The 144179-nt window shown below is 40.0% G+C and overlaps 1 protein-coding gene across 1 annotated transcript; it reads left to right on the top strand.

Moving 5' to 3' along the window:
* Window positions 1-40553: 40553 nt before the first annotated feature.
* ENPEP (glutamyl aminopeptidase) lies at window positions 40554-126684 on the top strand. Its single transcript, XM_079774382.1, has 20 exons — window positions 40554-41324; window positions 56954-57095; window positions 58598-58729; window positions 71866-71986; window positions 75310-75464; window positions 75906-76019; window positions 78809-78943; window positions 81022-81087; window positions 85323-85388; window positions 86123-86274; window positions 92334-92413; window positions 103441-103577; window positions 103686-103741; window positions 112386-112536; window positions 113555-113628; window positions 113738-113842; window positions 113931-114101; window positions 116645-116785; window positions 124605-124683; window positions 125977-126684. The coding sequence occupies exons 1-20, from the start codon at window positions 40714-40716 to the stop codon at window positions 126127-126129; spliced, it is 2841 nt and encodes a 946-aa protein (XP_079630508.1). The 5' UTR covers window positions 40554-40713; the 3' UTR covers window positions 126130-126684.
* Window positions 126685-144179: the final 17495 nt, after the last annotated feature.

Here is a 144179-nt window from a genome sequence, read left to right as displayed (position 1 = left end):
TTTGTCTGTGGCTTCATTCTTTGAATCCACCTGGACAAGAACTCTGGAAATCACCTTTGCATCCTGCCCAGAGGAAAAGCCACGTGTTCCAGTTTCATTTTCGCATTTCACTATCTAGGTGGGACAAGCAAAGCAAGGTTTCCTAGGGATGTGGCCTTAAACTTCCAAATGAAATGTGTGGAGCCCTAGCTGGTTTGACTCAGTGGATAGAGCATCAGCCTGTGGACTGAAGGGTCCCAGGATCAATTCCAGTCGAGGACACGTGTCTGGGTTTCGGGCTCACTCCCCAGTAGGGGGCGTACAGGAGGCAGTTGACCAATAATTCTTTCTCGTCATTGATGTTTCTGTCTCCCTCTCCCTTCCTCTCTGAAATAAAAAAAAAAAAAAAGAAGAAAGAAAGAATTGGGTGGAGAGCATTGTGACGCAAAATCTAAGAATAGGAGATACCTTCATTTCTAGGCCAATTGAGAGTCAATATCAGAAAAGTTTATCAAAGGTAATAAGGTTAAAATTACTGAGCTGTGATTCCGGAGCAAATTCCAAGTCGCTCATTCATCCTCTAAATGCCTCTATAGAAGTTTATAGACAATCCTCCAGACCACCTCCTACTTTATTTTTGCTTTCCTACTTCACTGATTTCCTGCATTTGGACTTTGTGCCTTGTTCTCCTTCACTTGGGCTGGTTTGCTCCTTAACAAGCTCCTGGCTTTGACTTTGATCTTAAGTCTGCTCTCCATTCTCTGTCTCCCAAGTCACTGTGGCCTGGACACTTCACTAAGCACATTCTGCCCTAGAGCCTGAATGGAGGAAAATCAGGTAAGGTGTTAAACCAGCTCTAGGGATGTGGGTTCCCACCTGCTGACCCTCAGGGCTCGTCCTAGACAGGAGCTGTGCAGAAAAACAGCAGAGGCTGGGAACTGGCACTCAAGAATGAATAGCTCCAAAGCTACCAGGCTATGCCCTAGGATGAGTCCTTCAACCTGATTTATTATTTTATTTGCCCTTCTCTGACTTGCCTGTTTCCATGATATCATTCCTGGAGTGTGGCAATCACAAGTTCACATAGTAAATGAGGTGCAAATTAGCCCTGTTTGTGAACAAACTGTGATAAAGTTTTGCTGGGAGTTTTCCCACATGCTGATAGGCTTATTTAGTCGCAATAAAAGAGTGGAATATCTGAGGAGAGAGAATAAATTAGAGTACTTCCTAATTTTTATTTTAAGAAGTCTTATTCTTAAGAGATTATCTTATTTAAAAAATAAGTTTATATTCCTCTAAGGTTTTCTTCAGGTTTAAAAAGTTTTAATTTGCATAATAACTTGCATTTCAATAAATAAAATAATTTGAACCCCCCTAAATGGCACTCTGATTAAATTGTATTTGACAACCTGCAGGACACCTTGAACCAGCTTGGTTTCCACTCTAGATTCCACTGTCATCCCACCCAGCTTCTTCCTTCACCAACAAGGAAGTTCTTTCCTTCCCTGCCAGCCAGACAGGCTGATGGGAGAGGCAGGGGTGGCCTTCATTGTCAGCAGGTCTCTGATGTGAAAAGGGGCAGCACAGGCATTTAAACAGATCCAAACTCTTTGCATCTTAAAAAAATTAAACCATTAAAAGAAGTAACATAAGAAGGCAATGCTTGTGGAATGTACAGTGCATATTGACTGTGCATGCCTCATTATGACTCGCCTGCTTGCTTCTCCTGTTCAATCATTTATTTTTTTAAAAAAATATCTTTTTATTGATTTCAGAGAAGAAGGAAGAGGGAGAGAGAGATAGAAACATCAATGAAGAGAGAGAATCATTGATCAGCTGCCTCCTGCCTGCCCCCTACTGGGGATTGAGCCTGCAACCCAGGCATGTGCCCTTGACCAGAATTGAACCTGGGGCCCTTCAATCCTCAGGCTGACGCTATTCACTGAGCCAAACCAGCTAGGTTGAGTTCTTTTTCCCCCCATTATTGGTTATTATGCCCATCCTAATTTCCCAGGTGAGGGACTGGGAAATCAAGTCTGACCAGTGCCTGGAAGGAACATAAACTGGAATAATTGTGAGTAGCCTCAATATCAATGGAAACCACTTACTAGTAAGTGCCATTAGTTAAGTTATTTAATTCTTCTAGGCCTCATTTTTTTTCTGAATGTAAAAGTACAATAATAATGAAAGGAGTTTTAGGGATAAAGTAGACAGGTTTAGGGAGTTTTAGGAATAAAGAGAGTCATTAGGGAGGAATGCATAGGTGAGGGTTTGGAGCCTCTAGAAGGCATGCATTCACAGATACTAGAAAGGTGCCACAGGATAAGGGGAGAGGAAGCCATACATTCACAGAAGATAGGGAAAAGCCACAGGGTTTGGGGAAAAAGGAAACAAACTTTCATGGAGGACAGAGAAATGCCGACAAATGGCAGAAAAAGGAAAACAGATTTTCACAGGAGATAGAGAAATGTTACAAGATAAGGGGGAGAGAAAAGGAGGGGCACCGTGTGGGGTTTGGGCTTTGAAGCTGATATTCTGCAGAAAGAGTGACCAATCAGAGGGGAGCATGAAGAAACAAAGAACTACAGCATTTATAAACCTTAGAAAAAGGGGCTTAGTGGGTACCCCCTGGGAACCCCTTCCCTACGTGGAGTCTGGATTTGCTTCCAATAAATTTCTACCCTTTTCATCTACCACCTTTTGTCCGTGGCTTCATTCTTCGAATCCATCTGGACACCTGGGAAAGAAATCACCCTTGCATCCTGCTCAGGAAAACAACCTGAATCAATAGCAATATTGAAACATGTCACATAAGGTTCTTGTGAAGATTAGATAATGAAAATAATGCACTTACATAGTACTTGGAAAAGGTTAAATGCTCAATATATGTTAGGTATTATTATTATTATTATTATTATTATTAATTATTACTGTGAATAGGATTAGAAATTTCCTCAGATGGGAGCAATGTAGAGATCTAGTCAACTTTTTTTATTTATTTAATAAATGTGGAAACAGAGACCCAGAGTGGATAAGTGACTTTCAGATGGAATAGATCCCATGTGTGAAAATTTGTAACTAGCCCATCATTCTCTGTACTGTGTTGACTTTCACGGTCTTTTCTAAGCATATAGATTATAGTGGTAATTTATAGTTTGCCTTGGAGGGGTCTGCTCTTTCCTGTATCTTGCAGAATGCCAAGGAGAGGTGCCAATTCTTCCCTGTTTCTTCCAATTTCTGGAGAACATTAGATTATCAATTAGGAATGCAGCCTATTGAAAGATGTTCTGGCTTTTAAAAAAAAATTAACAATGCTGCAAAACAGAATTTCTGGCCCTAGCTGGTTTAGCTCAGCAGATAGAGTGAAGGCCTGTGGACTGAAAGGTCCTCAGTTGGATTCCAGTTAGGGGCACATGCCCGGGTTGTGGGCTCGGTCCCCGGGGGGGTGGGGGTGTGTGTGCAGGAGGCAGCTGATCAATGATTCTCTCTCATCATTGATGTTTCTATCTCTCCCTCTCCCTTCCTCTCTGAAATAAATTAAATATACATATATATTAAACAAAACAGAATTTCTGAGAGAGCCAGAATTATGTGGAATCAATTTGTCCCAGGCATATATTTGAGAACACAGAATTTGGAATCTGGCCAAGTGACCTGGGTTATAACTCTAACTCCAGTCATTTTAATTATGTGACTTATACAGGTTAATGTCCATAAGCCTCCATTTCCCTGTCAATAAAACGGAGTTAATAATAGTATGTACATATCTCCTGGAGTTGTTGTGAAGATTAAATAACATCCATCATCAAGAAATGTTAGCTGCTGCCCAGTCAGGGTAGCTCAGTGGTTGAATGTCAACCTATGAACCAGGAGGTCACAATTCGATTCCCAGTCAGGGCACATGCCCAGGTTGTGAGCTCGATCCCCAGTGTAGGCTGTGTAGGAGGCAGGCAATTAATGATTCTCATCATTGTTGTCTCTCTCTCTCTCTCTCTCTCCCTCACTGAAATAAAAAAAAAAAACTATATTTAAAAAAAAGAAATGTTAGTTGCAATAATTATCCTCATCATCACACTAACAGAGTTTCTTCAGACACAAATCAGTTTCAGAATGAATTTTTAAAAATAAAATCTATCTTTCCTTTGTAAATCTGATAGTGAAGATAAAGCTTTTTAGCTTAATTCTCATTTATTTTTGTTAGTGGAATTAACTTTCAGCATCCTAAATTTATGTTTATATTCAGGAAAATATTGCTTACTAAATTTTCTTTGGTTAGAAATCTGTGCATAAATATAATAAATTTTCTCAATGTGAAGGGAGCCCAATTTGGTGAAAAGAATACTAAATTTGACAATCAAGAAACTTATATTTTTATGCAAGAACATGGTCAGTCACCAGCTATATGGCCTCAGACTATTACTTTAACCCTTTGCTTCCTTATTCATCAAATTTAGTATCTAATGAGGTCTGACCGGGTAAGCAAAGAGGATTCACAGGAAATCCAGAGTCTCAATTTGAACAATTGTAAGAATAATTATGCTTCTAACAAAAATATGAAAGTTAGAAAGAAAAAATAGTCTGTTGTACATGAACATAAACTCGCTTTTAAACATGTCGAGTTTGAGAACGATGGTGGAACGTCTGAATGGAAATGTCTAGACATCAGTTGGAAATCTACAATTGGATTTCAGCAGCAATGTTAAGGCAGAAAAATGTCAATGTTAGGACCATTACATAGAATACTTGATGTTATTAAAGTGAATGAAAAGAGCTAGATATGAAAAGAGCTAGATGGCTAACAAATTACATTTGGGAAAAGGAGTGGGAATTAGAGAAGAAGTCAGTGGGAAATTACAACAGTGTGGTGCCACAGGTATAAATGTGCACTTCTCTGTGGTCAGCAGTGATGCATGAAGGAGTAGGTAAGGACTGTGCGAATTGACTACCCGCCACCCTCACCACCCCCATGCTGGAAAACACACACACACACACACACACACACACACACACACACACAGTCTTTGGGCTTAATTAAGCACTGAATAGGCCACCAACTTCTAACTCCTGACATCAAGAGAAGAGAATGTCAAGAAAAATTCAGAAACAAAATGTCAGTTATAGTAGAAAATTCAAATCATGAAACTGGAGAGTAAAAGTCCATTGAGTTTAACTCAGAAATTGTCTATGGCTTTGAACAGTGCTTGTTCCTCAGTGGAGTGGACTGGTGAGAAGTCATATAGTTGCGAATTGACTGAAAAGTGACTGATGAAGATGTGGAGAGAAATCCCAGTTCAGGAGTGAAAAGGAGACTTGGTATGAGAGTTAAAAGGAAAAAGGGGTGAGGAAAGAGAAACATGGTCTGTATGGGGGCAGAGGGAAGAAAGGCCATTTTGAGGAAACAGTTGAGGTGAGATCCCAGAGCACCCATGTAATCAAGCAGAGGGAAGCTTTGAAACATTCATCTAACATACTGATAATTCTTTAAATATTTACTCATTGGGCTTAGATTAGTTGAGAACTCTGTTAAAAGCAACTTCTGTTTCTAGAACTCATCCTTATTATTTTAAGTAAAGGTATAGACTCTACATAGACGAATTTACAAGCATATTGATGTTTAAATATGATTATCTTAGCAATTTGAATGAGCGACACCCCCTTCCAATTTTTCTTTTTCTTTATCTGATTATAATAATCCCAAGGAGCCTTGTTTTGCTCAAATACTGCATCTAAAGTTGGCCCTTAGTGACTCCTTCCCAACCTTTTGCATCCAATGTTTATGAGAAGGGGGAGCTAACAAACTAATTAGACCGGTAGCCTAAGAAAATAGAAATTGTGGTACAGGCCCACAGCAAAAAGGCTTACATGCACAGAAATCAAGCCTTTGGGCTTGCCCAGCCATCCCAAACTGCTAACCTCAGACTTTATCTCACACTTGGAAAATTGGTATTGTTGTGCTTTGTTTTGTACTTTAGCACACTACATAGAAGTTTGACATACTCATGGAATAATAACTGCTTTTCAAACGAAGAGATCTACATTGGGAAAAGTATGTATGAGAAAATTTGGGACTATAACCTGACCATTAGTGAAAATATGTAAATTGAAAAAAATAACAAAATCTACTTTAGCTGTTAAAATTTTGAGGATGGCTATAAATTGGTTAAATTTTTTGTGTCAAATAAAAAAAACAACAAACATGTTGTCTCCTCCAAATACCTATCTCTGTTGACATTCTGCTGCCTCTGTATAATCGTTAAGTGAAAGGAAAATTTTTACAAAAAGTTATGTTGACATGCTCATATTCCTGTACAATGAATATTTATATCTGCATCTTGAAATTGAAAGACTTGGATGAAAAGGTAAAGAAAAGAATAGGCATTACAAGTGGGTGCACAAAATTGAAGATGTTGGGCTATAAGTGGGATCGTGAATGCTTTCTATTTCTCCTTTTGCTCATCTACAATTGCTTTCATTGCTGTTCTTGTAAAAACCAACCAACAAACAAACAAAAACAAAGATGAGCAAGATGTGACTATGCCTCACATTAAATATATGGTAAAGTATGTGCTTTTGTAAGAGTGGTCTTTTTTTTTAAATATATTTTTATTGACTTCAGAGAGAAAGGGAAAGGGATAGAGAGACAGAAACATCAATGATGAGAGAGAATCATTGATCGGCTGCCTCCTGCACGCCCCCTACTGGGTATCAAGCCCACAACCCAGGCATGTGCCCTTGGCCAGAATCGAACCTGGGACCCTTCAGTCTGCAATCTGACGACGCTCTATCCACTGTGCCAAATTGGCTAGGGCTGTAAGAGTGGTTTTTAGGTATACATAGACTAAGTTATAACCTTATAACCAGGAAAGAGGAAAAATCACATATTCCAGCATTCTCCTTCCTTCACAGTGGTCTATTATGTTTCTAGCTTGTTTTCTCAGGCTCCTTTTTCATGAGTATAAGTGACTTTTTTTTCTTTATTAGCAATTTTGTTTTCTATTCAATCTTTCTTTTTGTCTCCCACAAGTGATAAGATTCCCCTTTCTAAACAAATAATGCTCTTTGCCTCATCTATAAACCTAAATGTGATATCTTTATTTAGTAAGTTATCCTGGGTCTTTTAGGGAAGCCAGCTATATTCAGAACTATCTGAATTACATGCGTTGATAAACCAATCAATCAGTTGTGATTCAGTCCATGGTGACAAAATGTACAAGCACCTCAAGGTGGATGCCACACCAAACTCTTGGCCACATTAATGTTGAGTTAACTGAATATTATAATTAAAGCATTTCTTGAACTTATTTTACTTTAGTACAAGCAGGTATAACTGATGTTCTCTTTATTTTATAAATGCCATTATTCTTTAAGAAGAATCTTATAGTGAGGATGATCAGCTTGCTTTCTGATTTTAATTCTGAATTGTTATATGTTTTGCTGGTAATTTATTTTAATCAACATATTGTTTTTAAATGTGAAAATATGTTATGCACCTAAAATTTACTGTCAAGTTACATCATCTTGTAAAAAATTGGAGTAAATGGACACAAAAAATAGATTTGGAGCCATCATAGTAAAACAACATGTACTTGTGAATAACAATCTGTCATTTCTGAGGATGTTTAAATTGACATTTTTGTGTCTCAGCAAACATCCAATTTGAACAGAATTATGAGTTAAAAAAATAACATGTCCTACCTGAGCCATAATTTCTTATTTGCAAATATAAGAACTCTGCCATTTGAAATAAAACTAACTTCTTTTTATTATTTCAAGAAGTGCCCTTACTTATCCAAAAGTAGTACAGAGAATAAATAACCAAGGCCACAAAACAATCCCTGTGGGATTGCCAATTAAAATGTTAAATATTAACTTCTAAACATTAATTCTCTTTTTGAATGTTTCTCAAATTCATTGTGTTATTACATATTTTTCTACCACCATAATTTGTATAATTGTATCTTCATGTTTAAACCAAACACATAAGTTCATTTTGTTGTTGAACATAGAAATACATTTATGGTATGACTATAATGCTTATAAGCACACATAATTGCATTCACTAAAATATTCTGTATATTTTGCAATGAACAATAAATCTTTGAAAAACAATTCAAGTGGATGTACTTAAGATCAAAGTCTTCAGCATTTCCATAAGGTCATGAAATAGTTATTGGATAAGCTCCAAAAAGATCTCAACAAATATTGATGGGCAATTAAATCATAACTCATAAAGTATATTGCTTGGTCTTTTGTTGTACAAATTCCTTCTTTTTTTCTTTTTATATATATAAACCCACGTTTCCTCAAATTTCATATATTTTTTTTTAAATTCTTTATAACTTTTTCATTTCACACCATGAAAAATGCTCATTCTTAGCAGCCTGTAAGTATGTGTTATCTAAATAATTGAAGAAAAATTGATTCAGATATTTTAATCAAATACATTAGTTACAGGTAGCCCATTCAGTAGGGTAATTGAGAGAAAACTTAAGATTTGTTGCTCTGGAAAGGAAAAACTACCCTGCAAAACTTTGACTGATGTTGGTGTCCAAATGGTTCTTGAAATTGTTTGTGATTATTCAGAAAGACATTCACCAAGCTGACATAATCTAAAGCAACACTATAGAGTGAAAAAAGCACTGCTTGTGAATCAGAGTATCTGTTTGACTCTCTTATTGCCATGTCCTCATGGATAAAATGATGACGATAATAATGATCCCTCAGGATTATTGGAGGTGGTAAATAATGCACTGGAAACTGCCCGCCACATAATCAACTCATATTAGATGTTAGTTTCCTCCCCCTTGAACAATAAATATAAGTGGAATATCTACTGATTTTCAATGTAATAGTGTGCCATGCTCAGTATGGCCAGGGGTGTACCTGAGGGATGGTGGTGAAGGATTAAAGAAGACAGACAAGAGAATAAAGCTGGGGCTAGGTGGGACACTGCTCTCTGATGGAAAGACAGTGCCACAGCTTGCAAGCCAAGTCTTTATTTTATAGCCAGCTCCCACAAGGCCAAGTAAGGGCATGCTCAAGATGTTTACAATGTTCTCACGGGTTTTAAATTTACTCAATTACATGCACCTGAACTCTATCAAGCTTTGTTTTGGCAACCTATATCACTTAGCCACCTGGGACCACAGGTTCGGACTATAAGGTCAAGCTTACAACTATAGCCTTTGGCTATAATTGTGCTGGGAGGGCTTTGCCCTCCAACCTGGGACTTGCACGTGGCTTTGCCATGAGAGGACCATGTCCTCTCATTAGTCCAAGGCTTGAACCTGTTCAAAATGCTGTAGCCACTCTCCACATAATAGAACTGTTTTTCTTTCATTCAGCAAATATTTCTTGAACCCGTCAGTCAGGGTTTGGGCATGAAAACAGACACCACTTAATATATTTCCAGTATTAATGCCAGCAATTAGAGGCTTGCAAAATGGTGGGAAGTATAGGGAAAGCTGCCAGCTTCCCTATACAAGGCCAGGGAGGCTGCCAGCAACAATCAGGCTGTAGCACCAAAAGATTCTCAAGAGCTTGTGCAAGATACTCCTTAATATCAAGTACCTCTGCGAGGTTCCCTGTGACCCCCTCAGGCTGCAGAACTACTGCAGATGATTTTCAAGGAGGTTGCCTGGAAGCTGCTTGGAACCTCACAGCTGCTCCCTCACCTGCCTGCAACTGCCCCCAGAAAATAATGGCTCCCTTCTGTTCTAAAACTTGTGATGCCTCTAGTTGCAACAGGATTCTGGGAAATGTAGTTCTCAGCTTTTCCTGCAATGGAGACCGTGGGAGAGGCGGGGTGGAAGTGATTTCAAATTGACTTCAGATAATCTAGCACACCTTCTAAGTGCAAGGCTCAGTGCTCAATGTTGCGGGGAACACAATGATGATTTAACTGTGGATCTTGTTCTCATCTCGCTCCTAACCTGTCAAAGATGGTAAGCCATGTGAATAAAAACAGTAGTTCAAGTCAGAAGACTTGGGTAGAAGCAGAAGCAAGGCCAATGCTGGCAATTCAGAGAAAAAGATGGTTTCCAGCCGGGGGAGAGAGAACCAGAAAGGCCTCATGGAATAGGTGAACTTTGAATTGAGCTGTGAAGAACCAGTAAGTCAGAAGTATAAGTGAACATGGAAAAGCAGGGAATTCCAGGACCATGAAAATGGCATGAAGCGGGGCACAGAAATAGAAGAAAATGTGGTGAGTACTAGGAACGCTAAGTGATTTTATTAAACTGACGAAAAGTGTTCTTGAAAAGGAATAAAACAGAGGGGGAATCCCAGAAAGTAGTTTTTATTTAATCTTAGGACACTATTACCAAATGCAAGTTTGACACTTATTAGAAAATGGGAAGGAATGTAAGGTTTTGAGAGTATCATGATTGGACTGCCCTGGAGGGTGAACCCACACCACAACTCTGTTATGCAGTACTAGAGGCCCGATGCACAAAGATTCATGCAAGAATGGGCCTTCCTTCCCCTGGCTGCCGGCACCGCCTTCACTCCGGCTGGAGCCGCCTTTCCACCTTCCCACACTGCCCAGAGGCCCGGAGAGGCTGGGGTGGTGCAGAACGCCTGCATCCCACCCCCGACTGCTTGGTGCATGCATATGCAAATTAACCTGCCAGCTTTGTTGGGTTAATTTGCATACTCACTCCTGATTGACTTGTGGGCATCGTAAAGGTATGGTCAATTTGCATCTTACTCTTTTATTTGTGTAGATATCCCTATAGGACCTCTGCTAGCACAGGTGAGGTATGCAGGATTCAGTGTGCACAGGGAGACAGACAGAGATGTGGGCATGAATACAGATGTGTGTATAGTCAAAAGCATACATTTAGATAATTTTTTATCCTTACCAAAATAATTAATGAAAAGCAAATTGACTCCAGACATGTTAACAAAGAGACAGAGTAAAAGGAATCACTGGAAACAAAGCCTCTATTTTAGATCTAGGCTACAGTTAAAGTCTTTGCAATGCCCCAATTAAAGTAAATGTAAGTAAAATACCTTAAGAAAAAATAATGTGTGCTTATGAAGGGATATTGATGATGAAAATTTCATATTCTGAATCACTAGCACAGTTGGCAACGCAAGTACAGTCTTAATGAAGCAAAATTGTGAAACAGTTTCCTATGCAGAAAGAAAAGATTCTTTCATCCTCTTAATAAGAGCCAGATGAGGTAAATACGGCTAATGAGGAAACTGAGAAATTAAGTTGCCGGCACCGCTGACAAGCAGAGGAGGCAGGACTTAAAACCAGACAGTCTGTTTCCACAGTCTGTGCCGCATCTCCCAGTGTCCTCCACACCACTCACTGTTAGGGTTTTACGTAATGGCTGAAAAGATCCATCATGAGATATATATATATATATATAATTTTGCTCAAACCCTCCAGGCCCTTTCTAAGTCCTCTACTTAGCCCTAGCCAGTTTGGTTCAGTGGATAGAGCATCAGCCTACAGACTGAAGGGTCCTGGATTCAATTCCGGTCAAGGATTAAAAAAAAAAAAAAAAAAAAGTCCTCTAGTTATACCAAGGATTTTGCAGGACCAGTTATGTCCCATGCACATAACACGTTTAGAAGCTCTGTTATGTCCACCTTTGTCTGTAACATCCCTGTTCTGGTCTCGTTCCCCCTGACGTTATGACCCCTGAGTCAGCCAAGCCTTGTGAAGGCACTGGCCGTGGACAGTGCTGCTACTCCACAGCTGGCTTGGCCTGCCCAGGTTCCTCCTTGCTGTGCTGCGGCTGCCAGCCCAGATGTGTTCACTGGCACCCAGCAGGGCCAGTGCTGCCAGTGCTGGCAAACTCTGGTGTTGCCAGCGGATGTCACAGCTGCCAGCAGGAGCGCTGAGCTGAGCCAGGCCTCTCTGTCTCTCCCTCACCCCACAGCCTCCGGCAAAGGTCCAGGCAGGCCAGCTGAGCAGAGTGACAGACACTGCTGTCTTCAGAGGGCCTCCTCCGCCTCCTGATGCCGAGCACTGGTCCAGAACACACCCAAGCTTCCTACTGGCTTCCCTTAGGATGAATTTTTCTTCAAGAGGTAACCCAATCCAGATGTAAACAGACTCCTGGCAGGCCTGCCCTACTGGTGCTTCGTCTCCCGACTCCCTGAGATAAGTTCAAAAGCTTTAAGTTCCATTAAATTTAAGCTGAGATCCTCACAATAATCATTTCAGAACCCATCCGTGTTTGGCATACACATGTCTATGTAAACGGGGTCAATACATTTGTACCAAACTCCCAGGTAACTAACATTATTATTTGTATTATCCAAATATCAACAGTTTTTTTAAAGTATTTTTCTAGTGATTCTCATTCTGATAAATGATATTTTCATATACGGGGGAAAATTACTTTTATGAAAAACATTACTCTGACTTTTACCTTGGTATTCTAAAAAAAAGTCTTTTTATGTTGAAGCTTGGAATACTTCATTTTGGGGAACTGCCTTTTTAGTACAATTTTGCTACTTCAGTGTGATTTCCAACATGTTGTTTTTCCCTGGAGGTTAAAGCATAACCTCTTGGAGTAGTTTGTATTTATATTTTAAAAGTAAAGATGTTTGACAAGTATAATTATGATTTTTGTTTTCTTTTCTTGGTCATATTTTCATGAGTGAATAGGCTATTTCTCAGGACAAAGTTAGCTTTTTAATTTTTCCTAATGTTGCATACACTTTTCAGAATAGTTTCACTTATTACATTAGGGTTGAATCTTAGTAAGTGAACTAAAGGAGTGAATATACCTCAGATCATGATTTATCTTTTACCCATTAAGTAATCTTCATTTTTTATTTTTATTGAATTTATTGGGGTGACACTGGTTGACAAAATTATACAGGTTTCAGGTGCACAATTCCACAACACATCATCTGTACACTGTATGGTGTGTTCACCACCCCTAGTCAAGTTAAGTAGCTTTCTAACTGATGGGTTCTGGCTCTGATGAGGACTATAAGAAAAGCACGCAGAATTGAATACTTAAGTTTTCCCTTGAATATTTTATTATTATTATTATTGTGTGTTCACCACCCTAAGTCAAGTCTCCTTCCATCATCATTTATCTCCCTGTATCATCTTCTACCTTACCTCCCTCCCACCCCCACAACAGTCACCACACTGCTGTTCATGTCCATGAGTTGTTGCGCTTTTTTTTTCTTTCCTTTTTGCTCAAACCCTCCAACCAATTCAACCCAACCCCGCAACCACCCCCCTCAATAGCCTGCTCTCTGTGAGTCTGTCTCTATTTTGCTTATTGGTTCATTTTGTTCATTAGATTCCAATATGAATGAAATCATATGGTATTTGAATTACTATATTCCCTGATTTTTTAAACATGATCTATATCTGTAGAAAGAGTAGCTACAGATAGGTATAGTTACTTAAGAATTATTATATTCATTTCTTTCATTAAGAATAAAATTATTTTTAAAAGATACTTCCAATTTCAGTGTTTTATGAAAATAAAACATTTGATATTAAAAGTGTAATAATTTGAGACACCCACTGAAGAGGTATTTATTTTAAAAATGCAATTCACAAGGAACCCAAACTTGTTGATTCTCAAATATTAGTGTATTTGCTAAGTTATAGTGTTTTTAGTTCTCATGCTTTGGGAATTATTTATACAGAAAGCTATTCTTTGCATACAAAAGAACATTGAGAATGGTAGTTTTAAAAAGACAAATAGCCTGGCCGGAGTGGCTGCATTGGTTGAGCGTTGTTGAGTCCTGGTCAGGGCACATACTTGGGTTGCAGGTTTGACCTGATGTTTCTCTCTCCTTCTCTCTCTCAAATCAGTAAAAAACAAATAAAAGCAAGCATAGTTGACATTTTTGCTCTGTAGTACATATAAAGTTATATAAATCATAACTAGGGAGTTTGGAAATGATTTTTTAATTTACAAAATGGTTGGAAACAATTTTCATTATAAAGAAGCAGAAGAGACTGCATATCAGCAAAGTGATTTATTGGAGAATGACTTGTTAGAATCCTTGAGATTTGCGTGCATGAGCACTTCTGTTCAGATGGGTGCAATCCCTTCCCACCACTCCCTCTTAGTTTAATTTCTTTCATGTACACTTTAGGGAAAGAATTTTTTAAAATATATTTTATTGATTTTTTACAGAGAGGAAGGGAGAGGGATCGAGAGTTAGAAACATCAATGAGAGAGAAACATTGATCAGCTGCCTCCTGCACACTCCCTGCTCGGTATGTGCCCGCAACCAAAGTATATGCCCTTGACCAGAATTGAACCTGGGACCCTTCAGTCCTCAGGCCGACGCTCTATCCACTGAGCCAAACCGGTTAGGGCAGGGAAAGCATTTTTATAGACCTACTGGAGGCCTAGTGCACGAAATTCATGTACAGGTAGGGTCCCAGCGATCAGGGCCAATTGGGGCCTTCTGGCTGTTGGCCCGGGCCTTCCTTCCCGGGGCATTCCTTCCCTGGCTGCCAGCTGCTGGCCAGGGCCTTCCTTCATTCCATGCCGCCCCCTGGTGGTCAGCACACATCATAGCGAGCAATCAAACTCCTGGTCTCCTGGTAGAACTCCTGAGGGGACACTTTGCATATTGGCCTTTTATATATATAGATTGTGTTAATGGTCTTATATTTAGTTACAACTATCTTTGTGTAATAGGCCCTAAATCATTACATTTAAGGGTAAGCATGTCTGTGTGTCTGAATGATAAGGTTTTTGCAGATGGCAATCCAAATAAAGTTTTATCCCATGATATCTGCAGCTCAGTAATTTTAATTCCACAGCAAGTTAAGTCTTGTACAGGCAACACTTATTTTTACTATATCTCATATTTTTTCCATAGGAAATGTATTACATTCTAATGATTTTTATGCATAGAGAGGGCTAGATTTGAGACTTAAGTGAACTGTATGTAATGAGTTAAATTGATGGGAAGAACAGTACAAGGCACATAAAAAATCCATACATGTAATTGATATAACCATTCAGAATTGTGGTAGTAGAGAAAGAAGGGTTTTAGAATTACATATTCACTTTAATAACTTTCTCCTTTGTCACTCAAAACAAAGGATAATAATATGTGAAGTTTAGTAGAAGCTTAAGGTGTAGTTTAAACTGGGAAGAATTTCCAAAAATCTCTATTCTGGAACTACTCTTATTTTATGTTGGTGCTTATTTCTAGAAATGGTTAGCACATAAAGAGATAAGAAACACACCTTCACTTCTACATAATTGGAGTGTCCACATTTAATTTGCTACATAATAACTGTCTCTGAGGAGCAACCCAAAGTATAACACTCACGCCCACATTAACAGGAAGATCATATTCTCTTCTTTACTATGTTCTCCCTCCCTTTTATGTCCCAGAATTCCTCGGAATGCTTACTTGTGGTGACTGACCAGTCATGTTTCCCTTTGGCTTGCTGCTGAAACCAGAACTCAGATTGTTCCCTCTCTGAGAATGATGCGGTCCACAAATGCTGTGAGAACATGCTACATTGCTTCTGCCAATACAGCTGAAACCTGTGCAGCCCAAGGAAATTCTCCATTCATCACAGCCAGTACTGGGTCCTGTTACTGCTGCCTTCATGGCGATGGTTGCTCCCGTCACCACAGTGGTTCTTCAAGGTGCAAGAAAGGATAGTCATTACCACAGTCATGAATGTCAGCATCAAAATTGGTCTGAGTTCCAATGTGACAGTTATCAATGTCATTCAGATCACCACTCTCTAAGGGCAAAGGCCTCACCCCCAGCCCACCAAGCTGGATGACTAATTTTAAAGTAGTTCTAGTGTCTGCCATTCCATTGACCCAAGTCCACTGTTCCCTCTGACCAAACAGAGCAAGGATCACCTCACCAATCCTGTCTCTTTCTACCCTCATGGGAACTTTTTTCCTCAGGAACTTCCATGCTCTTCCTTGAACTAGTCAGAGTACCTGGAGCCATTAATTTTTGGATAGTTTCTATTTTTGTGCGCTCAAACTCACTAATCTTTTATTCTGCAATGTCTAAGCTACTGGTAATGCCATCCAGGGTGTTTTGTAGTTTTTATATCCACAAGTTCATTTGGCTCTTTTTATTCTTTTCATATCTATTTAACTTTTTGAACATAAATTATATAGTTATAATCATTGTTTTAGTGTTTTGCCTGCTAATTCCAACATTTGTGTCAATTCTGGTTTCAATTGATAGATCCCACCCCCTATTTTCCTGCTTCTTTGCATGCCTGGTAATCTTTGATTGGATGCCAGACACTGTAAATGTTATTATGTTAAGTGCTGGATATTTTTGTATTCCTGTCAATATTCTTGAGCTTTGTTCTGGGATACAAGTTAAGCTTGTAAAAAAAGAGTTTGATTCTTTTGAGTTTGCTTTTTAGGTTTATTAGGTGGGACCAGAGCCGTGTTTAGTCTTTGGTTAATTGTTCCCCACTGATGAGGCTAAAGCCTTCTGAACAATCAATTCAATGCCCTGTGAATACTGAGATTTTCCAATGTGGCTGGTGGGAGCAGGAACTAATATCCAGCGCTCTGTGAGTTCTCAGACTGTTTCCTGTAATCCTTCTGAGTGGTTTTATTCCTTTGTCTCTGATGTGTTTCCTCACATACAAGCACTGGTGAGTACTCCACTGCATAGTTAGGGGACACTATAGCTCTCTGGATTCCTCTCTCTCCTCTGTGGTGCTCTGTCCTGTGAACTCTAGCCAGATTGGTCTCCCTGGATTCTCAAGAACATCTACTCAACTCAGGGAGTTGCTGGCTCCTCCTGTGTTCCACTCTTTTTTTTTTTTTTAATATATTTTATTGACTTTTTACAGAGAGGAAGGGAGAGGGATAGAGAGCTAGAAACATTGATGAGAGAGAAACATCGACCAGCTGCCTCCTGCACCCCCCCCCCACACACACACTGGGGATGTGCCCGCAACCAAGGTACATGCCCTTGACTGGAATCGAACCTGGGACCCTTCAGTCCGCAGACCGACGCTCTATCCACTGAGCCAAACCGGTTTTGGCCTGTGTTCCACTCTTTGCACCACAGCCTAGAAAGCCTTTTGAAGCAGTATACTGTGGTAAACTCATCTAATTTGTTTTCTGTCTTTAAGGATGACTGTCCTAGATTGCCTGATGTCTGATGTCCTGAAACCACACATTTTATACATGTTTTCCCAATTTTTTGGTAGTTTGAGATGGAAGGATGAATCTGATCCCTGATACTCAACCTTGGCTGGAAGTGTAAATTCACCCAAATTATAAATATCAGACAAACTTCAATAATTTTCTATCTTGGGGGATGGGAGGTGGGGGCGGGGGGGGGGGGAGAAGTAGTGCTTTGAAAATCCTATATAATAAAAGCCTAATATGCTAAGTATCTGACAGTTCATTCAACCATTTGACCAGTCGCTATGATGTGCACTGACCACCAGGGAGCATACACTCTGACTGGTAGGTTAGCTTGCTGCTGGGGTCCAGCCAATCAGGACTGGGTGAGATAGGCCGGACACGTTCTGGACCCCTCCTGTGGTCCCTCCTCATCCCCAATTGTGCACCAGTGGTGTCCCTTGGCCTGGCCTGAGCCCTCTCACAATCCAGGACCCCTCAGGGGATGTCGGAGAGCCAGTTTCGGCCAGATCCCTGCAGTCCAGGCCGAGGGACCCCACCAGTGCATGAATCCATGCACCAGCCTCTAGTGTCTAAATAAGAGACATTTAGAGGTGGCCATCATATTGGAAGAAGGAACTTAAAGTTATGTTTGCATAACACTTTATATAATATTGAAAAAAATTTGTAGTATATGCAAGAATGTGGAAGATTATAGGGAAGGGGCTAAACCTACTCTTGGTGCTGCCACTGAATTGGGGGTCTCAATACTTTTCAACCAATAAGTCTTTTGGGATTTTTATACAAATCTGTCTTAAATCTTGACAGCAGGTTTAAACACCATATCTGAAAATTTTTTACCCACACAGGATTAAAAGTCTACTCACCTCCTCTCATCAATTTAATCCATGAGAAGGAGAATGCCTAGTAGAATATGAAAAACCCAGCAAGTCCTTCTGCTCTGGAACTCTGCATAGTCTGGCCATTTCCTTACTGACCTGGAATCTATGCTAATAATAGAGGAATATTCAAATTGTCCGTTACACCGTCACTTAACGCCTGGATCAGCAGCTGCATCCCCGCCCCCTGTGTGGCCTAGTAGGAGCCCAAATCCTAGCCTACCTAAAACGTGGCTGTGTGCCATCATATCAGTAAGAAAGGGACATTCCACACTTGCCTGGGCATCTAAGTCACTGGCCTAGAGAACCAGGGTTTCAGATAAGGAGACGCAGCATTCCACTGCTATGTTGAGTTTGTGGTTTCCAAGGAAACAGCCAGAAGGGATGATAAACCCTCTGCAAATGGCTCAGCCGGCACCTATCTAAGCAGGGGCTTCATTTAAATCGAGCCTTTCCCGCAGTGAATGACCCCAACTCTCCCTGGATCAGGCAGGTTTCTGTAGAGTGCAATCTCCATGCAATACAATGGGGGCCCAGTTTCATTCAGGCATGTTAGCTCGGGGCAGCGGGGAAGGAAGGGAAAAGGCATCACATGGGGCAGGTCGGGTGAGCAAGCAGAAGGAAACCATGTCTGGCAGACGACGCCCCTGCCACCTGCTTCAACCTTTAAGAAAAATCTAATAAACCAATACAAACACCCCTCCCCCACCCCGGAGAGATCCGGGACTAAGAGGCGTCTTGCCCAGGCATTGCGTACCTGCTTCCCACCCCCTTCATCCAAATGGACAGATTAGGGGGGTTAAGGGGAGGAGGAGGAGGAGCCTCGCAGAAAGGGGATCCCCGAGAACCGTACCTCTGCCCTCCCTCCATACCTGACCTCTTGGAGCGGAGGGCCTGACCCCGGCCCCAGCAAATATGCATATTCAAGACCCTCCTGTGCTTCCAGGCACTGGGCATTCCCGCATCTTCCCTACCTCCTAGCTGCTGACCCTCACTATCTCCTACCCCAGAAGCCCTCTGTCCTCCCCAACTTTTGGTCTTTATAGACTAAACACATGGTGGGCATAGTTGCTTCTCCACTGATTTTATTTGATAAGAACCCAGTGCAGTCGCTCAATAGTGTGAGAAACCGCCCATTATTCTGGTCACTAGAGGCCCGGTGCATGAAATTTGTGCACTCAGGGAGATCCTTCAGCCCGGCTTGCTCCCTCTTGCAGTCCGGGAGCCCTCGGAGGATGTCCCAACTGCCGGCAGTCGGACATCCTTAGCACTGCCGCAGAGATGGGAGAGGCTCCCGTCACTGCCGCTGCACGCGCCAGCTGTGAGCCCGGTTCTGGCTGAGCGGTACTCCCCCTGTGGGAGCGCACTGACCAGCAGGAGCAGCTCCTTCGTTGAGCGTCTGCCCCCTGGCAGTCAGTGCGTGTCATAGCGCCTGGTCATTCCGCCGTTCGGTTGATTTGCATATTAGCCTTTTATTATATAGGATTGCCTGATTCAGTGAACATGACTAATGGATAAGAGACAAAGCTGTTTCAATACTGGTGGGTATGTTCCTGGGAGATTGGTAGGATCACTTTTCTGCTGTCTGCACAATATTTTGTAGACTGGATGCTAACAAAACTGCTGAGAATGGACCTGCTTGCCAGGGCAGCAGAGAGAGCTTGCAGTGTCACCCCCTCCCCGCAGCATACGGAAGAGCAATAAGGTGTGCATAAATCAAGAGAAACATTAATTAGAGCCAGTGAAAGTGGGACTCATGGAATTGGACAAATGAAGACAAACCCATGAAGAAGAAAAATACAATGCTGTGGTCCTTCCTTCAGAGCAAAGGTAAGTCGGGGTAAGTTAAAGAAAGCTCCATGCAGCCAGTGAGGGGAGAGTGGTAAAGAGTGGCCATTGCGGTGAGAACACAGTAGATGAGTTCGCCATTGCATGGCTTGTAAGGGAAAGCAAAACAGTCCCTTGGGTTATGAAACTGTTTCCTGACTTGGCTGGATTGTGTCATTCAAATTCTGAATCATAATTTTAAAACATCTTAAATAAACTTGACATTTTCTTTTATAAAATTATATTCACCATTATAGTATTTACTTTTCAGAGTAAAATTTCAAAAAGTCTTCTTTATTTAATTTCCCACTTCCTGCAACATCTGACTTTTTTTTTTTTTATCCTTACCCGAGGATATTTTTCTATTGATTTTTAGAGAGAGTGGAAGAGAGAGGGAAAGACAGAGAGAAATGTGGGTGTGAGAGAAACACATCAATTGGTTGCCTCCTGCAGGAGCCCCAACCAGGGCCTGGGCCAGGGAGGAGCCTGCAACCGAGGTACATGCCCTTGACTGGAGTCAAACCCGGGAGCCTTCAATCCGCAGGCCGATGCTTTATCCACTGAGCCAAACCAGCTAGGGCAGTGATGGGCAACCTTTTGAGCTTGGTGTGTCAAACTTCGCCAAAAAGCTGAGCATAACTCGGGTAGTGTGTCACTTTGAGGAAAAAAACATTATTTCGCAAATGTTTCATCCTCAGGAGCAGCAAATGTTTCATCCTCGGCATGCGGCCACCTCAGCGGCCGCGTGTCATCAGAAATGGCTACGCATGTCAGTGCTGACACGCGTGTCATAGGTTCGCCATCACTGAGCTAGGGCTTGACCTGAATTCTAAACAGACTCATATCAAGTCCTTCTGACCAATGTTGCAGAAGAATGCTCTGATTCAAGGTCAGGGCACAGGTGTGATAGATAAGCAATAGTCAACTGAAAGCAAAAGCCCTACTGATGATGGCATCATAGTTTCACCTTTGTAGACCAAAAGACAACACCGAGATGATTGAGGCGACTTCCCATTACAGAATCTAATTGGAATCTTTCCAGGAACGTGGTGAAAGCCAGAAGATGGAAGTGGAGTCAGGACAATGGCCCTTTTTGTGGTGGCCTGAAAGGCACTGACTGGCAATGGTGACAAAGAGACGCCGAGGACCTGGGAGGAAGGACTTTCCCTGCTCAGAGACGGAAGGTGTGCTCCTCACATCCTGAGCAGCAGAGTCTGGGGCCGTTTTTAGGAGCAAACAAGGCACAGCTCCTGTGTATTACTCAAAGACAACTTTTATTTAAATCCCCAAACAAGAGACACTTATTTTGTGCCTACTCTGTACCTGGCATACTTCTAGGCCAGTGGTCGGCAAAGTCATTAGTCAACAGAGCCAAATATCAACAGTAAAACGACTGAAATTTCTTTTGAGAGCCAAATTTTTTAAACTTAAACTTCTTCTAACGCCACTTCTTCAAAATAGACTCGCCCAGGCCGTGGTATTTTGTGGAAGAGCCACACTCAAGGGGCCAAAGAGCCGCATGTGGCTTGCGAGCCGCAGTTTGCCGACCATGGTTTTAGGCAACAGGAACAAAAGAAAAAGTTCCTGTTTGGTGGAGCTTACATTCTAGCTGGGAGACAGATAGTATGCATTAATGGACAACTAAAGGAAATAACTTCAGATGGAGAGAAGGCTACAAAAACTGAAATGGTGTAATGGAATAGAAAATGCGAAGGAGGAGGAAGAAGGGCTGTAACGATGTACCTAGGTAGTTGTTGAGGTCCGCTCTGAGGTCAGGGTGGGTGTGAATGGTGAGAAGGAGGCAGCCTTGTGAAGGTGTTGGGAAAATGTGTTTTAATAGCCCAGAAATGGGACTCTAGAGTGTCCAAAGAACAGAAAGAAAGTGCATAAGGATGGAGCCTATGAGGTAAAAAGAAAAGACATTTTGCAGGTTCTGGCAGGTCATAGAAAAGAGTTTCAATATTGTTTTAATTGAGAATTTCAAGGAGGGAAGTAATACTATTTATGTGTTTAAAAAATTGCTATGAGCCCTAACCGGTTTGGCTCAGTGGATAGAGAGTTGGCCTGCGGACTAAAGGGTCCCAGGTTCCATTCCGGTCAAGGGCATGTACCTTGGTTGTGGGCACATCCCCAGTGGGGGGTGTGCAGGAGGCAGCTGATCGATGTTTCTCTCTTATTGATGTTTCTAACTCTCTATCCCTCTCCCTTCCTCTCTGTAAAAAATCAATAAAATATATTTAAAATAAATAAATAAAGTAAAAAATTGCTATGGCTGCTGTGTATATTGTATTGTTTGGGAATGAGAAAGGAAAAAGTAAACTTCATATTGAAAAATTTTGCCAAGTTTTCTTTAATAAAAAAAATAAAATCAGGTTTTAAAACATGAAACATTTGCTTTATCCTCCTCATGTGTATCTGAATGTCAGATGTCTTTAATAAAGACTTAACACAGTGTATCTGTTATTTGACTGTTCTTTAATTCATGTTGTGAAAATACCTCCGAGGGAAGGAGTAAGGTTTAATAAAGCCTGGCGAGGGCCTCAGCATGGGCAGGGTGGACGGGAAGACTGGAGGGGAGTGGCTAACACATGGAATGTAAATATCAGCACAAATCAGAGGTCAGCAATGAAAACATGATTTATGAAAAAGTGTTTAAAGGGGCACCCAGATAAATAATTAAACTTATCCTAATAAAACTACAATTATGAAATGATGACAGGAAATAGATTTGTATTTTTTAGAGATGGCATAAGCATCTTGTCTTGATTTATTTAACTTAATAGGTCAAGATTTGGAAAGGGATGGTCATTTAAATACAGGGAAGCAACAGATGCTAATAAGCATCTGGATTTTTTTAAAATGAAGATCTTGACCCAGTATGACATGTATGTGTGTGTTTATTTTTCATTAAATACTAAAGTAACATATCTTTCAGAAAATACTCTACACAGGCTTGACCAGTCGTGGCTCAGTGGTTGAGCATCGACCTATGAAGCAGGAGGTCATAGTCTGATTCCCAGTCAGGGCACATGCTCAGGTTGCAAGCTCCATCTCCAGTGGGGATGTGCAGGAGCAGCCGATCAATGATTCTCTCTCATTGTTGATATTTCTATCTTTCTCTCCTTCTCCTTTCCTCTCTGAAATCAATAACAATATATTAAAAAAAGAAAATACACAAAACAAAATAAGAACAATACAAAAGGGTAAAAATTTTTTTTCTATATATTACCAAAGAAACTGCTGTTTTTAACATTCTGATTTATATTTTTCAGTCTTTGGGGGAGTTTTATATTGTCCCTGTCATTTTGTTGACTGCTTTTATTGAATAATGTATATACACATATATTACTTTATGTGCATTTTCTTATTTTTCTACAATAAGCCTATATTAGTTAGTAATTAAAACAGTTAAATATAGTGGCAAAATAAAATTGATTACTATTCTACAATGAAAACCTGGTAAAATGCTGTTTTCTAAATTTAGTTAAACTTATAAATTTCTAAGTAAAAGAGTAAACGAGTTTTTCTTTCAGCTTAAGTGTTATCCGAGCACCATTTTATCCACTCATTCCATGTGTATATCTTCTATGAATTTGGCACCATGCAATGCAGTGTGAGGGACACAAAGGGAGTAGAACACGCTATGCCTTGAATCTCAGGAGAAAATTGGTTACTGATGAAATTTGAGAGTTCTCAGAAAAAAATGTGATGGTTGAGTTATCCAATGGAGGAAGAGAAAGTGTCTTGTGGAAGAATTACATTTAGAGGACAAGAGAAGACACGGGGAGAGGAGAACCAAAGCAATGTGGCATCACAGAAGCTAAGGGAAAGGACAGTCAGGGCAAGGAATGACTCTTTTCTTTCCTCTCTGCTTTTATTTACTTTCATTCCATCTTTGCTCATGAAACATTTATCAAACACCTACTCTCTGCCAGGTGTTGCTAGAGACATAGCAGTGAGAATTGTGTAAGGAGGACAGGGTGAGAGGGCTATGGAGATTACAGAGCTTTGCACAAATGACAATTAGTGATCAAATGCTATCAGTCGATCACAGCAGCAAAATAAGAATCTAAATTAATCAAGGACAGGATCAGGAGATTACTAAATTAGGCATTGTAAATATTTCTCTCTTCTCCCCGTCCAGGGCAGCTAGAGAGTGGTCCAGTTCCTGAGTAGGGGCTGCTGGGGATTGAGAAAATGAAAGAAAGAGACAGACAAGAGACAGACACAGAGATGGAAGAAAAAAGCTGGGGCCGGGTGGGACCACTGTCCTCTGATGGAGAGACAGGGACCCAGAGCCAATACAGTATGTTTATTTTATACAGCAAAACCCAGAAGTTTTACTAAATAAAGGTCAAGACAAAGGAGATTATGTGCATTCTTGGGTGGGCCCGAGTCGTATTCATTCCTGGTGCTTGGCTGGATTTAGATAACGAAACCCACCCCCTGGCACCTGGGCTGAAGGTCAAGTTGACAACACTCCTACCTCTGGCAAAGCGTGTTTCCAGGACGTGGCTTTGCCAACACCACTGGATTCAGCTGACAATAATTAAAGAAATGCCCATGTGCCTTTTTAGACGCTCTCTATAAGGCATTTGATAAAACTAACCAAATATTTAATGATACTTATATTTGCCATGTGAATATAGCCTAGAGCAGGGTTGGTCAACCTCAGTATGACTGGCATTTGGACTAGGTGACATACGGGGAGCTGTCCTGTGCACTGTAGGTGCTTAGCAGCATCTTAGATCTCTACCCACGAGAAGCCAATAGCAAGTGTAAGTATTGGCTTTTGTTCCCCAAGTCCTGACAATCAAAGATGTTGCCAAATACTGCCAGGTGTGCCTTGAGGAGAGTCAAAATTGTCCCTGATGGACAACTACCAGCTTGAAGTAAACATTCAGCAATTAAATAAAACTAATATGTATGGTAAATAATATTAGAGCCATGCTAGAGGAGAACTCTTCCATCTTTTGATAAATAAAATTTATCTCGTTCACATAAGAATCCGTTGGTGGTGTAGAGTTAGGGAGGGGATATAGTCATTGGCAGCCCAGACTCCTGCCACCTTTTCCCTCTTCAATGTGCGCCTTTCCAGATTTCCCTCGACGCCAACATCTAGCTGGCAGGTAAAGGAAGAGAGAGTATAGGATCACACAGGTGGTTTTTGTGGACAAGTTCCGAAGAGAATATAGCACTTCTTTTCTCATTCCATGAGCCAAAATGGACTCACATTTCCACTGCCAAGTAGGCTGAAAAACATTGGCCAGCTGTGAGTCCAGGAGGAAAAAGAAATATGCTTCCTGAGCAATTAGCCTGTCACTGCCAGTAAGCCAACAGTTACCTTGGACCTCAAATGTAACTTTGTCCTTAATTATCAGGTTTGCATGTCTACATGAGTCAAGTTGATAAAACTGTTATGTGAATCTCCACATATCTTATTGCCATGTAAACCGCTGCTTTAGAGACAGCAGGATTGAGTTTCAGTTGCTAAAGGAAAGCAACAAAATAAATAAGGGATTCTGTGCTGAGAGACACATACTTATTATGCAAATAAGTTTATAAGCAGTTGCTGGGAATGAACAATGCTGGCCTTCAGAGAGACGTGGAACAGAATGCTGAGTGTTAGGACTGAGGTCACAGATTGGTTCGGACTGTGCTGCCCGGGTTTCCTCAGACTGACGTGGGTGACTCTGAGTGTGGATATGGGTGCAGTTACTTCATATCTATGGTGTAGTTGAGACACACAAAACATCAGTCATCAAGAGTGATCCCACTTCTAGGAATATATCCCAAGAAATCAGAAACACCAATCAGAAAGGACATATGCACTCTTATGTTCATAGCAGCACAATTTACCATAGCTAAGATTTGGAAACAGCATGAGTGCCCATCAACAGATGAGTGGATTAAAAAACTGTGGTTCATCTACACAATGGAATACTATGCTGCTGTAAAAAGGAAGGATCTCCTACCATTTGCAACAGCATTGATGGACCTGGAGAGCATTATCTAAGCGAAATAAGTCAGTCAGAGAAAAATAAATATCCCATGATCTCACTCATTTGTGGAATATAATGAACAACATAGACTGATAACAAAAACAGATCTAGAGTCAGAGAAGCATCAATCAGATGCTCAAATCTCAGAGGGAAGGTAGGGGAGGGGAGGGAGAAGGGGGAGAGATCAACCAAAGGACTTGTGTGCATGCATATAAGCCTAATCAATGGACACAGACACCAGGGGGGTGAGGGCATGGGGGGATAAGGACATATATGAAATACCTTAATTAATAAAGAAAGAAAAAAAATATAAAAAATCCTATAAGCTAAAGGGAAAATACTCAAAAAAGAAAAAGAAAATGAAAGAGCCTTCATTAAAATCATCTGAAATGATAACTCAGTTTCTCAAATCTATGATTTACTTAAAAAATAGAATAACAATCAGTTTTTTAAACAGCATTAGTGCATCGCACTTCCTGTTCTTTTTTGTTGTTGTTCTTTTGTTATTTGCACTTTTATCATCATTTACCAAATAAACTAGGCGGTACTTACATTGCTTAGAGTACAGGACCAGTTTCTGCACACCGTAAGCAAACAGGAACACCCTCCAAAAAGTAATGCAATAGCCCCCCAGCTCGGAGCATGTCGGAAAGGGACCTCTCCCAGGGCACTGAGAGAACTGAAGGCCGGATAAATAATAAGTATTGTATTTGGATCTTCTAGCACATTCTTGCTTGGAAACAACATTATAAATGTGATTTGTTGCCTAGCCTAGATGCAAAGATCTATGTAGCTTGTAATGTAACTAAAATACAAAATCATTCATGGAGAAGTCTGGATTAGCCCATAAAATATTGCTAAATTCCTTCTATTAGATTTGGAGGCAGAAAGACATGATTAAGTAGCAACTGGGGTTCATAATAATGAACTCAGAGCATCGCTGGATGAATCAAAAGACAGCAGATGGAAGACATCTAGCACCAAGTATGACTAAGGAGGTTGGTTCTGTCACTCCGTTTCCTTCCCTTTCCTTCCAGCTCAATGCAATTACCTTTACTTACATGTGTTTCTATGCTGTGCTGAAGTGCAAATACAATGGCATTTTGCAAAATAAAATAGAGAGTTGCTGTATCTAGGCCATTCTAGAAGCAGTGTGGGACCTGGAAAAATTCCTTTGCGTGTATCCCCCTCTCAGTGACATGACTGTAAACAGAAAATCAAGTCAAAATAATTTTTTGGATCAAAACATTAGTGTATTGATCATGTAGCTGAATAGTTTTTATACATGTGTGAGAAGACCACTTTGCCTTGGGTATATAGCCTTAGACATCTATAAAAGTTTTAACAGCATTTCTCTCTTTCTTTTTTGAGCACTGACTTTTATTTATTTACTAGAGACCCAATGCACTTCGTGCAAGAGTAGGCCTTCTTTCCCCCGACTGCCAGCACTTGCAGCCCCAGCTTCATCCAGAAGGTGGTCCAGAAGGATGCCTGGTCTAATTAGCATATTGGGCTTTTATTATTATAGATTTTAAAAATATTTTTATTTTTATTGATTTCAGCGAGGAAGGGAGAGGGAGAGAGATAGAGATAGAAACATCAATAATGAGAATCATTGCTTGGCTGCCTCCAGCATGCCCCCTACTGGGGATCGAGCCAGCAACCCAGGCGTGTGCCCTTGACCCGAATCAAACCTGGGACCCTTCAATCCACAGGCTGAGGCTCTATCCACTGAGCCAAACCAGCTAGAGCTCTTTTTCTACTTATGACCTTCTTTTTCTGACTCACTGCCCTACACCAGCAAAATAAATCCTAAGATGAGGGAAGGCCAGCCTGGGCGGACATGGCTAACTGACCAGCAAAGACACGGCAGAGCTGTTGTGGCCTGCATGTTCCAACCCCTTTGCTTTTAAGAAGACTCTTGTGACTAGTTCTGGACAATGGTTGTGAGTGAAAGTAATGTGAGTGACTTCAGGCCAATGTGATTAGAAATTCAGTGTGAGTTCTTCATGCTACCTTCTCTTTCTGGAGCCACATATTGAAGAGGGCAGCACAAGCCAGACAATGGAAGCCTCAATCTGAGTCACTGCTTGGAGGAGAGCTATCTAGGAAAGTTCTTTAACACATTCACTTTAGATGCTGCCTGATTGAAAAATAAGTAATATAGTACAGAAATATTGGTACAGCTTGTTTGGGTTGTTAGTGATACACAGCATAATTGGCCAGATTGGGACTGGTCTGAAGATGACTGTCAAATAAATAATATCACCTATAAATGTTTACAGGAGTTTATAGGAGGATTAATCATGGTGGTATGTCTGGATCAGTGAAGGTTTACTTGAGAAGATAGGTTAGCTGGCTCCTGAGAATGAAAAAAAAGAGAAGAAGAGGGAGAGAGACCTGAGCAGGAGCATTAGCACAAGCATTGTGTTCGAACTGTGCAATGCATGTCTGTGATACAACCAGTGGATCCGTTTGGCTTGGGGGTAAATTTGAGAAATGATTTTGAGAGGTTAAGAACTTTCTGGAGAGAATGGAAGTGGGGCTTTGAATACTACGCCAAGAACCTGATTCAATTGGTGAATGAGACTCGCTGGAGACTTTTATATGGTGCTATGGCGACATGAACGATGACTTTAGGACGAAGTGAGGAGACAGGTAAGGTGCTGGGAGGATGGGCAGCAGGTAGAAAACAATAGGGAGCACAGACTCTCTGCCGCCCTCTGATCTGTTCTCCTCTCCACCGAAAGGATGTGCTCGGGCTGGCTTGTGCTCTTTGATATGTGCACCAGTCTTTCTTGTCTACCCAGTGGCCTTTGCCTCCTTCTTACTTGCTAATAAATATCTGAGTTTGTTAGTGGCAGGAATGTGTGTTGTTCTGGAGATGGGTTGGAGTTGTTTCAAGTCAGTCATTTCCATAACATTCCTCTGTAACTACAGAGGTGAAGTTACAGAGGGACTGTGAGTCAGGACTGCAATGCCAGGAAAGCCTGCTGAGGGTGTCTGGGAACTTCTTTCCTTCACTGATAGAAGGAAATAAATCTTAAAGAGAAAATCTTTACTCTTCCTCACTCCCTTCTCTTTTTTCTTTTTGAAAGACTTGCTTTATAGCCAGGTGCAAACATTTTACAGTTTAACCAAATGTTTGTGAAGCGTTTTCACATGTTTCATCTCATTTGATCCTCACAGAAGTCCTGGAGTAGGTGGATAGGAGACTCCGTAGAATCCTATTTTCTTTTCATTAGCTGGAAAACAGAGATTTATTGACTATATTCCATGTACTGAACTTTACTTGATGACATTATGGAGAGGCCAAACCATGGGGATACTCCCTACCTCCAGATTTGTTGTTATCAGAGGTAATTAGATGTCTTTATAGGTTAAGTCACAGTTAGCTAAATTTTCTTTACTTGGAACTAAAAGCATATCTGATTTATAAATTCCAAAATAAATTATTTCTCAAAAGGCATTGAAAATTTTCATATGCTCCAACCCACTGTAAGCTGCACCTGATGATTTCACACATGGACACATGTCTGAATCCTGAGAAAAGAGATTTTAAGCAATCAAGCTAAAACCCTGGCAAGACATGCATATAACTATTTAGGCCTAAATTAAAGAGATATCAGACAAATCAAGATTAAAAGAGTCACCTGAAAGCCCTTTAAAAGCTAATAGAAATCAAGTCATCAAAGAAACATTTCTAGCCCCAGTCAGTTTGGCTCAGTGGATAGAGCTTTGGCCTGCAGACTGAAGGGTCCTGGGTTTGATTCTGGTCAAGAGTATGTACCTTGGTTCCAGGCTCCTCCCTGGCCCGAGCCCTGGTCAGGGCATGTGCAGGAGACAACCAATCAATGTATTTCTCTCACATTGATATTTCTGTCTTTCCCTCTCTTTGACTCTCTCTAAAAAATCAATGGAAAAATATCCTTGGGTGAGAATATTTATCACCAATGACAAGAGAAGAAATAAATGAGGCAAAACATTCAGGGGATAGAAAGAAATCACTATATCCCTAAGAAATAGTATTATTTTGCCAAAGATTTGTAGCATCATTAACAACAACAACAACAACAACAACAACAAAACACCACACTTAGAATTAAAGCTTCCAAATAAGAAGTATGTAAATTTTTCTCCAGACATAAAGTTTATACATAATGTAAATAAATTCAGTGGGAGTAATAATGTTCATACAAAAATATAGTCTGTTCACTGAAGAAAAAATTTATCAACCTTGTTAACAAATAAATATCCTATGTTACATAAAGGCAATTGGAAAATGACTGCATAAAAATCCTTTAAAGCCTTGAGTAAAATATGTATATTTCCTGAACAACAATAACAGTTGTTCTGACGTTTATCTCTAGAAAATAAGAAGTGAATGCAAAAATGAGAGAGCACTATGGTGTAAAAAGCCAATATTCTGATTCTGACCCTCTTTCTAATTGAGAAAAACTTCTGTTCTGACTGTTTTCATTTGTATTTTTATTTAGTGCTTTCCCATCATTTGAAATACCTGGCAAGATGTGGTTCCCAATAAAGGTGTGTGGAATGAATACATAAACACTACTGTATTCATTTTCTGTGGCTACTGTAACAAATTTCTACAAGCTTCATGGCTTAAAATAACAAACTTATTCTATCACATTTCTTAAGTCCACAAGTCCAAAATCAATATCACTGTGCCACAATCAGGTGTCAGCGGGGCCACACTTTTTTTCAGAAACTGTAGGGGAGAATCTCCTCCTTGCTTCTTCCACCTTCTGGTGGCTGCCAGCATCCCTAGGTTTGTGGATGCATCACTCCAATCTTTAAGACGGTCATCTTCAAATCTCTCTCTGCCTTCCTTTTATAACAACTCAGGAGATTGTGTTTAGGACCCACTCTGATACCAGATAATTCCACTATAGCAGTGGTCGGTAAACTCATTAGTCAACAGAGCCAAATATCAATAGTACAACGATTGAAATTTCTTTTGAGAGCCGAAAACCGACTTCTACGCATGGGCCACTGCCCCGGCCAGCGGGGTCTTCTAACGGGGGTACCGAGGCGGCACACCTAAGAGAATGAGAGACAGACAAGGGACGCAAAGAATGGAGGCAAGACAAACGGGTTTCTGATCAAGCCTCGAAATTTTATTCTTTCAGTGTTCCTTATATGTGGTTTATAGAAGGGGAGATGCCTAGGAGGGGTGGGGGCTGAACGGGTCATGTGGGCTTAGATAATTTGGCTAAGGTCGTAAAGGGTGCTGACTACTGATAAAGGGTGTGGCGGTTGAAGGGCAGCTACAGAAGGAATGCTTTGTCCTTAGGCAAGAGGAAGTGGGCCTAGTTTCCGTGAGTTTCTGTTTCAGTAACTTACTGAAGTAAGGTCAGAGTTAATCCTTTGACCAACTCTTGGCTCCTGACAGGCCACGAAGTTTCAATCGCACTGTATGTGCGCGCCCACACGTGGTATTTTGTGGAAGAGCCACACTCAAAGGGCCAAAGAGCCGCATGTGGCTCGCGAGCCACAGTTTGCCGACCACTGCACTATAGTATCCCCATCTCAGGATTCTTACTTTTTTTTTTTTTAATGTTTACCCAAGGGCATGCTTCCCCTGATTTTTAGAGAAAGAGGGAAAAGAGAGAGAGAGAGGGAGAGAGAGAGAGAGGGAGAGAGAGAGAGAGATTCATGTGAGAGAGAAACATCGATTGATTGCCTCTTGCACACACCCCAACCTGGGATCAAACCAGTAACGCAGGCACGTGCCCCAACCAGGAACTGAGCCCTGTACCCTGTGGTGCATGGGACATCGCTCCAACCAATTGAGCTTCTCTGGCCAGGGCTCAAGATTCTTAATTTAATCTGCAAAGACCTTTTTAAAAAAACAAAACAAAACATGTAAAGTAACGTTTACAGATTCCAGACATTAGGATGTGAATGTCTTTGGCGAGGGGACAATTTTTCACCATAAGACAAAAGCATACTAAAAAGTGATAAATGAAAAATGGAAGAGATGCCAAGAAAAGAGTACACCAACAGAAGAAATGACATTCCTAATACTCCCATGGAAGACTTTTATCATCATATTACAGTTAACATCTTTATTACCAAAGAAAACAGAAATTAAAGACAACTTTATTTGTTAAGATTAATGTGGCAATAAAGACATTTTCAAATAAAACAGCCAGTGCTAATAAATGAAGATTGGAAAATTACAGGCCTTTCCGCTGAAAGAAATACTATCATTTAATGTGGAGAATGTAGCTATTAGAAATTTTGTGGGAAACATGATCCAAAATCATCATTGCTAGTATAATGCTCTTGGGCTCCCTATGGGATGAAAGAACACTGGGTGGGTTATTTCCCCCACACCAACATTACATTTGCAGACTGCTGCAGATAGGAGAAGAGAGAAAAGAAATATTGCCAAGAATTTTGATACTACAAAGGCTGAGAGAAAATGTTGAGTGAATTAAGCATTTTAGAAAATTTTATAGCTCAGAATATAGAGCACTGATGAAATTTCTAAATATAATTTTGAAAAGAAAAAAGATAAATTTGAAATTCTCTAGAACTATGGAAATCTAGACGACATTATCACTACTATTTTTCTCCTGCTGTTTCTCAATTCCTGCCACTCTCCCCACTGTATTATTGCACATTAGAGAACCCAATAGAGAAGCAATTTAAAATAATAGAAAAATAAATCCTTTCATTTTATTTTCCTTGCTTTTCTGAATATTTCAAAACCTCTACTTACGAGGAGCAAAGCAGAGATTTACATACATGCGTGTCAGAGCACTTACTAACATTTCCTTTAATGTCCACATTTTAGTTTATCTTATAATTTTTTGTCCAGTATATATATATTGAAAAGTAAATATTAGGCTTCTGCTTTCTTCTCCTCCCACAACTACACCAAAATTACAACTAAATTACAGAACAACCATCATTGAGAACCACTATAACTGAATTCCTATAACTAAGGATATAAAGAAGAAGCCACATGGAGACTAAAAAGATGTAAAGATAGGAGCAGACAGGTTTCCCATTCAGTGTGGTGGTTAAGAAACAGGAGGGGTGTCTCGGCTGAGGAGGTTTCCCCTAAGAAGTGAGGGACTCCATATTGGGGTCCCCTGCCTGAGGCATCAGTGCTGGGAAGAAAATTCCTGATGACATCTGGCTGTGAAAACCAGTGTGGATTGCATCTGAGTGAGATGGAGGCCTGCTGGATACCTGGGTGCTGCAGGTATTAAAGGGCCTAAGCACAGACTCACTCACTCTGAGCTCCGATGCTGGGGCCATAGTTTGAAAAGCCTCAGGAACATATGGGAAGGAATTGAATTGACTGTATTTAGAGCAAGAGCTGGAAGGGAAAGGTCAGGGCATCTCTTTCTGGGGACAGAAGAGCCAGCAGGTGCCATTGTTCTTTTGCTGAGCCTTCTCCCAACCCAGCCCAAATGGACACCAAATTTGAGCTCTCCATTAACTTGGCTGACACCATTTGCTACACCCTGGTGATTCCCTGAGACCCTGCTCCACTTAACTTGCATGCCCAAACTGAACTACTTCCAGCAGCTTTTCCACTCAAGTGACAGACTTTCCTAAAATCAGTTCAAGCTGCAAACTTTCCTAAAATCTCTCAAAGGTCCCAAAACACAAAACAAGCAAAGACTGCCCTAAGTGTGCCCCATACTACTTGCAAAGAGGCACCAAACCTTGACTCTAGCCCAACACAGGTGGAAACCAACCACAGGTCACTTTGTAGCTCCTACCAGGTGGCCCTGGGGGGCACGGACTGGCTGAACTGGGCCTGCACAAGTGACACTCCCAAGAGGCCCCAGAACCAACACACATAGTGGCCAGCTTCAGACCACACCAGAGCACAAGCCAACCAGCTCCTCAAATGAAGCACCCAAAGGGCAGACTCAGCAGGCACCAGAAGCCCTCTGAAGTGAATCCTACTTTGTCGGTCAGCTCCTGTAAAAAAGCTCGTCCACTGGAGTCAAGGCCATTCCGCCCTGCCACTCAACCTGAGGGTCAATCCCACCTGTTGACATGCCAACAGCAATCACAGCTCAACTACAACATGAGGGCACACAGAACCCCCACACAAGGGACATTCCTGGAACACCTGGCCCAGGTGACGAGAGAGACTGCACCAACTGACCCCACAGGACACCTACTACATAAGGCCACTCTGCCAAGATGAAGAGACGTGACAGATCTACCTAATACATAAAAACAATCAGAGGGAATCAGCCGAATTGAGGAGACAAAGAAACATGTCCCAAATTAAAAAAACAGGTCAAAACTCCAGGAAAAGAACTAAATGAAACGGAGCCAAGCAATATTCTACTAGAGGCAGAGTTTAAAACACTGTTATAAAGATACTCTGTGAACTTAGGAGAAGAAAAATGAACACATTGACAATTTTAACAAAAAAATAGAAAACATAAAAATGGAGATAGAAAAACAAAAAAGAATCAGTCAAAAATGAAGAATACAATAATGATGATGAATACATTGGAGGGAATCAACAACTGATTCGATGATCAGAACAAAGCAATCGTGGTTAACAGAACATGATTAATATTTCTTATAACTATAGTTGGTTCCCTATATTCTATTTCTGTCCCTAACATTTTCTCTTAGTCATTTTCCATCCACTGCCCCTACCCTGATCCTTGGCTTTCCATCTCCTCTTAACCTTATTGCATTTGGGGTTGAACCTGATCTATCTCCCCTCCTGCAAACCCGCACTGTTAGTCTCTCTTGAGTAAAGTCTTCTTTACCATCTTAAAAAAAGAAGTAGTAGTAGTAAAAAATAATGACAATAATATAAATGTGGATGGGATAAGAGTCTAGCTATTTTAGAATGTGTTCAAACTTAAGTGACCATTAACTTTATATATATAGACTGACATAAACATAGCTTGGTATATAGGAAGCACAAGACAATCACAAACCAAAATCTACAAAAGATATCAAAGAAATGAAGAAAAAGGATCCAGACACAATGCTATAGAAAGTCATCAATATGAGAGAAAGGAGCAAGAGAATAAGAAAGGAACTGAGAAAAACTACAAAAAAAAAATCATAAAATAATTAATAATAGGCAATAACTACATACCTATCAATAATAAATGGAGTAAATGCGTCAATAAAAAGACATAAGGTGGGCCCTAGCCAGTTTGGCTCAGTGGGTAGAGCGTCAGCCCACAGACTGAAGGGTCCCTGGTTTGATTCCAGTCGAGGGCATGTACTTCTGTTGTAAGCTCCATCTCTCACCCTGGGTGGGGCACATGGGGGAGGCAACTGAATGATGTGTCTCTCACACATCAATGTTTCTTGTCTCTCCCCCTCCTTTCCACTCTCTGGAAATCAGTGGAAAAATATCCTCAGGTGAGGATTAACAACAACAAAAAGACATAAGGTGGTTGAATGGGCAAAGAAAACAAGACGTGAACATCTGTTGCCTACAAGAGACCCACTTCAGATCAAAAGACACACAGACTGAAAGTAAAGGGTTTCAAAAAGAGATTTCATTCAAATTGAAAGGGGGAAAAAGCTGAGGTAGCAATATTTATATCAAACAAAATAGACTTTAAAACAAGGGCTCCAACAAGAGACAAAGAAAGGCAGTTCAAAATGATAAAGGAATAAATTAAACAAGAAGATGTAAATATCATAAACATTCATGCACCCAACCTGGGAGCACCTATATATAAAAAGCAAATTATGACGGCCATAAAGGGAAGGAAGGACAGTAATGGAATTACAGTTTAGGACTTTGATACCCTATTGATATCAATGGATAGATCATCCAGACAGAAAATCAGCAAGGCAACAAGGGCCTTAAATAACACATTTAGACCACAGGAACTTAATTGATATTTTAGGACCGTGGTCGGCAAACTGCAGCTCGTGAGCCATATGCGGCTCTTTGGCCCCTTGAGTGTGGCTCTTCCACAAAATACCATGGCCTGGGCAAGTCTATTTTGAAGAAGTGGCATTAGAAGAAGTTTAAGTTTAAAAAATTTGGCTCTCAAAAGAAATTTCAATCGTTGTACTGTTGATATTTGACTCTGTTGACGAATGAGTTTGCCGACCACTCTTTTAGGACATTTCACACCAAAGTAGCAGATATACATTATTTTCAACTGCACATAGAACATTTTCAAGGATAGACCTCATGTTAGGCCACAAAACAAGTCTCAATAAATTTAAGAAGACAAATCCTATAAAGCATCTTTTCTGATCACAATCATATGAAACTAGAAATCAATTATAAGAAAACTGAAAAATGCACAAACATGTGGAAGCTAAATAACATACTACTAAACAATGGGTTAGCAACAAGATCAAGAAAGAAATCAAAGGATACCTTGAGACAAATGAAAATAAAAACACAATGATCCAAACTCTATGGGATTCAGCCAGAGCAGTTCTAAGAGTGAAATTCACAACATTACCAGCCTACCTTAAGAATCTAGAAAAATCTCAAGGAAACAATCTAAACTTACACTTAAATAAATTAGAGTCTAAAAAAGAAAACAATAGAAACAATCAATGAGCCCTAGCCAGTTTGGCTCAGTGGGTAGAGCGTTGGTGTGTGGACTGAATGATCCCAGGTTTGATGCCAGTCAAGGGCACATGCCTGGGTTGCAGCCTCTATCCCCAGTAGGGGGCATGCAGGAGGCAGCTGATCAATGATTCTCTTTCATCATTGATGTTTCTATCTCTCTGTCCCTCTCCCTCCCTCTCTGAAATCAATAAAAATATATTTTTTTAAAAAGAAAGTAACAATCAATGAAACCAAGAGCTGGTTCTTTGAGTAAACACAATTGGTAAGCCTATACAGACGCAACAAGAAAAAAAGAGGGAGGGCCCAAATAAAATCAGAAATGAAAGAGGAAATGTAACAACTGACACCAAAGAAATGCAAAGGATTATAAGGAAACACTATAATCATACACCAACATATTAGACATCCTGGAAAAAAATGAATAAATACCTAGAAACATAGATTCTTCCAAGGCTGAGTTAGGAACAGAAATTCAGAACAGACTTATAACTGTTAATGTAAAAGATTCAAACCTGTAAAGAATTTTTGTGAGTTTATTTGAGTCAAACTGTTAATAATTGCTGGGAAGCAGAATCTCAACGGATTGGAATAATGCTTCAGAGAATGGAGGTTTTTCATCTATTTTTATACATTGCTATCAAAGGAGGAGATGTAAGTGGGTTACATGAAATCAATTGGTGATAGATTAGAGAGGCAGGAGAAAGCAAAGCGAGGAAACCTCTGGGATTGGAAAAAGAGTAAAATGATAAGATACATACTTCTTTTACTGAGGTGAGTACAGGATAGTTAACAGCCAACAATTAACATGATAACAATAACAATGAAGGAATTTGTGGTATCTGTCCTGGCACCCAGGGCATTTGGTTGTGCCCTGAGGAGTGCAGAAAAAAGGGAAGTTGTTACCCCGACATTTCAATGATATGTTATCATAGATGCAAAAAGACAGTAAGCTCAGTTAAGGTAAAGGTTGACCTTGTCAGGGAAGATACCAGCCTAGGAGGTGACTACCCACCATAACTGCTTTAGTTAAAGTTTAATTTCAGACCATCCTTTGTGGTTACTTTAGGTCTTTGAGTTTGCAAGAATGCCATAAAGGCCTTCCCTTGTTAGAGAGTGGGAATTTTTGAGAACTCCAGAGAGGCCGTGGACTATGCCCCAGATAGCGTTGTCAGTGCTGACACCAGGCCAGGCCTTGAGATATGGTCTCATGGCCCCTTCCCAGTTGCACCTCACAAAATAGCCTTGCAAGATACAACACTGTCAGCTTTCTAAAAAACAGGATAACCCTGTAAATAACATGGTCGTCAGTAGCATGGCCCTGACATTATTTGGGAAAAACTATTTTGTCTTGGGTTGCTTACTCTACAAAAACAGGATGTGGTTAATGTGCTTAAAAGTGGTCTTGCACAAAGGGTTGGGGCTGCTCTCTGACCTCCCTGCGTGGAGAGAGAACAGTCGCCGGCCGGCAATTAAAGGCTCCCTAAATTTTAATTTGGTCTGGACTCCAGTGGTCTTGACTCTGTTCCCTCCACAACACCCTGAGCTTGTCAGGTTAGCATGTGGCCCCTTTTGTCCACATAACTACTAATGAAATGGAACTGGTAACCAAAAAAACCTCCAAAAAACAAAAGTTATGGACCTGATGGCTTCATAGGTAAATTTTACCAAACATTCCAACAATTAATACCTATACTTCTCAAACTATTCCAAAAAATTGAAGAAGGGAGATGGCTACCAAACTCATTTTATGAGGCTAGCATTACTATATACCAAAACCAGAAAAAGACACTAAAAAAATATCACTGATGAACTTTGATGCAAAAATTCTCAACAAAATATTAGCCAAATTCAATAATACATTTAAAAAGACATATGCCACAATCAAGTGGGATTTATTCTTCAATATATGCAAATCAATTGTGATACACAACATTATCATAATAAAAAATATAAATCATATTATCATATCAATAGATATCGAAAAAACACTGACAAATGTTTCTACTAAGTGTAGACACTACTCAATAGTACATCCTGCCTGGGACATTCACAGTATGTGTAATACCATCTGGAGACTCTGAGAGAATGGAAGGTAGTGAAAGAACTGATTAACTTTTCTAACCCAGCATTGCTTGGTCTGTAAGTGAAACCGGACAACCAATGGGTCTGTGCTGCCTGTCACTACTTGAGCCAATTAAGCAGAGACAGGGTTGAATCATATATGAGCATTTATTCAAATACTGCCAGCAGTATGGGAGAGCAGCGGGTCAGCCACAAAAATCTGCTCTGCAGCCCCCCATAAGCCAGCTGCTTATATAGGATAGGACAAAGATTACTTGGGGAAGTAGGGAGTACAGGCATGGGGAAGTAGGAGGGTGGGGTGGGACTCCATCGTTTGGGCAACAAGGTTGTTAATCTTTCATGGTAATAGGCAGTTCTTGAATGAGAATGGTTTCAAGGTTGACTCCCAGGTCCAAGGTTGACTCCCAGGTCCAAGCTTGATTCCCAGGTCCTGGGGACATACAACTTCCAGCCAAGTTAGAATGTCCTTTCTTTAAAAAAAACAAAAAAACCCACATATTTTTATTGATTTCAGAGAGGAAGGGAGAGGGAGAGATAGAAACATCAATAATGAGAGAGAATCATTGATTGGCTGCCTCCTGCACATCCCCTAGTGGAGGTCAAGTTAGCAACCTGGGTATGAGCCCTTGACTGGAATCGAACCCAGGACCCTTCAGTCCGCAGGCTGATGCTCTATCCACTGAGCCAAACCAGCTAGGGCTAGAATGTCCTTTCTTTAATCAGAACAAGGCAATCATGGTTAATAGAGCATGATTAATATTTCCCATAAGCATAGCTAGTCCCCAATATTTTATTTTTGCCCCTAACATAAGTATATCTATTAATACCCACGGATTGCACTTTGGGAAATATTGATCAAGTTTTTCATAGTTACTTACCCTTTAAACATTTCTCCTCTTCAGAGAATGGAGGCAGTGAGTTAGATATATGGACTTTGGATTCAGACAACCTGGGTTCCAACCTTAATTCTGCTATTTATCAGTTGTGTGACCCTAAGCAAATAACGTAACCTTTTTAAATATCAGTCTTCCCATTTTTTAAAATGAGCATCATAATAGTACCACTCTTGTAGAGTTGTTGGAAAGATTTAAATAACTTCTATGAAGTTCTTAGTATAGTACCTGGCATATAGAAAGTTTTCAAAATTTTTATAATTATTGCTACTAATAGAGAAGGCTCAGGTGCCTACATTTTAACAAGGGGGTCATTCTTGTGATTTGACCTTATCATTCAGAAGCAATAATGTATCTCCCAACAGGCCTCCTTTCCCATCAGAATCTGTTCCAAATGTGATCTACCACATCAAAATCTAAAGGAAATCTCCCTTGCAGGCAAAGTGCAGAGATAAATTTATCTAATCCAGTTCAAGTATCTAACCTAACAAGATTATCTACCCAGTTTACCGTCCTTATAGTTCTGATTTCCCAATCCTTTCCCCTTCTGTCTCTTGGGCTTTTCAGGTCCAGTACTGCTTTGGCTAATTTCTTCATGTTTTCCCTTCTCTTTCACCCAGCATCCACTGTACTCCTTTAGGGTTACCTGGCTCTGCTTTACTAACTCCCCCGTCCAACAAATACTCACTGAATACCTAAGCGGTCCTTGAATTTACGCATCACTCTGAGCGTCCGATTCAAGGACGTGACTCTGGCAAAAAGGCAGGATCTGAATGTTTACATAACAGGAGGAGAAGAATGAAAAGAAAACACTTAGCTTCTTTGGCATGCTACCTGATAAAACAGCTGAAATTCAAGAAGCCCTTTGGTGAAGAGAGAGAGAGACTGTGAGCACAGCAGGAAGAAGGCAGAGACCCAGTGACAAAGGTTGAGTTTTTCTATGGCAAGCACACCCCTTTCCCAAATGTTCTCCAGAAAGCTGCTGACAGAGCTTTGGCAAAGCACCATCCTCCCGTTGGCTGATAAGCTCAGCCTGTTTTATATTTAACTCCCTCCAGCGCCCGAGGGGTGGGGTGGGGATGCACTGTTTATAAGGGAGCGGGGGACAATTTTCTCTCGACAGTCCTCTCCCTCCCGCTCAGCTCCTCTTCCACCCCACCCCCGCCTCGGCATTCACCCTTGAGTGGCTGGGGGAAACGTGCAGGGAGAGAAGAAGCCGGAGAGGAGAGAGAGAGGTGTGGGGGAAGCGAAAACAGGCTGCCCAAACCAGGGCATTCCTTCCCATTTAAAAAAGGAAGTCTGCGACGTCCGTCTGTCAGTTCACTGGAACATCCTCCCCAGAAGCAGCATTTGACTTTGGAAACAACAATGAACTTTGCGGAGGCGGACGACTCCAAGAGATACTGCATTCGAGGGAAACATGTGGCGGTGATCTGCGCGGTGGTGGTGGGTGTAGGGTTGATAGTAGGACTTGCTGTTGGCTTGACCAGATCGTGTGACCCCGCGGAAAACGCCTCCACCCCCACTCCTCCCACCGCGAGCCCCCCCGAGGACCAGGGGGCCTGCCCCGCCAGCGACGATGCCAGCGGGGGCTGGAGGAACTTCAGGCTGCCGGACTCGGTCAGCCCGGTGCACTACGACCTGGAGGTGAAGCCGCTGCTGGAGGAGGACACGTACACGGGCACCGTGAGCATCTCCATCAACGTGAGCGCGCCCACGCGGCACCTGTGGCTGCACCTCCGCGAGACCAAGGTCAGCCGGCTGCCCGTGCTGACGCGGCCGTCGGGGGCGCCGGTGCGAGTGCGGCGCTGCTTCGAGTACCGACCGCAGGAGTACGTGGTGGTGGAGGCCGAGGAGGAGCTCCCCGCCAACGGCGGCCAGGGCCCCTTCTACCGCCTGAGCCTGGCGTTCGCCGGCCAGCTGAACGGCTCGCTCGTGGGCTTTTATAGGACGACCTACGTGGAGAACGGACAGACCAAGTAAATACTGATTTTATTTTTAATTTTATGTTTTTGCTCTATTTCCCCTAAACGCACATGCTTGCTTTCCGTTTCTTTCTTTTTCGCTTTCCACCTTTTAACTAGTTGGTTGGTCTCTGATGTAATCCTTGACGTCAGGACTGCCTGTTTTTCGGGGAAGCACCAAGTCTTGCCCTGGTGTAGGTTCATAATCACCACATTTGAAAGTTTTGAGTGAGCTGCACAGAGTGTAAAAAAAGAAAAATCAGTGTAAGTCTTTTGTTCCTTTGGGAAAAAAAAATCATTCTATGCTAAACCGTATCCTTTTTATTTTTATTTACTTTTGTTAAACCTCACTGGAGGATTCCCCCCCCCCCCCCCCCCACTGATTTTAGAGAAAGTGGAAGGGAGGCGGGGAGGAGAGAAGAGAGAGAAACATCGATGTGAGAGCCGCCACATTAATAAATTGCCTCCTGAACGTGCCCCGTTCTGGGAGGGGAACCCAAAACCCAGGTACCTGCTCTTGACCTGAATCGAACCCACGGCCCTTGTTCTCCCGCCGACGCTCTAGTCACTGAGCCACGCCGGCCAGCGCCGTATCCTTCATATTTAAGTATAAACTAACTCAGATTTTTGAAATACATGTACTTGGCAAATTGCACTGGTGATATTCTTGGGCCCCAGGGCGATTGTTTTAAACTGAACCTTTAAAATGCTATTACACTCAATTTAAGTGAAAGTCTGTACATGTCCGTTATAATTTTGACTATTTTACTAGAGAAAAGACATTGAGAGAGTATGTAAAATTCATGGAGTTGTCTTTGTAACTCCATCTAGGAATGAAGACAGGACTGTGTCCTTTATCTATCTCATTTAGCCAGAATAATTTACAGATAAGCTTTCAATAAATACTGAGTCCACACTTCAGTGGCATAGATAAATCTTTGGACTTATTGCCCATAATGCAATATGGATGGTAATGCCTTATAAGCTTTTTGCAATATTAAAGATATATAATTAAGGACATGAAAACATTTTCTTCCCCAGTCTTCCAAGTGTGTGTGTGTGTGTGTGTGTGTGTGTGTGTACACAATTTCATTTCCTGAGTCCAACAAAGATGTTATTTTTTTAAGAATATATGTTTTGTTGATTTTTTTACAGAGAGGAAGGGAGAGGGATAGAGAGTTAGAAATATCAATGAGAGAGAAACATCGATCAGCTGCCTCCTGCACACCCCCTACTGGGGTTGTGCCCGCAACCAAGGTGCATGCCCTTGACGAATTGAACCTAGGACCCTTCAGTCAGCAGGCTGATGCTATATCCATTGAGCCAAACCGGTCAGGGCCAAAGATGTTACTTGCCTTGACAATCAATCAGAGACTGCCACTAGAGTTGTACTAAAGGTATAAACTCAATGATCTTAAAAAGCCTTCACACTGTGGGTGTGGCCCTTGTATCAAGGAGAAAGGCTACACCTGAAGTGTCACTGAACTTGAAACTGCGTTGACCTTTGCTTACTTAGATTCTGAACAGGTAAATGATTAAGAAACCGTAGTATCACAGTTCAGAAATGTGAATCTGGGGCCAGCTCACTGTACATCCCTTTCCCATGTTGTTTTAAACATCTTATAGAGCAAAGTGAACATTTTGCCCCAAATTCTTCCTGTTTGTCAGAGAGACACAAGTACTAAAATAAAAAATTTAAATATCCCTATCTTAATGTGTAGTACACTGATACATTGAGTAGAAATGCCAGTGTGAAGGGAACATGCTCCTATAGATGACGTATCTTAATATCAATAGTAAGCAAACGTCTTTATTGTTTACATTTTTCTGTTTATAAAAATTACAAATGTTGAATGCATAGAAAATTATTAAAAAGGAAAATCAAAAGAACCAATAAACACTTTTACCATTCAGTGGTAACTCCATTAACATGTTAATGTAATTCTAATATTTTTCTAGGCGAACAAAATGGCAATCCATCTATATACCTTTTTAACTTAACATATTATAAGCATTTCCCATTCATTCTTAAATATTTTTAAGAGTCAGATTTTTTAAATTGTATAATATTCCCCTGCACGAATGCACTATTTTTTAAAACCAATTCCCTGATGGACATTTGAGTTGTTTCCAGAATTTTATTACTATAAAAAAGTCAGAAAAGAACATAAGTGTAAGTACACATTGCCACAGAAAACTTGGAAGACAGGGAACATTTTACAGGAAAATATAAACCATTTATAAGTCCATCACTCAAGTATAGTCATTGTTAATATTTAGGCCAATATTCTTTTAGCATTTTTTTCTGGACACATAAACATGGCATTATTATGCTGTGCATAGCGTTGTGCAACATGCTTTTAGGGTATATCAACACTTTAACATGTCATTTGCTATTCTTCTGTATGATTTAATGGATACATGGTAGTTCATTATATGAATATAATTTATTCAATTGTTCCATTAAAACTGAGCATTTAAGTTGCTCCTATGTTTTACCTATAAATACCTATAAAAATGTAATTAATGAACATCTCTATAATAATGTATAGCATTTTCTAAGATTTCTTTAGGAAAATGGTCCAAACTACATATGTATAAATGCATGCACATGTGTATATATACACATTTATGTATACTAGAGGCCCTATGTACAAAGATTCGTGCAAGAATGGGCCTTCCTTCCCCTGGCTGCCGGCACCGCTTCACTCTGGCCAGAGCTGCCTTTCTGCTCAGGCCCAGAGCCGCCTTTCCATCTTCCCACGCTGCCCAGAGGCCCGGAGAGGCTGGGGTGGTGTGGAATGCCTGAGTGGTTGCCATGGCAACGATGCAAGCATCCTGCCCCACCCCCAGCCACTCGGTGCCTGTGTATGCAAATTAACCCACCATCTTTGTTGGGTTGATTTGCATACTCCTGATTGGCTGGTGAGTGTCACGAAGGTATGGTCGATTAGCATGTTACTCTTTTATTAGTGTAGATATGACACACATATATATATATGACATGTGCATGTACATGTGTATGTATATGTGTCTCCAAACCAAATTTCAAAAAGTATGTCCCAAATTACATTTCCACCAACAATGCATGAAAGTACCTACTTTCTAAGACACACTAACAGTAACATAATTTTCTAAAGTGTTTGCACTTTGGTGGAGGAAAAGGCATACTATTCTGAAGAATATCCGCCTTCAAGAGATTCTAAAAATTCATTAGTGTAAAGTGAGTCAAAGCTTTAAAATTACTATTTCTCAGACTTTAAAACTGCTTCTTAGGTTGTGAAAATAAATAGAAATTTCATCCAAGTAAAGCCATCAAAATATTTCATTAAAATTCTATATACTATAGGAAGGCCAAAAAATATGAAACAAGGTTCCATTAATAAATTTCTGTTACATACTTCATAAATTAAAAACACACACACTGTGGATAGAGTCGCCTTGCAGACTGAGGGGTCCTGGGATCAATTCTGATCAGGGGCACATGCCTGGGTTGCGGGCTCGATCCCCAGTGGGGGGCATGCAGGAGGTAGCTGATCAATGATTCTCTCTTATCATTGGTGTTTCTCTCCCTTCCTCTCTGAAATCAATATAAATATATATTTTTTAAAAACCCACACTATATACTAAAATATATATTACTTACTCTGATTCTTTGGATTATGTTACCGCACCAGTTAATTTTACCATAAAATATATATGTGAGAGCTGACATTCGGAAACTCAGCTGTCGTAATTGTTGGGCAGCAAATACTCTGCCACGAGCAAGGTTGGTGAGGAAGGCCTGTGCTGCTAGGTTCTCAGGGAAGACTGGTCTTCCCGAGTTTGTTTTCATTGGTAGCTTTTGAGGCTCTCGTATTACACAGGATGCTGCCAGTTGTGCACTGCAAACACGCTTTGGAATAGTCCTGGCACATACTCAATACCTTCATTTAGGCTCAATGGAATACTTTTGGTTTGGCTTGTTAGGAAATATCTCAGACATATGAGGAAAAAATGCATTTCTTTCAAGCCGTTGGACAATGCAGGCCTCTAGGGTTTCCCATGACTGTCCATATAAGGATGGCAAGAGTGAATTCACTGGAGCAACACCATGCTTTCACATTATAGAGTGAGCTTTGTCATATTCGAAGCTCATGCAATTTAAAGTACCACTGTAGTAATACACTTGATGCAATCAAAATCATATTCTCTGACTTTTTTGCCTTAACGTAAAATTAAACTCCAGGATTGGGTATAAGCAGATTGGGAGATTATTGTTGCAGCCATGATGCAAACTAAGCATGACTGAACTCAGTAGCTTCTTTCCCTCAAAATGCTAAGGTAAAGGAGAGTTGTAGAAGAAGGGTGAGCCAGCTGAGAGTTCCCTGTCAAGCTGTCACCTTGCTGGGGACAGACTTGCAGTGAGGCTTAGGAGGAGAAAGTGTGGAAAATTTAAAAGTCTCTTTTCCTACTACTCTCTTAAGGTCTGAGAAAAAGCACTTAAAAGGATTGAAACTTTTGAAATGTTTCCCTGCCCACACCACCCAAACCCCCACACTCTTTTCAGTTGTTCTTTTCCCAGACAGAGTCCCCTCTACTCAAATCTCCAGAGTGTATAACAATATTTTTTTTCTCTCCCAAGTGGAGCATTTCTTTCTCGGCATTTAAACTAATCTTACACAGCATTTCCCAAAGTGTGTTGCACAGAGCTCTAGCTGCATGGGATAGCAATAGATTTTGCCAGGACAAAAGTAGGGGAGGGATACTGTGGCCACATTAGTTTGGGCAATAACATTAAATACAATATGATTTCTTGTGTGATCTGACAGTGTCCATTCTGAATTTCCAGAGACTGCCAGAGTTGTAGTTTCCCTACCGTATGTGACTGTGGACTCTTTGTGGGTCTCTGAGAGTAAGCCAAGTCTCTCTTGTTCCCTGTCTGGCGTACACTGAACACTCAAATATTACTGAGTGCATAGATGGCTTTGCCACTCCGAATGTCCTCTGGCACAAGCTGGGCCAGGCCGCATGGCTACGGCGCCTTTTCCATGAAGGAGTCCAGCTTCCACCAATGACATCTCTACCTTACAAATCAGGGTGGAAAACTTCCCTTGTTTCTTTTTTTTTTTTTCTTTTTCTAAAATATATTTTATTGATTTTTTTTTACAGAGAGGAAGGGAGAGGGATGGAGAGTTAGAAACATCGATGAGAGAGAAACATCGATTCAGCTGCCTCCTGCACACCCCCTACTGGGGATGTGCCTGCAACCAAGGTACATGCCCTTGACGGGAATCGAACCTGGGACCCTTGAGTCCGCAGGCCGACGCTCTATCCACTGAGCCAAACCAGTTAGGGCCCTTGTTTCTTTTCTGCCCATCTTGTTGAAGGGAAGTGGAATTGGTATATATTTTCTTTTTAAATTTAGGAACACAGTCTTTATACTTTAAGGACTGCGATTATTGGAATTGATAGAAATTACAAGAATTTAAAAGGAGGACAGATGGTTTCTAGTTTGAGTTTTCTGGATCATCTTCATAACATCGGTAGGATTGACACGGACTTTAACATTATGGTGGGATTTTAATAGGCAAACTGAGAAGGTAAAAGCAAGTAACAAGGAAAGGCGCCAAGTCAGAAGAGCAGAGTGGGGACAAAATTAGTTTGTGGGAGAGGTTTATAGGAAGAGGTTAGCTAGAGGTAGCTCTGGAAAACCCATGAGAAAGAAAAGGAAGGATAGCTGATGAAAGGCATTATGAAGGAAAAATTAGCTGGTGACCATTTAGAAGTGGATGGTGAAGGAAAGAGCCAAATCCATACATGGGTATACGAGAGACAGTGTAATGACCCAGGAAAGATGTGAAGGTCAGGTAGGACAGTGGCTTCAAGACGGACAGAAGATGACACAATGGAGAAGGCAGTTTGGAGGGAAGGAATCAGGATTTACAAACTGACTATGCAGAGGGTTAAGGTAAACTTATGGGCTTAGGATGCCCCAGATACCTGATCTGAGTAAGAGCCACACTTTAATTGGAAATAGAAGAGAAGAACCAGATTGAGAAGGGAAGGTCTTCAGTTCAGTGTCAGATGTGTTGAATGCCTGTCAGACATCTAGGAAGGCATGTCTAGGAGGCATTTGAATAAATACGTCTGCAACACAAGGTGAAGGCTTCTGATAAAGATTTAGGAGTTAAGTGGAAATGTGGTAGAAAAGGAAATCAGTGGGATGGTCTTAGGCCAGTGTGTGTGGTATATTCCCACATGCGTGCATGGGTGGGTCAGTTTATTCATTATATTCTTAGATGGATATGTCGAGCTATCAGCATATCCATTATCAATAAAGAATTTATTTTTTTGGTCTTGTTTACTTGTTGCAGGAAGCTTAGTAATTTATTTTAGGAGCAAGGAAACAAAAAAGATTTCACTTGACCTTGCACGTCTTCTATATAGGGGAAGATAATTGGAAGAAAAAGGCAAATAATTAACGCTCTCATTCAAACCACCAAAAGCATGTTGGAATCTGAGTAAGCGGGATGGGCTGTCTTGCACGGATCAACTTCCCTTCTTACAAGCGGAGCACTAGCTTTGGTCTGCACTGACACGTGGCAACTGTGGCTGCCCCATTTGTGTCAGAAGCCTTTTGTTTAAGGATTTTACCTAGACCTTGCTATTTATTTTGCTGGATTAAGTTATCAAATTGCTGAATATAGCCTGAGAGTCTTCACTGGAAATAGTCTGCCAGATGATTTATGGGATAGTAGTGGGTTTTGTGTGTTTTTTAAGTTGATTCAGAGTGAATTGCATCATCACCTCCTCTTCTCTCCAGCTTTCTCTAAAGTCACCTTGATGTGACTTACTCAGAGAGAAGTCAGAGGGGTAGTCTGCTCTTTTATAAATTAATAAGCTACATAGAATTATATTTTTAATGTGCTGGGCCTGGAAAAAGGCTTATTAACATAGCACAGCAATGCCCCCAGGGAAAAGTGGTTTACCTCAGCGCCTTTGCCTGGCGTGGTAATTATTCAGAACAGACCCAGCAGTCACTTTTGAACGTACTGTGCTATTAGCCAGGCTTTCCACATTAATTAGCAACACAATTCAGCTGATTTTAAAAAGGAAAAGTTTAATCACTGAATAAAACCTCCCCAAAGAAGTTGTGATCTAAAATTGTTTTGTACTGCTCTCTCATATACCTCCTTTTCAAATTTGCATATATATACAAAACTTTAGTAACTTTGGATGGAATTTAACATATATATATATATATAATTGATTTCAGAGAGGAAGGGATAGGGAGAGAGAGATAGAAAACATCAATGTTGAGAGAGAATCATTGATTGGCTGCCTCCTGCATGGCCCACAACGCAGGCATATGCCCTGACCGGGAATTGAACTGTGACCTACTGGTTCATAGGTTAACACCGAGCCATGCCAGCCAGGTGAATTTAGCATATTTAAATAGGAGCTATTGAGTCATACAGGAGTTCGTGAGAAAAATGTTATTTTTAAAAATTGTTATATCACTTATAGTATTTACACACAAATTTTAAAAAATTAATTGTGTTCTAGTACAGATATTGGTGTCTGAATGAATTTTGAAGTCTATTGGTTGTGGAAGGTGCTACATCATAAAGCATAGTCAGGCTCACCTAAGCCTGGACCTACCATGGCACCCTGGTTGAGACTCTGCTTCCTGATCTCGGGTTGGTTTACAGGCCTTGACTTTGGAGCACTCTGTGCAAAGCTGTTTTGGGGGCCTAGGCATCGGTGTGGTCACAGGATGGAAGGATCTTAACCAATCGAGTGGAGCCTACATGGTCTGAATGCTGGATTCACAGTGTTGTCAATCCTAGAATGTCATTTTTTGTAAGATATGTGAATGAAGTGTTGGTGTCTCCACCAAGAAGTGACAAATACATTTGGGACTTTGTCTTTTGGTTGATTAAAGTTGCATATACTATATGAGAAAGAAAGGAAGGAAAGAAGGAAGGAAGGAAGGAAGGAAGGAAGGAAGGAAGGAAGGAAGGAAGGAAGGAAGGAAGGAAAAGAAAAGAATAGCTAGCTTTCCAGAATTTAAGAAAATAGAATGAGGTGTATCCTAATCCCATTATGTAAATTTCAAGGGAGTTTCAAATATATTACTACACATGACCTAGCCCTTCTGTCTCCTCCCAGTCCTATGAAGAAGCCCGATGTGCTTTGGTAACCAGGTTTCATAGATGAGGGCACCGAGAATGGTAGGTTTTGTAATTTGTGCAAGTACACATAAGGGGCTAAAGACTAATTAGAATCTAGGAAGTTTTACTCTTAGAAGAGAAATTCCCCCATAAAATCATATTGGTTCTACAATTTAGAAATAACAGTGCGTATTCTGTAACTCTTCTTGTTAATTCGTGTCGCTTGACTTACACCAATGTATGTCCAGATTACTGTAGCTGCATGGGTTTGCCGTGATTAACATTCACTGACAGGACCAGCAAACACACCACACAGAGACATTTCCGACACTATTATGTTCCATTTTTAAAGTACAGGTTCTCTGAATTTTCAAGCACAACCTCTTTTAAAGAGAGATGGGGAAAGGATTGAAAATTCTTCGCTCTCTTGGGTGCTGGGGCATAGAGCAGAGAGTGGTAAAGTGTTTAAAACCTACCCCGCGGCTATTACTTAGGAACATGTAATTCAACTCCCTCCTCACCCTCACCTTCCACACACACACACACACACACACACACACACACACACTTATATTCCCAAATTAGTTAGCTGGCTTATTTCTGAGGTGATACTAAGCTGCAACATCCTTTCAGAGTGACTTTTCCTTTTCCTCTGCTTCTGGAAGAAATCAGAAGCCAGAAGAATCCAGAAGAAAGGGGCAGCTGACAAAACATGAGTTTGGAGCTTGGTGCAGCTTACTAGAAAACCTTAGTACCCCAGCAAGGTGTACAGGTTTCTTTAATCCTGGTGTATTTGCAATTCTCTGCAATCTGTATGGTGTTAGAAATTTCAATGCACTAGTTAAATTATGATCACGGAAACTCATCAGTAATTACTTATTGAAGAATAAATTCTTGGCTGAGACTTTTTTGAGTAAATTTTTATTTTGAAATAATTTCAAACTTACAGAAAAGTTACATGAATAGTACAATGAACTCCTAGGAACACTTTACCCAGACTCACCAATGGTTTACATTTTGTCCTATTTCCTCTCTCTCCCTTCCCCCTTCAATGTCTCTCTCTCAAGTATATTGAAACACTGTTTCCCTTTACCTCAGCATTCAGTATATATTTCTTAAGTACATGAACATTCTCCAACAACCACAATGCAGTTATCAAAACCAGGAAATTTAATATTGATATAATATAATTACCTAATCCACAGTCATAATCAAATTCATCAATTAACAACAAAATGTCCTCTTTTTTTTTAAATAAATCTTTACTTTTCAGATTATTACAATTGTTCCTCTTTTTTCCCCCATAGCTCCCCTCCACCCAGTTCCCACCCCACCCTCTGCCTTAACCCCCCCGCACTGTCCTCATCCATAGGTGTATGACTTTTGTCCAGTTTCTTCCCGCACCCCCCACACCCCTTTCCCCCTGAGAATCGTCAGTGCACTCCCTTTCTATGCCCCTGACTCTATTATATTCACCAGTTTATTCTGTTCATCAGATTTTTAATTCACTTGATTTTTAGATTCACTTGTTGATAGATATGTATTTGTTGTTCATAATTTTTATCTTTACCTGTTCTTCTTCTTCCTCTTCTTAAAGAATACCCTTCAGCATTTCATATAATACTGGTTTGGTGGTGATGAACTCCTTTAACTTTTTCTTGTCTGTGAAGCTCTTTATCTGACCTTCAATTCTAAATGATAGCTTTGCTAGGTAGAGTAATCTTGGTTGTAGGTTCTTGCTATTCAGCACTTTGAATATTTCTTGCCACTCCCATCTGGCCTGCATAATTTCTGTTGAGAAATCAGCTGACAATCGTGTGGGTACTTCCTTGTAGGTAACTAACTGTTTTTCTCTTGCTACTTTTAATATTCTCTCTTTGTCTTTTGCTCTTGGCATTTTAATTATGATGTGTCTTGGTGTGGTCCTCTTTGGATTCCTTTTGTTTGGGGTTCTCTGTACTTCCTGGACTTGTAAGTCTATTTCTTTCACCAGGTGGGGGAAGTTTTCTGTCATTATTTCTTCAAATAGGTTTTCAGTATCTTGCTCTCCCTCTTCTTCTGGCACCCCCATAATTCGGATATTGGTATGCTTGAAGTAGTCCCAGAGGCTCCTTACACCGTTTTCATATTTTTGGATTCTTTTTTTTTTTTTCTTTTCTGGTTGAGTGTTTTTTGCTTCTTTGTATTTCAAATCTTTGACTTGATTCTTGCGATCCTCTAGTGTGCTGTTAGATCTCTGTATATTACTTTTTATTTCAGTCAGTGTATGCTTAATTTCTAGTTGGTCCTTTTTCATATCCTCGAGGATCTCACTAAATTTATCAGCCTTTTCTAGAAAAGTCTTGAAAAACCTTATAACCGTGGTTTTGAACTCTATATCCAGTCGTTTGCTTTCCTCCATTTCTTTCATTTGTGACCTATTTCTTTGTCTCTGCATTTTGGCTGCTTCCTTGAGTTGATAGAGTGGCTTTGTGTGCTAGGTGTCCTATAGGGCCCAGTGGCTCAGCCTCCCCAGTTACCTGAGGTGGACACTCTTGGTGCACCCCTTTGTGGGCTGTGTGCACAGTCTTGTTGTAGTTAAGCCTTGATTGTTGTTGGTATCATTGGGGGGAATTGACCTCCAGGCCAATTGGCTGTGAGGATCAGCTGTGTCTACGCTGGAAGAACTTCTGTGCTGGAGACACCCTTATGAGACAAGACTTGCAAAAGCCTCTGTGCTCAGCTTGGATGGGGTGGAGTCTCAGGGCAGAGCCAACAGCCCTGCCCCTAAAAGGCCCCCATGTCTCAGTGTCCCACGGTAATCACTGCAAGCACCTCTGAGAGAAAGTAACCCTTGAATTTGCCTGCTGCCAGACAGTCCGGTTTCTCCCCGAATGAGTCTGGGTCCCCAGAGTCTCACCCGGAACTGGAGTTCAGAGCTGTCGGGAGCTTTTGTCTCCCTCCCACTTGAAAAAGCCAGCCGCGTACTCAGTTGCCAGCCCTCTTCGTGCGTGCCTCCGTACCTCTGCCTTCTGCAGCTCCTGTGAGTCTCAGTGTGCTTTTCTCTTTCCTTCTAGTTGTAGAATTTCTACTCAGCCAGCTTTCCTGTGGTTCTGGATGATGTCCGTTTTGTCTTTTAGTTGTAGTTTTGAAATTGTTGTGTGAGGCAGCAGTTTAGGTGTTTACCTATGCCGCCATCTTGGTTTTCTCCACAAAATGTCCTTTTGAGCTATTTTTTCACAGTCCGGATCCATTATTGCTTTTAGTGTCATGCCTCTTTAGACTCCTTTAAACTAAACAGTCCCTTGGTCTTCCTTTGTCTTTCACAACCTAATATATATATACACACACTAGAGGGCTGGTGCACGAATTTGTGCATGGGTGGCGTCCCTCTGGGTGGCCTGCAGGGATCGGGCTGAAACCTGCAGTCCAATGCTGCTTGCAGCTCCTACCTGCCACTCCCACTCATCCCAGCCTCACTGTGCTTACTGCAGGCTCACGCCCAATTAGTCCAGATAGGGAGACGCTCATGCTGCTGCAGCAGCGCTTACCAGCCATGAGCCCTGCATCTGGCACCTTCCCAAGGGGAGGTGCCTGTGGGATCAGGCTGAAACCAGCTCTCTGACATCCCCCAAGGGGTCCCGGATTACAAGAGGGAAGGCCAGGCTGAGGGACCCCACCAGTGCATGATTGGGCCAGGGAGGGACCGCAGGAGGGCTCCAGGTTGTGTCTCTTCCATCTCGCTCAGTCCCGATTGGCTGGGCCCCAGCAGCAAGCTAACCTACCAGTCGGAGCATCTGCCTCTGGTGGTCAGTGCACGTCATAGTGACTGTTTGACCAGTTGACTGTCTGCCCCCTGGTGGTCAATGCACATCATAGTGAGCGGTTGAGTAGCCTTAGCATATCATTAGTATATTATGCTTTGATTGGTTGTTTGGTTGTTCTGCCCTTCAATCTATTTGCATATTACCCTTTTATTATATAGGATATTTATATTTATTTTTGGTTACTTCTCACCTGAGGATATTTTTCTATTGACTTTTAGAGAGAGTGGAAGGGAGGGGGAGAGATAGAGAGAAATATCGATGTGAGAGAGACACATAGATTGGTTGCCTTCTGCAGGCGCCCTGACAGGGGACTGGGCAGTGCATAGAGACTAAAACCTAGGTATATGCTCTTGACCAGAATTGAAACCATGACCCTTCAGTCCGTGGCCCAACACTTTATCCACTGAGCCAAACTGGCTAGAGCTATTCATTCATTTTTATCAGACTAAGGATTCATGGATTTTTATTTCATTCAGTGAGTTATAATTCCATTGTTTATTTTGCTGTTCCAATTCTCCCAGATTTGGCTAGTGGTAGTCCCCTCAAGCAGACTCCTGTGTCTTTGTTACTTGTTCCCATGATTCTTTGAGAACTTTCTTACTTTTTGGCACACTGAGATGCTCCCGGATTATTTTGGACTTTTCTTGACCCCGCACTGGAATCAGCCATTTCTCTAAGGAGTCCTGGTTCCTTTGACTGGAGAGTGATATTTAAAAATGATCATCTGGGAACTATCATATTTTTCCGTGTATAAGATGTTATTTTTTTCTAAAATCATTAGACTGAAAATTGAGGGGCATCTTATACACAGAAGTCAGCCGAAGAGGAGCCAAGGGGGTGCGTAGCTGCCCATACCTTGTCAGACAGGCTTCCTCCAATCATGAGCCTTATTGTTACTAATATCAGGTGATGCCATAATTGGAGGTGGAGGTGGAGAGTGCGCAGATGGAACAGGGACCCGAGCTTTCTGAGCCCATAAAAATGTCAAAAAATAAAAAGATAAGTACCAGTAAGCGATTGTCTTACTCTGCAAAATTCAAACTGAATGTAATCAGCCATGCAAAAGAGCATGGAAATAGAGCTACAGAGAGACAATTTAAACCTCCTCCTACTGAGTGTATGATCAGACATTGGAGAAAACAGGAAGAACAACTCCTTAAGATGCCGAAAAAGAAGAAGGCCTTAAGAGGGAAAACCAGAAAAATGTTTAAAATATTGATTTCTTAATTTTGGGGGGCGTCATACATGGGGGCATCTTATACATGGAAAAATATGGTAATTGTGTTCATTGTTACATGCTTGTCATGCATCCAGTCCTACTCAGCAGACAAAGCTAGGAAACATATGTCTCTGTGTATTTTTATATCTATCTACCTTATCTAGATGAAAATCATTGAATTTATCCTAAACCTGCATTTATATATTCTAAACTTCCCCCTTTACAAATTTAGAATTCTCTTCCCCAACAGTGAGAAAGCTGCTTTCCACTACTTTTTTTACTGGCTCAAGCAAGCATATAGAGAAGGTTGTTCCTGAATTGCTAACCCATACCCTGCAACAACACAAAACTACTTACTAGAGCTCAATATTGATTAACAGTTATTTTTAGAGAAATTTGTATACAGCAAATGCACAAATCTAACAGGCACAATTCAATGAATTATGATCTTTGTCATCCACACTTCTATGAAGATAAAGATTTTTTCCAATCATCCCAGAAAGTTCCCTCCCTGAGTCAACAGCCTCTCCAGACAGACACTTCTGGTTGTATTTCTTACATAGGTTAGTTTTCTTGGCTGAGTTTTTATCAAGTAATTTTTGTATGCTGAGAGATTTTTAAAAGAAATTAAAAAATATTTTAATTTCTTATAGATGGATGTTGAGCTATGACATAGTATTTTTAAAAAATATATTTTTATTGATTTCAGAGAGGAAGGGAGAGGGAGAGAGAGAGAAATATCAGTGATGAAAGAGAATCATTGACTGGCTGCCTCCTGCATGCCTCCTACTGGGGATCGAGCCCACAACCGCAACCGGGGCATGTGCCCTTGACCAGAATCGAACCTGGGACTCTTCAGTCTGCAGGCCGACTGCTCTATCCACTAAGCCAAACCAGCTAGGGCTAAGACATAGTATTTTTAAAGTAAATTACTGTATATAATACACCCTTGCCCAGCCAGCGTGCGTCAGTGTTTGAGCTTCAACCTATGAACCAGGCGGTCATGGTTCGATTCCCGGTCAGGGCATATGCCCAGGTTGTGGGCTCAATGCCCAGTGTGGGTTGTGCAGGAGGCAGCCAATCAATGATTCTCTCTCATCATTGATGTTTCTATCTCTTCCTCCCTCTCCCTTCCTCTCTGAAATCAATAAAAATATATTTTAAAAAATACACCCTTGAACCCAAATGAAATCCAGATCCTTACTATGGTCTCTGCTCTTGAAACTCCTTTTCCCAGTCTCTCTCTGGTTCACTAGACTTCAGCCACACTGGACACCTTTCAGGTTCTCAACCACATTAAGTTATTCTCCACCTTGGAGGTTGTACACCCTCTGCTAGAACACATTTTCCTTAATCTTCACCTGTCTTGGTTTTCCCTCATCATTTAGATCTCAGCAAACCATCACTTACTCTAAGAGATTGTCCTTGACTGCTATACCTAATGCTGCTCACCACTTTTCCCGAATCATTCTCTGTCACTCCCTGTTTTATTTTGTATAGAGCTCCCATCATACTCCTAATTTATTTATTTACTTATTCAGTTATCTATTTGTATATCTATTTATTTATTTTGTCATTGTTATTTTCTCAGCACATTGAATAATGCCTAGCAAGTGTGTGTGTGTATTTGTTGGATGAATAAATGATCTAATAATTTAGCTTGGTGATCTTTATGATATACCTTCCTTAATCCCTGAGGATCTCAAAGAACAACGTATTTTCCTTACACAAATTATTAATGAATATAAGCCAACATTTTTGTCCTTTCTTTTATATTTTTTACTTTGCTTACTCTTCCTATCAATAATACAATAATACTATCATACTGTGATATGACTACACATAAAAATTATATATTTATTGTTTTTTGTTCTTTTTTTGAGCAATTGCTCAGAAAAAGTACTTCCACTTTGAAGTGATGGAAATATTATATGTAAACATTTTTGCTTACGTAAACATATGCTAAGTTAGAGCCATAAAAAATGCTCTTCTCAAAAATGGGCTTTAAACTTGGCCAAAGGTTGCTTCACCTGGCAGATTGCTCAGAGCCTTCCTTTGCATGGAAATGAAACTGGGCTTTGTCCCTGGAGTAACATAAATAAGAAAGAATGTGCCATCAGGGACAGGAGCTGGGGCTCTGGGACATGCTCCTCTGCTCTGTGACGGAACACAGCTGCTCCCGCTCACAGGGCCAGTTCCCGACAAGCCCGGAGTTGGTTTTGTGATTATCGACTTGTTGCTCGACCACTTTGTGGTGAAGAGAGTGATAGCTCATAAATGGGTTTGGTTTTGCTCATCCACAGTTCACATATTTTTAATTATGGCACCTGAGTGTGGATGGACACTCATTTTAAGAAATGTAACGGATATAATTACACAGTTGATTGTTTTCTGTGGGAGTAGAAACATAAGGGCTATCAGAAGAGACAACATGGATTTTGTTTGTGTGTGTTTGTTTCCAAGGAGCATAGCAGCCACTGATCATGAACCAACAGATGCCAGGAAATCCTTCCCTTGTTTTGATGAGCCCAACAAAAAGGCAACTTATACAATATCTATCGTCCACCCCAAAGACTATAAGGCACTTTCAAATATGCCAGTAGAGGTGAGTATTTTTGAAAAATTGTTTGTTTATGAATATAGTCTGTTTAAAATATCAGGTAAATTATCTGATTTGCTATGAAAGAACACCACTGAATTCTAAAATTAAATGTGCTCTAATAGCTTATTTAGAGGTTTCAGAATACATTTCCTTTGAATTCCCAGAAGTCTTTATCATAAATATTCCTCAAAAAAAACACCACAAGAACAAACTAAAACAAACAAAATCTTAAGAGGATTAAAAGTGAACTGCCACCAGTTATCTATGCCCCAGTGTGAATTAGTTTATCAACTTTTCTTCCAGTGTCAGGCACCTGAGCAATTGAGTTTGATTGGAGAAGAAAGATGACAGGATAAACTTAACGTTTGAAATGCCAATGCAGAAGACTGGATCAGAGTAAAATGTTATTAGAATGTCTTGGCATGGAAGGTGGAAGGTGAAGGTGGGAGAAAAAAGAATGCTAACTTTAGTAACTTCTGCTGAAGACCTCCCCATGTGACCTTTAACTTTTGCAGAATATACTTCTGGAAATGCTGGAAAGAAGAGACTATTCTGAATCATTAGGAGATCAAAACTAACGCCAGTAGGTTTTTATTGCAGAGCATATTACTTCCCTGGAGCTCCAATGCTCCCATACAAGCACATATGTACACACACTTGCCTTGTGAACGACACATCATTTCTACTTCAGCCTCCTTTGCTTAATCCCTTTTTAAAGTTTCTCACTGGCCTGTGACTTACTGTGTGGCTGCAGGGCAAGTGGGAATGTTTAAACAATGGGTAGCAGGAGTTGGGCAAGTATTCATAGATGGAGTATTAGGACTGGTGATTGGCGGTGAGGGAAGCAAAGCTGGCGTGGAGAGAAAACCAGACAGATGGGATCAGTAGTTGCACCAAGCAATGGAATCCTCTCTTCCCACAGTGGGGCAGTGACTTTAGTGACCATCCCTTGGGTCTGTGTTGTAGACAACCAGACATGAAAAAGAGAACCCAACATCCTGCTATGCCTGGTACAGCTATTGCCCTCCTGCACATGCACAAATCAGCTAATACCTACTTAGTTCTTCCTCTCTGCAAGGCTTTGAACACTAGCCTTGTCTTCTTTAAGAAATCACGGTATCTCCTCAAATATTATGGTCAGTGGGGGAAGAAAGGGGAACATATGAATACTTTCAACAATAAAGATTTAAAAAAATATTATGGTCAAGATTGTGTGCTTTATGTTGAAAGATAACTAACTCCTGTCCAGTTTATATCACAGCCAAAATTATATTTCCCTGAGAAGCTTTATACAGTGTATAGTTCAATCACTCTTTCACAGTAATGAAAATAAAATAAAATTTCCTATAGCCTTTTCAACAACACCATTTTACCCCTAAAAAGAAATTTTACCCCTAAGCTTTGACAAAGGACTTCTGAGTAGAAAATCAAGTTCAGAGCAGTCATTTTTCTTTGGACATGATTGACCTTTTGATAAATAAAATATTATCTTTTGTTTTCAACAGAAAGAAGAGTCAGTGGATGACAAATGGAATCGAACAATTTTCCAGAAGTCTGTTCCCATGAGCACTTACCTGGTGTGCTTTGCTGTGCATCAATTTCACCCCATAAAGAGAACATCAAAGAGGGGAATACCTGTGAGTCACACATTATAGTTTTTAAAAATTTTATCACTTGTGCATTTGTAATTTATTTTCTACTTTTTTTTTTTTCACGCGACAGACTAGGAAAGTTACCCAGGTCTGCGAGATTGATGGTACCCTGAACAACATAGAAAAATGTAAACTAAAAGGATATGGGTGAAAAATAGACAAACACAACAGACATAGAAATGGGTAGCCTCAATTTATTAGGGCATGCCCAATTTAGTAAAATGGTTGAGTATCTGTGTGTGGATGGGGCACCAGACGGTCCAGAGAGGGAGGAGGAAGCCAGAGGTGGACCAAAATCCTTTGAGTGACTAGCAGTGAGAGGTTGGTGGTGCCATTTCTGTAAGCATAAGTGTCAATAGCATTTTATTAAAGTGTAAGGAAATATAAATACTAAGCTTATCTTTAATCAAGATATCTAATTCAATACTTTCCTTTTAAAAAACCAAATACTTTTACCTAATCATTTTTCTCATTTTGGAGGCCCCCATTTTGCTTCTCTCCTAAACACTAGGCCTACCATTCCACGTCTGTGCTACATAATAATATATATTCTCATAATTTTTTTAATATCATTTTATAAGAAATTATCACCCCATTTTAAAGATGAAAGAATTAAAATTTAATAATTTTAAGTAATTTGTTCAAGATCACTCAATAGGCAAGTGGTGGAGACTCAAAATCCTCAAATCTTCCCAAATACTGTGGCCTGCTATGCCTTCTGAAATATGATATTCTGAAAATATCTTTATCCTGCCTGGCCATCACTTGAAGAAAGGAATGGATTTCTCTATTTACTGTAAAACTAGCTCCCAGGGAAATTTACCTTAATGTTGGTACAGTAGGGGTTGATACTAAGTTATCCTAAACCTAGGTTTTTAGTATGCTGCCCATACTGTATTCAAATTATAGCAAATGGAGGAATACTCATTTTTCAAAGGGACTTTGAAAGGCCTTTTCAAAGGGGTTGTCTACATCCGACTTTTGTCTTTCCTTTATCACATATGTTGCTTTGATGCTCCCATTGGCTAAGAGATAATATATTTTTTTAAAAATATATTTTATTGATTTTTTACAGAGAGGAAGGGAGAGAGATAGAAAGCTAGAAACATCGATGAGAGAGAAACATCGATCAGCTGCCTCCTGCACACCCCCTACTGGGGATGTGCCCGCAACCAAGGTACATGCCCTTGACCGGAATCGAACCTGGGACCTTCCAGTCCGCAGGCCGATGCTCTATCCACTGAGCCAAACCGGTTTTGGCTAAGAGATAATGTTACTGTGTAGCTACGTATACTGGCTGGGGGAGCCATTAGAGCCTGTATAAGTTAGCTGAGCTCTAAGGATGGGTTTCACTATATAGAGAATTTGGAAGTATGTAATGGAAAATCTAGTTTGGAAAAGATCCCCAAATATCTTTTAAGTGGTAAATAATTCTTAAATGGGTCTTCTTTCAAAGCTGAGTGCATAACATTTTATTTTAAACCAGTGAAGTTTTCCTCTTTTGGGTGGGAAATGAAGATAATACTGTCGTATTGTATTACTTTCTAGTCATCTGTTTGATAAGAGATGAACAGAAAGCCAGACTCTCTTTGGATACTTACCAGAGACTCGAGTCAGGAGAACTCAGTGAAAGTGAGATGCGGAGCTGAGAAGAATAGGTGCCCCCTCCCTCTGCCCCATGCAGAGAAGACAGAGTTTTCCCTCCTGCAAAAACCTGTGCTCTTTTTAATTATTTACTTGGACAGAGTATAGCCAATAGTAGTAGTTGAACCATTCATTATGTTAAAACTAGAGGTCCGGTGCATGAAATTCGTGCACAGGGCAGGGTCCTTCAGCCCGGTCTGCACCCTCTCCAATCCTCTCCAATCTGGGACCACTCAGGGGATATCCAACTGCCGGTTTAAGCTCGATGCCTGTGGGATCAGGCCAAAAACTGGCAGTCAGACATCCTTCTCGCAATCCGGGACCACTGGCTCCTAACTGCTCACCTGCCTGCCTATCTGATCACCCCTAACCACTCTGCCTGCCTGCCTGATGCCCCTAACTGCTCCCCTGCCTTCCTGATCACACCTAACTGCCTCTGCCTGACTGCCTGATCACCCCTAACTGCTCCTAACTGCTCTCTCCTGCTGGCCTGATACCCCTAACTGCCAGCCTGATCGCCCTAACTGCTCTCCCCTGCCGGCCTGATTGCCCTAACTGCTCTCCCCTGCCGGCCTGATTGCCCTAACTGCTCTCCCTTGCTGGCCTAATCCCCCTAACTGCTCTCCACTGCTGGCCTGATCCCGCTAACTGCTCTCCCCTGCCAACCTGATCGCCCCTAACTGCCTCTGCCTTGGCCCTGTCATCGCAGCTTTGTCCAGAAGGACGTCCAGAAGGGCATCCGGAAGATGTCCAGTCTAATTAGCATATTACACTTTTATTAGTATAGATATCCTTGTTGCTCATGAGAAAAAAATTATATTGGAGGACCTTGTCCTAAAAAATTGTTAAGAAAAAAGGTAACTGAGTTGGAAAGTAGCTCAGAGTTATTTTAACTCTGCATATTTCTTTTTTTTAATGTTAGATGTATTACATTTTTATTCAATCCTGAAAAAAACAGAATAACTTGAAGAGTAATTTACAGTAATTTAGCAACAGTGGAGGCCAGCCATTGGTGGATTTTTTACAGCTATGTTGGCAAGAAATCTATGCCTGAGGTCTTTTTCAGGGTTAGTTGAAGTAAATAAGGGTTTTAAAGTAAATAAAATCACTGAATTCTATGCCCCAAAAATAAAATACCCTGAACTGTATAAAATGTAGAGATATTACATGATATTTTAGTTATGTGAATTAACTCTTGAGCTAAAATGTACTTCTCTTGCTTTTGCAGGAGTCATATCATGGGAAAGAATATACCCAATAGGCATGTTATTAATTTTATAGTTTAGCTCAAAGTCTCTTATTGGGATATACTGCAATCCATTTTCAAATCCAGAATAATGTGAGTTATTAATATATTTTTAAGTTTTAAAAAGTATAGGTTTAATGCACATACATTATAAAAAATTTGGAAGAAATAAAGCAAATAGGAAAAGTCCCATATTACCATTTGTAAAATTATTTTAAACTAGAGGCCTGGTGCACAAAATTCATGCATGGGTAGGATCCCTAGGCCTGGCCAGCAATCAGGGCTGATCTGGGCCTTCTGGCTGCTGGCCAGGGCTTTCCTTTTGGCTCTCGGCTGGGGTCTTCTTTCATTCTGTGTCATCCCCGGTGGTCAGTGCATGTCATAGTGAGCGACAGAACTTCCAATCTCCTGGTTGAACTACTGTGGGGACACTTTGCATATTAACCTTTTATATATATAGATTAATAGGTTTGTGATGCTATCTGAGGTACATTTGAACTACATCCTCAGCAACTTTGCCAGTGAAACTAGCTCCCAGGGAAATTTACCTTAATGTTGATATAGTAGGGATTGATACTGAGATATCCTAAACCTAGGTTTTTAGTATGCTGCCTATAATGCATCCAAATTATAGCAAATGGAGGAATATTCATTTTTCAAAAGGAATCTGAATTTTAAGCTTTGCACTAGTCTCCTAAGAACCATTCAGGACAAGTTAAATGGCAAGGGCAATCCTTGAAAAACAGTAAGTTCTAATTAAGTCTTGAATTTCTTTGGGCATTTGACCTTTGTCTTCTCTAAAGAAGGATGTGCTAAAAGGAGCAGTTACCTGGCAGAAGATTATTCAACTCTTGGCTTTCATGAGAAGAGGAAGTTGGGAAGAATTGTTCACTAAGAGAATGCTGGTTGAAACTATCCATTTAGTTAGGTTTATGCAGTAACCATATTAATCATAATAACTCAGTACAAGATTATATTGTACCTTCTTCCAAAAGGTCTCACAGGATGGTTTCTGAATAGTTACACCTAGAATTATACCTGTGAATGAATCCCTCCAACTTGCCTAGGTCTTCTTACTTGCTTCCCTCTCATAGCCATTTTAACTCAGGCTTATTTTATTATTAAAAAAATATGTTTTTGTTGTGGTTTTGCTAAAGTTTTCTGAAGGATTTTGATTTTATAACATTTTATTGAGTTTTTAAATTCTTTTTTTTATTGGTTTATTCTAAATTAAGGGCTCTAATTTTCTCCAAAGGAATATATTTAATTTAGGAAGCCATAGAAGATTGCTAGTGATTCTTATTCTTTATTTAAATTTTAAAAACACACTCGAAGATAAAATATTAGTAAAATAATAAAAAGTTCTATGAGTAACTTAGATTTTTAAATGTTATTTTTTGTTTTTAAAAAAGTCTACTACAGTAATAATAATCAGCAAGCATCAAACAAATTTTGACTTAAATGGAAAGTGAGCTGTCGAGAAATGCTTTGTATCTCCTAAATGCCAGCGCTCGGTTTCTTCTCAAACAGTACTTCATAGCACTGAGTACTGAACTCAAAGTTCTGAACATGTTTTCAACATTTATAGTCACAGCAGAAAAATAGTTCTCAGTCACCCAAACATCAAACCCAGGTTGTTCATATTTACAATTTATGGGTCAGGAGCAAATTAAAATTTAGAAGAAATATATCACAATCTTGTGATTAAGGCAGTCACGAACAAAACCTGAAAATAATGTATCACAATTCCTTTCTACCAAATTTTCTTCCCCCTCACTTCCTGCTCACTGCTGAAAACCATTTTGAAGAACATAAACTTTGTAAAATTAAACAAATAGATATTACATTCAGTAATATCAACTATGTACCTTAAATATGCATTTGTAGAATTAAAAGCAATATAAAATTATTTTTTCTTTCCCATCCTTCTACCTCAAAATTGATAATAAACAGATGGTTCCTTCAACCAGATTGTTTTATCAGTCTTTATTGAGCACCTACTATGTGCAGAAGGAAGATACTAAGCCCTAAAGCAGTGGTTCTCAACCTTTCTAATGCCGCGACCCTTTAATACAGTTCCTCATGTTGTGGTGACCCCCAACCATAAAATTATATTCGTTGCTACTTCATAACTGTAATTTTGCTACTGTTATGAATCGTAATATAAATATCCGTGTTTTCCGATGGACTTAGGCTCTACAGCAGCGGTTCTCAACCTGTGAGTCGCGACATTAGAAAGCGGTTCTCAACCTGTGGGTCGCAACATATCAATGCTAAGATATCAGTACCTTAATAAAGATGTGAAAGAAACGTAGCCTTCACTGTCTTGTGTCATTCAGATATGTTTTCAGGTCTTTGTTGGTCATACCAGCCCTTTGACTACTAAAGCCCTCACCTGCAATTTTAGGGGCCCCGCAATAGGCCATTTAAAGAGATGTGTGAGCAGTTCAGATAAAACTCTGCAAAACCTCAACAGATGGACAGGTGCTAATTCTGCCGGATGAGAGGCAATAGAAAGGCAAGTTGTTGTCGATAGGTAAAGTGACCATACATGTTATCATCTATAAAATATAAATAATGAGGTGTTAGTAATTATTAAGTATGAGAAGAGGTGGAAACAGGTAAGCGACAGACTTGGGACATTCCTAGGCAAACCTGGATGGGTGATCACCTTTATCAGTCGGAGATGCTCAGCAGATGAGTACAGTGAGGACTTGGAGCCAGCGCACAGCTGACCTGCAGTGCTCCCCAGGGATGGTGGGAATCCTGCAGGCCCCGGCCGACTTCTGACCAGGGGGATAGCAGCAGTGGTGGCTGGCAGTCTGTTCACGCTCATTCCTTTCTGTTCGCATGGTCTTTCCAAGTTCAGTGCCACCTTCATCTCAGACCCTAACACACCCTTCCAGATTCTTGCCTCATCCACCTTACTACCCCCTCGCCTGCCCCAGGTGACTGTCATCCAGTTTTTTGAGACAAAACCATCTAGACTTTCCTCTATTCTCTTTCCACTCTATCTTTACAACATACATTCTGTGGTTTGCTGTTTTTTTTTTTTTTTCTTTTCTTTTCTTGGTCTTCTGTTTTTATTGCTAAAAGCCTTTCCAAACAGGCTCTTGCAAATCGAATAGTTTTGGTTTTTAAATTTATTGTGGTCATGAAAAGCGTATTTTGGAAGTAAAAAACTTAGCTTTTCTTCCCCCCTGCATTCCCCTAATGTTTCTCATGGTAATGTGGATACCACAATGTGGAAATCACTAGCCTATGGGGAAGTGCGGACAGAGAAAATTGCAGAGGTTAATGATTCTACGGATTATCTCTGTTGATACCAGTGCTCTTGATGGGCCATATAAAACTCTTACTGCTTAGGCATTAGCTTAGTTAATGCTCACAAGAATTCTATGAGATAGTTGTTATCTCTATTTTGCAGCTAGAGAAAGTCAGGTTTCATTGGTAGGTGTAGAGAAAAGAGGCAGTATGGCCCAGCCTGCATGGCTCAGTGGTTGAACTTCAACCTATGAACCAGGAGGTCATGGTTCAATTCCAGGTCAGGGCACATACTCAGATTGCGGGCTCGACCCCCAGTGTGGGGCCTGCAGGAGGCAGCCGATCGATGGTTCTGTTATCATTGATGTTTCAATCTCTCCCCATCTCCATTTCTCTCTGAAATCAATAAATATATATATATATATTTTTTTTTTAAAAGAGGCAGTATGATATAGTGAAAACAAGCTTTGTACTGAATTCTAGTGTCAGTTCTGCCTTAGACTTCATTTTTTTCTCATGTATACAAAGAGGAAATTTATTTTTAAAACTCTTCAAACTAAGATTTTATTTAGAGGTCCACAACCTTATTTAAAACCCTGTGGCTAGTTGAATGTTGGAATTCATATTTGTGCAATGTAATAGAGTAAAAACACTGTATTATTAACTGCAGTGGGATCTGGGGCCTCAAATGATAATCAAACAAATACTTCTGCAGCAATATTTTCATACAGAGAAAAAGAAAGATTATTTTAAAAACTTCCTATCAGGTCAGGTTAGATGGTAATGTTAACTTGGTTTATTTTGAACATGTAAAAAGTTTTTATTTTTCAGAGCTCTTTCAATTTTATAATTGTGGGAGCTGGACTAGTAAAAGGATTGGGGTAAAGTTATCATCAGTGATGCAAAATATTCTATTACATTATCAATAATAATGTCAGGTTGATAGAATTGATGTGTAGAGTGAGACAATACCTGAGAAAAGCTATATTCCCTAGAAATTTTTCAAGTACTCCATAAGGCTAATAATTATTCGTAATGATTACACTACTGGTTTTTCTGCTTGGTTTTGGTTTCAGAGACCTAGTAATCATTGAACGTACAGAAGGCACATGGTTTCATTAGGTTGTTCTGAGAGATGGAGAGCTAGTGGGTCTAACCATTGTCAAAGGGTCACATAAAGGGAGTGACAGTGGCCAATCATGAATCAGGACTTAGGTCCATTTTTCAAATTCCTGGAGATACTCGAATGGAAGGGAGACTATTAAGATTTCCAAAACCATTCTTTACAGTAGATCCAATATGATAAGAGAAAAGCAGAGCAACAGCAGTGATAACACAGATGTGCCACACCTCCCACAAGAACAATAAGCTGAATGTGGGCTTTAGAAAGCTACACTTTTACGTGGGACACTAGCTCAATAGATTCAGTGCTTCGAGGTATGGCAAATTGTATCCAACAGTGGTGTATCTTGGTAATTCAGTTTGCTTAGGCAATTTGCTGTTTTTAAAAACTGAAAATATATGCATACAAGTTAGGTTCCTAAAGTCTAACAAACTTTATATTTATACTCGAGGCCCGGTGCACGAAATTCGTGCACGGGGGTGTGTGTCCCTCAGCCCAGCCTGCACCCTCTCCAATCTGGGACCCCTCCAGGGATGTCTGACTAACAGTTTAGGCCCGATCCCATGGGATCGGGCCTAAACGGGCAGTCCGACATCCCTCTCACAATCCAGGACTGCTGGCTCCCAACTGTTCGTCTGCCTGCCTTCCTGATTGCCCCTAACCACTTCTGCCTGCCAGTCTGATCATCCCCTAACCACTCCTCTGCCAGCCTGATTGATGCCTAATTGGTCCCCTGCCAGCCTGTTTGCCCCTAATTGCCCTCCCCTGCAGGCCTGGTCCCCCCCAACTGCTCTCCCCTGCAGGCCTGGGTCCCCCACAACTGCCCTTCCCTGCAGGCCTGGTCGCCCCCAACTTCCCTCCTCTGCCAGCCTGGTCACCCCTAACTGCCCTCCCCTGCAGGCTTGATTGCTTCCAACTGCCCTCTCTTGCAGGCCTGGTCCCTCCCAATTGACCTCCCCTGCTGGCCTGATTGCCCACAACTGCCCTCCCTGGCAGGCCTGGTCCCTCCCAACTCCTCTCCCCTGCTGGCCATCTTGTGGTGGCCATCTTGTGTCCACATGGGGGCAGCCATCTTGTGTGTTGGAGTGATGGTCAATTTGCATATTACTATTTTATTAGATAGGATAGAAACCTGATGCATGGGTGGGGGCCAGCTGGTTTGCCTGAAGGGTGTCCCGGATCAGGGTGGGGGTTCCCTTGGAGCATGGGGCGGCCTGGGAGAGGGGCCTGTGGTGGTTTTCAGGCCGGCCATGCCCCCTGACAACCCAAGCGGAGGCCCTGGTATCTGGGATTTATTTATCTTCTATAATTGGAACTTGGTAGCCTGGAGCAGAACCAACTCTCCTGCTCGCTCCATTGCCGCAGCCATTTTTGTTGGGATTTATTTATCTTCTATAATTGAAACTTTGTAGTCTTGAGTGGAGGCCTTGGCTGGCCAGGGTGTGCGGAAAGCTTGCCTTTCTCCATCGCCGGGGAAACCCAAGCCTCCTGTTTGCTCCGTGGCCGCAGCCATTTTTGTTGGGATTTATTTATCTTCTATATTTGAGACTTTGTAGCCTTGAGTGGAGGCCTGGACTGGCCAGGGTGTGCAGGAAGCTTGGCTTCCTCAGTCGCCAGGGGCAACTCAAGCCTCCTGTTCACTCCGTGGCCGCAGCCATCTTGGTTGGTTTAATTTGCATACTCACTCCTGATTGGCTGGTTGGCGTGGCTTGTGAGTGTAGCGGAGTGATGATTAATTTGCATATTACTCTTTTCTTAGATAGGATATAAAGTTTATATATAAAGTTATAAATCTTATGAATAAACTTTATATTTAGCCTTTAATAGAGTCCTTGAATAATAAAGGCTTATATGATTCTTTTAGAAGGTAAGGAGAAGAAAGACTATCCAGGCATGTCTGCCTCCTTTCTCTGTGCCATTTTAATATGGCTAGTCATATCCTTTTCCAAGTCAACTTGTTAAAGCAAGCATGCAAACTGGAAAGACAAGAATTATTACTAAAAAATGATAACAACTTAGCGGTAATTTTCTGATCTTTGTCATGGACAGAAAGCAGTGCTGAGGCTTAGCAGATGATGGAGGATTTTAGCCTCTGTATAAAGCCCACAGAGGAGAGGGGATGCAGATGGGGCCTGGGCTGAAGATGAAGTCTGAGGGCAGAAAGGCTGAGCTGAGGAGGACACTTTTTAAAATCTCCAAGTCCAAACATCACAATAGTTCTGCTGTTGGCAGGTTGGCAGCGTCTTTAAAGTAAAAATAGGGTTGTAATTTATGGCACATAGGACACACTCATGGATATGCTTTGGCTCATGACTGTTAGGAGGTTAATATTCTGTGACTGCTTAGCTCATTTGATAAAAGCAATGGCCATAAAATATGATCTATGATCCTTCAAGATAAGAGTCATAGCTCACAGGTGATATGCAGATTGGCCTGACCTTAAGGACAGAGCATATTTCTGTGGGGTGGTGTTTCTCAGAAACAAAAGAGGAAGGGACTAGTTTTATCTCGACTGAATTTACATGAATATCAGTCCGAGTCAAGGACACTGCATTCCTGATGCTGCCAACAGCAGAAATACAGAGAGTAACAAAACCTGACTATATGGCCTCGGCAGCCTTCTACTTCAGGAAGTGAGCCTACTGGCATGGGAAAGGAGGAGATTGCGTGGAAAGAGCGCACTGTCTTTCTCCCCCGCATTGCTCCGCGTGGGGTGGGAGGCCTCACTGTTATCTCCCCTTCCTCTTCCTCAGCCCCCCCACTCCACACATTCTGTGCAGCGCTGAGTCCCGAGGAGCGGCCCTTCCTGAAGTTTTTAATGGCGGGATCCAACCTGGTGGAAATGCTGAGGGAGTGTTGACACACTAATGAGCTCACAGATGTAACACACCAAGAAGCTCCATTTGCACCCTAGGAGTCCTGCATGAACGGGAGGCTCTAGATTTCATACGGAGCAATTATTTTGGCTCTGTTCAGGGGCCCCCAGCTGGATCCTTAGTTTCACTTAACCTCCTGGAGAATGCGCGTCATTGCACAGGAGGGCAGAGAGGAGATGTATCTCCACTTATGGCAAATTAAAAGAAAAGAAAAAATAGAGAGCAAAAACCTCAGAGAATGTTGGGATGGTCATTGAGTGAGTTGTGTTGCCTTTGGAGATAAAGATGGCCACATTTTTACTTATGCAGATAAAACAAGAATGTCAAGTACCCAGTGGAAGTGGGCGCCGAGAGCCAGCGCTGGCCATTTAAGGGGTGCCCTTTCAGACCTTGTCTTTTAAATTCCTGGTCTCTCCGCTGTTCTTCTAAGCAAAGATGGCCCAGATGTGTGCCTAAGTGAAAACCAAAATTAGCAATGCATTTGAAATAATAAAGAAGGAAAATAGGCATAATTTTTCCCTTTCTTTTTTTAACGATGAGTCAGCCGTTCTGGTCAGGTACATGGGCTGGAACTAACCAGGTGACTGCATCTTTGGTTTTGCTTGATGGTTTTGAATTATTTTTTTAAATTCAGCAAACATACTTTGTTTGAAATCTTCAAAACCTTGTTTCTTTCAGGACATTTTTAGAGCAGTTTTTAAGTATAGTTTACAACAAGATCAAGGGAAGGTACCAAGATTTCACATATACCCCTGCTCCCACACATACATCGTTTCTCCCATTACCAATATCACTGCCCCAAATAATGACTTTTTTTTTTTTTAACCATGGAAGAACTTACATTGACATACCATAATACCCAAGGTCTATAGTTTACCTTAGCAAACTTAGGGTTAATTTTTGGTTGTACATTCTATGGATCTCAACAAATCATTTACAAAGCATTTCCAATGCTCTCAAAATCCTCTGAGCTTCACTTGCTCATCTCTTCCTCCTCCCCACTACCCACCTCAAGCAACCACTGATCTCCTTATTGTCTCTATAATTTTGCCTGTTCTAAAATGTCACATAGTTGGAATTACTAGTATACAGGATATAGCCTTTTCAGATTGGCTTCTCTCATTTAGTAATATGCATTTATGTTTTCTCCCTATCTTTTCATAGTTCCATAGCTTATTTCTTTTTAGAACTAAATAATTTTCCATTGTCTAGAGGTACCACAATTTATCCATTCACCCACTGGAGGACATCTTGGGGAATTATGAATAAAGCTGGTGTAAACATCTGTGTGCAATTTGTGTGGACATGTTTTAAACTCCTTAGGTTAAATACCAAGGAGAGTGATTGCTGGATCACATGGTAAGAGCATGTTTTATAAGAACTGCCAAGCTGTCTTCCAAAGTGGTTTTACGTTCCCATCAGCAATGATGACAGCTCCTATCGCTCCTCATCCTCCCCAGCATTTGGTGTTGTCAGTGGTCCAGACTTTGGCATTGTTGTAGGTGTCTAGTGGTATCTCCTTTTAATTTGCATCTCATTGATAACATATGATGCAGAGCATCTTTTCATATATTATTTCCCATCTGTATATAGTATTTGGTGAGGTATCTGTTAAGGTCTTTGGTCCATTTTTTAATCTGGTTGTTTTCTTGTTGCATTTTTCAGGGTTCTTTGTATATGTTGGATAATATACCCTTGTCAGATATGTCTTTTGCAAATATTTGTTCTCAGTTGTGGCTTGTCTTCACACTTGGCACTTTCACAGGGCAGAAGTTTTTAGTAAAGTCCAGGTTGTCAATTATTTCTTTCATGGATCATGCCTTTGGTGTTGTATCTAAGAAGTCATCTTCACATCCAAGATCATCTAAGTTTTGTTCTATTTTATTTTCTAGGAGTTTTATAGTTACATATTTTATATTTTAGTCTAGTTTCAAGTTTTGTGAATGGTATAAGGTTTGTGTCCAGCTTTATTTATTTATTATTTTTTACATGTGGATATTCAGTTGTTCCAGCACTATTTTGTTTTAAACACACACACACACACACACACACACACACACACACAAAACTGTCTTGCTCCATTGTATTGCCTTTGCTTCTTTATCAAAGATCAGTTAATTACATTTATGTGGGTCTATTTCCGGGCTATCATGTTATATTGATCTATGTGTGTATTTATTTATTTATTTATTTTGCTACACTGTCTTGATTACTGGTGCTTTGTAGTAAATCTTGGAATCAGGTAGTATCAGTACTCCAACTTTGTTTTTCCTCTTTTAACATTGTGTTGACTATTGTGGGCCATAGATGCTTAGAATTGGTGGTGGTGGTGGTGGTGGTGGTGGGGTAACCTGTACTCAATTGGTTTATAAATGATGTCACAATATAATATCCTGGAGACTTATAGAATGGTGTTGCTTATCAAGAGACCTCCCTCTCAGGAAAATCTTAAATCATTGTATTTTAGATTCTTGGAGTAGAATAGTTAAAATATCAAAACAGTTATTGGGATAGCGATGGGTAGAATAGTGGTAAACATGTACCCAAGAGCTCTTTAGATGAGAAAAATCACGTGATTGATTTCCTCAAAGACAAATTACACATAGATGATACATAGCTGATAGATCGATAGATGACAGAGAGATAGGAAGGTGGATAGGTCGATACACAGATATTAAAATGTCAATATATGTTTGAAATAGAAAAGAGTAATCACATTTTAAAAATGTATTAAGCAGTATGCCAACCATTGTCTCAAATGATTTTTAATCATTGCCATCACTCAGTGAGCCATGCAGTGTTATTTTGCTTTACACATGAGTTTCAGAGATGTGACATGATTTGTCCATGCAGAACTGAGATTCAAGTTAGGCTTATTTGGCTCTAAAGCCCACCTTCTTTCCACTGCTTCAAAAGTTTTATCAAGTGAAAACTCATTTTCACTGAATGTTTGTGTTTTGTTTAATAGCTCACTGTGTATGTCCAGCCGGAGCAAAAGCACACAGGTGAATATGCTGCCAACATAACTCAAATTGTGTTTGATTATTATGAAGAATACTTTGCTATGGATTATGCGCTTCCTAAATTAGGTGAGAATCATTTATTTTCTTATTTTTAATATTGCTTTTGTTTTCATTTAAGTTGATTCACTTCCTCCAGCTTTATCATACTTAGTTAATACCCATCCCTAAATCTTTTTGTTGTGTGCCTACAGTATGTGTCTAATACTTAGTAGATGTGGAAGGATCTACTCTGGATTCCTCCAAGAATGTCTATACTCTGTTCTTACCTGATAAATATATAGTCTTTTCTCTCCAAATAAAAATTTAAAGTATTGTACTGCACAAAACTAGAGATGTTGATAATAAAGGAACCAGAAATTTAACCTAGATCAATTGATTTCAATAGCTTACACTGCTTCCTTACCATCAATGAGTTGAGAAATAAGAATAAATGATGCTGTTGAAGTCCCTGTGCAGCTAGTCTTTCTATTGTTACACAGGACTAATTCTAGATTCTTCAGCAGTTAAAATAAAACAATGGTGCTCCTTCAATAAATATTATTTTTCTGATGGAGCAGTTTTATTTTTAAAATAAAAATAGCGCTATATCAAAATGATACTGATATGATACTTCTATCAATAGCAGAAATTCTTTATTGTAACATCAATGGTATTAACAAAGACTTTAAATGGAACACCCATATCGATGTCTGATATAATTATTTTTTTTTAATTTAAGTATTATAAGTGTACATATCTTACCATTGCCCCCCCACCCCACTCCCATACATGCCCTTACCCCCAGTGTTTTGCGTCCATTGGTTATGCTTATATGCATGCATTCAAGTCCTTCAGTTGCTCTTTTATCTCGCCCACCTCTCCCTAACCTTCCCCCTATAATTTGACAGTCTGTTTGATGCTTTACTGTCTCTGTATCTATCTTTTTGTTCATCCGTTTATAATGTTCTTTATTATCCATAAATGAGTGAGATCATGTGGTATTTTTCTTTCATTGACTGGCTTATTTCACTTAGCATAATGTTCTCTAATTCCATCCAGGTTGCTGCAAATGGTAAGAATTCCTTCTTTTTTATGGCAGCATAGTATTCCATTGTGTAGATGTACCATAGTTTTCTGATCTAGTCATCTGCTGACGGGCACCTAGGCTGTTTCCAAATCTTAGCTATTGTAAATTGTGCTGCTATGAACATAGGGGTGCATATATCCTTTCTGATTGGTGTTTCTAGTTTCTTAGGATATATTCCTAAGAGTAGGATTACTGGGTCAAATGGGAGTTCCATTTTCAATTTTTTGAGGAAACTCCATACTGTTCTCCACAGTGGCTGCACCAGTTGATATAATTCTTGATGTAAAGCAACTGGAATGCCAAATTCTCTACATGGGAATGGCTGTGGCTCTAAGCAAGTGTATAAATTTTCTCTTCAATGGCAGTAGATCCAGTTTCTTTTTTGATTGCTTAGCAACTATTACCAATACAGGAGACAGGAAGAGAAACAACTTTTCATCAAAATCAGAATGTTTAATAAAATGTTCTGCACATCAATTTAAAGGACTTTTTTTTTTCTCTTTATCTCACTTGTACCACCCAAGAAATCCTAGGAAGTGGAAATCTCACATATTTATTTCTCTCTTCTCTTTGCTTTGTTCCTTCCTCTCCACAAATACTGCTGCCACTACTACTACTACTACTACTACTACTACTACTACTACTACAGCCACTACTATTAATACTTCTACTTCTACTACTACAAGTGCTACAATTACTATTACTATCACAACTACTATGACTACCACCACCACTACTACTACAACTTCAACAATGACTACTACAACTACAATTATTCTTACTACTATAACTACTACAACTGCTATAAGAACCATCACTGTAACAATTACTACTACAACTTATACTACAACTTCTTTTCTTCCTTGTCTTCATCCTCCTATTCCTCCTCCTCCACATTTCTACATGCATTTCAACTCTTTAAGTTTTTTTCCCAACCTTTTCAGTATTGACTCCATCTTAGGCTTTCCTTAGAAATGACTTCTGTGTTTATTAATTCCCCCCCAAAAATAATTAAATTCTTCATAATACTATGGAAAATATTGGCCCTTGTGGGGAATACTTCTCTACCTTTTAAGTGGTATTCTTGTGAAAAAGACAAACAAATAAACAAAAACCAAACATAAGAATGAAGATAACATGAAAAGGAAACTATAGCCATAATCTTGACCTCCACTTAAGATCTATCCATATTCATTCTTTTATAAAAAGCTTTAAGAATCTTTATTTTAACCAGGAAAGGCCTTTCTTATATGTTAGATGGAATTTTAATTATTTTCATTTATGTGCCTCATTTAAATTCTATGTAATGATAAAGACATTCTTATTATAGCTCACTAACTGGACTGTAATCTATCCAGTAATCAAGCTAAATATTTTCTGTTTTTGGATTTAACATAGAACTGATCAACATGTCTTCTGGTCAGATAGTATGTCTAAGATTATAAGACCCAGCAAAAATAAGGAATAGGAAGTTGTGATAAAATTCAACATTTTAGACCTGGAAGGGAATTTAGAGAGAATGGAGTCAATTACATCTTTTAAAAAATATATATTTTTGTTGATTTCAGAGAGGAAGGGAGAGGAAGAGAGAGATAGAAACATCAATGATGAGAAAGAATCATTGATCAGATGCCTCCTGCACACCCCCTACTGGGGATGGAGCCCGCAACCCAGGCATGTGCCCTTGGCCAGAATCAAACCTGGGACCCTTCAGTCTGCAGGCCGAAACTCTATCCACTGAGCCAAACCAGCTAGGGCATCAATTCCATGTTGATCCAGCTACTTTAATACATACAAGCAGGTGGTAAATTACTCAATTCATAGGGAGTCGGGTTGACCTCAAATTATACAGAGTGAGGGAAAAAGTAGAATTTCTATTTTCTCATATTCTGTAACCTTAGATAGAAGTATATTTTTGTGCACTTGGAAGCTCTGTACTTCTCAGTCCTCATTTGAAAACGTCATTCTCTTAATTTTTCACAGCTTGTCTCCAAAACAGATACTCTGTGTTATCTAAGTGAAAATTATTTAAAAAGCTAATTAAAGTGAAGTCCAGAGAGAAACAAAAGACACAAAATTACAGACGTCTTGCAAAGAGCAGCCATTAGTAAACATGTATAATTAGTAAAATTGTTATTAAAACACATGACACATTGCTATCTGGAGCCAACAGGAAAAGGGCCATGGAAATTTTGAGTGCATGAAGACTGAAAAGTTATTTTTAGATTTTTTAAAATACATTCATTCAAAGAACTTAAGTTGTTAAGTTTTATGCACAAATGGAAAGAATGTATTTCTCACTGGACTCTTTCTTTTTCCATAGATAAGATCGCTATTCCAGACTTTGGCACTGGGGCTATGGAGAACTGGGGACTCATCACGTACCGGGAAACGAACCTGCTGTATGACCCCCAGCAATCGGCCTCATCCAACAAGCAGAGGGTTGCCGCTGTGGTTGCCCATGAACTTGTGCATCAGGTATAGAATCTTAGCATCAAATTAGCTCATTTTGAAATTGAAATAAGTTATAATTTAGCAAATTAAAAATAAGCCAACTTAAAAAATCCTGCTTGAAAGTCTTTCTTAGTGCTGATAAATATTGTACTATAGTGAAACTTTTTCTTTTATTTATTTCTTTTATTTTTATTTTTTATTTAATTCTTTATTGTTGAAACTTTTAAGACACATTGTTTTGCCTTTAGTAAATGCACTTCCTATAACTTTAAATATTCCCAGTAATGCCTAAAGAAAGGCAAGAAACGAAGGAAAATTTAAGATCATTTTAAAATCAGGAGATAAAGGCTAGAAGCCTGCCACTTCTGTGTCAAATGGTAACATTTACATGAACAAATGAATGTACTGAAATTTTCTACCAAAGGCACAAGACTTTACCTATGACTCTATTGCTTATCATTTCAGTGGTTTGGAAATACTGTGACCATGGATTGGTGGGAAGACTTGTGGCTGAATGAAGGCTTCGCTTCCTTCTTTGAGTTTCTGGGAGTAAACCATGCAGAAGGAGACTGGCAAATGGTGAGTCCTAAGCATACAAGCTCCAAATCTCTATGTTTCTCATGCAAAGCAGATGGAAGCATTTGGACTATGACCCGGAGTCTGGGGCCAAGGGAAGTGGTGAATTGGGAATTCCACTGTGAGAATGGGGTGGAGCCAGCTGGCTCTACGCACGGGACCTCACTTAGAGCCTGGGCCCAGGCCCTAGAGGGCAACTGACCACCAGGATCTGGGGATGTCCTCAACAGAGTCACTCAAGAACATGTGTCAAGGCAGGAAAAAAAAATAGCTACCTTTGACAATGCCAACTCTGTGTTCAAGAAAGTATCTGTAGGGCTAACCCTCTGAAAAATGTCTAAGCCTAATTTTGTGAATGACGTACCTTACACAGGTTGCTGAAATAGTGTGGTAGAGAGAGAAGAGCATAAACTTAAGTAGTTCAACTCAAGTTTGAATCCTAGATGCTTAGGTGCTTTACAGGGAATGTGACCTTGAGCCAGTTTTACATATCCTCTCTGAGTCAGTTCCATCCTCTATGAAAAAACATTGTTCTCTATCTTGTAAGTTTAAAAGCTCCCAAAATGCACATGCAATTACTATTGTCATACTGTGTGTCCCTGAGGGGCCTGGAACAGAGGCTTCTATGAACTCTCCAGACATGTCTTTCCAAAAAGCTAGGTCTGTTTGTATTTCTATTTAGATAGTGAGAGTATTCTTATCTGTTTGTATATATGAAAGCGGGTGTAGGTGTAGAATTAAGAGAATTACAGTTGTGTACTGTATGGACTACTGCCCTCTAGTGGACAGAATAAAAAAACAATGTTAAATGCTTGAAGCCCTACTTTCCACAATCTACTTTAAAAAATGAAAAAGTTAATTTGTAACAATTGTTTCTTTACAAATCTAATATGCATCAGGTTTTTTTACCCATGAAACTATTGACATTTTGGACCGAATAACTCTTCAGTGTGGGCTGTTCTTCTGTGCCTTGTGGAATATTTAGCAATGTCTTGGGCTTATACCTACTATATCTACTAGATGCCAGTTATCCTTCCATTCCAGTTGTAAAACCAAAAATGTCTTCCCATATTTTTAGATGTCTCCTGGGGATAAAAATATAATCTACTAGTTGAAAACTACTCATCTATGCTGAAAATTGCTGATTTAATAATTTATTGAAATTAAGCTATGTAAATGAAAAAAAAAATGTCTTTTCTATAAAATAACCTGATGTCCTTCTTACATCAAGATATAATAAATTATAATATTTCAATATTGTTATGTATAACCCATTATATTTTAACATTCCAATTTCAGTGTTTCAAAAACACCAATTAAATTCCAGAAGAATTTAGTATGCAATTCTTAGGTAAAATCTAATCACACAATTGAACTCAATCATTCTTCATTCATTCATTCATTTCTCGTTCAATGAACACTATAAAGAACCTAAACTGAATAAATAATATCTGCCATTAAGAAGTTCCTAAATCAGTGTCTTGTGGGTGGAAAGGGCAGATAAAGATGCATCATAAGAGGGCTTGGTAAGTACCACAATAGTGGAGCCTCATTTCACAGGTGAAAGTGTGATACTCAGGGTAATATAACATTCCATTGTCACACAGACGATGGGTAGCACAACTAAGATTAGAGTAAAATTTCCTGACACTGAGAACAGGATTCTGTCTACTTACCTAAAAATTGTACAGGGGCAGAAAAAAATTGAAGTCCAAGTCAAAATTACCTTGATTGGCAGCCATCACTTCGCAGTCATCACTCTAATATTCTGTAACTTTGCATATAAATATATTTCTATGTACTTGGAAGCTCTGTACTTCTAAATCCTCATTTGAAAACTTTATTCTCTTAATTCCTCACAGTTTACCTTGATTGACAATAGTACCTTGCCTATTATAAAAGGAAATCATAAAATCTGAAAATGTAAACTAATATTTTTAATTCAGCAAGACCAATAAATCTTTTGATTTTTTATTAGTAGTGATTTAACAAGTTAGGTTTTAGAATCTAATTGATTAAGAATCAAAATAATAATAGCTGTGTTAGGTTTTCCCTTTATGCCAGGTCCTGCCAATTGCTTACCATGCATTAGCTCATTGAATCAGCTGCACAATTCTAAAAAGTAGATGCTATCATTACCCTATTTAACAGGCAAGGGAACTTGTTTGAACTTACATATTGAGGAAATGGAAGGAATGAGCTTTGAACCAAGAAAGACTATGGGGCTAGACCGCTCAACAACTCTATTTTGGTGAGAAAACAGGGCTGGAATGAGAAGATGATTATTAATTGAACTAAAGCAAAAGTAAATGTTTTCTTCAATTAATTATATATCACCCAAATTCCAATGATTAGTTGACAAAAATTTTTTTAAAAAAAACTCAAACATCAATTTTTGGTAAATCAACATGTTTCCTCACTTAATTCTCAGAACAAATCCAGGAGGTGATGGTATCACCATTCCCATTGCACAGATATGGAAACAGGGATTCAAATGTCTGGCACACGTCTGAAAGCCACAGAGGTTAACAGACAGAATCCACAGATGCTTGTGTCTTCTTGGCCTGTAATATGGAGGCAAAGTCAAAGGACTTATAAATAGGAGAAGGTAATGGAATCAGTACAGGCCAATTAGTGTCAGATGGGATTGACTTGAACACTGAATGCTTGCTTTAAATAATTAGAATAATTTATATTTATTTCCCTCAATTTGTGTTTTTTACATGCTATGTTGAAATCTGAACCAGTGTAAGGGAAGTACTATATTTCTTTGGTTCATTCTGTCATTTTAGCGGGACCAGATGTTACTTGAAGATGTACTACCTGTACAAGAGGATGATTCTTTGATGTCTTCACACCCAATTGTTGTCACTGTGTCAAATCCTGCTGAAATAACATCTGCTTTTGATGGAATATCCTACAGCAAGGTGGGGACACTGTGGCATGGTTTTTAGTATCTTCCTGCTTAGTGGCTTTTCTTTTAGTAAATGCCACAAAATGGTGGTCATGTGGTTCAGCGATGTTAATAGGCTTTAGAAACAGTGCAGAACCTATTCTGAGTGAATATTCAAAAGCTTGTACTCTTCAGTGAAACTGATCAATGTCTCAGGATTTTGAATCAGATTTTTAAAAAGTTCTCTTTTGTACTTTTGTTTATAACAATACTCATTCTGATAATTGAACATTTAAACTTGAAGCATCAAATTTCAAATTGCTTTATTTGACTTTTAATTAATCCTCACCCAAGGATATGTATATATTTTTAAGAGAGAGTGGAAGGGAGCGGGGGAGAGAAAGAGAGAGAAGGAGAGAGAGAGAGAGAGGAAACATGGATCATCAATGTGAGAGAGACACATTGATTGTTTGCCTCCCTAACACGCCTGGACTGGGGCTGGGATCGAACCTGCAACCCAGATATGTTGTGCCCTTGACCGAGAATCGAACCTGAGATCCTTCTGTGTGCGGGCGGATGCTCTAACCACGGGGAAACACCAGTCAGGGTTGTTTTATTTATTTATTTATTTTTTAAAGGCAGTAAATTTTGCCCACGTGGTCAACAAGAAATGCCATACATGTGGACACCTTTTCTAGTAGAATCCTTTAGTGCTTCTAATAAGTATTTAAATCCAACTCAGTTTGGAGGAATTACCTTTATTCATTTTTAGATAAGACTTAATGATGACTTTGTTAACATGTTGTAAAAGGGCAGTTTATCCATTATAATTTTATGAAAAGTGGCAGAAAATCTATAGTGACCTAAAGTTTTGTTACCCATTTTCTTCCACAACATGTCCTATAGCTTCTCCTCTAAACATATTCATACCTGAATGCGGCATAATTTTGTCATTTTCCACTCAGCTTCTTAGCGTTTACCCACTATGTTAAGTTGCTCAAAAGTCACTGACAACTAATACATTTTGTTATTCTGAGTGATACCTAAAGTTTTATTTAAGACAAAATATTATAATTATTAAAGTGTATATTAGATAAAATTGACTTGAGTAAAAGAAAAAGCCTTCTATATACTAGTCTTTGAAATGTATAGCATTATCTTTTTTGTGATTTTATCTCATATGATTCCTATGGCACTTTTTAGGCTTCTTTCATTTATTTTTCTTTCACATTGTCAGTGGTTCCTTTTAATTTTTCTGTTAAAACAAAAGTTTACAATCCAGAGTATATTCTAATAATTCACAAGAGAAAGTTTATATTTATTGAATCAGTTTTTTTCTGAGTCCTAGATACTCCATGGGCTTAAGATATTGGGTCAAAATAGATATTTCTAATTCTTCTATGCACAAAAATAATTTATAGTACTCAAATTATAGTGAAAATACTAAATTAAATATTTTTCTGGTTAGTTGCTTGAAAATTGATTTAAAACTCTATTTAAGGGAAAGTTAGTGCTAATATTATAACATGTGAAAAGGAATGTAGAGAGCAGGGGTATCCATCAAATTCTTCAGACTAAAGAAAACCCAAGGAAAGGATTTTATGCCTAAATTATATATATCTATCTATATTAAACTATTTGACAGGATAGTTTATAAAATATATACTTACCTCTGTTAAATATAATTCTTTTTCAAGTATTTTAATATAAATTATAAGAAGCCAAAATTGTATCCTGAAACTGCTTTCCTTATTCATGAAAGAACAGTATTTATAAGCTGTTCTCTCCTTCTCTTTTATTTAAAAAGGCCCCCTCTGCTGGTTCATTTTGTGAACTGCAATAATTACTTGAACCTCAAGCCACTGTAATGCTGGCTATTTTATCTATTTCGATTTCTCTTTATCCATAAGTTATTTCAGAAACACCGATATAGGGGTGTGCAAAGTGGAATTTTTACCCGAAAGTAACAAAGCTATAACTAGTAATTTAGAATAATCATCATCAAGAAATCTCACAAATATGATTATGAAATTAGAGTCACAATAATAATTACTGATATTTGTCCCTTACATATCTTTTATCAGTTTAATTTCAAATTCTTTTCCATTATAGGGAGCTTCCATTCTGAGAATGATTGAAGACTGGATAACACCAAAGAACTTTCAAAAAGGATGTCAGGTATGGTTTATTATTTTTAATGATATTAAAAGCAAACTATATTATGTGGCTGATGAATGTTAAGATATGTAATTAATTAAGGGAAATTCCCTTTTTACTGTAACTTTCTTTACTCAGGGATAGGCAACATAGCAAAACATTAAAAAGTGATTTCACATCCACTTAAGTGCCTACTGTACATTGTATCAATAATTATCGTGTGGCAAAAGTTTCATAGAGTGTTTTAAACAAATTACTTGGTCAGTTTTGTGTGTGTGTGTGTGTGTGTGTGTGTGTGTGTGTGTGTGTGTGTACCTTTTCCATGTGAATGAGTCTGCTGGGCACACTGAGTAGCTTAAACAACAGACACTTACTTTCTCACAGTTCTGGAGGCTCTGGAGTGGAAGATGAAGAAGGACATTTCCCATCTAAACCTAAATACCTCCCCAAGGCCTCATCTCCAAACACCATTACTTTGGCGTTGAGGGGTTAAGGGCTTCAATGTATGAATGTCTGGGAAGATGATGTAGTCTGTAGCAACATGATATAAAAATATAAACCTATCCATTAAAGTCTTCTCCTACAGATTTTAGAGAGACCATTGCCTTATGGCTGGATTTGAAAATGGTTAATGTAAACATTCCTATTATTTATAGGAATAATATAAACAAGGCCTGCTCCTCTTTGGCAATGGAAACGACAATAAACTTTCTAAATCCTTTCACATATCCCACTCAAGCTTATTGCTCCCATTGGATGTTTCCATTTGATTTTGTTCTCCTAGCCGACTCGAGGCCAGTTCTCTCAGGGTCTTAGGTAATCAAAGTAGTGACCATGTGTCCCTCACCAGTCTGCAGGTTGGCCCCGTTGCCGCCTGGAGATGGTCCACCTTCCTGCTGTTTGCCTTCCATGTCCATCCTCCCTGCTCCGACATCCCAGGCAGTTCGGCAGAGCAGTCTGATGGGTGCCCAGCCCGTAAAGCAGAGCACAGGTCCGAGCGGCGGCCCTGCTAGCCTTCCTGCAGAGCACCGTACGGTGACTTCCCAGGGCACTGCCTGTCCGCCCTGCCTGTAGCTCTCACTACCACCATGTCTGCTTGTGTGGCATTAGCATTGTCTCGACTGCCCCGAAAGGAGATGGTCCCTTTCAACCCAATGTTAAAATTCCCAGGTGACTATGAAAGTAGTCAGCATTTAGGATATATTCAGACAGTACCCAAGTACCTCTTCCTTTTTTTGTCCATTAAAAAAGTGTTCTGTATGGACATTAGGTGGTAAGGGGAAGCTACCACCTATGCTTGTTCTTATATGTGCACTAGAACATTGTGTAAGTTTCCCATCAGCTTCAAACTCAGATTTCATATCTTCTCTCACTGTAAGCACCTTTAGTGAGGAGCTCTGTCATCGTATCTTTGCATAGACGCCAGTGCCTAGTAGAACGCATCATACTTTAGGACAGTGGTTCTCAACCTTTCTAATTCCGAGACCTGCTAGCGGTTCTCAACCTGTGGGTCGCGACAGACCATCGGGAAACACAGATATTTACATTACGATTCATAAACAGTAGCAAAATTACAGTTATGAAGTAGCAACAAAAATAATTTTATGGTTGGGGGTCACCACAACATGAGGAACTGTATTTAAGGGTCGCGGCATTAGAAAGGTTGAGAACCACTGCACTAGGAGATCCCAAAAATGTTTCTTTTTTAAAAATTTTTATTTTTTAATATATTTTTATTGATTTCAGAGAGGAAGGGAGAGGGAGAGAGAGAAACATCAATGATGAGAGAGAATCATTGATCGGCTGCCTCCAGCATACCCCCCACTGGGGATCGAGCCCTCAACCCAGGCATGTGCCCTTGGCTGGAATCGAATCTGGGACCCTTCAGTCCGCAGGCCTACGCTCTATCCACCGAGCCAAACCAGCTAGGGCAGTAGTCCAAATCAATGGGAACTTTGCAAGGTTTGCTGGAGAACCACCAGTGGTGCTCAATTATGAGATTAGAGGAAGACTGGGAATTTCTCTAGGGATGTCACATATCTGAAAACTCATATAGAGAGATTTTGTAAATGGAATTGCCAAAAGGGGAAGTCTTCTAATTAAAATTTTGTATTTTAAAAATATATGAAGACTTAATCTTTAAAGTGAATGATTTCCCCAATTTATCCACCACCAACACCACCACCACCACCATCATCATCATCATCATTCAAAAGGCTGTATATTTATTTTAAATTATAATCTGGCCTACCACTTATTTTTGTAAGGCCTGCAAACAAAATTATTTCTAAATTTTTAAATGGCTGAAAAAATTTAAAGAAGATTAATTCATGACATGAAAGTTATGTGCCACTCAAATATCAGTGTGCATAAATAAGGTTTCATTGGAAGGCAGCTCATTCACTTAGATGTTATTTATAGCTGCTTTTCTGCTACGGAGGTGGAGTTGAGTAGTTGCAACAGAGATTTTATGGCCCACAATGCTTAAAATCCTCACTATATAGCTTTTTTTTAAAAAATATATTTTATTGATTTTTACAGGGAGGAAGAGAGAGGGATAGAGAGCCAGAAACGTCGATGAGAGAAACATCGACCAGCTGCCCCGTGCACACCCCCCACTGGGGATGTGCCCGCAACCAAGGCATATGCCCTTGACCGGAATCAAACCTGGGACCCTCCAGTCCGCAGGCCGACGCTCTATCCACTGAGCCAAACCGGTTTCGGCCTCACTATATAGCTTTTTAAAGCAAAAGTTTTTTTCAGCCATTTAAAAATTTAGAAATAATTTTGTTTGCAGAGCCCTGGCTTAGAGCCAAGTTCACTTGTTTTATGTTTGATTATCACCTCAATCACCTATGTGTATGATGGGGTCATGTAGTGTCTGAGATGAGAAAACACCACTATAAATGAAGATACAGGGTGCAGCAGGCAGTGGATAAGTTAATACCACTAAATAAAGATCACAGAATTATGACTCTCTGTTCAGAGTGGATCAGAAATGTTATGAACTATTGACTGTTTGCTGAACACTCACTCCTCTTATATATCTTACTAGAGGCTCAGTGCATGAATTCGTGCACCGGTGGGGTCTGGCCAGCCCCTCCCCAATCGGGGCAGGTCAGGGCTGGGCCTGTCGGGAGGAGGAAATGGTGGGAGGTTGGCTGGCTGGCCCGCCCCAAACTGGGCCTGATCAGGGTTGGGCCGGCTGGGGGAAGGGGCCGCGGGCAATTGGCCGGCCAGCCCTGCCCCTGATGGGGTGGAGGGGGCCGATCTGGGGTGGGGTCAGGCGGGGGAAGGGGCTACAGGAGGTTGGCGGGCTGGCCCCGCCCCCTATGGTGTGCGGGGCAGTCAGGGGGAGGGGCTGCAGAAGGTTGGTCACCCAGCCCTGCCCCCTATTGGGATGGGGGTGTGTGATCATGGGCAGGCTGGCCGGGAGAGGGACTACAGGTCTATATGGTGGGGAGGGCTGATTGGGGGTGGGGCTGGCCAGGGGGAAGGGAGGGGGCATTTGGCCGGTGGCCCGCTCTTGATTGGGGTGGGAGAGTCCGATCTGGGGCAGGCCAGCAAGGGGGAGGGGTTGCATGGTTGACTGCCAGCCCCATCCCCTGATCGGGCTGGTTCGCTGCCCACAGTGGGTGTCATAGTGACTGTCCCTATGATCGTTATGGCGGTTACGGTCACTGGCTTTTTATATATATAGATATTGTTTGTCCTGAAAAAAATGAAACTATTTCTCTTGTTCACAATTGCAATCGATTAAAAAAAAAGAACAAACTCATTAATAAGAAAAAATATTTCTCGCCCTAGCCAGTTTGGCTCGGTGGATTGAGCATCGGGATCAAAGGGTCCTGGGTTTGATTCCAGTCAAGGGCACATACCTTGGTAGCAGGGTCCTCCTCAGGCCCGAAGCCTGGTCAGAGCTCGTGCAGGAGGCAACCAATCAGTGTTTCTCTCACATTGATGTTTCTCTCTGTCTTTCCCTCTTCCTTCCACTCTCCCTAAAAATCAATGGAAAAAATATCTTTGGGTGAGGATTAAAAAAAAAAAAAGATTTCTTATGCTTTACAAATAAGTTATTGTTTGTACAGTGTTTTTTAGGTTAAAATGCTTTTTGTACAGTACATCACTTGATTTTCATTCCAGGTACACTATATTATACATCCAAGTGAAATGTGGCTAAGGGTTCAGCTCATTTTGTAGAAATATAAGAAAAACAAACATTGACTCCTAAAGTATTTGTTTTCTTTCACTTACAGATTTATTTGGAAAGATACAAATTTAAGAATGCAAAAACTTCAGATTTTTGGGCAGCACTTGAAGAGGTAAGGAAGAGTATATTCCCAAATACTTCTTTGTTTTATTAATAAATAGTTTATTAATCATTTATTTATCTGATTATTTATCCTTTTATTTCTTACTAGTTGCCTGGTGCACAAAATTTGTGCACATTAAGAGGGAATTAACTAGAAGAAATATTTTAATATTGCTATTTGCCCTTTCTCTATAATAGAAGTGTCAGAGATGAAAGAAAATTAGTAAAATGTATATGAAAATAATATATAAATTTATAATAAATAAACAATCACAACATGATATAACAACAACAAAGACATGATATAAAAACAACAAAAAATTGATGTAAAAACAACACTGATGCAAACAATAATTTGTGAAAAAGCCAGGAGGTTACCAATAATTTGTGAGACAGCCAGGAGGCTCCCTCCTCCCTCCTGTCAGGGTCCGGGGTGCAAGGGAATGGGATTCCTGGCTGGGCACACCACTGACAACAAGCTGTCCAATGGCTGATTCTGTAAGGAATGCGGCTCCCTCCTGTCAGGGTCCAGTTTGAAGCCCAGCCATGCCCCTGATCACATGAGACCCAGAGTTCTACCACGCCCCGGCTAGAGCCCAGAGATCCCTTCTGCCACTGTGCCCAGGCCAGGGCCTGGAGGGAACCTGCTGCTCAGTCGTCCGTCTGGTAGTTTAGGTCATGACGGCCCCTGGCTTTTTATATATTAGGATTTGTTAGTTATTCTTCATGTTTTTTAAACCTTAGGCAAGTAATCTGCCAGTGGAAGAAGTGATGGACACCTGGACCAAACAGATGGGTTATCCTGTCCTTGATGTGAATGATATGAAGAACATCAAACAGAAACGCTTTCTATTGGACCCAAAAGCTAATTCTTCTCTGCCACATTCAGAGCTTGGGTAAGGATCTATAATGCATTTCAAGAGAAAAGCAGAAAGTTGATGGAAATATTGGTCATTTGCTTAGATCTTGCTCGTTGGTACAACATTGATGGGTGATAATATAAAAAGCACTAGAGGCCCAGTGCACGAATTTGTGCACCGATGGAGTCCCTCGGCCTGGGATAGGGCTGAAACTGGTTCTCCAACATCCCCCGAGGAGTCCTGGATTGTGTGAGGGCGCAGGCAGAGGGACCCCACCAGTGCGTGATAGGTGCCAGGGAGGAATGCGGGAGGTTGGCCAGCTGGGAAGGGACTGCAGGAGGGCTCCAGGGTGTGTTCAGCCTGTCCTGCTCAGACCCGATTGGCCAGACCTTAGCAGCAAGCTAACTTACTGGTCGACTATCTGCCCCCTGGTGGTCAGTGCATGTCATAGTGAGCAGTTGAGCAGCCTTAGCATATCATTAGCATATTACGCTTTGACTGGTTGAATGGCCGACCGGCCGACTGGACACTTAGCATATTAGGCTTTTATTATATAGGATGGTGTCTTTAGGGAAACAAAGGCATTTAAAAATAGCTCAGTGGTCTCCAGGTTCAAAATGAACCCATGTCCTATTCTTCCCAGGAACTACTGAATAGAGAAATAGAAGTGCTGAAAGAAATGAACTCATAAAAGTAAAGAAAATGGAGGGAAGGGGTTATATGTACCATCGAATTCTATAAGACAAAAAACGGGAGAAATATTGACAAAATGCAAACTGAGGAAGATGAAGCCAATAAAAAGAGATTTGAGGTAGAATGAAAGCATGAAGAGTGGGGGAAAGTTTTGGGAGGGGGGGGAGGAGTGACAAGTGAGACTGAAAATAGGGCAATTGATTTGAAATGAACTCAGGACATTGGGCCCTCAGACCTTCCCTTCCACTTTCCCTTTGTCTACTGCCATCCTTTCCTCTGTACAGAGCTCTCAGACGTCTGGCAATGACCCAAGGCAAAAAGCCAGAGGGCTTTTTTCCCCTAAAGAAATGGACTTAATCAGTGGAGAAGAGCTAAGGATTTCCCTTAGGCTGAGACATCCAGCGTCAAGTGTCCCTCGTTTTGCAGGATGGATGGGTGCAGCTACCTGCACCCCTCATTCATCCACAGAGCTCCCAGCCAGACTTCTTGTTCAGTAGAGAAGACTTTCAAAAATAACACTCCCTTCTCAACAGTAGAGGGATTACATACAAAACACCAAGAATAATCAATTTAGTCCTTTCTTAAATATGAGCGGACAATTAAACCTCGAAAACCACAAGAAAAGAATCTAAAAGCATAAAAAGGTAAAAATCCCACAAGAACAAATAAAACACCTGTATCTATAAGAAACATAGTTGAGGAAACAGAAAATAAACTTATGGAATAGAGAGATCAAAGAAACTATTATACCCATTAACTAAGAGCAGAATGTCTGTGAAAGGACAAACTGAGAACACAAAAGGTCTCTGAAAGATTAAATTTTTGGTTGTAGAAAATTAATAGACTAACTAGAAATAAATTTGGGGAATTCTGTAAAAATATAAGACAGGCACACATAGAACTGGCAAATAGGAAAGAGAAGATGTGAAAAATCTACCACCCAACTAATAGAAGTCTCACAAAAAAGAAAACAGAGAAACTTGAGGGGCAAATTATATCAAAAAAATAATAAAGGACATCAGGGTTTTGATGAAAAGGCCCCATTGAATGCATGCCTTTTTGTATTGAGTACACACATGCCTAGCTACAACTTCAAAACATTTTGAAAACAAGGATACATTAGTTAGTGTGGCATTAGTCTTTTTCACAGCAACCCTGAATGCAAGAAGAAAATGGAGCAATCATCCAAAATGGTGAAGCAAAACGTATTTTCAACCTCTCATTCTCTACCCAGTGAAAGTAAACCAAATGCAAAAATGCACAGTGAAGACATTTCCAGAAAGTGCTTTCCACACAGCACTTCTTTGAAAGTTACTAAGGCTGCACTCCAGGGGGCTTGGAGGAGAGAGAGAAAAAATTATGAATCAAAGTAATAAAGAGGAAGAAATGGGATCCAGGACACGGTACATCCAATCGAGGAATGCCATGAAAGGAAATGCAGGCCCACAGCCATCCAGGGGGCTCAGTGTCGAGAGTCAGAGCAGGTGACTGGGGTAAGGTCTGTGATCTCCAGGAACAAGAGTGAATGGGAAGATGGAAAAACTTGGGGACTTTGTGAAGGCCCATCAGTTAGATCAACTACAAAGAGAAAAGTAGATAGATGATAGATAGATAGATAGATAGATAGATAGATAGATAGATAGATAGATAGATATATGTAACAATTGTGATTGAAAAATATGAGGCAGGTGGAATAATTTCATGCCACTGATAAAGTACAAGAAAAAGGACTCCACTTGACCTTTTTATTAGGGTGTTAGGGGGAAATATTATTTAAGTGATTCAGGGACCATGAAATTAGACCATAGAGAAGGGAATATAACTCCAACACACTTCTTGGCCAACAATATGTGTATAGTATAATTTCATAAATGTTATTTATTGGCTCTCAATTTTTATAATCAACCAATGGATAACAAATACAGAGATTTTGTTATGGTGGCAGAGTAGGTTGTAAATATAAACAGTCAACACTGTCATCAGAAAATATTTGCTGACCTAAGAAAGGAACTGGAAAGGAGAGAAAGGTAGAAGACAGTGTTGGAATGCTAATTCAGTCATGTGCTGGCGCTGGCTCTTGTCCTACCTCAGTAACACCATGCTGGTAGCTTGCAATAATTGGCCATAATGCGCATTAATGGGAGTCAACAAATACTATATCCTACCCACCCCCACCCCCAAGCTAGTTAATTACCAGCACTCCACAAGATATCCTTTTCCATTTGGGAGAGAGTGTCAATACTCATTTATGAAATAAAAATAGCAGAATGAGTGTATTATTTAAAGGAACAATTGTAACCTACAAAAGTCTAATAACAATAATAATTTTACTTTATTAAATTTTGACTGCTAAAAGGGGAATGGAAGAAAAAGTAATATAAGTAACTAAATCACCCTCTCTCGTGAGTGAGTTAATAAATACTATCTTAAAAAAATGGAGGCATTGAGCCCTGGCTGGTGTGGCTCAGTGGGTTGGGTGTCATCCTGTGCACAGAAAGGTTGCTGGTTCACACTTGCATAAATACTACTTGTACAGAAGTCTTAATACTCTATCCTATGTCTGTATAACTGAATGGTTATTTTGATCTATGTTTATGGAGTGTCAACCACTCCCAGCTGAAGAGAAGAAAATCAGGACCTCAGGACCTCCAGCCCCTGGTGTGACCCTTTGGAGTTATCACTCCAGACCCCTGTTACCCAGCTGGGCCTCTTCCTAGACTGGACCGTGCTGCATGGGAGCAACACAGTGTGGCCCTGGTCCCTTGGATATCGTTCCATCTCACCCATGCTGATTTTCATTACTCCTTCTTTCAGCTTCTTAACATAGTTTGCATCCACCTCAACTCCAGTGGCCTCTGATCTCCACTGCCTGATTCCCACTGAAAAGACCTTTGCACCCTCTCTATCTCTTTCTTAATAGTCTCATTGGCTTTATTTTATAGTCACATATAAGTCACCACAGATCAATTATTCAGTAGCAATTAGGATAACACGAGGAAGGAGAATTATAGGGTGTGAAGGTGTCTCAGAGTTTCATTTAATAACTATAATCTCCTTTCTTTATAGCTACTGTTTTATGTTCGAGCAAATTAGTTGGTCAAATTCAATACTGCTGGAGCCTTTTGATATTAAATTTTAAAAGTATTTGTCTCTTTTGAAACAGGCTTCCATTTGAAAGTTTCACAGTAATTATTCTCTCCTGTCATATGTATCCACTGATAGGCTGAGCCTGAGTTAATGGGTGGGTCAGGACGTGTGGTGGGGTAGGGAGGGCTACAGAGGGTGTTCTTTCTTCTGGAAGGGATATTTAAGCTGAGTAAATGCGTGTGGAGGTTTGACTATCAGGGATGTTCAAAACAAACTATTACATGTGTGAGGTCTCTGGAGTTAAAAGGGAGGAGCATTATACATATAATATGCGACACTCATTGAGCATTTTCTAAGTAGCTGGCACTATTTTAACTACTTTATGGTTTATTATTATAACTCTAGAGGCCTGTTGCATGATATTCGTGCAAGAATAGGCCTTCCTTCCCCTGGCCCTCCTGGGAGCCGGCAAGCCCCCACTCCCCGGCAGCCCGGAAGCTGGCAAGTCCTTGCTTTGCGGTGCTCCCTCCACCGCCCCGCTTCCCCTCATAGCAGGTGTCCTGCCCCTCCGGGCTGCTCCGCGCCTGCATATGTAAATTAACCTCTGTCTTTGTTGGGTTAATTTGCATCCTCACTCTGATTGGCTGTGGGCGTAGCAGAGTGATGGTTAATTTGCACGTTTCTCTTTTATTAGGTAAGATGGGGAAATGGGGGCAGAAAATGACTCAGTAATTTATGCAAGGTTACATAGCATATAAGTGATGGAGCCACGATCTGAATGCAGGTAGTCTGGCTCCAAGAAACCGCAGCTGAGAGGCCCTGGGAAAAGTGGTGGAGAGGAAGGCAGATGCCTGGCATGCAGACCACGTTAAAGATTTTGAACAATAGTGCTCAAATTCGAGGACTTTAAGGAAAGAATTGTCGGATCACATTTACATTTTTCAAAGTTCCCATCTGGCTGCACTGTGGAGGACAGAAAAGAGGGGCAAGAGTGGGACAGGGAGATGGGTGAAGGCAATTCTGTAAAGAGATGGGAGAGACGATGGAAGGATTGGCTGCCCTGATATGCCAAAGATTAGGCTGAGCTAAAATTCCTAAGTAAAGAATAAACAATGTTCAGGGGATTGAGTTGGATGGATTTGCAAAGGACAATCTCCTCTTAGAATATTGTTTGTAGGCATGTTTCCAGAGAAATGCAGGTCTCTGTGGGCCCGCTCTGTGCCATGTACTCCATGCTGGGAGTAGCAGAACCTGTTTTCTGGCTTCCAGTTCAGAGCTTTGGGAATGAAGTCATACTACCAGCACAGTTAGGTGTTCAAACAGCCAAAAAATACTTTCTGTCCAAGGCCTGGAAGAAAACTGAGGATTATTAAATTAGCGGGTGGTGCTCACCTGTGGAGGCCCATGCCCGGCCTCTGCTCCTGGAACTTTCAGACAGTCCCTTCTCCCAGAGTAAAGGGGATTCAGAGAAACTGGATATCTGACTGTAATCCAAGTTTTGAAAAATAATAGTTCTCACCAAAACAAAGGAAAATCTGAGTTCCTAGACCAAATGAGATCAGTCAGGGTGTGTCTGTATATACTTCTTTATCTTTTGTTTATTTTGGAAAGCAAAAAATTATGATGGCAAAAACTTTTTTTCCCCCCACCCTTTCCTCTTCTTAATATATGAATGCATTGAAACAAAGAGATGACTTGTTATCAGGTGATAATTCAGTGACAAAAAAATCAATATAATAAAGTCTGTGATTGTGCTGTTAACTATAAACTTTATTTTATAGTTACTGTTTTATATTCTAGCAAATTAGATTGGACATATTTAAAACTGCTGTTTAGCCTGACCAGTGTGGCTCAGTGGTTGACCATGGCTCCGTGGTTGAGTGTTGACCTATAAACCAGGAGATCACGGTTCGATTCCCAGTCAGGGCAATTGTCCCGGTTGCTGGCTTGATCCCCAATATGGGGTTTGCAAGAGGCAGCCAGTCAATGATTCTCTCTCATCACTGATGTTTCTATCTCTCCCTCTCCCTTCCTCTCTGAAATCAATTCCCAGGAATTTTTTTTTTAATACCCTGGTAAGTAATATTTTACCATATTTCCAGTAGATTATTTATAAAATAATAATTTATTGCTTGACCTCATTGGTAACCCATTCATTGTTTAATAATATGCTATTTTGAGTTTTTTTATTGTAGTTGATTTCTAACTTCATGCCAATGTGATATGAGAAGATGCTTTTAAAATTATGTTTACTTTGGGTATGTTTTTATTTTTTTAGTAATAAAAGTTATTTTTTTCTTTTTAAATCACTTTAGTTACACATGGAATATTCCAGTTAAATGGAGTGAAGATAATGAGTCACATATTACATTCTACAATAGGTCAGAAACAGGAGGTAAATATCAATTGATTTATTTCTTCTTTGGATTAATATAACACATTAAACTCATATAAATGTAAAAAATAATAGTAAAGATGGAATTTATGATGCAAATTTCAGGTAAAAGAGCTCTCTTAAATAATTTATTGATGAGTTCAAATTCTTATATACAACAATGAGAACTTTCTACCTTGAAATATTCTTTTTAACTGGAGGTCCGTTGCACAAAATTTGTGCATGGGGGGAGGGGTTCCTCAGCCCAGCCTGCACCCACTCACCACCCGGGAGTACTGGCTCCTAATCGCTTGTCTGCCTGCCTGATCACCCCTAACCACTCTGCCTGCCTGCCTCATTGCCCCTAACCACTCATCTGCCTGCCTCATCACCCCTAATCACTCTGCCTCGACCCCCGCTGCCATGGCTTTGTCCGGAATGATGTCCGGAAGGTCGTTCAGCTGTCCGGTCTAATTAGCATATTATGCTTTTATTATTATAGATGATTTATCATGACTGACACAATAATAAATACCCATATCCAAAGGAGAAGAGATTCGTGCAATAGGCCTTTCTTTCCTTGGCTTCCAGCACCGGTTTTCCTCTGGCACCTGGGACCCAGGCCTTCGCTTCGGCCAGAGTCTGCCTTCTTCGTCTTTGCTGCAGACTCCAGCCAGAGTCTGCTGCCTTCATCTTCGCTGCAGACTCCAGCTGGAGTCTGCCATCTTCGCTGCAGATTCAGGCCGGAGTCTGCCATCTTCGTCTTCTCTGCTTCACTGCAGACTCCGGCCAGAGTTTGCCGTCTTCGGCTTCACTGCAGACTCCGGAGTCTGCACTCTTCATCTTCGCTGTGGCCAGAGTGCCGCTCCTATAGATCCCTTTGCCCCTGCCCTCCTTCTCATAGCAGGCGTCCTGCCCCGCCTGGCCACTCCGCACCTGGAGCAGCTGGGTGGTTGACCTCTTTCTCCTTCTAATTTGCATATTCCCTCCTGATTGGCTGGTGGGCGTAGCGGAGTGATGGTTAATTTGCATGTTTACCTTTTATTAGTGTAGATTAGTAAGCCATTGAATTTCTTAAACTGTTATGCGACAAGCCTGGTTTTTTAAATGCTGTCATTAAATTAGACCTATAATTTTCCCAAATCAACATATTAGAATCTTTAATTACTTAAAATTATCTTTTATGAGCTGTGAATTGTCATCAATAGTTCAAGTCACTCTCTATCCATCCATCCATCCATCCATCCATCCATCCATCTCCCTAAATGAATTACTTGGCATTTGCCTGTGTTAAAATTCAATTGTGACTATTCTGCTCACTTGATTTGAAATATATTTCTGTATTCTGTCTCCACTAACTTGTCTTTTTCTTTCTTGAAAGATTTTATTTATATAAAAACAAGGAAACTATCACATGTTGTCTCCTTCAAATCACTGAAAAAATAATAATAAGGCATGTTTTAGCACCCATCCCAGAAGAATCCTGCTTTTTATACTTTTTCCACTGTACTTATTTTATATTTCAAAACCATTTATTATCTAGCACAAACCTGCAGGAGACTTAGAACAGGATATATAGACTGTTCTTCACACTATCTCACTTGGACTTGATATCAAAATAGCATGTGGCTTCTTAAGAATAAAAGTAGACCACCTATTCTTTATTTCCATATGCCTATTTGCTCTTGCAAAATATTCTAAAAAATTAATTAGGTATTATTTCCCCTGGTAAGTAATATTTTACCATATTTCCAGTAGATTACTTATAAAAACAGCTTTATTGATATACTAGAGGCCTGGTGCATGAAATCCATGCATGTGTGTGTTCCTCAGCCCTACCTGCACCCTCTACAATCTGGAACCCTCAGAGGATGTCCTACTGACGGCTTAGGTGGGGAGCAGGCCTAAGCCGCAGTCTGGCCTCCCTCTGCAGGAGGCGACCAGGCTGATCAGGTGAAGGCACCGCCCCATCACCCCACTGCTGCTGCCACTGCTGGCCGCCGCAGCCGCCAAGGTGTTTTCATCAACACAGACTCTAGTCCCTTCACCACAAAAAAATGACAACTCTCTTTAGGCATTTTCAAGATGTCTCTTTCATAGAATATGACATTTCTTTCTTTCTTTTTTTTTTTTTTTATCCTCACCTGAGGATATTTTTCCATTGATTTTTAGAGAGCATAGAAGAGAGAGGGAAAGACAGAGAGAAACATCAAATCAATGTGAGAGGGACACTTCGATTGGTTGCCTTCTGCATGAGCCCTGACGTGGGCCCTGGGTAGGGAGGAGCCTGCAACCTAGGTACATGCCCTTGGTCAGAATCGAACCCAGTCCCTGCGGTTGGCAAGCCAAGGCTCTATCCACTGAGGCAAACCGGCTAGGGCAGGATATGACATTTCTTAGCCCCTCCAGCAGCGGACCTTCATTTTTCCTCCAGGAATGAGGTAGAAAAACCCTAGGTCACCTTCTTGGATTCTTATTACCCAAGTTACCAAGAACACTGCCAGTGGTGTACGGGCAACTTAGCAATGAGCAGTCAGAAAAGGTATTTCCTCTGCAGCTCACTTGCAGAGGTGGGACTTAGCCAAACCAGTTAGGGCCACAATTTACCCATTCAAAGGGTGCAGTCCAATGGTTTTTATTATATTCTTAGATACATGTAACCATAACCAGTCAATTTTAGAGCACTTTAATCATCTTAAAAAGAAATTCCATACTCTTTAGTTGTTAATCCCTCTATCCTCCCATACCCCTAACCCTAAGCAACCACTAACCTATTTTCTGTCTTCATATATTTGCCTATTTTGGAGATTTCATGTAAAAGGAATGATATATGTAGTATTTTGTGATCCAATCTTTCACTTAGCATAATGTTTTCAAGGTTCATCCATCTCATAGCATGTGTTAGTGTGTTTCACTCCTTTTTATTGCCAAATTACATTCATGTCATATCACTATACCTTTTACATATCTATCCATCAGTTGATGGGCATTTGGATTGTTGCTACCTTGAGCCATTATGAACAATGCTGCTATAAACACTTTTGTACAAGTTTTTGCATGGATATGATAGGTTATTTTCAACTTTGGAGTTTTTTTCTTTCATTATAAGTTATTTTGTGATTTTTTTACTTTTAATATAATCTCTACCAGCTTTGCAATTGCTGAACTAAGATCCCTATTGGTTGCTTTTACAACAAAACTTTCTCTTGGTCCTTTATGCTAAAAATTACTTTAATTATTGTGGTCAGCAGTTCTCTTGAATTCCTCCAGAATTTCTAGATCCATGTCGCTTTGTCTTGGTATTTTGAGTACCAAGGCTTATTTTTTCTAAGTTGTGTTTGAGTACCAAGGCTTGTTTTTTCTAAGTTGTCTTCTGACCATTTTCTTACTCATAAGCACATTTGCCAAAGGAAAATGAAGAATCAGAAAGAAAAAAAAAAAAAACACCTTTAAAAATGTGTAATAGCACTGACTAAAGGCAGTCAGTGAGGCTAGGGTTCCATTGGGAAGTTTTCAATGGATTTGGTTTAACTATTGCTACATATTTTCCTCACCAATCACCATTGGTTAATTGAGTGTTGCAGAAATGTCTTGGAAGTTGCTTGATTACCTGTTTACAAATTTAATAGCATGAATAATTCATCTACACTGACACAATTTACCCATCATGTTTATAGAGTGAAGTTTTCACACAGGTGAATTTTTCAGATAACTACAGCTTACTCAAATGGTTCATAAAATTTCAAGAGTTGACAACAATAAACACTTTTCTGTATGTATTATATGCATATTAGACAGAATATTTGAATAATGAATTTTATCTTTAATTAATTAGTTATTTCAAGCAAGTATTTACTGAGGACAACTTAGTGTCAGTCACAGGGGTAGGCATGGAGACAGTACTGAAGGGGCGGGGGGAAGCACAGTCCTCATCCTGTGGCACTTACTGTCTAGGGAGGGAGTGGACGGGTCAGCAGGCAAATAGAATATTGTGTCACAAGTGCCTCCTGCGGTAATAGCCAGGGGCACCCCCTGGAGAGGCACCGGCCCAGATTTGGGGGTTCTGGAAAGGTTATTAAAGAAAAAGACATCTAGCCCTGCCAGTGTGGCTCAGTGGTTGAGTGTCAACGTATGAACCAGGAGGTCATGGTTCGATTTCCTGTCAAGGCACATGCCTGGGCTGTGGGCTTGATCCCAGTGTGGGGCGTGCAGGAGGAAGCTGATCAATGATTCTCTCTAATGATGTTTCTATCTCTCTCTCTCCCCCTCCTTTCCTCTTTCTGAAATCAATAAAAATGTATTGACATCTAGGCTTAGAGTTAGGGGAGCTAACTGTAGAGTTTAACTAGGTGATAGGCTTGACCTAGGGTGGACAGGAATTGTGCTCTGGACAGAGAATGCTAGTATAAAAGTGAGAGAGCAGAGAGGGCTCTCATAGCAATTCTATCCTTCAGTCATTATAGTTAGCACTTTTTTGTGTTGTTGTTGTTTTATTTGTATTTTTTGTTTTGTTTTGTTTTGCTATAGCTATTGACTTATCTGTCTCTTCCCTTACCACAGAATATTCTTATAGGAAATGGAGCGTGTGTGTGTGTGTGTGTTTTATATCTCCTGCAGGTACCTAGTAGTGGTTTATTGAGTGAATCAGTGAATCAATCAATGAATTAATAAGCTCTAATGTCCGCAGAGCTTTGATGACAAAACCTATTTTTATCTGAACTTCAGAATCATAACTGGTCACTTAGCCAGAAGCAAACTAGACATCTCTTCCTACTTCAAAGTGCCGGCTCCATTCTTAGGCTATGCACTAAGTTCCTGTTTCCTGTTTAGGGACCTTTTGGGCTCTCAGCTCAGAGCACAGAGGAGATCGTGTCCTGAGTCTACTGAATGGGCAATCAGCTCAGGTTACCAGCCCTATCTCCCTCCTCTAGGTTTCTATGATGAGTCATCGGTCAGAAATTTCCCAGGCTAGAGTGGGACTTTCCCCAAAGTCTTTTATTTACATTTGTGTTTCACATAGTATTTCCAACATTAAAAATAAACATGCAATATGTAACAAAAGAAGAGAGCCTCTATCACAGAAGCTTCTCTGGTTACTCTAACTTGCCATGAAAAATGTCTCTTCTTGCCATTTATAGTTTATTTTATGCTGTCAGTTTTATTAACCTTTATTCTTAGTCTTATTACTTTATATTTTAAACAACATAATTATTGTTTAAGTTTTATATGCTGTCTTTTCTTTTTTAAGTAAATTACAAGCTCCTTGAAGATACAAACTACTAGTATACATCATGCTTCTTGTCCCTTGCCCAGGCTATTCCCAGCAAGGGGCTATGTGCATGCTAATACTTACTAAGAGTTGAGTAAGTCAATGCATAATGAAGGCTTGTCTGCCCCCATACTGCTGTGCTTTTAGAGATTACCTATGTAGACTTTATGCCTCTATCCTTAGCAGCTACTGTTTTGGCTTTTATAAGTGCATCTACATTTAGTGGTCTATCACCTTCTTGTTTTTAATCTGCTGCTTTCTAACTTCTAGAAGAATTGAAGCATATCACATGAATCAGATCATCAATCTTATTAAAACATAATACTTTAAAATAGGCATTCCTAAACACATAGGGTCTAGGAGAGGATCTAGGGCATAATCCTTCATCATGACCTTGTGATGACTGTCCATAACTCTTTCAAGTTTGAGAATCCATTCTGGATAGTTTAAATCACCAAATTCTGACTATCATATAAATAAGATATTACTAAAATTTGATAGTAGTTATATTTAAATATTTAATCTCAAAATAATGATGGGAATATATTTTTAAATTTAATAACAAAGAGAGAACAAGAGACTTTCTTTTTTTTTTTAATCCTCACCCGAGGATATTTTTCCATTGTTTTTTTTAGAGAGAATGGAAGAGAGAGGGAAATACAGAGAAATATCCATGTGAGAGGAACACATCGATTGGTTGCCTCCTGCACGAGCCCCGACCAGGGCCCAGACAGGGGAGGAACCTGCAACCAAGGTACTTGCCCTTGACCGGAATTGAGCCCAAGACCCTTCCACTGAGCCAAACCAGCTAGGGCAGGAGACTTTCTTTATTCTTTCAAGTTGACCCTCATGGAATGTTTGAATTTTGATTGGAGCATTAATGCTTCATTGTTGCAGGTTCAGAAGCTAGTTTCTTCAGTTCAGCCCTGGTCAACCAAGTCTTGGAAGATTTATTCACATAAGTCAAGCATATGAGAATGCTATTTGTTAATTTATAGAACTAAAGATATACTTGCCAAAGTGAACCAGAATACTCCTGTCAGGTAATTAGGTTATCTCTTCCAGGAAGGAAGTTCACTTAATTAGGGTCAAGAGAGAACTAAGGTAGATAAGTTATTTTATTTAATTATTATTTCAATAATTCTTTATTGTTGAAAGTATTACATATGTCTTCCTTTTTCCCCTCATTGACCCCCTCCAGACTGCCCCTGCCCTCCCACCCCAAAACCTCACCACCCCATTGTCTGTGTCCATGGGCCATACATATATGCATACAAGGTCTATGGTTGATTACCTCCCACCCATGGGTTAATCTTCAACCCTCCCCCGAGATTCTGCACTCTGTTCCATGCTTCGAGTCTCTGAATCCACTCTGTTCATCAGTTTATTTTGTTACTTAGATTCCATATATGAGTGAAATCATGTGATACTTGTCTTTCTCTCACTGAGTTATTTCATTTAGCATGATTTCTCCAGGTCCCTCCATGCTGTCTCAAAGGGTAAGAGATTCTTCTTTTTTACTGCTGCATAGTATTCCATGGTATAAATATACCACAGCTTTTTTATCCACTCATCTACTGATGGGCACTTGGACTGTTTCCAGATCTTAGCTATTGTAAATTGTGCTGCTCTGAACATAGGGGTGCATATGTCCTTTCTGATTGGTGTTTCTGATTTCTTAGGATATATTCCTAGAATTGGGATTACTGGGTCAAATGGGAGTTCCATATTTAATTTTTTGGGGAAACTCCATACTGTTTTCCATAATGGCTGCACCAGTCTGCATTCCCACCAGCAGTGTACTAGGGTTCCCTTTTCTCCACATCCTCGCCAGCACTTGTCATTTGTTGATTGGTTGATGGTAGCCATTCTGACAGGTGTGAGATGGTATCCCATTGCCGTTTTGATTTGCATCTCTCGGATGATTAGTGACTTTGAGCATGTTTTCATGTCTCTTGGCCATCTGTATGTCCTCCTTGGAGAAGTGTCGATAAATTGTTTGAGAGATTTCAAGTTGTGATAGTCGTACATGTTGCATTAACCAGAGGAGTCTAGTTATGGCATTTAAAGGCTATTAGTAGTGACTCTGCAATAAAAATGTCTTATTCATGCAATAGTCCAATGGAAGTGTTCTTGACTTGCCATCTCTCCCAGGTGGCTCTCCCTCAAATAATGACTTAGAAATTCTGCTTTCTTTCTTCTTATGGTTCCACTGCTCTCCCCCACTCCCCACCCCACCCCTATCTTGGACTTACCTGCTGAATCTTTTGCATTTGGCCAGGTGACAGAGCAAGATAATGGAGGGACCTGGCCTAGGAGAGCATTTATTACTTTTTCCCACATTTATGCCAGTTTTCAATCACATATTGCCACCTAACTGCAAAGGAGGCTAATAAATATCGTGTAGCTGTGTACCCAGGAGGAAATGGGAACAGTGTGCTAGATAACTAACAGGTCTTTGCCACATACTGTTCTCTACAGGAACAGCTATGTCAAAAGATTTGGAACGTATATACCAGCTCACTTGGGCACCTGCTTCCCTGGGCTGACTGGAGACACACTGACAGATCTTCACAATCCAGCTCTTCTTTGCAATTATGTCTTCCTCGTCATCAAAACCACTGCCAATGATAATCCTTTATCATCCTAGTCAGGTTGCATTTTTCCAGATTCCTGTTTGTTATATAATACATATTAATACTACACCTTTCTTTTCTGGGACATTCTCTAGGCCATGTGCTGAAATTCAGAAGGGACACAATCAATACTTTCTTGAATAAGTTAACTTGTTGAAAGCATTACCAAAAATGGATAAGTAATCCATTTTACAATGTTTTACATTAGTCTTAGTTCCAAGAGATTGAAATTTTCTTCTTGACCCCAACTCCTGATAGTGAATTGTACTCGAACTTTTTAGCTTTCTAGTACAATTTGTGTGTCATTAGTAAAAAAGCACTACCCTTATATCTTTCAGCTTTTTTACTATTAACTGATACAGAAAATTTAATAAGATATACTGTAATTTTACACTAAAAATAATTCACATAAATATTGTAACACAGCATTTTTACCACACACCAAAAAAATGTTTCTTTTCCTGGGATCTTAGGCTATCACAAGCTGTCAAGTTGTCTAAAGTTTATTATAATTATTAATATAAAATAGTACATGAAAAAATTTTATGTGTGCTCTATTATCAAAATCTATTTGGGTTGAAATTAAATAATCTCTGCATGAAATTTTGAAAAGATAATTATTCATCTTCTATACCATCTAGAAAAATAATAGAAGAAGAGAATAACAGTTTTATAGAAAGAACTCGTACCTAGAAATAATTCATTCAACCCTTTTGTGCATCAAATTAGCAAGAAACAAAACAAAGTGATTCATAAACTGAGCAGTAGAGTATGTGACCATTAAATTTATGTTTTCATATATATAAAACAATTACAGGTGTTTACAATATAATTTCAAATGAAAAAGATTACTAACCATAAAAACAGTAAGGTTCTATTATGATGTGTATTGTGTGTTTATGTGCATGTATCTGGAAGATGCACACACACACACACAGATAAAAACATAATGTAACGTATATGCCATCTGGAATAAGGATCAGTATTTTACTTCTAATTACTTCACTATGTAACTAAACAACCCAACAGCATTTTGCTGTTGACAACTTCTGCAAGAAGCATGAACTACTTGCTTCTTGAAGAAGTCTCTAACTACTAATTTCTTGGATCTCAGCTTCCTCATCTATAAAGCGAGAAAAATCACAGTAACTTTAGACAGGCTTAACTAGGTATATATAAAGCACACTAAAATACTGCAGCATTTAGATGGATTGCCAGGAACTTCTCAATGTTATTTATATTTGCTTTGCTATTTATATAACTGGAGGCATATCCCCTTTCATAATAATGGAATAGCTACCATCTGTTGGACATATAACTATATGGCCAACACTTTACTATGTTATCTTATTTAATCTTCACAACAGCCTTGTGAGGGAATTTTATCCCTATTTCCCTCGTGGTGAACTGGGGGACACAGAGAGGTCAAGTGATTTGGCCAAGATCAAACAGCTAGTAAGTCACAGAGTAAGGACTGTATCCTTGATCTGTCAGACTCGTAAGTCCATGCTCTTTCTCCTGCAACACATGGCTCTGTGCTTAGCAAGAGGCTCTCCTCCTGATACAAACATTCAAAGTGTACAGCTGCCAAAAGATTAACTTCCTTTTAACAACTTGTCCATGGGATAATGACAAAGAAAGACAAATAGTGCAAGAGTGAGGTAAAAGTTTATCATTTGTCAAGCGCCTACGCGGAAAGGTCCTAAAGAAACGTACTGTCTTGTTGAAGAGGATACAAATATATATTATGAAAAACTACGGTGTCCTGGATATCTTCCAAACCTTGCAAACACTTCCAAAATTTAAGTTATCTTTCCTCCCAACCTGATTCCTTTCCCACTATTCTCTAACGGTGACATCATTATTCGTTCAATCATGCAAGCCGTGTTCCCCTCCGCTAACTATCCACATCAAGTCACAGGAAGAATTGTGTTGACTTTACCTGTGGTGTGTCTCTTGAATATGTCATCTTTTTTGTATTTCATCATCTCCACCTTAGTGTAAGCCTTCATTCTCTCTTGCCCTAGATCATTACAGTGGACTCTTGAGTTTCCTTCCAAGTTGTATGTCATACCACTATCAAAATTACCTTTCTAGAAAACAGACTTGAGCTTGTTGTTTCCCCGCTAAAAAAATCTTTACCATCTCACCATTCTCAGCCAAGGGATCCTTTAACATGGCTTCACGCAGAAGTCCCAGTGCTATTTCCAGCCTCATCTCCTATTTTCCAGTCCTACACCCTACAGTCACTACATCAAACGATGCGCAGTTCCTCAAACATACTAAGTGTTCCCACACCCTTATTTAGATTGTACCCTGTCCATGCAAATATATATATATATATATTTAGTAGAGCCTCACAAATCTGGTCATGTCAGGGCATAGCTGTTATTTTAAGAGTGTATTTAAAACATAAGTCTCTATTCATTCAATGTTGAGCTTCTAACATCTATTTACTAGAGCCTTATGTACATAGTGGATGCTACTTTAGAAAGTTAATTCAGAAAATCCATTGATGAAAAGGCATTTAGGTAATCAGTTGGAATAAGGAAGTAGAAGACTTTACAAAGATAAATGAAATTGGAAGAGCAAGTATGAAATGGATTATAAAATCAAGAATGTCACGTTTGGATTTCAGTTCTATCGCAAGCCTTGACCTTTTAAAGGAGTTACTGATTCTCAAATCATTATTCTGCTTAGCAATAGCCATTTTCATCAATTTGAATGTTGATTTTTAATAAACAAAATATTATTTTAAATGTTTACATTGTTGTTCCCTCCCCAGGTGTTCTAGTGAATATTCTTTGTGTAATTAATTAATCCATTATGACTTATTTGTTTTTAGGCATTTTCTTTTATTGAAGGATTGATAAGCATAAAATTAGTTGGCAAGCTTCTGCCAGTAAAAAGTATAAGTCACAAATTACAGGACACTTATTGACATTCCTTTTTTTCAGCTTGTGCACTACAGTGACATTCTAAAGTTGGGCAACTAAATTAGAATTAGGTTTTGGGGCTTTGGATCCAATTCAAACTCAACTTTTTGAGCTCATATTTCTGTTCTCTTTACCCTCTGGGTTTAATTTCTCTTGTTTACATTATATGCAAATGTGTTTATCATTACTGTTTATTTACTACCACAGAAATCAGTTTGAAGCCTTCTACTTCTGGTGGAAATGTTTTTCTCAAAATAAACCCAGATCATATTGGGTTTTATCGTGTAAATTATGAAGTATCAACTTGGGACCTGATCATTACCAATCTTTCCTCCAACCACAAGGTAAGAATAGCAATGACTGGGAATTGTTTTACTTTTGTTCTAAGAACAGCATCTTAACACTTTGCTTTAAGAATCACATTTCTTACCTCTTTTTGTCCCTCTTCCCAGGGTTTTTCTTCTGCTGACCGTGCAAGTTTTATTGATGATGCTTTTGCCTTGGCAAGGTGGGTTTTGGAAGGAGGTATATCATTTAAAATACTGTAGATTTTGTCACAAAATTTTATATATATATATATATATATATATATATATATATATATATATATATATATCTTTATTGATTTCAGAAAGGAAGAGAGAGAGATAGAAACATCTATGATGAGAGAGTCATTGATCGGCTGCCTCCTGCTTGCCCCACACTGGGGATTGAGCCCACAACCCGGGCATGTGCTCTGACCAGGAATTGAACCATGACCTCCTGGTTCATATGTCGACACTCAACCACTGAGCCACGCTGGCTGTCACAAATTTTTTTAACTTGTTACAACAAAATTTAAGAATAAATTTTAGTTTAAAATATCCAAAGCCACTATTTATAACATTATTGTTTTCTTTAACTTTTTTTTGTAAAGTTCATATGATCCTCATAGCCAAAATACTGATATTAGCCCTTAACACTAATGATGACTGTTGCAATAAAAATTTTACAATGGGCTTCTGCTCACTTATGCTGTTGACTTTGAGCAGGGTTTGTCTATATCAGTCCTTGAGCTAATTAGGAGTGAAATTTGCAAATGCTTAAAAGTACACCTTCATAATTGAATTTAGTAAAAAGGCAAACAATGTGTTTCATAAATTCATTTCTGTGAGCTGAAGCCCATTGTAAAATTTTTATTGCTACAGTCATCAAATCTTGTTCAGGTCATTGGGATAAGAAGAATGAGGCACTGTGCTCTAGCATTGATCAGAATTAAGACACCACTAGAAATTATGACTTTTTTTTTCATGGCCTGAAGGTAATCTACACTTAAAAAATAATCAACACAGATTGGGGGAATGGAGGAGGAGTAACCATAGTAACTCTGAGGGTTTTTTGTTTGTTTTTTCAGGTAGCCTAGCTCCATTAATTCAACAGGTATTTGTTGAATTTGTGACACGTGCAGGAGCCAGGGACACAGCTAACTTGTTGTGCTGGCTATGTAGTGGCTTCATGCTAGATACGAGCAATGTAGTGAGAAGGAGATGCTACTTTCTCAGGAAGCCTCCAATGGCCCTTTGGGTTGGGGATTTTCCCACAATATATATCACCATTGCTTAGTAACTGTCCATCTCACACACCAAACTGTAACTATCATGAGAGTAAGCACCCAGATTATGGTCCTATTTACTTTATCCCCAGCTCCTGACTGTGACACACCATAGTGAATGCACATTAAATATGAGCTGACTACATGGCTGGAAGGATAGCATAATAACACTAAAGGCATAGGCGAGTATGCCTACAGACTTTCTTGGTAGACTACTGGAAATCAGAAAATGTTCTTAACATTTTTATTTTTGGGATTTTTTTTTATTGTTGGCACTATTATAGGCATCCCTGTTTCCATCTTCCTTTTGCCTGCCTTCACCAGCCCCTGTCCCTCCTTCTTTCTAGCCATCACCACATTGTTGTCTGTGTCTATGGGTTATGTGTATATGTTCTTTGGCTAATCCCTTCACCTTCTTTCTTCCAGTTCTCTCCCCACTTCCCTCTGACAGCTGTCAGTCTGTTCTATGTGCCCATGCCTCCATTTCTATTTTGCTTATCAGTTTATTTTGTTCATTAGATCCCACATATAAGTGAGATCATGTGGTATTTGCCTTTCTCTGACGGGCTTATTTCACTTAACATAATAATCTCCAAGTCCATCCATGATGTCTCAAAGGGATCATTCTTTTTTATAGCTGCATAGTATTCCATTGTGTAAATGTGCCACAGCTTTTTATCCATTCATCTACTGATGGGCTATTGGCTATTGTAAATAATGCTGCTGTAAACATAGGGGTGCATATATTCTTTTGAATTGCTGTTTTGGGATTCTTAGGACATATTCCCAGAAGTGGTATCTCTGGGTCAAAAGGCATTTCCAGTTTTTATTTTTTGAAGGAACTCTTACTGTTTTCCATAGTGGCTGCACCAGTCTGCATTCCCATCAACAGTGCAATGAGCATTCCCTTTTCTCCACATCCTCACCATCACTTGTTTGTTGATTTATTGATGGTAGCCATTACGGCAGGTGTGAAGTGATATCTCTGATGAGTAGTGATGTTGGGCATCTTTTCATATGTCTATTGGCCACCTGTGTGTCCTCTTTCTTGACATTTTTAAAGAGGAACATTATAGGGTTAAACAGGTTCTTGAGCCAGATTAAAATCCTGCTTCTGTATAACCTTGAGTAAGTTTCTTAACCTCTCTCTGGCTCAATTTCCTTATTAGCAAAATGAAGATGACTTTATAAGACTCTTGAGGAATAAATGAGGTAATGCACATAAAGCAATGAAAACATTGCAGACCTTTAAGGCCTGTCACTAGTGCTCAATACATTGTAAAAATACATCCACCATTGATCAGTAGCAACAAAGAAGCATTTATTTAGAAAAGCTCTTCTGAATTTGTAATGTAGATTCCTTTTGTAGGTAATAGACGTTATAATCCTCTTTAGTGAATCTCCAAGTTTAATCTCCTGAACATATAACAAATTAATTACAGTAGTTGGTCCTTATTCGAGATAAGATTTTGCTTTTCACAGTTTCAGTTACTTGTGATTAACCAGTCTGACACATAACTTTTATTACAGCATATTGTTATAGTTGTTTTATTTTATTAGTAGTTGTTAATCTCTTACTGTGCCTAATTTATAAATTAAACTTTATCACAGGCATGCACATATAGGAAAATACACATACACACATATATATCCTCTATGGAAAAGGGGAACTATATTGTATATTCATTATAATACAGTTTGTCAGTCAGTCATTTAATAAATATTTATTGAGCACCTACTCTGTACTAGGCACTGAGTAGACCTGGGAAATTAAGTGATGAAAGAAGATGATCAATATTTTAAAACATAATAGAACTATTTAGAATTTATTTTTCAGGAAAACTCTCCTGTGAATACATAATGATCTTTTCCAAAGCTTAGCATCTTTGCTGTTAAACAGTACACAGAGATTGTAATATCTTTATAGCTTAATTCCCATCACAACACAACACACACAGTTCTTTGTGCTTTAAGGAGCGAAAGCCTCTTGAGCAGTTTTCTCAACCGTGTGCAAAGCCGATAACTCGCATAAGTGAGAGACTTTCTCACATTTGCTCAGCTCCTTGGCCATGCCCCATAACATTTTGAAGAGCTTCAGAAAGAAAGAGAGTGAAACACACTTGAAAAACAAAAAATATCAATAATCACACAATAACCAGTCCAGAAAACACCTGAGTTATGACCTTAGTTATTGAGCTATTGTCCAATTTCCTTCTGCAAAACAGGACTCAGAGAGGGACAGACTGCACCAGTTTTATTAGTGATGGCTCCAGACCAGTCTGAAACTTTAGGCAGAAAAAAAAAGGAGAAATGTGTAGTTAGACAGATAAGTGCCTGTGGTGGGACTAGAATTTATGCAGATCTATTCAGATTTTCAAAAAGAAATGTAACTGTCATGTTTCATAAGCAGGACTGAAAGGATGCTTCTAAAAATACATGTATTCTTGATTCCCCTGTCTCCAGATTTGAGGAGCTAGTACTCTTTTTTTTTTTTTTTTAAATTTCTTTATTGATTAAGGTGTCACATATTTGTCCTCATCCCCCCATTCCCATCCCACACCCCTCCCCTTGGATGCCCCAACCCTCTGTTGAACTTAAGCATTGGTTAGGCTCATATGCATGCACACAAGACCTTTGGTTGATCTCTCCCCCCTCCCCCCACCCTCCCCTATCCTCCCTCTGAGGCCCGATAGTCCGATCGATGCCTCCTTGTTTCTGGTTCTGTTCTTGTTCATCAGTCTATGTTGTTCATCATTTCCCCTAGATGAGCGAAATCATGTGTCACTAGAGATATACTTATAAGAATTGAATGTGCGACGAGCAATAATAGTTATGCTGACAGGCAAATGAATCAGTCTGTAGTAAGTTTCTTTCTGGACCAACAGTTCTTTTGAGACCCAATATCAATGTCCACCAGTTCCCTATGAGTACATGTCGGCACTGACCCCTCAGCTCTGGATGGTGGACAAATGGTGGTAATGCAGGTCCGACTCCCTCTGGTTTGGTCTCGGCCGGACCCAGGGGCACTGATTCACCCGGATCCAGGGGCCCACGGCCTCACCCGGACCCGGGGCCAGGCTCACCCGGATCCAGGGACCCACGGCCTCACCCGGACCCGGGGCCCAGGCTCACCCGGATCCAGGGGCCCACGGCCTCACCCGGACCCGGGGCCAGGCTCACCCGGATCCAGGGGCGAGGAGCTAGTACTCTTACTGCCCTAGATGGAATATCTAGCTGGGCACATTAGTTAAGATAGGGAGTAAAAATTCATCCAGTCATTTTGAGTCTCCCAAACAGGCTCAGTTCATCATACACCCAGCCCAATGAAACCATCAACATTTTCAACTTCATTTAAAGCTATTCCCAGCCCCCCAGGAACAACGTGCTTGATTTCCTCTCCCTTTTCCTGTGTGAAGTTTCTACTTCTCATTATGCTGCCTCTGGTTCCTCCAGCATTGAGGCAAGGAGAGCAGGTGAAGGGAGGAACACTCCTAACATGCAGTCTGCTTTTGCTCCTCTGAACCTTGTGGCATTTAACATCGACTCTTCTCCTTGTGTACTCACACCATTCCATGGCCACGGGTGCTTCTCCTGCCGGTACCTTGAGGGGCAGGTGAACATCACTGACCCACTCTGGTCCATAGCAAGTATTCATCCATCCTTTGCCCTGACAAAGTCTGAAAGGACAGGCCACCCGTGCAGCCCCATCTCTTCACTCTGAGATCAGAGTACTAGCCAGACACGGCCTCTCGTCCTATAGATTCCTCGGGGTGTAAGACACCAGACCACTATGCCTCCAAGCTCTAGGATACACCTGTACAATTATTCCAGTGCTCCCATTAAAGGCCCCATTGCCTAGGCTTGGCGTGAAGGGAGAACCTCATAGTACACTGACAGCACTCCCAAAAGCCCTCTTCTACAATGTCACTCTCCCCCCCTTAGCCACGCCAACCTCTTCCTTAGGATGGTGGTGTGTTATTAGCAAAGGGTCACAAAACCTGTTCCTGACCATGTTAGCTCCGGTTTGGTGGACCCGCATCTAACTTTGGAGTAGAGGCCATAGGGCCTAGGTTTTGGGCCTTGCCAAAACCGAGACAGGAAAAAACCCTTTGTGGTACGCCTGTTGCAGTAGGTGTTTTCCTTTTCAATAGCTTACGTGGTGCGCTGCAGCCCACTGTGTGCTAAAGCCAAGGGGTGGGTCAAGACTAACATAAAGGAAAGCAGAAGGCTGGCTAACAAACCCATGAGTGGGAGTAGGAGTTTCTGGGTGAGGGGAGAGTGGCGCAGAGGACAGCTTAACATAGCACCGAAGCCACTGATGAGACAGAATCCAGCCAGTGGCTGGAATTTAAGGACCAGTGGCTCCAATGATATGGAAGGTGAAGGCCAGGTTAGCAAGTCAAGACCTCCAGGTGAACATCAACCATGTCAAGATGATCAGCTTTGCCATTTTATTTTACTTATTTAGTTTTCAAATATATTTTTATTGATTTCAGAGAGGAGGGGAGAGGGGTAGAGAGACAGAAACATCGATGAGATAGAAACAGCGATCTGCTGCCTCCTGCATGCTCCACACTGGGGATTGAGCCTGAAACCTGGGCATGTGCCCTGACCAGGTATCAAAGCATAACCTCCTAGCTCATGGGCTGATGCTCAACCACCATGACACACTGGCTGAGCAGCCTTTTTTTTTTTTTTTTAAGACAAGGGGGAGTAGGAAAATGAGGAGAGATAAAATGGGGTCTAGTTGATAACAAAGAGACTGTTTTAAGCCAGAAATCTGAATTTAATTGGGAAGTTAATGTCAAGAGACCAGATACATGGGAACTTTCTAAAACTCTCCACATCACCTGAAGGCTCATGAATGTGGGTCAGTTCCATCCACTGAGGCACCTCTCTCAATTGTTCTACTGCCCCAGTCAAGCGCCATGTTTACCAAGACAGCAAGACACCATGCTAAACCTGGGCTTCTCTGAGTTAGGGACTGTGCGGTCTTTTCAAGTCACACCCAGGGAAGCAGAAACAAACCTTTGATATAAGATTCCCCAAACTTCCTGCATGCCTCAGCTGGAGATAAGAGGACCTCTTAGTCCTCTTCTTCTCCATTGAGTCTGGTGGGAACTTTCTTTAAGTTACAGCCTCCATCTTCTCTACACTCTGAATTACAGGAAAATTCTGATGTGAGTCCTTCAGGCTGGCTTCTCACTATGTAAATGGAATATTTTAGAACAAAAAAAATTATCAATCAAATCTGGCTTTCAGAACTGCTGTTTGCTATGGATTTAAAAAAAATGGAACTTGAGACTCAAAGTTGAGTAAGAATGCTGTCTTAGGTGGAGTTCCCTCGCTGCAGAGTCTGAAATGGGGGTTCTTTACATGTGGTTACTGAAGAGTACTGGCTTGAGGTAGAGAGTGCAAGAAGCATGATGGGGCAGGGAGAAAAGATGAGCAAAGATATGGTCTCATTTGGAATCTAGCTTTGCCAGATTCTACTAGGAAGCTTTGAGTTGTACCACAGAGTGGGACCAACTAGAGGGACACAGGCTGGCTTGTGGCATTCCTGAATCAGACAGTTGATTTATGGTGAGGAGTGTGAGTTGCATAACCTCTTAGAAGCAAGATAGATGTATTTGGCCAAGGGCTATTGCCTGAAGAAGGTGGTAGCTGTGAGCTAACAACATTGTAGGAGATCTGGGTGGGAAACTATAGATTTCTTGGTTCTAAAAAACATAGTTCTTTACATGTAATCCCAGAAATATCAGCATCGCCTAGCAACTTGTGAGCCATGCAAATACTTGGGCCTTTTCAAGACCCATTGAATCAGAAATTCTGGGAATGGGGCCCAAGAGTGTGTGACTTAACCAACTTTCCAATGTTGCTGATATATGTTCAAATTTGAGAATCATGGTTCTAAATGGTATTGCTTTTCCTCTGACATATCAAATACTACCGATTCCATGCATAGGAGTTTCAGAGTACATTATTTTAATTCTCAAAATATTATCATCTATAATATCAAGCATCAAAAATTCACTCTCAGTCCAGTGTTATGACTTATGACTTAGATTTAAAGAAAATGAGTGATATCAAAGTGGAACTATTGCAAAGCTATCTAGTGTGCTGGAAAAATAAGATGTTAGACAAGATATTGATTTTCAACATTTGAATACATACTAGTAGTACTTAGGACCTCTAATCTTTGAATCATTATATTCTCTCCTTCCATTTATGGTATCCAATTACCCAATTCTTCTTGGTCCTTGTAACCAAGACCCTTCTAATCTTTTCACCTGCCAGAAATGTGCAGCCCACTTGACTTCTGACCAAATTATCTGCCATTCTTCCTAAAATTTTATTAATCTCTTTGCTAATTTGATCCCTAGAGCAACAACTATTCTCGAAAGTATCCTAAGAAAACACTGATTAGATGTAATTGTTGCTCTATCTTCAAAGAAAATAGAAAATCATTAAAATTAGAAAATTATCAAGTTTCACATGTTAGCACAATTTCTATATTTTTTACTTAATAAACATTCTTAATAAAACACTCCATTTCTCAATATTATTTATACTTTTATTAAGGGAAGCTGAATGATCCAAAATATAACTCTTTCTAAATCAAATCAGGAAATGAGAAATCAGCTTTCTGAACTGAAAAGAAAACTGTATCATATCGCATTAGTAAAAATTATATGATGCTAAAGATTTTTATATTTATCCAATGCTAGTTCATCCTCTAATCAAGCTCTTAGGAAGAAGTCAAGACATAATTACATTATTCTTCATTCACAAAATGACCTCAAACATAATAGCACTCAGTGCATCAATATTAGTAATTCAATAATTTAAAATGTATTCTTTAATTTAAACTTTCAAAATGTAACTTGGAAAAACAAGGTTCCCATAAATTTAGGCTAGAAATTGAAGCATGACAGTTTTCTAAGAACGTGATTTCAAAAGGTTCTAGAATCTCTTTTAAGGAGGAAGATATTGGATTCTTTAAACTTTGAAATGTCAAAAGTAACTTCAAATTTCCTGGAGAAACAAAATCCACTTTTTATTTAGCCTTATTATTGGGTAAAAAAAAGGAGATGTCTTATGGGATGTATAAATGCACTTGAAATGTTTTAAGCATTCATGATTTGTGAGTACCGTTATTCAGGTTTCCTCTTCATTTCAAATTCAAATCATTTCAGTAAGATACATTCATAATGGTGTATTTGGCTATTATAATTAGCTTATGAAACTAAAATTTAAAAGTTTTTATTCACCAATATTAACCACATAGCTAAGTGGCTTTTATTTTATCTGAAATTTTGCCAAAGGGATTTTTTTTGAATGTATATATTAATGTTCTGTCTTCCCCTTTACTATTGACGTTTGAAAATATATCACTGTGAGCAAATCTCTTTGATTAGGCTTCAACCGTGCATGCATTTTATTAATCATGTAATAGAAGGATTCTCATTAACATTGAATTCTATGGTCCCATATTAGTTCTTTCAGTTAAACGGAAACTAATTTATCTTTTAAATTAACTGTTTTGTTTTTCCTTCCTTAGAGCTCAACTTCTAAATTATAAGGTGGCTCTGAACTTGACCAAGTATCTCAAAATGGAAAAGGATTTTTTGCCATGGCAGAGAGTTATTTCAGCTGTAACCTATATCATTAGCATGTTTGAAGATGATAAAGAGCTATACCCTATGATCGAGGTGATGTTAATGGCATTCCTTATGAAAGTAAATGTTTGGTCATTAGCAGAATAGGAAAATTTCTGAGAGAAGAAGCTCCTGGGATACAAGAACATATCTTCCTTGCCAAGTGAAATCAAAGGAAAGTACAATGACTTGACTAGTCAAAGCAAAGAGATGCTGTTTATTTTTTCAACTTGAAATGTATCAATATTTCTGGTTCAATACACCCCTTAAAGGTATATATTAGTGTTATAAGGAATCCAATAATTAATACTTCATTTAAAATAGTCAACATTTTAAACCATAGGTACTAACTAGATCCTATTTTTACTGTATTCATCTAGGTCAAAATGAATTCATTCTTCCCAAAATATAACATTATATTTCTGCTGTTATTTCCACGTTGAGATTTTATTATGAGACTAGAGGCTCAGTGCATGAATTCGTGCATGTGTGGAGTCCGGCCAGCCCGGCCCCAATCGGGGTGGATCAGGGTCGGGCCTGTCAGGAGGAAGAGATGGCAGGAGGTTGGCCGGCCGGCCCACTCTGATTGGCCCGACAGGGCCAGGCCGGCTGGGGGGAGGTTGGCCAGCTGGCCCCAACCCCCAATTGGGCCAGTTCGCTGGCCACAGTGGGCGTCATAGCGACCGGTCATTCCAGTCGTTCTGGTGTTCCGGTCACTGGCTTTTTATATATATATATAGATAGTCATCATTACAAATACTTTGCTTTGTGATTTCTGTAGCACTTTGGCAAGACATTCTATTTCACAAGAAGTGGAAGCTAAGAGGGGCTTACCCAAAGTTGGATAAAACACTAGAGAATGTTCGGGATGTTCTTTTCTTGAAGCAATATTGCAATGTGACAAAGAACTGAGTGCATCCCTTCCTAATGATAGGCCCAAAGTTCTGTGAACTAGTAGGGAAAAAGAGGTTATAATGGTGGTGGGGGGAGGGTGGCTGTAGATTATAATAGTTGAAAGACTGTTGGATAAATAATGAGTTGTTGCTCATGGTACATGGTGCTTTTATTTCAGGAATACTTCCAAGGTCAAGTGAAGCCGGTTGCCGATGTTCTGGCATGGGATGACACTGGAGACCACCTCACAAAGTTATTTTTTACATTTTTTAAACTAATATCCACTCAATATTTGTTTGCGTGTTTTAAAATGTGTTGGAAAGTACTCAAGGCCCAGCGTTGTGTGTGTTTGTTTTCTAAGGTTACTCCGTGCCTCTGTGTTGGGGTTCGCGTGCAAGATGGGGGACAAAGAAGCCTTGGGCAACGCTTCCCAGTTATTCCAGCAGTGGCTCTCCGGGGCTGTGAGGTGACTATTCGCCGGGTGTTCATTTCCGGAAGACTTTAGACTGCACAATGAAAGACGGGAATCTCTGAAACACTGTTTATTCTTCCAGCATTCCTGTAAATCTCAGGCTTCTGGTCTATCGTTACGGGATGCAGAGCTCTGGCAATGAGTCTTCATGGAACTACACACTTGATCAATATCAGAAAACTCCACTAGCTCAAGAAAAAGAAAAGCTGCTGTATGCATTAGCATCCATCAAGAATGTTACTATTCTGTCGAGGTAAATTAGAACTTTTTTTTTTTTTACTTCTAGGAATTGTATTTTTTGGTTTATGCATCACAGTCTCTTGTAGATGCTATTAAAGTATGTTTCCAAGAAAATCTATCAACAATTATTTTCCCTGCAGGAAACAAACTACCTGTGTAAGAGTGGCTTAAATAGTCAAGAGGTGTAATCTCATGTGAAAAAGTTCTAGAGGAAGACAGTTTTCAGTTTTCATCGAGGACCTAGGCTCTTTCCCTTTCTGTTTTGTCATCCTCAACCTGTTGGATGTCTAATGACTTTCAGAGCTCCAAACGTTTTGTCTTCATACATATATGTTCAATGGAAGAAGGACAGGAGCAAAAGAGTTTCCCCTGTCTTTTATGTTAAGAGGTCTGTTATCTCCACTTCCCCTCCTTATCCAGAACTGGGCCATTCTTGATCATTCTGGGTCGTACTCTGGGTCTACCACATAATCATTTGTGGACTAGGATGAACTTGAATTTTTTTGACTGATTTGGGTCAATCAGGATACTCTGGGGCTGGGGTAGGAATCTAATTTTTCTACAGTCAAGAACAAGCCCAGAACAAAACCAGTTTCTGTCAGCAGAGGAGGAGTGTCTGCCACAATATGCATACACACAAATAAAGTTATTTAAATTTCACTCAAAATGTATAAAGATTTCTTGAAGCTTATCTATGAATCTTCTTCTACTCCACACCTATGCCACAAGCCAACTGACTTCTTCCTTAATTCTTTTTTTTTTTGCTTAGTTATTATTTCTTAGTTACTTACTTCATTCATTTAATCAAATCTTTTTTTAAAATATATTTTTTATTGATTTCAGAGAGGAAGGGAGAGGGAGAGAGATAGAAACATCAGTGATGAGAGAGAATCATTGATAGGCTGCCGCCTGCACACCCCCTACTGGGAATCAAGCCTGCAACCCGGGCATGTACCCTTGACCAGAATCGAGCCTGGGACTCTTCAGTCTGAAGTCCGACGCTCTATCCACTGAACCAAACCAGCTAGGGCCATTTAACCAAGTTTTTTGATGTCCTTTTTATGTATAGGTATATAGAGTGTGGGGCTAAAAATGAGTGAGATGATATCTACCCTTGAGCTTTATGGGAGAGGCAGAATATAAATGATAAATTACCACACAATAACCAATTTGTAAGAACTACCAGAAACTGTTTTTACCTGGCAGGACCAATAATACACGTTCAACAATACACTATCATAAAGCAGTCAATTCTCCTGCTCACTGCTCTAAATAGTCCACCAAGAACTTGATCATCTTGACAGTCAACAGAACATCATATTGACCCATTACTTGAATGGCATTGTACTGATTGTATCTGATGAGAAAATTAGCAAGTACTTAGATGCTTTACTAAGACTCTTATGAACTAGAAGGTAAAAGATATATTGCACAAACATTCAGGGGCCCCCAATCCGGTGCAGTTTCTGGAAGTTCAACAGTCTACAGCATGTTGAGATATTCCCTTTAGATACAACCATGACATAAATTTAATAAAAATCTATTGGTTTGATCACTTAACCTATTGATTTGGACTTATTTGCATTGTACTATAATTATAACAAACCAATCTAACCACATAGGTTATATTAGGAATTTGTTTCATACATTCTATGAAAGAACTAATAAGGCAACTTGTATCCCACAGAAAATCCTATATAATAAAGAGCTAATATGCTAATTAGACCAAACAGCAGAACGACCTTCCGACGACCTTCCAGACAAAGCTGGGGCTGCGAGGTTTGAGCCCTTTGCACGAATTTTGTGCATTGGGCCTCTGGTTAGACTATAAATGCTTTCTCTTGACTTACTGGCTTCTTTTTAATACTTGTAAGTGGGCAAAGTGCTTCTATTCCATAGATCCAATTATTATTTTTTATTTTTGTTATTTATTTATTGGGGTGGTATTAGTTAATAAAATTATATAGGTTTCAAGTGTACATCATCTGTATATTTCATTGTGTGCCCACCACCCAAAGTCAAATCTTTTGTCACCATATATTTGGCCCACTTTACCTTTTACAACCCCTCCTCACCCTGTTAGCCCTCTGGTCACCATCGTACTGTTGTCTGTGTCTATGAGTTTTTGTCTGATTTGTTTGTTCATTTGTTGCTTTCAGTTTTATATCCCACGTATAAGTGAAATCATATGGTTCTTGTTTTTTTTCTATCTCACTTATTTCACTTAGCATGATATTCTTAAGATTTACCCATGTTGTCACAAATAATTAATAGTTAAAATTGTGTTTTTATATTGTTTTTAATACTTTCAAAATAATTCAAGTTTTAATGTTCCTGTAGCTTACATTTCACTAGTCCTCAAAAATCATAGGTTGTTTCTTTAAAAAATAGTTAAATATTTTAGAAAATTTTAAATTGTGTTTTCTTATTTGTCATATTTAAGTTTGTTGCTTAGTGCCTCAAGAATTGAATTACAGGAATGAAAGCTATGTTCTATTGGAATTCAGCTAAGGGTGAACATTAAAAGTTCATTTTGAATTTTTTGGCTTCTCTTAGGTATTTGGACTTGCTCAAGGACTCAAACCTTATTAAAAGTCAGGATGTGTTTACAGTCATCCGATATATCTCATATAACAGCTATGGGAAGAGCATGGCCTGGAATTGGATACAGCTCAACTGGGAATATCTAGTCAACAGGTGGGATGATCAGATAATGTTTTGTTGTGCTCTTTGTTGGATACTATCTACAATTCTTTTTCTCTTTACTGTACTTTCTCTGACAGCTATACAATATCTGAAATAGTATATCACCAGAGGTAATGGATCATGGATTTTTCCCCTTCCAGGGAAGCAATACACTAAGTAATTTTCAGCATAATTTCTTTTTGGAAAGTATTGTTTCCACCGGATCTATAGAATTCTGAAATCTGAAGAGATGCCTAAATCACATTATTTTTAGTTTGGTTAAAACAAGTTAATATAATTCTGCCTGTTGTGATAGCACCTAGCATAATGCCAGGCACATACTTAGTTCTCAATGAATATTTAATGAAAACTAAAAAAGAATTCCTGGACCTGAGTTCACATTGAGCCCTATATCCTACTGAGCATATATAAATGGTAGCTTTTATCTCCCTTGACCAGATAACTAAACTTTAGGTATTTTGAAAAGTTCTTAAGAAGAAACTACTTCCCAGGCAATGAGAGTTTTAAAATGTAAAATAGCAAGTTAACTAAAGAGATGCTTTCCCCAATTTTTTATTTTTTCAGCCCCATCCAAAAGAAATATTACTATTCTTGGTCCTGATCCTCTAAATGTAATGCTTATTTCCATTAAAAAGATATTTCTTTTACAGAGTATAAAATAGAATATAGGTTATGTATCCCAAGCAAATATAAAAACATTGACCAAAAGAACTTCACTGTCTATAATTCCCACACCAGGAAATAGCCTCTCTTATCCCCTTCTAATCTCATCTGTCTTCCCCTCAGCACTGCCTAATTGACTGCCTTATCAGAAATATTAACTACGATGATAACTTTTATTTGTATTCTCTTTCCTACACTACAATTCACCAGAGTGCCATTAGAATGATTCACATTTCTTATTCTTCTAAGATCCAGATGAAATCTCTAGCTCTCAACCAAGATAATCTACATTGCTTTTTACCTATTTGTAATAATATTTTGCCTTTTCTATTCTTGCAATGATTGATTGTAATAGTTCATCCATCTCTATGAAGATCGATTGATGCATGAGCATGCACACATGATGCTTTGTTCATCTGTTTATAATCATATATTGCGGGGGCCTGAATGCGGCGGGGGCCAAACATGGCGGGGATCTCTCTTTTCCGAGTCCCGCACTGAAAGAGAGTTGAACAAACTGGTTCTAAGGGGAGGCGGCCAGGGATTGAGAAATATTAGAAATAAAGAGAGAAGACACAGAGATAAATTTGAAGCTGGGAGCTGGGTGGGACGCCATCTTTCTGCAACGATGACGACCCTGAGCCACACAGCAGGTTTATTTCATATCCCCAAAATCCAGGAAGTAACACCAAAACTTAGGATCAAAGGAGCTTATTTGCATTCTTAACTAGGCCCAGGCATTACTGGATTTACATATCTAGACCCGCCCCTACTGACACCTGGGCTGCTATGAAGTCAGAACTGATTAACATGTCCAGCCTCACTGGGGAGCATGTTCCCAGGGCGTGGTTCTGCCTACACCCTGAGTTCAGCTGACAATAATTAAAAGAAATGCCCAGGTGCCTCCCAGGCGGCCCTCTACACTATATAGTAAAAGCCTAATATGCTAAATGTCTGACAGTTCGTTCAACCATTTGACCGGTCACTATGATGTGCACTGACGCCCAGGGGCAGATGCTCCGACCAGTAAGTTAGCTTGCTGCTGGGGTCCTGCCAATCGGGACTGGGTGAGACAGGTCAGACACGCCCTGGAGCCCTCCTGTGGTCCCTCCCTGGCCCCGATCATGCACCAGTGGGGTCCCTTGGCCTGGCCTGAGCCCTCTTGCAACCCAGGATCCCTCGGGGGATGTCAGAGAGCTGATATCAGCCCAATCCCCAAGGGACCCCACTGGTGCGCGAATCTGTGCACCAGGCCTCTAGTTGTTTCAATAAAATACTTGGTTTAGAATTAATAAATCTACATATTCAGAACATGTTATCTGGGGGTAACATTTCATATTATGCAATATAATACCTTCCATTTTGAAAGGTATATGCCTACTGACAAATACTGTGTATTTTGTTTTAATTGAAAAGACTATAAAACTTTTGGTATATGCTACAAGAAACCTATGTAGATAAAGAATAATGTTTACTTTTGAATTATTGTGAAAAGATAAGTAAATTATGTTCATTTTGCAAATTGTTTATTAAGTAGAGTATTTCTCAAGGCCTATTTAAATAGCTCTGTGTAATTTATTTCAAATAATGCATTTTTCATTTTTAAAAATTAGTTCATTGTTATTCCTCTTTAAAAAAATTAAGAAGTAGAAAAAAACAGGTGTTGTCCTAGCCAGTTTGGCTCAGTGGATAGAGCGTGGGTCTGCATATTTAAGGGTCCTGAGTTTCAATTCCGGTCAAGGGCACATGCCTGGATTGTGGGCTCCATCCCCAGTAGGAAGCATGCAGGAGGTAGCCAATCAATGATTCTCTCTCATTATTGATGTTTCTGTCTCTCTCTCTCCCTCTCCCTTCCTCTCTAAAATCAATAAAAAATATTAAAAACAAAACACAAATAAAATCAGGTGTTACCTTGCCATAAAAGTCACAAACAAACAAACAAAAAAACCCCACAGGCACAAGTCCCCCCAAAAAAGTCATAAACATCTGGCCTTAAAATAAATTTATTAGACATAATACTGAATTTTTTTCAAGAAAATTAATTGATAAACAATTTCTAGTGCTAGATCCAAAACCCTCACCTAAGGCTTTTAGTATTTCCTCATAGTCTAGTGATCTAATTCTTATTGGGTATTATTTCAAATAGCCTAATGCATAAAATTATGTAATAACCACATGTTGGACACACACACAATGTCCAAATTAATTATGGCTAGTTTGAATAAATAAATATCCCATTAAAATTGGATATGACAAATTAAACATAAATTAGCCAAGTTTTATCCAACTATTTCTAAACTCTTGAACATTTTCCAGACTTCAAAATGAGTGGATTTACTGCCTCCATTTTATGAGCAATTTATTGTCATTCTAAAATAAATAAGCTGGTTTTTTTATAAATTTTTTGTCATGTGATTTTTATGACAATTGATGGCCACACCACTAATGTTCTTTCCAGTCTGAGACTTAACCACAAAGTTCCAAAGATTCTTCAGAACTTATTCTTTGCTTTTATTTATTTCACTAAACTCTTAGATGAAACTGTGAAGTTGGGTGAACCCAATAAATCAGTAGTGTGGTATGAAAAAGTATGATTTTAATTTATGACTATAGCTGAAATATTAAGTCAATGGAATATGACTAAAGCCATTTAAACACTATCTCACAAGCAAAATAATTTAATAAAGGTTTTGTGTGTATCAAAATCATTTATTTTGGGAAACAATAATACTTCGGTAAATATTAAGTCTAAGAAGATTATTTTTTATATAATTATATTTCAAAATATTTAAGATATAATTAAATTCTTATTTTAGTTTTAAAAGTAATCAATATAATAAGTATATAGCATATTTCTCCTTAAATGCTATACTTTATGTGGTACTGGTTTATTGGGAATGAACATATTTTGTTCTTATACTTCTAATATTTATACAGGTAGTTGTAGTTTTTATTCAATCCATTCATTGTTAGTTCCCAAATATATCCTTTAATTTTTAGCTTCTAAGAACAAAATACAACAAATATTACAGAAATTATGGAAGGTTACTAATAATATGTTTTCTTACCTGTAATTAGCAGACTTTCTTTTAATCTGTAGGATATCATGACAGCAACTTTCCTTTCTTAAATACATTTATTTATTTATTTATTCATTTATTTATTGTTGGCACTATTATAGATGCCCCCCATTTTCCTCCCCATTATCCACCTCCACCCAGCCCCAGCCTCCCCCTCCCTCTATCCTTTACCACACTGGTGTCTGTGTCCATGGGCTATGCTTATATGTTTTTGGCTAACCTCTTTACCTTCTTTCATTCAGTATCCCATCTCCCTAAGTCCCTATTTTCTTATTATGAGTATATGTTGTTTTGTACAAAATGCAGATAAGCAAAAACCACCCATAATTCTACTAACCTGTTGTCACACTAAAATTTCACTTTTTTTCTTGGGTCATATTTTATGGCTGTTTATTTATTTATTTACAGAAATGGAATCGTATTATACATACTAGAAGCCCCGTGCATGCGGGGGTGTCCCTCAGCCTGGCCTGCACCCTCTCCAATCTGGGACCCCTCGGGGGATGTTCGACTGCCGGATTAGGCCTGATCCCACAGGAATCGGGCCTAAACTGGTAGCTGGACATCCCTCTTGCTATCCGGGACCGCTGGCTCCTAACCACTCACCTGCCTGCCTGCCTGATCACCCCTTGCTCCCCTGACTGCCTGATAGCCCCTAACCACTCTGCCTGCCTGATCACCCCTAACCTCCTCTGCCTGCCTACCTGATTACCCCTAACTGCTTGCTGGGGGGCAAGACCAGCCCTGTGAGGGGCCGTCTGCCTACCTGATCGCCCCTAACTGCTGGTCTGCCTACCTGATCACCCCTAACCACTTGCCTGCCTACCTGATCACCCCTAACCACATCCCTCTCACAATCCAGGACCGCTGGCTCCCAATTGCTCGCCTGCCTGCCTTCCTGATTGCCCCTAACCATTCCCCTGCCAGCCTGATTGATGCCTAACTGCTCCCCTGCCAGCCTGTTTTCCCCTAACTGCCCTCCCCTGCAGGCCTGGTCCCCCCTAACTGCCCTCCCTTGCAGGCTTGATCACCCCCAATTGCCCTCCCTTGCAGACCTGGTCCTTCCCAACTGCCCTCCCCTGCTGGCCATCTTGTGGTGGCCATCTTGTATCCACATGGGGGCAACCAACTTGTGTGTTTGAGTGATGGTCAATTTACATATTACTCTTTTATTAGATAGAATAGAGGCCTGGTGCTTGGGTGGGGGCCAGCTGGTTTTCCCTGAAGGGTGTCCCAGATCAGGATGGGGGTTCCCTTGGGGCGTGGGGCAGCCTGGGCGAGGGGCCTGTGGTGGTTTGCAGACTGGCCATGCCCCCCAGGGACCCAAGTGGAGGCCCTGGTATCTGAGATTTATTTATCTTCTACAATTGAAACTTTGTAGCCTGGAGCAAAGCCAAGCCTCCTGCTTGCTCCATGGCGGCAGCCATTTATGTTGGGATTTATTTATCTTCTATAATTGAAACTTTGTAGCCTTGAGTGGAGTCCTAGGCTTTCCAGGGTGTGCAGGAAGCTTGGCTTCCTCCATTGCCAAGGAAACCCAAGCCTCCTGCTCGCTCCATGGCCGCAGCCATCTTGGTTGGGTTAATTTGCATACTTGCTCCTGATTGGCTGGTGGGGCGTGGCTTGCGGAGATACGGTCAATTTGCATATTACTCTTTTAATAGATAGGCTGTTTTGATGAGCATCTTTGAAACTGAATCTTTTCATTCTTTTTTAATGTCCTTGACATTTTCTTTAGGATACTGGAAGTAATTGTTACCCAGAAAAAATTTACTAATAAATTGACCTATTTTTCTAGGCCTTGCCAATAGCCAGTGTTGTCATTTTAAAACATTTTTGCTATTAGAATACATGAAACCTGATATCTAATTTTTAATTATACTTCTCTCATCCAATAAATCTTATCAGCATCAACTATGTATTAGACACTGTGCTTGGCATTAAGATACAATGGTAAGGAAAAAATAATTCTGATTCCTTGTTCTCATGGATCTTAGAATCTAGTGTTGGAGACCAATACTAAGTAAAGAATCACACAAATACACGTACAATTAAAATTGTAATAATTACAAACAGAAGAGGTTCAAGCACATTGAGAGAGTATAAAGGGAAAACCAACCAAGTCCAGAGAAATTGGAGATTAAGGGCTTCCCTAAGGAAGTGATGTTGCATTGAATTCCGAAGGAAGGGCAGGAGTTAACTAGGTGAACAGAGGGTGAAGCGTTCCTGGCTGAATACTAGTACTTACTATCAGAAAAGAGGAAAGATAAAGGCCAAGCTTTGCAGGGCTTTGGTTCTAAGAGCAATAAGTTCAGTTTTTTATATATGATACTTAAAAAAAGCAAACAACCTTTACCCAAGGATATGTTTTTATTGCTTTTAGAGAGAGAGAGAAGGAGAGAGAAAGAAACATCAGTGTGAGAAACATCAATGGGTTGCCTCTTGGGCCACAACTGGGAATTGAGCCCGAAACTTGGGTATGAGCCCTGACTGGAACCCACAACCTTTTGATGGACTGGACAATACTCCAAGCAACTAAGCCACCCGGCCAGGGTATATATGTGATGTTTTTGATTCTCTTTTGAGATGCTAAAGTGAAAATTGTTACAAGGACATTATAGTTCCTTGTCAAATGCTACTTAAGGTTTGAGTAAACTGAAGACTAAAAAAAATGCTCATTAGATTTATTTGCATAAAATCTCATAATAACTCTAGAAGGAGTTTTTCAGTGGAATGATGGTGGGAGAATCTAAATTAAAGCAAATGAATGAGTGGTGAGGAGATGGAGATGAGGACTGTAGAGAAATATTTGACTATAAATGAAGAGGTGAGAGGAAGGAAATTGAGAGAGACACCAGATCAAGGGAAAGGGTTTAATTTTTAGTGAAAATATTTGCTCTTTTTACAACAAAGTAATACATTTTGACTTTTATTTTTATGGCATTTTTAGTATAAAACTTTGAAAAGCGTGTATGCAACAAATGTGACCAATTTTCATCTTTTTGGTTTCTGCTTTTGCTACGTAATCATTTTTAATGTAAAATTTCTCCTACTGATAGTTGACTTCTTTATCTATTCATATATTTTATTTTATCCTTTCCCAACATTTCAATGGTTCACATTTTATATGCATTTTTGTGGCTGTTTTTCCTCTTGTACTGTGATTAATTGTTATGAGATGCTGAATTATATCACAATCATTGGTGTTATGGTCTGTAAGAAAATTGGTGATTCTTGCTCTTTAAAAAGAAAATATGAAAGGTACAAGAATAGAAATAATGTTCTATTTTTGCACTTAGCTTCACGTTTCTTTCCTTAGCCAGGCTGATACAGATCCTAACCAAAATATGCAAGTAGTTAAAAAGCTTTTCTAAAGCAAAAATAAAAAATAGCCTATATACAAATGTCTGTAATTGCAGGAAGATGCATAGAGTATTAGTTAATGTAAAGGTGGTAGAGTTTTCCCGCTGTAACAGAACATAGAGATTCAGCAGCTGGAATGATACAAGTAATTATTTCTCATTCAGTTTAGTCTCCTGAAGTGAGCATTCCAAGTTGTTAGGTGGTTTTGCTCCTTGAATCCTAGGGCCTTATCCTAACTGTGTGGTTGAAACTTGGAGAAAGAGGAGGGGGGAAAAACCAAGAGCTCTGAGGCAAGAAATTTCTTTCACTTAAGCAAGGAGAGGAAAGTTGAACATATCACTTCTGCTTGTGTCCCATTGATAATAATTGGTTCACCTGTTTACACCTGGCTACGAGGGAAGTTGAGAAATGTCGTCTCTAGCTGGGTTCTCGTGTGTACAGAAGAAAGGAGAACTGGTTTGGGTAATACAACAACAAACAGTCTACCACACTGGGAGAGTTGGTGTGAATCTACCTACACAAAGAAGTGCAGAGTTTACAAAGAATTTCTCCTGAATAGAGTTATTTTAAATTAAATGTTTTGCTCACTTTGAAAATTACTTTTACAAAACCCACAAAATGAAAAGCAAATGTTTGCATCCAGAGAAAAAATGTAAAGTTCTGTGTACTGATATTCCCTTTTACTCCCCTAAATTTCTCTTCAGGTTCACACTCAATGACAGAACCCTTGGCCGGATTGTCACAATAGCAGAGCCATTCAACACCGAACTCCAGCTCTGGCAGGTATGGGGACAGATTCCTCTAGACTCATCTCAGAAGTGACAAAAGTAGCTTTTCTAAAAATCAGAGACGGTATTTTCTCAATTAAGATCAGAGAAGACAAGGATAAAGAAATAATCCCTATATCTAATTAAATGTATACCTATTTTTTCTAAACTGAAAAAAATCTAAATAATCGAGAAACAGACAAAGTTTGAAATCTGAGAAAGGTGAGCTTTAGAAGTCTGTGTGAAACCATCCTGCTTATAACACATGAACAGCATGTCTCTCCTCTCCTGGCAAAAGTCACCCTGGAATAAGTTGGTCGAGATGTGATTTTTTTCAGAATTCATCATTTTGGAATTTCAAAACTTAACCCAAAGCTTTGAGGTTTCAAACATGTCAGTTCCCAGAGGGAAAACAATGTATATTCATGTTGGACACATTGTATGGATTTTCTGTGTATTAGATATTGGAATGCTAACATTCTTCTCTGTGTTAAGAAACAAAGTAGTTCTTATTCTTGCAAATAGTAAATTATACTAGAGTTGAGTTTTGGGGAGAGTTTTGGAGGAAATTGGAAGGCTAGAACCAGGTTTAACAAAGATTTTTTTTTTTTTATGAAAAAATATTTTTTTCAGCCCTAACCGGTTTGGCTCAGTGGATAGAGCCCCAGCCTGTGGACTGAAAGGTCCCGGGTTCGATTCCCAGTCAGGGCACATTCCTGGGGTTGCGGGCTCTGTCCCCAGTAGGGGGCATGCAGGAGGCAGTCAATCAATGATTCTCTCTCATCATTGATGTTTCTATCTCTCTCTTCCTTTCCCTTCCTCTCTGAAATCAATAAAAATATATATTTTTAAACTTGTTTAGTTCACTTAACAAGTGAACTGGAAGTAGATTAAAATGTTCCTGCCCCCTGGAATGAAAGGCTAAGCAAAGCCATCATTCCACAGACCAGATCTTCCAAGGAGTGCCCTGAGGCACGCACGGAAAATAAAGAAACCAGCAGACGCAGGAATGGGCATGCCAACTGCTATTATGCTGCCCTTCCCCTCCCCACCCCCCACCCCCCACCCCCAATAAGTTGAAGTCTCTAGTGGCTTGACGTGCTGTCAGGAGTCCAAAAGCCATGGATGATTATGGCTGTTCTGAGAGGCAGGCTCAATCTAAATGATGGACCAAAAGATGCATCTCCATGTTGTGTAGTGATACTGAATTTCCAGGGAGGAAGCAAACAAGTCCAGTTTTGTAAATAAAATTCTAGAAGAATAGTTGTGCTTAAAATGATTTCCTTAATTATTTCCCTCTCTTTTATAGATGGAGAGTTTCTTCAAAAAATATCCAGAAGCTGGAGCAGGAGAGAAACCTAGGGAGCAAGCGCTGGAAACAGTGAAAAACAATATTGAATGGCTAAAGCAAAATAGAAAGAGTATAAGCGAATGGTTTTTGGAATTACCCAGGAGTGGATAAGGTGTTCAAACATCATTTTAATCCTGTAAATGTCTTGTTTCTACTATATTAAGCATTCGGTGACCCAATTTGCAAGCACTGTGGAGGGAACCTTATACACAGATACTGCTTTCGCTAAGGAATGTACTCAGGGATTTCTTCTAAGTGTACTTCATAGGAGATTCTTTACCAATGGAAGAGAATTTAATAGCCATTTTAAATGTCTTTAAATATCATTCTTTGTATCTTAAGTCTGTGAAAATAGAACAATTTGGTCTTAGCTTTACATTTTTAGTGCCAAAGAAACACCACTAATCTTTTCTCTTGATTGATTTTTAAAGTTTGAATACCAGTATTTGAGGGACCAATATTACCATCTTAAACTTCATCTTATGATTCAGAATTATACAGATCTAATACCATTTTATTCACATATGTCTTATTCCTTTAAATCCTACCAAAGTAACTGGGCTTAAATTTTACTTAAGAATTGTATGAATTAGCCAAAGAAATGGCTGACTGTTGCCGTTGCTCTTATAAAATCAACGAGAACCCTCCTCTCCTTTTTAAAATAAATCTGAATGATTACCTTGAAAAAAAATATGTTGTTTTGCTGTGTCACTTTACTCTTGAATAATAACAGCTGCATTGCTCCCCAAATAATTTAGCACAATGCAACTATGATTCAAGAACTCGGCCTTTTTCATGCTTACTGCTGTATCAACTTGTCCCATTCTCTGCAGAGCTCCCTCAAATATGCTATGAAATTACAGGGAAGATAGTGCTTAACTCTGCTCCATGGATTTTAGAGGAAAAGGGCGAAATAATTGGAAACTGGTCAGGAAGAAGCAAAGGCCGATTGTTCTATAAAACTACATGGAATTAGAATTTAGTTTCAACCTAACCTAACAATCTAAGTGTGAAAATGAGGAAACTCATGGATATCTCCAGCATGACTCTGCATATCGGAAGATACATCTTCTTATAGTAACATTTATGTATAAACCCCTATCCTAATCCATACAGAATAGCACGGATCAAATTTATATCCGTAACTTGATTAAAGACATCAGTTATGTTTAATATGGTACTTGATGCCTAGTTGATCCACAATTTAAGTCCAATAAGCAGAAAAGATGGTTAAATTACTATGATCCAATCTGCTATCTCTAGAAAATCTAAATTTATTGGAACCTTCAGAAGTATAAGATAATCTAAGATTGGCTTGATGGTAATTGAAGCACAGGAAAACTATCAAAATCTTAGCTTTGACTTTATTTACATAATAATATGCCCTAATCGAGTTCTCTCAAACTTTCTTACTGCTGTCTCTTATCATTCCTCAATCCACACAGCTAAATTGAAATATTCAAATATAGACTGGGAAGAAATAAAATAATAAAAAGGAAGAGATTTCCAGACCAAAACTTTAAAAATATTATTTTAAATTACTTCAGAAGGAAAAAAAACACACATCAGCACCATAAATCATCAGTGTGCTCATGGGGATTTAAACTCTAACTTCAAATTAACCACAATCCAAACCAGCACTTGAAGTGTATGTATTGTTTCAAGTATGCAAATAGAGAAGTGGGATGGCTTATCTTTCTGCTTTATGTAAGAAATTAATTTTTAAAGAAAAAATATCAGATGATAAGTAAAAAAGATTTCAACTTGTCTACAAGTCAATCTGTTTCATTTTATTTTAAGCACTAAAATTGAGAATGAACTGGTTAGTTCTCTTTACCGACGGAAAGAGCTCTGCACACTTTGCCATAATTACTCCACCGGCCCATCAAGCCTTTCTCAAACGGTATCTGGTTTTCAAAGTGTTGATGACCAGCCCTGGCCGGTGTGGTTCAGTTGGCTGGGTATCTTCCTGGGCACCAAAAGGTTGCCAGTTCAATTCCCTGTCAGGGTACATACCCAGGTTGAGGGCTCTATCCCTGGTAGCAGGTGTGCAGGAGGCAGTTCAATTGATGTTCTGCTCTCACATCAATGTTTCTCACTCTGTTCCTCTTCTTTCCTCTCTCTCTAAAAAAATCAATTTAAAAATTCTTAGAAAATAAAATAAAAGGCTGATGACCAATAGACCTGTGCCAAGCACAACTTGCTACTGTACTAACTTGGTTTTGCCACAATTTTCACAGGGGGAAAAATTAGTACGTTGTTTCCAAAGTTAAACTACAGTAAAACCATCAACTTTAAAAATGTAACTGGAAAAAATGATCAGCAAGGTCATATAGCAAGAAGCAGGGCCAGTGATACTACCTTCACTCTAGGCAGCCTACTCCTGTGTTTCAGATCATTGCTATGCACCCACATAAAATAAGCCAGAACTTGACATAATAAATGATGAATGTAAATATGACAAGCAAGGAAGGTCTGGGAAACAGAGATATACAGTGGGGTTGAAGGCAATGGCACTCCTACAGTTCACCTTCCAAGCTGGTGAAGTATTAGTCCAGAAATAGATAAATATCCAGAACAGTAATTCTCAAAGGAGGTTAGGAATAAGGAAGAAACAAAAGGAAGGGTTTGCCCTAACCGGTTTGGCTCAGTGGATAGAGCGTCGGCCTGCCGACTGGAGGGTCCCAGGTTTGATTCCAGTCAAGGACATGCACCTTGCTTGCAGGCACATCCCCAGTAGGGGGTGTGCAGGAGGCAGCTGATCGATGTTTCTCTCTCATTGATGTTTCTAACTCTCTATCCCTCTCCCTTCCTCTCTGTAAAAAAACAATTATATACATATATATATATATATATATATATATATATATATATATATATATATATTTTAAAGGAAGGGGAGTAGAATTATCAATGGAGTTTTCCAAAACATTGCTAAATAACAATACTAGCAAGCACTTCTTTTTTTTAATTTATTTTTTATTGGTTTCAGAGAGGAAGGGAGAAGGAGAGAGATAGAAACATCAATGATGAGAGAGAATCATTGATCGACTGCCTCCTGCACTGCCTCTACTGGGGATGGAGCCCGCAACCTGGGCATGTGCCCTTGACGGTAATCAAACCTGGGACCCTTTAGTCTGCAGGCAGATGGTTTAACCACTGAGCAAACCATCCAGGGCACAAGCACTACTTTTAATTTACCAGGTTCTGTTCTAAACACTAGCGCTCCACATGCATTAATTTTTATATTTAAACTTTACAAAAAACCCATGAGGTGGTACTGTTACTACCTCTAATTTACAGATGCAGAAACAGAGAGAAGTTACAGAACTTGCCCGAGGTCATAAAAGTAGTCACTGGCACCAGCTGGGATTTGAGCATAGGGAGTTTATCACCAGAGCCTATGTTCTTAACCACTATGTTAGAGTAGAACACACACATTAAAATGAGAGTGATTGCCCTAGCTCCGTGGTCGGCAAACTGTGGCTCTTTGGCCCCTTGAGTGTGGTTCTTCCACAAAATACCACGGCCTGGGCGAGTCTGTTTTGAAGAAGTGGCATTAGAAGAAGTTTAAGTTTAAAAAATTTGGCTCTCAAATTTCAATCGTTGTACTGTTGATATTTGGCTCTGTTGACTAATGAGTTTGCCGACCACTGCCCTAGCTGGTTTAGCTCAGTGGATAGAGCATCGGACTGTGGACTGAAGGGTCCCAGGTTCAATTCCAGTCAAGGGCACATGCCCGGGTTGTGGGCTTAATCCCCAGTTGGGGGCATGCAGGAGGCAGCCGATCAATGATTCTCTCTCATCATTGATGTTTCTCTCTCTCCCTCTCCCTTCCTCTCTGAAATCAATAAAAATATATTTAAAAAGTAAAACGAGAGTGATCTGGATTTGAATTTCAGCTATTTGGCAGTCCAGTGCCCTTAATCTGTTTATTCAGTTTCCTCATCTATAAAGTGGGGATAGAAATAATAACTACCTCAATGAGTTACTCTGAGAATTAAATGCAAAAATGCATGGAGGGGATGCAGGTATAGAAAACAACCATTCAATGAACATTAGATATGTTAACATAAAAAACAGAGGCCAGCCTTGAAAACTCCCTGAGCAGACAAAACCAGGTTAGTCATATAAACAAAGCTTAATTTACCTTTGTTTTCAAGACTAACTTGACCTGGGTCGTTTCTTGTTTATACCTCTGGGAATCATAAACTAAACAGTGTTTCCCAAGGTTGATTGGAGGTAACCACTAACCAATTCCCTATCATGTAAGAAAATTCTAATATAACCCATCACTGAAAAATAGACACTGTCTTCTCACTGAATAAGCTGCTTTATAACAATAAACCCCTAAACCTCATTCCATGTTTGGGTTTGAGTGCTCCCTGTTCTTGAACTATTTGGTGTGTGCACAATACATTTTTACTAATTACCACTTCGGTGGTTCATTGGTTATACTCCAGCTGTTTCTGAACTTTTGACAGATGTTATTATTGTTACCATTATGATGTCCCCCAGCCCCCACTTCAGACACTAGTTTGGAGAATATCATAAACTTGGTTCAGAAATAACCAAGCCTAAGCAACTGCAGGCACTTAGGAGAGGCAATGTGTCAGACTGTTATTGTTCACAAATCATCACTCTGCTCACGAGGACCTGGTTGAAGGCCAGCATGGGTATGTGACGTGCTCTGGCTAGTGAAATAGGAGGGAAAGTGAAATATGTCGATTTCAGGCAGGAGAGTTCAGAGCCAGCACCTGGCTTGCCATGTTCTATGTTTTCCTTCTGCCCCAAGATCCAGCAATGCTCCAGATAGAGGGTGCTCGTTTAGCCTGAATTCAGAATGAAAACAGCATGGAACAGGATTTCACCAGTGCAGTGCACACGCATGGCGAGGGAGACGTACCTTTGTCATTGCAACTCACTGAAATTTTGAGGTTGCCTGGTACCTCAGCATCATCTAGCCTCACCTGCCTAATATAAATACCAGATTTATTTATTTCCAGTTCTTACTCCTCCTCCTTCCTCTACCAGGGGTTAGCAAACTGTGCATGCTTATCTTTGTAAGACCTGCGAGCTAAAAATTGTTTTTATATTTTAAAATGGTTGAAACACAATCAAGAGAAAAATAATAGTTCATAGCATGTGAAAACTATACCAAATTCAAATGTCAGTGTCCTCCAAGTTTATTGGAACACAGCCACACGAATTCATTTATGTACTGCCCCCCGCTAGTTTCCTGCTACAACAGCAGTGCTGAGTGGTCACAGTAGAAATCTTCTGGTCTGCAAAGCCTAAAATACTTACCCTCTGGGTCTTTTACAGAAACAGCTTGCCGACCCCTGCTGGATCTCATCTTTACTCCTCTCCTTCTGCATCCATATTTTTTCCTCCCGTCCCCACTTCTTCTTCCATACTCTAAATAAGGGTTTCTCGCTTTGACTGTTGGGGCTTATTAATTCTTTGTTGTGGAGGGCGAGCCTGCACATGGAGGAGGATTGCCTTCCCACATCCCTGACCTCTATCCTCTAGCTGCCACTAGCACCTCCCCCAACCAAAAATGTCTCCAGACATTGCTAAATGTCCTCTAGATCTAGGACGCCAAATCACCCCAGGTGAAAATCACTGCCCAATCTCAAACTTGTGACTAGATGCTGCAAGGCATTATTTAGCCATGCTACATGGCAGGTAAGGAGAATGCTGCTGACTGAGAGCAATTCTGCCTGGAGTTTTTTTTTTTCCAAAATACATTTTTAATGATTTCAGAGAGGAAAGAAGAAGGAGAGAGAGAAACATCAATGATTGAGAGAGAATAATTGATCAGCTGCCTCCTGCATGCCTCCTACTGGGGATTGAGCCTGCAACCCTGGCATGTGCCCTGACCAGAAATCAAACTGTGACCTCCTGGCTCAGGGGTCAGCACTCAGCCACTGAGCCACATTGACCGGGCCTGCCTGGAGTTATCTTTACAGAAGAACCAGCCCTAGCCGGTTTGGCTCAGTGGATAAAGCGTCAGCCTGTGGACTGAGGGTTCTCGGGTTAGATTCCAGTGAGGGGCACATGCCCGGGTTGCAGACTCGATCCTCAGTACAGGGTGTGCAGGAGGCAGCCGATCAATGCTTTTCTTTCATCATTGATGTTTCTGTCCCTCTCTCCTTCTCCCTTCCTCTCTAAAATTAATAAAAATATATTTTAAAAAAACAACAGAAGAACCAGTGAGAGAGAAAGAAGCTTGGTGAAAAGAATGATAATGAAGAGAATACTGGATAAGTACTCATTCAAATAACTAAAATGTATAAAGTATCTATTATATTACAAGCCTTGTTTTAGGTACTGGTTGTCCTAGATTTATGAGTGAATTTAGAAGACAATCGAAAGAAAAATTGGAAAAATTGAGTCAGGGAAGTAATGGAGTAGGATGAGACAAATGGGGCACGGAGAATGCAGGAAGGCAGTGACTAACTCCAGCAATTGACAATATTTGTCCTGATACTCCACTGGAGAGTCTGTAAATATTCATATTTGCCATCTACATAAATAAAACATTTATGATCTGATGACAATTTAGATAGATTTAAAGACATGCAAAATATTGCCCACTGTCACAGGACTATCATTTCTATCACCTATGTCCCTGTCCTCCTGTATTGCCAGGCTGGATCTATGTTTTGCCAATGTTATGCACTTGTGTGAGATTTGGAAGGAAAGAAGAGAAGGATAATATGAGAACACTTTCAAGGACAGTGCAGGGGAAAGCAGACTCTGGGGTAGACATGCGTTGGCAGCCTCTGAATTCTGTGTTCTTGCATAGCCACCATCTGTGGTGCAGGGTGCTCTGATGTGACACCAGTAGTCTCCTCGCTCCTGGATAACATGAGGTGTTTTTGATTTCTGGGTCAGAAAAGTGGTGATATGCAGCCTTGAAACTAGAAGCTTGGCACTGACTCTGGAACTTCTATTTCTCCAGGCCTTTCAATGATATGTAAGTGTCTAATTCCCTGAATAATTCACTAATTCCCTAGATGTTCCCTTTTCTGCTTGGAATATCTAGTGTACTTCCTGAACTGACCCCTGGAGGATACAAGTGAAACTACAGATTTTGTTGTGCTTTATAGCTTTATTAGTGACCGAATCCATAGCTTTATAGCATGGATTTGTGCACATTGAAAGTAATTAAAGGTGGCCGGCAAGGTGGGACTGGGTGAGACGGCCAGACACACCTTGGAGCCAACCTCCCGTGGTGCCTCCCCACCAGCTGTACCTGGGGCACCGTGACTCGAAGGGCGTCTGCAGAGTGAGTGGGTCCCTCCGGCAGGTGGGGTCCCTTGGGCTGGCCTGCGGGGATCGGGCTGAAACTGGCTCTCCAACATCCCCCGAGGGGTCCTGGATTGCCAGAGTGCAGTTCTTGGGTGACATACCCTGGAATCGGGCTCCCTCCTCTCTGGTTCCAGGGTGCATCACCCGAGAACCACCACTGCCAAGTCACTGCAGCTCAGCAGCTCCTGTGTTGAGCGTTTGCCCCCTGGTGGTCAGTGCACGTCATAGCTACCGGTCAGACAGTTGCTTAGCGTTTTTTATATATATAGATTTCCCCCGGGCTGCTTTCCTGCCCATTGTCCTGAGCACAGAAAAAGCTGCAAGCTGGATCCTTTGTTTGGAACAGACTGAAGGACTGGACTGACCTTCGGAGAGTTCACTCAGGACCTGACAATATTTAGAATATGGAAGAAGTTATGGCAGGCAGCATTTGGAACATATTATTCCTTGCAGTGAAGGAAAGGGAGCTGGAGCAGTGTGTTCCTTTTTGTGTTGGAATACAGGGGCACAGTAGACTGCACCACCAATAAACCTTCAAAGTTGACCTCCCCATTCCCTCAAATGTTAAATGTAGCCCTGGCCAGTGCTGCTAAGTGGTTAGAGCATCGGCCACACACCAAGGGGTATTGGGTTCAATTCTCAGTCAAGGGCATATACCTGGGTTGCAGTTTCTATCCCAGTACCAGTCAGGGCTCATGCAAGAAACAAGCAGTCAATGTCTCTCTCTCTCTCTCTCTCTCTCTCTCTCTCTCTCTCTCTCTCTCTTCCTCCCTCCCTCCCTCCCTCTCTCCCTCCCTCCCTCCCTTCTCCCTCCCTTCTATTTTCTCTAAAAGGCAATGGAAAAATATACTCGGGTGCCCTAGCCGGTTTAGCTCAGTGGATAGAGTGTCATCCTGCAGACTGAAGGGTCCCAGGTTCAATTCCGGTCAAGGACACATTCCCAGGTTTCAGGCTTAATCCCATTGTGGGGCATGTGGGAGACAGCCAATCAATGATTCTCTCTCATCATTGATGTTTCTATTTCTCTCTCCCTCTCCCTTTCTCTCTGAAATCAATAAAAATATATTTTTAAAAAAGAAAAGAAAAGAAAAATATACTCAGGTGGATATGAAATGTCCTGAATAGGCAAATGTATAGAGATACAAAGTGGGTAAGTGGTTGCCAGGGGCTTGGGGAAGGGATGTGTAAGGTGACTGCAATGCTGTCTTTTTGAGGTGATGAAAATGTTCTAATATTAGATCATGGTGATGGTTTCACAACCCTATAAACATACAAAACAGCAACAACACTGTACTGCAATACTTTAAAGGGGTGAGTTTTAAGATGTAGGAGCTAAATCTCAATAAAGCTATTAAAGAGTTGTCTTCCTTCTTGGAAGCCTCACTAAACAAAATCGCAGGGTAGTGCTGGCTCATGTGAAGGCTTATATTTTCTGCAATAGATGGTGACAATTTTCATTTTGCCAAGATGCAGAAATTTGTCCCTTTAAAATTATTTTTACTTTCAGATTCAAGAATTTGCCTTCTTAATTCAAAAGATCCTTACAGCTCGGCTGGTGTGGCTCTAGGGTTGAGCCTCAACCTATTTACCAGGAAGTCATGGTTCAATTCCCAGTCAGGACACATACCTGGGTTGTGGGCTCAATCCCCAGTAGGGGGTGTACAGGAGACAGCTAATCAATGATTCTCTCTCATCATTAATGTTTCTCTCTCTCTCCCTTTCTTTCTAAAATCAATAATATATATATTTAAAAAGAAAAGATCCTTACATTTTCATTCAAAGATGAAGCTGGTTCTTAAGTTAAATTTTTCTTCATCAGGACTCCATGTGATAGTGACTGGATTAAAAGTCACAATGCTTCATTTCCCCACCTTCCATCCAACCCACCATAGTACCCATCCCCTTCCCCAGGAGCACAGTGGTAAGCTCTAGTGACCACTCAATCCAAACAGAGCAAATTAATGTGTTCTTGGGTTCAGACACATGGGTATTAAAGAAGAGAAGGTCTCTTTCTGCTGGGGTTGCTAAGCTAGTAGATCCTTGGGTCTGATTTCTCCACATGGAGAAGCCAAGTAGAAATAAGCAGAGTTAAGAGAGGAAGCATAGAGTCCGGCCTACATTATTTGAGCCCCTGAATCTAGCTGCCTTTGAAATATACTAGATCTTTGAAATACATGAATCTATAAATCTTCTCTACATTTAAATTAGTTTAAATTGAGTTTCTCTTATGTTCAATGAAAAGAGCCCCAATACAGTGTTCCTTCACATTCCCCCTCCCTCTCCCCAAGTTATGTGGCTAGGGTAGAATGTTATGGAAAATAAATTGTCAAGGCTAATTGAAAGGGTCAACAATTATTATTGGATAGAAGAAAGGAAGAAAAAAATTAGGGAAGAAAAGAAGTAGGAGAAAGGGAAGGAAGAAGGAGAGAGAAAGGGAAGCTCTTTAGTTGAAAAGGAATGAAAGATAAGAGACATCATAATTTTATCACATATCAACATATGAAGGGAAGGAATCTTCTAATTTGTCTTCCAATATTTGCATGGACAATTTTTTTCTCCACTTTAAAATGGAGAGATAAAAAATAAATAATCGCCCTAGTTACTGAGATCAATGTAAAAGCCATTATCATCTAAACAAAGGCAATCAATCATTGATCCTCCAGGGCCAGGTGAAAAACAAATGAACCTCCTCCTGCCCCAGTGAGAACCAGGGTCAGAACATAGGATCCCAATGGTGAAAAGCAAACCTGAACTTATATAAGAGGGTCCAGATTATGTGAAATCTTGAAAGTTAACCTGAGGGTTTAACCTTTACTTAAGGAAAGTGTCTAGAGTGCTCAGCTAAGTTAGTTACTCCATTATATTGCTGCCTCGGCCTCCATTAGGTTTGGCTGAAGGGCCTGTGGGAGCCTTAATCTGACACTAGCTCCCTCATGCAAGTGCACACCCTAGACAACAGCCTGCAGAGTCACAAGAAAATGCCAGTTCCCAATATGTCTTCCCCAAAGCCTTGTGATCAACAGTCTCCCCTGCCTCCCAGGACTTTCACCTTGTGTACCCCTTAGATAAGACCCCTGTGGGGCTTACCTAAACCCTGCCCTTTTAGTTTGAATTGGCTAATTCCACCCTAGCCCAGGATCCTAACAAACCTAATAGAGCGTGTTCCCCAGGTGTTGCCTCTCTCTGTCTTTACCTTGATCTTCCCTCTGGGCCCCTCAAAGCGTGTGGTGTAACCCTGTGAGTAACAAAGTTTTCTATTTCAATTTCTCTTCTGGTCTGTTGTTGAACTGCAACTCATTATACGGCACCCTATGCTCCACAGAGCAAATTTAACTTAACAAAGTCATAAAAGAACTACTAAAATCTTTGAATAGAGAAATAGTATACTGAAAACAAAGACTTTGAAATACTAATTTGATTTTTTTTTTAATGCAAGGTGGATAGAAATAGCAACAGAATCAAGTACAATTATGCAGGCAATCTCAAGTGATGAGAGCCTTAGCCAACGGCCTTTCTTCCTTGCATCACCAATTTTATTTAAAGCAAAATCTATGATTAGTCTTCACTTGGTCACCTAGCCTTTACTCCTCAGTTCACCCCAATATGATTTCTGCATCTGAAATCAATCTTGCTAACACACCATTGATCTATTCATCACTAAGTCAATGGGCAGTTTTTCATTCCTTCTCTTAACTGAATGGTCCTTAACCAAGATAACTGACCCTCCTTCTGTATTAGTGTGTGAACACTGTCACAACGAAGTATTACAAATGGGGTGGCTTACACATAGGCATGTATTGTCTCACAGTTGTGAAGCCTAGACAGCTGAATCATACTGTCTGCAGAGATGTTTCCTTCTGAGGGCTGAAGAAGAAGGATCTGGTCCAGCTCTCTATCCGTGACGTAGACAGCTATCCTCGTTCACAGGGCACTCTCCATGTATGTGTCTCTGTGTCCAAATTTCCCCTTTTTATAAGGACACCAGTCATATTAGATCAGGGCCCACCTTAATGATCTCCCTAGAACTTGATTATCTCTGTAAAGACTATCTCTAAATAAGGTCACATCCTGAAGAATGGGAGGGGGGGTAGGATTTCAGTATATGAATTTGGGAGGGAGAACACAACTCAACCTTTAACTCTTTCCTTGACAGTCTCCTCCCTGGCGTCTTTAGAGCTGCCTCTCATACATCTCCAACTACTGTTCCTCATTCTCTTTTACTCATTTCTCTTCCTTCACCTGACCATTAAATATTGATGGTTCCCAGGATTTGTGTTCCTGTTTTTCTTTTTTTAATTAAATCTTTATTGTTCAGATTATTATGGTTGTTCCTCATTTTTCCCCCCATAGCTCCCCTCCACCCAGTTCCCACCCGACCCCATGCCCTTACCACCCCACTGTCCTCATCAATAGGTGTATGATTTTTGTCCAGTCTCTTCCTGCACCCCCCACACCTCTTCCCCCGCCCCAAGGATTGTCTGTCAGTCCACTCATTTTCTATGCCCCTGATTCTATTATATTCGCCAGATTATTCTGTTCATCAGATTTTTTATTCACTTGATTTTTAGATTCACTTGTTGATAGATATGTATTTGTTGTTCATAATTTTTATCTTTACCTTTTTCTTCTTCTTCCACTTCTTAAAGAATACCTTTCAGTATTTCATATAATACTGGTTTAGCAGTGATGAACTCCTTTAGCTTTTTCTTATCTGTGAAGCTCTTTATCTGACCTTCAATTCTGAATGATAGCTTTGCTGGGTAGAGTAATCTTGGTTGTAGGTTCTTGCTATTCATCACTTTAAATATTTCTTGCCACTCCCATCTGGCCTGCATAGTTTCTGTTGAGAAAACAGCTGACAATCGTATGGGTGCTCCCTTGTAGGTAACTAACTGTTTTTCTCTTGCTGCTTTTAATATTCTCTCTTTGTCTTTTGCTCTTGGCATTTTAATTATGATGTCTCTTGGTGTGGTCCTCTTTGGATTCCTTTTGTTTGGGGTTCTGTGTGCTTCCTGGACTTCTAAGTCTATTTCTTTCACCAGGTGGGGGAAGTTTTCAGTCATTATTTCTTCAAATAGATTTTCAGTATCTTGCTCTCTCTCTCTTCTTCTGGCACCCCCATAATTCTGATGTTGGTACGCTTGAAGTTGTCCCAGAGGCTCCTTGCACTATCTTCATATTTTTGGATTCTTTTTCTTTTTGCTTTTCTGGTTGAGTGTTTTTTTTGCTTCTTTGTATTTCAAATCTTTGACTTGATTCTTGTGATCCTCTAGTCTGCTGTTGGATCTCTGTATATTATTCTTTATTTCAGTCAGTGTATGCTTAATTTCTAGTTGGTCCTTTTTCATATCCTCGAGGGTCTCACTAAATTTATCGGCCTTTTCTAGAAAATTCTTGAAAAACCTTATAACCGTGGTTTTAAACTCTATATCCAGTCATTTGCTTTTTTCCATTTCTTTCATTTGTGACCTGTCTCTTTGTCTCTGCATTTTGGTTCCTTCCCTGTGTTGATAGAGTGGCTTTGTGTGCTAGGTGTCCTATAGGGCCCAGTGGCTCAGCCGCCCCAGTTAACTGAGGTGGACACTCTTGGTGCACCCCTTTGTGGGCTGTGTGCACAGTCTTGTTGTAGTTAAGCCTTGATTGTTGTTGGTATCACTGGGAGGAATTGACCTCCAGGCCAATTGGCTGTGAGGCTCAGCTGTGTCTACGATGGGAGAACTTCTGTGCTGGAGACACCCGTATGAGGCAAGACTTGCTTCAGTGGGGCTTTGGTGCTCACTGAGTCTGCCCCCTGAGTGTGTCTCTTATGGATCTGAGGAGTTGTAATCTGGATGGTCCTACTCTGACCCATGGGTACACTGGCTCTTGGATCTCCAAGGAGGTGCTAATTTAGCCTCTGCCTGAGGCCACCCAGCAAGAGCTATGGAGAGATCTGCAGATTCCTCTTCTTTGTTTGGGTTTGGAGGTGCCCAGATGAGTCCCAGCTGTGAAGGAATGCAAACTGCTATGGGGCCTTGGGCCTTCTTTTGGATGTTCTGGGTCTCTCTGGCTCAGCTGCAGTTTCTTAGGTAAGTTTAGATTTCAAAGGACCAGGCCATTCATATGCAAAAGCCTCTGTGCACAGCTGGGGTGGGGCGGAGTCTCAGGGCAGAGCAAACAGCAATGGCTTCTTGTCAGCCCTGCCCTAAGAGGCGCCCCGGTCTCAGTGTTCCCGGTAATCGCTGCAAGCACCTCTGAGAGAAAGCCGCCCTTGAGTTCCGCCCAGAGCCAGACAATCCAGTTTCTCTACATATGAGTCTGGGTTCCCAAAATCTTACCTGGAACTGGAGTTCAAGCAGTCCAGAGCTTGTGTCTCCCTGCTGATTGAAAAAGCCAGCTGCATCCTCAGTTGCCAGCCCTCTCTGCGCGCGCGCCTCTGTACCTCTGCACTTTACTTCCGCAGCTCCTCTGAGTCTCTGTGTGCTTTTCTCTTCCCTTCTAGTTGTAGAATTTCCCCTTAGCTAGCCTTCCTGTGGTTCTGGATGATGTCCATTTTGTCTTTTAGTTGTAGTTTTGAAGTGGTTGTGCGAGGCAGCAACATCTTGGTTTGCCGCCATCTTGGTTTCTCTCCTGTGTTCCTGTTTTTCATTCCACCTGTTATGCCTAGGGCTCCAACACTGCATGGCTTTAAATGTCATATATATAGGGGTGCCTTCAAACTCTGTATCTAAAGTCCAGTCTCTTGCATTTGTCAAAACGCAAAGAATTTTACAGCACAAAGATAAACATTAACATGTGCAAATTAGAAAAAAAAATAATTTAAGATGTTAGAGGATCTGAAGCAAAGTAACCTCCATCTTGTATAAAAACTGTTGTTTGAAATTCTCTGCTATTGTTAGATAGTCCCTTGTCCTATAAACTCTGTCATTGTAAGCTCTGTCACTTTAAGATAGTCTCTTATTCTATAAAATGACTTTGTTTTTAGTTTGAATAATAGAAAAAGATAAACTTAACTGTCTGACCTTGCAAGCTAGCCATCTAATGTAATAGACTAATATAGACTAATACTGATAATAATTCCCATATTCTTATGCCAAGTACTAACTCATTATGTATTCAAGGTTACAACTGACTGTAACAATAATCCACACAGAGCTCTTTGTAAAATCTGCAGACAAAGAAGCTCAAAAGGTATAAATATGGGAAACTTCCTGTGTGACTTCACTCAGAAATTTGGAAGAAACACTTCCCTCTGGGCTGCATACAATAAATGATTCCTAATTAATTGGCTCATTAAGGCGTCTTGTATCTCACTCGCTGATTTACGACACAAAAGATCCAGAATACAGAATGTGACTAAAACAATTTATAGCATCACTGAATGGGCTATAGGAAAAGGAGCTGACCTCTGTAACTGAAAATTAGTGGAGTCTATGAGACTAAGAGCAGAATAAACAATACATAAGCTCAGTACTTTAGTTGATGTAGTTTTTTCTCAAAAGAGTTATGGTTAACAATTCTTTTTTTAAAAATATATTTTATTGATTTCTTACAGAGAGGAAAGGAGAGGGATAGAGAGCTAGAAACATCGATGAGAGAGAAACATTGACCAGCTGCCTCCTGCACACCCCCTACCGGGGATGTGCCCGCAACCAATGTACATGCCCTTGACCGGAATCGAACCTGGAACCTTTCAGTCTGCAGGCCGACGATCTATCCACTGAGCCAAACCAGTTTCAGCTATGGTTAACAATTCTAATACTGCTACACATGTGTGGTAGAATTGAACAATCAAGCACATGGATGGCGGATGGGGGAAACCAGGGTTTTCACTATTGGAATGGAAGATTAGAGATAAGCAAGGGAGGGAAGCTAGAAAAATCCCTGTGATGATGGATTAAAATTTGAGACATCAGTGTGGATGCATGTATCCTACATAATAAAATGGTAATATGTAAATTACCATCACTCCACTACGCCCACAATTGGGCCAGCAGGAGGCGCAAGGGGCGGGACTCAGGGTGGCTGGGGTAGCTGATTGGGGCAGCAGGACGCTGAGCTCAGCGTCTGTGCCATGGCTGCGCCGGAGGCTTTCGGAAGGCCTGGTGCACCAGCAGACAGCCGGCCAGCTCCCCCGCGATCAAAAGCCAAAGCAGGGGAGCTGGCCGGCTGTCTGCTCCGGCACAAGGCCTTTCGAAAGCCTCCGCCGCGCAGGAGGCTTTCGGAAGGCCTGGTGCACCGGCGGACAGCCAGCCCGCTGGTGCACCAGGTGCATGATTAAATCATGCACTGGGCCTCTAGTATTTTAATATAATCACAGATGGTTTCATATAGAGATACATATAGACATGTGTATACAGAGAGATCAATGTGCACACATATATTTCCTTGCTCTATCAGCTGACAAAAACTAGAAGCAATAACACCCAAGTAGTATTGAGCATATTTAGCACCCATATGTTGGTTTCTAAAACTATTCTCCAACAAACTAAACCAGGACTCCTTGGGAAAATGACTGATTCTAGGACTGGGGCTGTAAATATACAAAATGAGCCTGGAGCATCTTATGGGCGTGAGAAAGGAAGGAAGTGCTGAGAAACAAAACAAAACCTCACAATTATGGAGGTCTGTCAGAGGGACACAGGAGCCATCAGAAAGAGCTCCAATGGCCAAAGCGGGACTGCTGTGATAAATGAGGAAGTGCTGAATTATAACCCAAGTATTAAAAAATATCCACGAGTCACACTGATATAAATAGATGATTAATCTATACACCAATAATGAACTCACAGAAAGAGAAATTAAAATAGCAATCCCATTTACCATTGCAACAAAAAAATTTAATATACCCAGGAATAAACTTAACCAAGGAGACAAAGAACCTATACTCAGAACATTTCAGGATGCTAAAAAAAAAAAAAAAAAGAGAGAGAGAGAGAGAAAGAGAGAGATAGAAGAAGACATGAACAAATAGAAGAATATACCATGTTCATGGATTGGTAGAACCAACATCATTAAAATGTCCATACTACCCAAAGCAATCTATAAATTCAACGCAATCTCCATTAAAATACCAACAGCATACTTCAAAGACCTAGAACAAATTCTCCAAAAATTCATCTGGAATAAAAAAAAAAGACCCCAAATAGCTGCAGCAATCTTGAGAAAGAAGAACAATGTTGGAGGGATCACAATACCAGATATTAAGCTATACTACAAAGTCACTGTTCTCAAAACTGCCTGGTACTGGCACCAGAACAGACATATAGACCAGTGGAACAGAACAGAGAACCCAGATATCGACACAAGCCAGTATGCTCAATTAATATTTGACAAAGGAGGCAAGAGCATACAATGGAGACAAGACAGTATCTTCAATAAATGGCGTTGGGAAAAACTGGACAGATACTTGCAAAAAATGGAACTAGACCACCATACACAAAAATAAACTCAAAATGGATAAAGATGGGAAACCATAAAAATCTTAGAAGAAGCCATAGGCAGCAAAATAGCAGATATTTGTCATAGCACTATCTTTACCGATACAGCTCCTAGGACAATGGAAACTAAAGAGAAAATAAACAAATGAGACTACATAAAAATAAAAAGCTTCTGCACAGCAAAAGAAACCATCAACAAAACAAGAAATCCCACTGCGTGGGAGGACACATTTGCCAATGTTATCTCCGATAAGGGTTTAATCTCCAACATTTACAGGGAACTCATACAACTTAACAAAAGAAAGATAAACAATCCAATCAAAAAATGGGCAAAGGACCTATATAGACACTTTTCGAAAGAAGACATTCAGAAAGCCAAGAGACATATGAAAACATGCTTAAAGTCACTAATCATCTGAGAGATGCAAATAAAAATGACAATGAGGTACCATCTCACACCTGTCAGAATGGCTATCATTAACAAATCAACAAATGACAAGTGCTGGCGAGGATTCAGAGAAAAAGGAACCCTTGTGCACTTTTTCTGGGAATGCAGACTGGTGCAGCCACTGTGGAAAACAGTATGGTGTTTCCTCAAAAAATAAAAAATGGAACTTCCATTTGACCCAGTAATACCACTTCTAGGAATATATCCCAAGAAACTAGAAACACCAATCAGAAAGGATATATGCACCCCTATGGTGATAGCAGCACAATTTATAATAGCTAAGTTTTGGAAACAGCCTAAATGCCTATCAGCAGATGAATGGATTAGAAAACTGTGGTACATCTACACAATGGAATACTATGCTGCTTTAAAAAAAAGAAGGAATTCTTACCATTTACAGCAGCATGGATGGACCTGGAGAGCATTATGCTAAGTGAAATAAGCCAGTCAGTGAAAGAAAAATACCTCATGATCTCACTCATTTATGGATAATAAAGAACATTATAAACTGATGAACAAAAATAGATACAGAGGCAGTGAAGCATCAAACAGATTGTCAAACTACAGAGGGAATGCTGGGAGGGCTAGGGGTGGGAGGGGGGGAGGTAAGAGATCAACCGAAGGACTTGTATGCATGCATATAGGCATAACCAATGGACACAAGACTCTGGGGAGGGAGGGTGGTGAGGGCATGTGCCGGGGGGGGGGGGGGAGTGGGGAGGCTGGGGGAAGGTCAATGAGAAAAAAGGGAGACATATGTACTACTATTTGTAATACTTTAAACAATAAAATAAAATTAAAAAAATAGATGATTAAGTAAATTAACAAATGGGATTGAGTCTATAAGTCTCTTGTGCAGAAGTCCACACAATTGATGCAGGTACTCTACCTTCAACAAGGTGGAGCACAGCTCCCCTCTTTAATCACTTAGTGTTTACTTATTTGAGATATAATTATATTGTGCCATTGGAAAAGTC

This window comes from Cnephaeus nilssonii (assembly GCF_951640355.1).
Source record: "Cnephaeus nilssonii genome assembly, chromosome: 1".
Lineage (NCBI taxonomy): Eukaryota > Metazoa > Chordata > Mammalia > Chiroptera > Vespertilionidae > Cnephaeus > Cnephaeus nilssonii.
Note: the sequence above shows the minus strand (reverse complement) of the source record. Positions and strands in the feature narration are given on the sequence as shown.

Bases quoted from the DNA above. Each gene is read 5' to 3' on its own strand.
- ENPEP (XM_079774382.1), top strand. From the start codon at position 40,714: ATGAACTTTGCGGAGGCGGACGACTCCAAGAGATACTGCATTCGAGGG. The intron at 41,325-56,953 runs GTAAATACTGAT...TTTGTTTCCAAG, and splicing joins GTGGAGAACGGACAGACCAA to GAGCATAGCAGCCACTGATC. The intron at 76,020-78,808 runs GTGAGTCCTAAG...CTGTCATTTTAG, and splicing joins CAGAAGGAGACTGGCAAATG to CGGGACCAGATGTTACTTGA.